Below are 144179 nucleotides of genomic sequence, written 5' to 3' on the forward strand. Positions count from 1 at the left end.
CTGGTTAATTAATGGGTTTCTTCAGCAAGACTCAGTCCCCTAAATTATAACTAAGGGAGCTAATACTTGTTTTAGATGTCTGTCTAGGGTCACTATGAAATAGCACACACTCAAATTTAGCAGTAGGAATGAAATCTGTGCAGATTGGACACAGGGCATCCCACTGCTAAACTGTCTTGCTTTATGCCCATCTTACACACAAAACACAAAAATCCACATACCATTTCAAGAACAGCTTTCTCCCTGTTGCCATCAGATCTTTGAGTGGCCTTATCACATGTCAGGCTGACCTTTCTCTTCACCTTCTCGGTTAATGCAACATTATATTCTGCACCCTGTACTTTCCTTCTCCTCTATGTACTCTATGAACGATATGTTTTGTCTATATAGTACATTTCCCAGTTCATGTGACAATAATAAATCAAATCAATTCAATTAATTTTCCACCCTTTGGTATTTCTGAGAATTAAGACAAAGGAGATCTGAATGAGTGGGTTTTAATATTACCTGATCTAAGTTGTGACAGAGAGGTGCAACAGCCTCTGTGTCACTGGACTAGGAGAGAGGCAAACTGAACTGATTATTGACTGCAAACCAAAATGAGAATGCACAAATTTTTTTTTCCCCCATCGCTCATATGCCACCTGCTGGTGGTAATTGGCATAGTCATGATGTGGAGATGTCGGCATTGGACTGGGGTAAACACATTAAGAAGTCTCACAACACCAGGTTAAAGTCTTACCTGACGAAGGAGCAGTGCTCCAAAGGCGAGTGGTTTTTGCTACCAAATAAACCTATTGAACTTTAACCTGGTGTTGTGAGACTTCTTACTGTAATTGGCATACAGAATCCTCAGAATCTTCTCACCTGTGTCTCTACAACAATGGTAGGACCTTTCTTTGGATATCAAGCCTAAATCTCTGAATGGTGCACATGCCAGTTGTTCTTTGCCAGAGAAAAACAGCTGTCAGCCCACCTCTGGGCTCTCCAACTGATTCAGAAAGGCAAGGAAGATGATGCACATGTTCTGCCAGGGGGAGGATTTCTAATTAAAGGAACCACAGCATGGTTAAGGAAAGCTCAGCATCACTTGGATTTTTCAGATTGCAGCGACCTACAGGCATGGAGAGGAGACCAGGGAAAGGTGCTCCTCAGAGCTCTCACTCTTACCTGGAGTTACCCCAACAGAACCGGAGTGGCTGCAGGGAAGTGAGTTTTTACTAAGGACAGGAGGAGACATGGATGGAAGTGGCTGAGGAAGTCAGCAGCCGGAGTTTGCTCCCTCGAATCTTGAGGGAGTGCAGCAAGAGCATCCAGTACCTTGGGAGTGCAAGGCAAGTGAGTAACAGAACACTTGTAGGAGCCAACCCTCACACTCTGATTTGCCCAGCATTCTTCTATATAGCACAGCTCAGGTCAACACACTGTGCAACTCCACTCATTCCTCCCTCTGCAGGCATCTCACATAGCCATCTGAGCAGCCAACACTCACCCTCAACTTATTGACACCTCACTCTTATGTTGCACAATCACCGTCCACAAATATTATCCTTCTCCCCTTTGCAAACAAGCCATTACAATCATTCAAATGTCCCTGCATTTGTCTCCTTACAGAAGAGAGCGCACAACTTGGAAAGAGGCCTAGGGATAGGTGTGTTGCCCTCCAGTGCCAGGCACCTTATTGACCATTGCCAATATGTAACCAGCTGTTCCACTGGGGTGTAGGTCTTGCTCCAGGAGGCTGCAGATATCGGCAGTGATCTACCATGACAGCCTAAGCCACCACTGGTTCTCAGGTTGAGAGAACCGATCCTCTGCTTGTCGGCCCCGTGTTGGGGTCTCAACTCCTTCCAGCTGGATCTTGGTGCCCATCCTATCTGCCCTGTGGAGAAACCTGGAGCCATGAAGAAGGCAGCTAGTGCTGGTGTTGACAGTAATGTGGCTTTTGCTCTTGACCATCATCACAGGCGGAAGGTGAAGCTGTATAAGTTGCTCTTACGTTGTACTGAAGAAAGCTGGCAGCCTGAAAGGGCAGCTGATGGTGAATGAAGAGTTCAAGATGCAAAGTGCCAAGAAGTTGTCAAATTGTAAAAGCTCTCCCTGAAGCAAAACATGCTTTAAATAATAGCCTCTCGTTGGCCAAGGCTGAGGGTCTTCAGTGTAACTGATTCAGTTTGTCAGTTTCACTAAGGAAGTTCTTCTTACTTGGTATTTGCCTTGGTGAGCTCTGGCAAGTTACTGACAGGTCCAGAAACAATTTCCCTGGCTGGGAAATCCAGGATTGTGAGCTAAAGCAACTCAAAAATAACCCCTCTTCACAAGTTGAGAAACTTCTTAGTTACTTAGCGAGCAGATGTGGTGGAGGCTACCTTGCTAAATATTTTTAAGACGCGGGTTGATGGGTTTTGGAAAAGAGAGGGGATTAAAGGTTATGGGGAGAGGGCGGGAATGTGGAACTGAGCCACGACAGATCAGCCATGATCTTATTGAATGGCGGGGCAGGCTCGAAGGGCTAGATGGCCTACTCCTGCTCCTATTTCTTATGTTCTTATGTTCAAATCCAAGGGGTTCCCTGCTTGCCTTCAATGCTAACCTAGGAAACCCAGATGACATTTGGGATCAAATTGGAATCACAACCCAATATCAATTTCTGGGACTTTCACATCCCACTCACCCTTAAACCCACCTCCCAAGTCGTGGGAAAATTCTGCCCCTAGAGCTCTTGTTAGTTAATAAACAAATTAGCTGCAAATAACCTTGTGACTTAACTTTAGCTAACCCTTATTTATCTCTGGACCGTTTTCTAGATAATCCTTATTTATCCCTGGACTTACCTCCAAATAACCCCAATTTCCATCCCATCCTTAAAGTAGTGCATTATGTGAGCCCACTGGGTGAACATGCTTGGAATCGCAGACTTTCTCATTTCATAAGAGGGCCAAATTGCAAGGTCTTATTCATTGTATTTCTTTGGTTAAAAAGTGCCTTTCTGACTTGAATAAAATGGTAAGATGCAATTTTCTCTAATATTAAAATATTTTTGGACAACACCATATTATTACGCTAGATTGAGATTTATGCACATTTCATCACTTACTTGCTCATTTCATAACTTCGTACATATAATGTCTGAGCAATAAAAATGTCATGTGTGTTTCGGTAATGTACTAATGTTTAGTGCATTTTCGTTACCTTTGTTCACTGTTTTAAGAGAAACATGAAACATTTTAAGATAAATAGATTAATGACTTTGGGTGGAATTCTCCAATCTCGGGGTGATTCTCCCAAAAGGGCTGAATTGGCGAGAAAACTGGTCTACATCATGACTGTTTTCTCAGTGCAACTTCAGACTTAAATCTCCCCACTCTGTGCAATGCAGAGGTCACAATTATGAATATCATTAAAAGCTCAGGGGACAGAGCCTATTCACACCAGAGGCTGAAGGCTTTGCACATGCGCAGTGGCCCCGATCTGTCAGTCTCCCCATTGGCCAGCTCAGGAATCCTACAGTGCTACCCCTCCAGCATCGCCCCCCGCTCCACCGCCCCACCCCCCCCACCCCATGGCCCGATCGCAGCCCCCACGACAATTCCCAGGCCAGCCCCGACCATCTCCCCATCCAGGTGCGCCCCAATGTCCAGTCCACCCCCATCCAGCAGTGATCCCTCCTCCTCCCCTCCCCCCACCCCCAGCTGAATCTCTCAGCAGACCAACCCCCTCTGCCCCAGAGGCAGACCCCTGATAGGAAGCAGATACCCCCAGCAGAGCACCCACCCCGATTGCTGGCCTTCCTCCAGCCCAGATCGATCCCCACACAGAATGGCAACAGGGACCCCCACCCCCTCACTGATTGCCCCCTACAATAGGCCTGCCTACAAATAGGCCCCACCACTTGGCATTGTCCGATGCCTGGTGGGCAGTGCCAAGGTGCCCCCTGGGCATGGGCTCTTTGCCCCTTGGACAGTGCCAGGAAGCACAGGCTGGCACTGCCAGGATGCCTATGCCCGGGGGCACCACCTATGGCCACCCAACCCCCTGGGGGGGGCCACGATAGTCCTCCCCTCACTCCGGCAGGATCTCCCACTAGTTGCCTGAATATGGAGAACTATTCTAAACCTCACGGGAGTGAAGTACTTCTGGTGGGGTGGAGGATGCTATCGGGCCTGGCAAGTTCCATGCTGAGTCCAATAATGGCACTTAAAATACATTTAAAACAGATTAAAATCATTTATCTCTCTTCCTGCCGGTTTCTAGTGCGATCCCAACTGCGCCTGTTCTCTGGCTCTGGGAGATGCACATGCATTGGGAATACATGTGCGAATCCCGCGAAATGTCTGATACATGATTCTCCCATCCCGACGTGTACGTTTTTTTGGCGCCTTGGTATGGGAGAATCATCCCTGAGTCTGTGTCCTCACCCCCTCCCCCACAGAAGAACCAGCCAAAATCAGCGGCACTGGAAAATCCCAGTCACGGACAAGGATTGAGGTTTTCAGCATTTATTAAAACAACAACAAAGGAAATTTATACAACAATTTGCATGTCAATAGCACCTTTAACATAGCAGAATGTCGCAAGGTGTTTCATAGGAGCACTATCAAACAGAACTTGACACTGAAACATAACTGAAGATAGAGAATAGATGACCTTAAGCATGGTCAAAGTGGTAGGCATTAGGAGCAACTTAAAGATGGAGATGTTTAAGAAGGTAAATCCAGGGCCTTGGCAGCTGAAAACATATATGCCAAGGATAGAGGGAGGAGTGCAGTGTCTGGAAATGGTAATAAGAAAAGAAGGTGGGGAGGGTAGAATAAAGTGGAAATGAAAGTGATGGTCTCACAGCCTTAGTAAGGAGTCTGACAACACCAGGTTTAAGTCCAACCGATTTATTTGATAGTAAACTCACAAGCTTTTGAGGTTTCCCCCTTCGTCAGGTGAATGGAGAGTTCTGGCCTCAGACAGAGCATTTAACAGCACAGACAACATTGTCTGAGGCCAGAACTCTCCATTCACCTGACGAAGGGGAAACATCCAAAGCTTGTGAGTTTACTATCAAATAAATGGGTTGGACTTAAACCTGGTGTTGTCAGACTCCTTACTGTGTTTACCCCAGTCCAACGCCAGCATTTCCACATCATGTCCACCTCACATCCCGAGCCAGAGTTGCTGCATTACAATTTTTACGGCTGTGTTCTGATTTCCTCACTTTCTGATGGCTGGTGAAAAATGCAAGAAAGGTTCAGGCATAGGGTGTGGAACAGAAGATATGAAATCAGCGCTTCAAGAATGAGATGAGAGCTTCAAGAATGAAATCAGAGTTTCAGGAGAGCTGAGAAAGGCCATGCGAATATAAATTGGAACTTGAAAGTGATAATTGCAATTGGCACCTTCTGTGCCATGCATCTTTGGATTAAATAAGTCATGAAAACTGGCAGATGTATGAAATTGTATTGCTCATGTGATAACTAGCTTATTTTTCCATATGCTATTATAGCCATAGCAATTATCCTGCTAACATGTATGACTCATATGATTTTTCACAAGCTTCTTTTCAGCAGCACTATTCTGAATTCCACACTAGAATTTAGTTTGTGAAAAAGGTTAAAGAGAGACATGATCCATTGATTGATATCATACAAGGAGATAGTGCACCTGTTTGGAGATATTCTTTATAAAAAAAAACAGAAGTGAAATAAGATCCTGAACTAAATATAATTTAGGTCTTTCACCAGAATAACTATTGTATGCAACTCACTGCCACTAAGTATAGCTACCAGTCTTGGTTGAAGAATTAAAGAGAACTCTTGATTGGATGGGGAATGGCCTTGACACTAAAGCAAGGCAGAAATTAAAACCATTTATCTGGCCCTGCACATCATCCCAATGAGAGGAACAGTCCAGATGGAATTGTTGTTTTTTTGATTTTTATATTCGTGGAGACACAGAAATTTACAGCACAGAAGGAGTCCATTTGGCTCATTGTATCTTTGACAGCTCTTTACTTGAGTAATTCAATACTAATCCTTTAGCTATAACTCCACAGTTCTGTATCTTCCTCTGCTTTAAATATTTATCTACTTATCCTGTGAAAGCCTCAACACACCCTATGGCAGAAAAATCTGTCCTCTGAGTAAAGAAATTTCTTTTCACCTCTCTCCTTGTTATTTTGGTGACAATTCCATACTGATGACTCCTCAACACTGAATTTTCAACCAGAGGGAGGGATTTCCCTAATCACTGTATTCAAACCTTTGCGAATTTTAAAAATGTAATACATTTCTTTGTAGCTTTCTGTGTACTGTTGGAAATAGGCACCCCTCAGAACTACAGTTTCCCACTGCCAGTACCATTCAAAGCAATCTATGTCATACTGTCTCAATAATCTTTCATCTCCTTTCAATAATGGAGTGCTCAAAACTACACAAAGCACTCTATCTTGCTCTAACCATAAACTTGCAATTACTTCTTTATTCTTGTGCGCTTTCCTTACTTATAAAATACATTGGTCTTTTGTTATTGTTTTATTGCATTATATCTTTATCTTCAGTGTCTCCTTCATATGCATACTTCCATCCCCTTTTGTCCATCCCAGAATAAATAATTGGACACTCCTCCACAATTATTTGCAATTGTCACCTCTCTGCCCATTCTGCTAACCTGCCTATTCCTTTTTGAAGCTTATATCAGCCCTTCCCACTGTGTCCCACCTGCCCCTCAAACCTCTACTTTGGTGTCATCAGCAAAGAATGCTGCCCACGCTTATATCCAAATGATCTAAATGAAACAAGATGAAATTGGACAGAGCACAGAATCTTTGGGGTACACATCTTCCAGTCTTTTTTGAATACAAGCAATATCTATTTATCCTAACTCCTTGTCTCCTGTCCATCAACAACATTTCTATCTAGGCTATTCATCTTTTATATCATTCACCTGAATTTTTCTGATAAGATTCCTTTGAGACACGCTATCAATTCTTTTCAGAAAATACATCTAAACTGTGCCACATTTCCTCTGTCTGTGCAGTCAGTTAAATAAAATAAATTTGTTAAATATGACTTTTCTGCTGGCTGTCCTTGATAACCCATAATTCTCCAGATGTCTTTCGGTATCGCATTTTAGATTCAAAGAGTTTGCCCATAAATGGCATACCAAAATTCTATAATTACCCTTCATAATTTACATAGCTAAGGATGATTGAAAAATTGTGGTCAGAATCCAGCTATACTCTTTCAGACCTCCTTGAAAGCACTATCCATAACATTAGGGACCAGTGCTGTAACCATTTTGAGTTCTGCTCACACTTTTATTTCCTTTCCCACAGTGGTGTTCCACTTCATTCTATAATACACTAACAGTTATCATTTGCAAAACTCACTCACATTTACTTCGCATTTTCACACATTTATGTAATATTTTCATCCTCCACAATTACATTTTCTGTTCATCCCTAAATCCTGCCTCCTTTGGAATCAATCTTTTATTTAAACTATAAAATATCCTTATTATTTCCTTTAATTTTACCAATTGGTCCTTTATAGTCTTCACAATTTCCTTTGATAATATGGACATTAGTTTTATGCCTCATTTTAGCTGTTAATTTGTAATTTCATTGTTTAACTTTAATATACTATAATTTGATATGCCCTATTTCACCTTGTCAATATATGCCATACTCTTATCAACAAAGAACAAAGAACAAAGAACAACCCAGCACGGGAAACAGGCCCTTCGGCCCAACAAGCCCGCGCCGCCGCATCACCCTACACCTATTCTACCCTGCGTGTCTACGAATAGAACCCCTGACTTAGCCAGATTCAGGGGAGAATAGTGTCAATTTGGTAAAACCAATCAGCCTAAGAGCACATCTTTGGGGTGTGGGAGGAAACCGGAGCGCCCGGAGGAAACCCACGCATCCGCAGGGAGAATGCACAAACTCCCACAGACACAGGCCCAAATCCATGTATCTGCACAGCTAGCAGTGCTAGTCACCGAGCTGTTGCGGCGCCCTTCTACCGGTCCAGGATCAAGCACGCACACCGACACGAAGTACTAGGCCACTCCTGGAACCTCCAAGAGCAGCCCACGCACGACCCACCGTGTGCATGCCCCTCGTTTGACAACGAGGTGGACCTCCACCTGCGGAATAAAAGACAAAAACGTTAATCACAAGCCTGCCTTTCCGGTCTCTCCCGAGGTTCTAACCCTTATTTAATACCCCTACCATAACCCTCCATCCTCGTTTCACTCATGTGCCTATCTAACTGAACCTTAAACGAGTCCAACGTTCCCGCCTCCACCACCCTACTCGGTAGCGCGTTCCATACCCCCACAACTCTCTGCGTAAAGAACCTTCCTCTCATATCCAAATTATATCTCTCCCCCCTCACCCTTAAATCATGTCCTCTTGTATTTGTTACCAATCTAGGGAGCAGTCTCTCACTATTGACCCTGTCTATTCCCTTCAGTATCTTATACCTCTATCATGTCCCCCCTCAATCTCCGTCTTTCCAAGGAGAACAGCCCCAGTTTCTCCAACCTTTCCTCGTACCCCAGCCCCTCCATGCCAGGCAACATCCTGGTAAACCTCCTCTGCACCCTTTCCAGAGCCTCCACGTCCTTCCGGTAGTAAAGTGACCAGAACTGGACGCAGTACTCCAAATGCGGTCTAACCAACGTTCTATACAACTGAAGCATTAGACGGCAGCTTTTAAACTCTATCCCCCTTCCTATAAAGGCTAGCATTCCATAAGCCTTCCTGACAACATTCTCCACTTGTGTTGCAACCTTCATGGATTTGTGAACCTGCACTCCCAGATCCCTCTGTGTTTCTATACTCCTAATTTGTCTACCTTTAATCACATAGCTCCTCTCTACATTATTCCTTCCAAAATGCATCACCTCGCATTTGTCAGGATTAAATTCCATCTGCCACCTATCTGCCCACTGCACCAACCTATCTATATCCTGTTGTATCACCTCACAATCCACTTCGGTACCCGCCAACCCTGCCATCTTGGTGTCATCAGCAAACTTGCTGATCACACCACCTACGCTCTCTTCCAAGTCATTTATGTATACTACAAAGAGGAGAGGTCCCAGTACTGAGCCCTGCGGCACACCACTGGTCACTGGCCTCCAGCCGGACAAAGTCCCCTCCACTACTACCCTCTGTCTCCTATTACCCAGCCAGTTCTCTATCCACCTAGCTACCTGACCTCGTATCCCATGCGCCATAACCTTTTCTACCAGCCTACCATGAGGGACTTTGTCAAACGCCTTACTGAAATCCATATAGATGACATCAACGGCTCTCCCATCGTCAACCGTTTTTGTCACCTCCTCAAAGAATTCCATCAGATTCGTAAGGCAAGGCCTCCCTCTAACAAAGCCATGTTGCATATCCCTAATCAGACCGCAACGCTCCAGATGCTCATACATCCTACCCCTAAGTACTTTTTCCATTAATTTTCCATATCATTTTATATCACCTACAGATGGCACAGTGGCACAATGGTTAGCACTATTGCCTCACAGCGTCAGGGACTTTGGTTTGATTCCCAGCTTCGGTCACTGTCTGTGCATTCTCCCCCATGTATGTGTCAGTTTTCTCCAGGTGCTCCTGTTTCCTCCCACTGTCTGAAGGAAGTGCTAGTTAGGTGCATTGGCCATGATAAATTCTCCCTCAGTGTATCTGAATAGGCGCTGGGGCGTGGCAACTAGGGGATTCTCACAGTAACTTCATTGCAATGTTAACGTAAGCCTATTTGTGAGAGTAATAAATAAAAACTTTTTATATTTGAAGAACTTTACTGATGACAGTTGTTGTATTTACCAATCCACCTGTTCAGTTAATTTGGACCTCACCCTTGCCTCATTGATTCTTTCTCCAAAGGTCCAGTACCCTTATTTCTCACTCTTAATTATCCTTTTTTGTTTTCACCCTGAGTGTAGTGATGTTGTGGTCACTATTTCTCAATTGTTCTGCTGTCAGTTGAGTTATTTGCTCCATTTTATTTTGCAGTATAATATTAATATTTGTTTTTCCTTATATTAGAAACATTCTGATGGCAGAATGGAAACAAATACATTTACAGTTCTAAGTGCTCAAATAATTAATTATTAATAAATTATTAATAAATTAATAATTATTAATTGTATTAATAAATTAATAATTTTGGACGATATAATTCTTTGCAAACTCATTGATTGTTTTGCATCCACATAAATGGCAACCAGGATTCGAATTTGCTGTGTGTTCAGTAATAGACCATGAAAAAATGTATTTCTAATGCTTGGGTAAACCATTTGGACAATGATGCAATGTGATATGTGAGATTATTGAATCCAGTAGTTGGCCAGCTTCTTGAATCCAGTGGTAATTATTGCTGCAGAACGGGTTTAAACATTCATTTCTCCATGTATGCATAGAATTTCACTACCAGCAATTCAAACTACGTCCTCCAGAGATTCTCACATTGCCAAAAGCTGGAGTTAGTTTAAGCCCAGGTTCAGAATTTAAAGCTTAGCTCTACAATATTTAAATATAATTTAAGCAAACCATTGATGTACCTTCTTTTGTAAAATATTGATATTCTTAATGCTTTGTCTGCATCAATTCCTTGAACATTAAACTTGATGTTCACTTGATTGATCTTTTGGGAAAGAACATAAGAACATAAGAAATAGGAGCAGGAGTAGGCCATCTAGCCCTTCGAGCCTGCCCCGCCATTCAATAAGATCATGGCTGATCTGTCGTGGCTCAGTTCCACATTCCCACCCTCTCCCCATAACCCTTAATCCCCTCGCTTATCAAAAACCTATCAACCCGCGTCTTAAAAATATTTAGCGAGGCAGCCTCCACCACTTCAACAGGCAGAGAATTCCAGAGATTCACACCCTTTGAGTGAAGAAGTTCCTCCTCAACTCCAGGATTTTGCATGGTCTGAATAAACAATGATGAACATTTTTTTAATGTCTTCATGTAACTGGCTGAGCCAGCATTTATTGTCATCCCTAATTGCCCCTTGAGTGAGCAGTTATGAATAAACCACATAACTGTGGATCTGGAGTCACATGTAGGTCAGACTGAGTAAGGGTGATAGATTTCCTTCTCTAAAGGACATTAGTGATCCATATGGGTTTTTATAACAATCGACAATAATTTCATGGTCATCATTAGACTTTAAATTACAGATTTTTAGTGAATTCAAATTTCACCACCTGCAGTGACGAGATTTAAACCTGGGTCCTCAGAGCAGTGCTTTGGATTACTAGTCCAGTGACAATATCAGTCTGCCATCACTTCCCCCTTTATACAGTGTAATATTCTTAGTTTATCCCACTACAAAGGTTTCAGACTATTTGGTTTTGTAATTTGCAGAGTCATTTACAAAAACTCGTCAGATCCTCATACAACTGCACTATTAAGTTGTTTTTTTTAACCCTGTGTAGGAAACTAGATAGTGCAGGGGATAGACACTAACCTTTCCCTAATGGGACCCCTTTCAATCCAATTCAAATGTTAGGATACATATCTTTTCTGCTTCCTAGTTGTAAAGGTCTTTAATCCAGTCCAGAAGAGCATGGGCCTCTTGACACAAAACAATCCCTAATTTAACACTAATTGACAATTCAACTTGAGAGAACCAAGGATGATTAGAGTGGGAAATGAAAACAATGCCATCCTGGTGGAATAGGAAGTGCTCTTCAGAGATTCTTAAGGCAAAGGAGAGGGAGATTTATTCTCCACCTAGTTGTGCTGAGTGTAGCCCCAGAGAGTTTGCTGTTGACATTGGGTTTCTGATCATGGATAAAGCTTAATTTCCTAGCTCCAAACCTCCTTATTTGTTGAATATAAAACAATTCCAATAATCCCCACCCCTTCCAAACAGAGGTATACCTGTCATGACAATCTGGTGGAGTTTGCAGTCTACATTTTCCTATCATGCCGAGTGAGGGAAAGCAGTTAGAAATAAAGAGTGTTAGATTGGCTCTAGAAACAGTACACAATGCAATCTTGAAGGCCAGGTGAGAGCATCATTAGAACGCATTAGTTACGTTGTTGATATGCCACTCTTAACTATCAATAGCGATAATTATTTCCCTTTTGTTATAAAGAAAGCAGTTCAATAACAGAGAAGGTTAATCATGTATCTTAAAAGATCTGATGTGTGCTAAGTCTGTCAATAATTATTTTGAAGGAAGTGCCTCTTTTGATTGTTTACGATATTTACTCATGCTTGGTTATAAGTTAAATTCTTCAATTCCATAAAATTGCTATTTTGTATGTTACTTCTTGCATGTTAATTCCTTAAATGCCATGTATCACATTCATGCATTAATTTAACATATCGATATTGTATCATGTATTAACTGGTAATTAGTTAATAATTTTGATTATTCTTAGCATTATTCAATGGATATTTTTCCAATGTTTTTGAGATAGGTACGCGATTATAAGAAATGAGTACAATTGAAAGATCCCTGTGCATTTCGCACAACGGTACTCGAATCGTTATTGGATGACAGCAAGAAGTTAGAACGATGCATGAAATTAATTGTTAATAGGTTACTGAGACAAATATCGTGCTAAACGAAAATAAAACAACTGGGTTTGCAAATGTGTCACTAAAGGAACGATCTAAATGCCAATATGTGCAAGGGATGAGATAAACGAAATGTAACAGATCCGATGTTATTTATTAGTAAAATTAGAATCGTAGTTTTAAACATGAGGTGTTGAAACTTTGCAGTCCCTCGATTGGGAATAGCGGATGTCTGCACACTTATTTGTGAAGTGTGCTTTCTCCAAAGTCTCACATGCCCACACAGCCATCAAACAACGTGAAAAATGACTGTAGACATCGAAGTTTTGTTGAATGTAATACATAACTCTTAAAATTCCGATTGCTTGATCGACCCATGGTCCGTCGTTTAAACAGATCTAGTTTCAACAAAAACCCAATCGACACGTATTTGCAACAAAAAACCTCCCAGCTCAAAGGAATGGCAGAATGCTATTTCAAGATGTGTTCGTTTTTTAACCGTATACGTTTGATTGGTATAACCCACAGTCACTGACCGTATTCATCTCAAATCCTGATCCAATTAAATGGCACCTGATCTGGGGTATATTCGCTTGTCTATTTTGTAATTTATAATCCCTGGCTACTTTAATGACAATTCTGGCATTTCGACCCCTACCCACCAGTCTCGTCATCACCTAATTTACTCTTTCCCTTAAAACTAGCCTGTTTTATTATATGTAATATCTGTCACGTCGCATGGGAATGCGATTTTCCTTCCTTGAATAACTCGCAAACTTGAGCTGTAAAATGTGTGTGAACGGGGTGCAATCAAACCTGTACACTTCTGACAGTAGTTTTGTAAAGTAAATGACTGGGAAGGATTTGCACGTTACGTGAGTCCATTTACACAAGTCAAGACCAACGAATCCTCCGTTGAAGAGCGAAAAAAGAAATCTAAACGCCCCTAAACAGAAGTGAAGTAAAGCGTCGAGGAAGAGTTTGATTGGGGAACTTGGTTACGGTCATTGGTTTCTGATTGAATCCCAAAAAATGCAGAGACCTCACTCTGTCTCTCTGTGTACTCTGGGTTAACTCTGGTCCTGAGCAAGGCGAGCTGATCACTGTAAACGGGGTGATGCTGTTTTAAGTGCTGCTTTTAAACAACTTTTTTAAAAAGGGGGGAGAACTAATATAATAGCCAATGACTCTTTTTAATCTTTCTTTGTGTTACGTCATTGGATAATCATTGTGTTTCTGGTAGAAGAGAACAATTGTTGAGATTAAGAATCAGTAAAGTGAAAGCGATGACTTTTTTTTGCCAAAAGGAGGTTGTTTCTCTTTTGCAAGCGTCTCTCAAACAAAGCGTAGTCTTAACTATCTCATCGTTTGATTGATTAAGGCTTTGAATAAAGTTCCGCGCCAGACTGACAGGGTTTTTTGAATAGCCGCTTCCAAATAAAGCCCACTTGGATGGCTGTGCTTGAAGATCAGAGTGTAAAGGATGAGTTTACCGGCAGTTAGCAAGTTATAAATAGAGGACTCAGACAATAGTACCTTCTCTGAGGACAGACGGGCTTTACAACAGTCCTGGCGTCATATCCTGCTGTGGCGCTTCTGCTCTCAGTCAGACCATTTCTTTCTCTTCCTTTTTTTTGGTTCTTAATACTTACACATATAAACCCCCAGAATATGCGAGGGCTTGATTAGTCTGTGTTCATCACAGTGCCCTGCCTTATACCTGAGAGCTTTTTTTGTTATTCTCAGCTCTCGTCCACTAGGAAGTGTCCCACAAACCGCAGCCCCCCCCCCCCCCCCACAGCAATTTAATTTTCCAGAGTAGAGCTCGGTTTTAGAGAGCAGTTGGGCTAATTGTTGGCGAATTGTATTACTAATAACAGTTTAGAACATCGAGGAATGATGTGCTGCCTTCAGAGACGTTTTTCATTTGACTCCAAACACAAAAGTTTGCCCCGGAGGCAATCTGCTCGAAAGAGAGAGAGAGAAAAAGGGACATATTTTTAGATTTGTGGTTGATAATGAATGCAAGCTGTCCTGCGTTAAGATAGGCAAAGTAGGACAGGTTGCTTTAACTGCTGCAGCCGCACGTTTACTTAGAGAGAAACGAAAAAAAATCATATTCCCAGTGATGGGAAAGGGAGATTGCAGGGATTGGCCAATCAAAGTGCACGTTTCCATAGAGAAGAATCTCGCCTGTTCGCCAATCAGAAAACAGGGGTCTCGATGGAGCCAGGGGTGGGAGAACTGATAAATGCTCCAGGTCACCGTCCCATCGACTGCTGGCTGTGACTACAATTCCTAACCCTTGGACCACAGTTATACCTGTCACACATACCAGAGCAACACACGAAACATCAGCACCGACTTCCGAAACTTCAGAAAAAAAAACTCTGCCAATTCAACCACCACCGCAGCACCCCCCCCCCCCACCCCCCACCTCCGCCGGTTTAGTGTCTGGGGTAGGATTGAAATTACTATTCAGCTTCTCTGAAGTCGGCTGGCCAACGTGGATTTACCTAAAAGTGGTCATTCAATTGTTTTTTTTGTTATTTGTTTTACTTCAACCACCACCACCTCCCCCCCCCACCAACAACACCACCCCACCCCCTTTCCCTCCCCGCCCCCTCCCCCTCCCCTCCCCACCACCCTCCCCTTCGACAATCCACAGGAAAATCTGGGACTGAACGTGTTTAAAAATGAGCACGTTGGCTGGACCGGTCCCAAGAATGATGCGTCCAGCCCCGGGACAGAGCTATCCTCGGAGCAGCGGGTTCCCACTGGAAGGTGAGCTTTGGCTGACTTTTAGTTTTCTAGTCCAGTACTTTAGGGAGGAGGGAAAGGACGGGACGGGGGTGAGAGGCGCACACACACAGAATCCTAACTTTTCTGTGCGAGGCCAACGGCAAGACATTATGAGTTTTCCGACTCTCAGTAATGTTTTCTTTTAATTGTGTAACCGCATTGGTCTTTTCTCCCCCCGCGGACGGCATTTAAAACAAAAAGTTTCTTTAACGTACATTCTCCAAGTATCATGTTCAATATATGCAGTGAGTAGATTTTATTCCCGTTTCAACATTTGTTGGCGCAATAGGTGCATCTTCGAAGTTTGAGGTGAAATCAATCAGAAACAAAACTCCTTTGTTGTTTCAAATATCTCTTTAGCTTGTTGTTATAAAGTGTTATTCATTGCCCACATGCTGAACGCTGGTGCGCCCGCTTGCTGAGTTAGACAGTTCATTGTAAATACCGGGCTACGCCCGGTGAGTGAATTGCTGTTTTAAAAGCATGTTTGAAGGCATCTGGGGGATTTTCTTCTCATACAAAATGTTTGTGAAGGGGGCGAGCCGAAGATATATTTAAGTATTGTGATGACAGAGCTTGAACGGCAATCATTCCAAGGATATGCATTAACATCTCCGAACTATCAAGTCCAAACTTTATCGTCACATTTCAAATATTGTCAAGTGACAGATAGGAGTAAGGATCTGTCTGTTTTGAGCATGTTTCCTGCAAGTGAATTGTGTAACAATATATAAACACCTCTTGTTGACGGATGTGCTCGTAAGCATCGGTGTGATGTCTTTCGATTTCCTCTCTTATCTGCGAGGTCCCGTTTAAAACGGTTTATTAATGCTGATGTTTTTACTGTAAATAGTGTCAACGCCTCTAGGTCAAGGGAGAGTGAACCAACTCGGAGGAGTTTTTATAAATGGCCGGCCTTTGCCAAATCACATCAGGCACAAGATAGTGGAAATGGCCCATCACGGCATCAGACCGTGTGTCATCTCTCGCCAGCTGAGGGTCTCCCACGGCTGTGTCTCGAAAATCCTCTGCAGATACCAGGAGACAGGCTCCATCAGACCGGGGGCAACTGGCAGCAAACCCAGGGTAAGTCGGACTAAAGTCTCCAGTCAGTCGATAAAATGCTTTAGGAAGTATCAGAACTTAGTTGAGACAAGTTCCAGCGCCAGGAAAGACGTTGTTATGGTTCACCTACAAAGTGTGTGGATGGCGCTACTATCTGTGCGTGCTTATCAAAGGCACTCTTAATACAAGCAAGTTCGATCGACTAAAAACCACCTGAGGAGTGTCATGTTTTTAATAAAACTGTAAATCAAATTGTGCGTTTGCAAAACATGCCCCATCTGTACTGTGCATGCAAGTGTAATACTCACAAATGCTTGTCACAGTTGAGGTGTTGTAAATAAGTTCTGAGTTTTACTTATTACATTATCGCTACTTGAATATAATTCAAAGTTCCTGGAATACGATAATTTGATAGACCCGTATTTTGTGACCCCGTGTCCATTTATTCAAACGTGTTTTATTGAAAGATGCATTACAGTTTGATCATCCGAAACTGGGAACAGGTTAGGCGTTTTGAGGGAATAACATGATCTTTAAAAAATACTGACGGTGTGCGTAACAATGGGAATTCGTTAACTAAAATGAAGAACTTATAAGGATGCTGCATGTTTATATATTAAACTAAATTTATTGCAAATAGAACAACAGTAAATTTAATGTCCATTTTGGTAACGCATTTTAATTGGATTTATGAAAAATTTGAATTGTAATCAGTTTAATTTCCATCTTTTTCCTGATATGCAGTACACATCTAGTGAAAGCTTTTTTGATATGTTATTGGGTGCGTCCACAAACTTAGAATTTTGCTGGAGAAAGTTACACTGGAACGTGTAAAATCACGAGAAATCTCGGATAATTTAAATGCCTTTCAGCATTTCCTTATAGGGTAAAACTCTGCTTCACCACTGTTGAGTAGGATGGACAAAATTGTACAAAGCTCGTCCACGTTGCCAAAAACGCACGCTAGCGCTTGATACGCAGTTTAATCTGTAATGTGGATGGTTTTGTCACAGACAATTAAACACGCAGGGTATAATGACCAGCGATCATCGTAATATAGACCATTAAACACAGAAATTGTACCACAGCTACACCACATTTTCAATAAAGGTCAAGTAGTGATCTACACTTTGCACCCGTTTTTTTTTTGTCCAGTTTGACTTTTCGTTCACTCTAAACCAACTTCATAAATAGTCCAGGTCAGCAAACAATGTTGTGTGTACCTGAGAGAGGGGCGCCGTGGCCAAATAAAAACACGTTACATATTAAATCTGAAAAGTCTATCATGCTTTTAGTTTTGTTTCGGATGACGTTGTATGCAACCGAATATTTCCAGGATTTGTATACGATATTGCAAGAGCAGTACTGTTATGTCGGGAATAATTGAAACTTGAGGGTGCATGGTTACTTATTTCAAATTTGCATATCGGAATATGACTGCAAATAAGAAACAGGTCAGCTTCGTTTGCAAGTCGTAATGAAACACGGTTGTAAACAACGTTCTTATTTTCTCTCTTGCAACCCCCACCCACCCACACACATTTAATAAAGCAAATGGCAATACCAGATGTGGAAAAAAAGATCGAAGAGTACAAGAAAGAGAATCCTGGAATGTTTAGTTGGGAAATCCGGGATAAATTATTGAAAGACGGCATGTGCGATCGGAACACCATTCCCTCAGGTTAGTTCCAAGTGTGAATTTGCGCGAAGTGGGAAATAATCCAGGAACAATTTAATTAACATAGAAAAATAACTACTCTTGTTTCATCTGAGCCCAGAATCGCTTGTAAATGTAAAATGTGTCCAGCTGCTCAAACTAATAAAGAAGGCATAAATATCTCATGGTGTTAACAAATGAATTCAAATCGATTCCGGACTTCAGTCCTCCAATTAAAAAAAACTATTTTAAGTTAAATGCTATGATTATTTATTAGGACTATCAGGAAACAACACATGACGAGAATAATTTACACTTTGGCAGGTTGGAATGATATCCTGCATATTTCACAGATAAAATAATTCATTGCAGGCATTTAATTGTGCTTTTCCCGAAGATATTGATCATGAAAGATAATGTTCTCCCTATGCTATTTTCTTTTTTTTTGGAAAAAAAGCTATCGAGGAGAGTGTAAAATGTTATTTATTTATATTATTATTACTAATATTATTTATTTGAAATTCTAAACCAATGACTGAATATTACATTATTTGATGTTTTGTGACACAAAGGTAAAATTGCGTTGGTATTAAAAATTAATATTATATTTGATTTTTTTTGGGAAAAAACGCATTTTCCTTCAAAAAAGTGAGCTCAATAAGCCGTATTCTAAGGAGTAGATTCGGTAAGAAAGAAGACGAAGAGGAGGAATGTGAAAGAAAGGAATATGAAGAGGGAGATAAAAAGACCAAACACAGCATAGACGGCATTCTGGCAAACAAGGGTAAGAGGTGGAATTTGTCTGATCATTTGTGTATTTTTAGCGAAACAAAAGTTTTAATTAAATATTTATATCAATAGTCGTTTTTATAGACATGCATTAGGGAATCCCAGAGCGATTAAATGTTGTATGTCTTACACGTTTTGATGGGGTAAAGGCAGCTTTGATTGAGTTACTCGGTTAGAAACAAAAAAAGAGACTCGAACTGACGTGGAATATACGGATGAAAGTTCATATAACCCACTGAGGGAAGTGATAATTACGCCGCCTGCCCCCTTGGACGGTTTCACTAGAATTAACCACGAGCACACAGTCGCCTTCAGCAGTAAATGCCTCAGTGCCCTCTGCTTTTGTCTTGTGGCTCTGGGTATTTGCCGAGGTGAAGGGAATTGGCCGGAAGTACTACTCTTGTTTTGTCCTGGGAGTTTTATTGAGCTTGTTCGGGTGGTAAAGTTTACGCCAAGGTGTGAAAACAATTCGGAAAAGTGTAGCCAAGGGCGGCGATATCAAAGCTGGAGAGCCAGCCTGGACCAACCTTATCAGCACAGCAGCAACCTGTTGCTAGTTCGCCGCTGTTAATTGTGCGCACAGATAAAGAGGCACTTTTCAACCTTTACCAGCTGACTGCAATTTCATTTACGGTCCCGGGATGTTGCCCAGAGGAATGGGTTTAATTTTGTTGTGTGGGTTTTCTGCGCATTGTAGACCGTTTGCAACGACTATGGCAAAGCAATAGCAGCTACTGAGTCAATCCCAGCAGGAAAATCAACAGTTTGGTGCAAGTCAGTCCATGCTTACCGATTTCCTGTTCAATCCGAAAGGCGCAGAAATCAAATTCAGACCGCAGGTAAAATATGTGAACATGTAAGTACATTTCCCAGAGCACGAGGAGCATTTGGAAACGAGACTCAATCAAATGACATTAATAATAACCCCAAGCAATTCTGAGGAACAGAAAGCGATTTCAGTATCGATTTCCATGTCCAATCGTTACTTTTTACTCAACTATTACCCAAACTCCTGGAATTACAGCATTTTGCAGAATCTGCGATTTTAAATCCCTCTTCCCGTTAAGAAGCTTCGAACCGCTTTTCCAAGATGGAATCTCACAGCAACTTCATTGCAGTGTTAATGCACTTGTCACTAATAAATAAACATTAATTTGGGACGGATAATGAACGCAGATATAGACAGCCAAGCCAAATCATTGCCAAAAACTTTACCAAAATTTAAATCGACTACAATTATATTTTATTCTATAAAAGAGAGAATCATACAAACAGAAACTTGCTGCATCATTCGTAGCGAGAAATGCGTGGGATAAGAAGACACTCTTTGCCATCTGCATATATCCGGGCTAACTTTATCAGGCCTCTCCTGAATTTAGATCAGAACCTGGCTAAATTACTTTATTCTGTTTCAACGAGACGCTGACAAATGGAGGTGATCCAGTGTTGCTTTGATTCGAATTAAACGTTTAATTTACTAACACTGGGAAAACATAAAATGACAAATGATGAGAAACATGAGAATTTTTAAAGAGCATCGAAGTCCAGGCGTAATTTAATGTGAAGTGGGTTCTGGATGCATCTGCTATAAGCAGCAGAAGGAAAGGGAATCTTTAATACCCTTCAATGTTTAAATCAATTCAAAGCTAAGTCAAAAATCACAGCTATAGTGACTGTTACGTCGATGCCACAAACACAGACATTAGAAATGCACAGTATTGGGTCGTTTCCAGAGATTGAATTTCATGAAATACACTCAATATTTCTCTTCTACACATCTTCAGCCAAGTACTTTAGAAAGAAGGGACAGGCAGCATTAACGGACCTCTCCTTCTTGAAAGTTGGGGTGGGTGGTGGGGGAGTTGCAGTTAACCATTTGCAAACTATCTGCGATATAATTTCTGTGCCACAGGAGCGACTTTTGGTTATTTTTTTAAAGAAGATGCCAAAACTAAATACGTGAATAATTTATAGACATACATACAACTAGATTAGTCCTAGAACAAACCTCGAAGGTTATTCTGGTCTGATAAAGTTGGCGAATATACTTTGGTAACATTTATACATGTTTTACACTGAGTTCAGTTGCTTTTAAAACGCAATTATCCCTTTTAACAGATTCAAGCTAATTGTGATTGAAGGGTTGTCAAACGATGTCTAATATTTGAACATGAGATGACATTTCGACAGATTTAGCTGTGGGGCTCTTGCATTACCAATACTGCAAAACTAAATTGGTAAAATTAAACAGAATCTAACATCACCACCCCCCCCCCCACATCTTGCAATGGCAATCTGTAACATGCTTTGAGATATGTAGACTTCAGCAGCAAGATATTCGTCACAAACTTGAGTAAAACAAATTGTCCCTTAGATTGCTTGCTATTCTAATCCGCAGTAGTTTGGTAAAATGTGTGTGCAATGTGGAAATGATAATTGTCTGAGTATTTTCTCGAGTCGCCTCAGGAAAGTGGCTCCCAATGAGTGGCGCAGTCTCCACAGGAATTGGGTAGGGGACTGGAGGAGTCGGCGAAGTTGCCTGTGACCAGGTTCATGAAGCGTGAGAGCTCGTTTGTAGTCGGCATTGTTTATTGATCTGATTAATATACCATATTTGCTATCTGAATTGCTCTGGTGTGTATTTGGTGAGCTCCCCTCTGGATCACAGCACCATCAAGCAAAGGTATCGCAGTGCCTCGTTTTAACTTGTTGGGCATTGTTGCGATTCGATTATCTTCTTTTCCCGCTAACAAAGTACCTTTTCGCAAAGACATGTTTTGTTAATCAAAACATCGAATCTATATAAAAAAAGGCTAGAAAACTCTTGGAAAGAGTGTATAAATTTAAGTCCTTTTTAGCATTAGCCTTGCGCACAAGCTTTGGCACAAAGTGTCGCTTGTTGCTGAAGTCCATAGACATGCCCGAATTTCGCTGCAAATAGGATCTTGAGTAGACAAAAACGACCAAATGAGCTGGTCAAACATTTGTACAACTTTTCCAGCTATACAAAGAAGTTCTTGAATACACAATCCACACTTGGAGATGAACTTGGAAAACAAAGAAGCGTGAGTCCATTGAAAGTTACACTTTAGGCTTGGAGGGACAAAGCCTATGCCAGTGACAGCTTGGTCGCAACAAAAGAAGGCAACCTTTTTGTAATTCAGGGAAAAAAAGAACAGAAACCGTCCAAACAAAAGGCTGAGAAAAGACATTATGGGCTTGCAATGAGGGATGAATTATTCAGTGATCGCCAGTAGCAGCCAGTCCTTGCAGTTTTATGGACTCTCGCTCCACCGTGGAAAACTAGCCATTTTCACCTACAAAATGTTTCTTTTGCCATCTTTTTAGACGCGTTAGATGCCGACTGTCATTCAAAAAAGCAAAATACAATTGGCACCACTCGATTGAGCGAAGGCTTTGATTTAGAGGCCGTGGCGTTCGGCTGGAAGGCCAGGAGAGAAAATTGCAAAGAATGCCGGCGATTTCCTATAGCAAACAGGCGAAATAAAGCCCAACCTTTGCAAATCGCTATATATTATGTTTGCAAAAGATTGCAGTTCGGGACGTGTGAAAGCTGGGTCAGTCTGGCTATTACAGTGTCATTAGTTTAAAGAGGGAGAAAACGTTTTTGGTTGGGGGGGTGGGGAATGCCAACTTTCCATGCTAATCATTTCAGCAAACAGTTTAGGTTGTAATTAACCTAAAGTTCATAAGTAAATAAACTGTCATTCCACCGGAGATTTCTGTCCCTCGCCTCCGCCAGCACTGCAGAGTTGTACCAGCGAGTGAAATATCAGGCACTCGACCGAGGGGTGCGCCAATTTGCTGATGATAACTTCTAAATAGTGTGAGAAAGCGCCCCCCCCCACCCACCATTTGCATCGAAACACGTCTTGTGCAATGTAATGTGACTGACACACTACTCACAAGATGGGGGCAAAATATAATTTATTTTGAAAAAAATTAAAAATAAAAGTTGTAAGCTCTCGCTTACGTTTGCGAAAGTTAGGGGGAGGGGATTTTTTTCCTGCGAATATGGAAAGCTAAGATCTGGCCGGTGATGTTGCAAGTTTCCAGCTTGCTTTTTTTTAAAAAAATGAACTTGTGCAATTAGGAACTATTAAAATAAAAGAAGTCGCTCGTGCTAGAAAATGCCTCGTGGTTACTTCTTTCTGGTAGCTCCCCTTTTGTTTTAAAAAAGGAATAACTGGGGCGCTATAAATATTTCTGTGCAATGTAATGATTGAAGAGTGGGTTGAATTGACTGAGGTTGCCAGCGCCTGTTTGAATGGGACACAGTGTTTTCGCCAAGCTCCAGGCGTGGTCAGGCTCGATTTATCCGCAATCATGCGCAGGTCCAAAATTCAATCGGAAACCCCGGACCCGAGCCTTTTTCTAAAAAAAAAGCTGATTAAATCGAGCCTTTTATTTTCTTCTCACTTTCATCTTTCTCCGACCCGCCCCCAATTCGCCCGGAGCAAAAATTGGTGAAATTGCTGTCCCCTTTTTTTCTCTCTCTCCCTCTTTCTGGCTGGGCTGGGACTGCGATTCTATTCAGCTAACAAGTAAAGCTGTGAGAGATTTGGGTGTGTGTGTGTGTGTGTGGGGAGGGGGGGGGGAGCTGTTTGCTGTTGAAGAGACAAGATGAAATAAGTTTTGCGGAATGCGGGAAGTTTTGATGAGGAGGAAGCATTTTTGGTCCATGTAGTAATGGAATTCCTGACAGCTGATAACTGTGTACTGCAGACACGCGACTCCCCTGGCTCTATCTTAATATTTAGATGTAAAGTTACAATTACAGTTGTGTTTCATTGACTTTGGCTTGATGCAGAGTGACTTTTCTGCTGAGGAACAGAGATAGAGGCTGGAAGGGCGAGCGAGAGAGAAGGCAATTAGATGAGAAGTGCGATAGCGTCCAGATAAGACTTCTTTTGTAAGAATATACTCCAGATCTCGAGACAAGCTAAGTGTGGCGAGCTACAAGTTTGAGGCGATAAATGGTGATCTGTACTCGCGTGTGGAGAAAGACCCTTGTGACTATCACCACCCCCCCACTTCCCCCGACACGATATTAAATGGCCCATTAAGACAAAACGGAGACGCCAGGACGCGAGGGCCAAAGCCCTAAACCCAAAAGGAGATCTCAACAAAAAAAAACAAACCCCGGAATTACAGTAAACTGAAACCCATCCAGTTCTCACATTTTCACTTCCACAAGCAATTCGTTTCAAATAAATGATTTTGAATTCTGGTAGATTTCGTAGATACAAAAATGACAAGCTTGTTACCACTCCTCGGGCAGTGTTCCTTCGATCAGGTTTAATCACATCTGGTTGCTAATCAGTTAATCGCAGAAATCACAGCATTAAACAAACGAACCATATCTGTGGTGGTAAGATAAAAAAAATATAAACAGTCCTCCCAACACATGTTCTCATTTAGCTCTCCGGCGCAAAACGTCTCTTCATTTATATAAAAAAATGATTACAGTGTGATAACCTACTGCAGAATTTGAAATTTATTCGCATCAAGCCACTCGTTCTTACAGAAAACAGGAGAACGTTTCGGGAAGTCACCGTACTGGTACAGATTAAATGCATCTCCCCCCCCCAACCCCCCTTCATTGTATGTTGTACATACCTGTTGTAAAATTAAAGCATTTTACATGTTGTAAAATTAAAGCATTTGGATCGGGAAACGAACGGTCCACAACGTGGTTTGATTCTCGACCCGAATTAGGATGCAGTGCTGTGCGAGTGCTCCGTTGCTGCCGGTGCCGTTTCCCCAGGAGCTGGAAGTCGCACCGCAGGGCTGATCCCTTCGCTCCAGGAATTTCCTCGGAGATTCTGGCGGTCATTTGGCGGAAGCCCCGCGGAAATTCCTGATTTTTGCCTCCTCAATCAACCCCCAAATCAGATGGACATTTCTCTCTCCTCGTTCTGTGCGAGTCAGCTGCTGCGCGTTGACTCACAGGGCGAGAAATGCTATACGGATCTACGGTTTGGAAAGAAACGAGATATAATTTTAACCTCCCACACATCAGCTAGTTGCGACGTTATTGTAACCTGACGAGAAAGAGCTGCATTTTGCCCTGGAAAATAATTACAAATGTGTGACACTTTATTTACATAATCACTAAGAATTAGCCCACCCAGTAAGAATATAATTCAAAGCAAAATACTGCCAATGCTGGAAATCCGAAATAAAGACAGAAAATGCTGGTTGAACTCAGCAGGTCTGACAGCATCTGTGGAGAGAAGAATATAGTTAAGATTTATTGATGATTCAGTTGAGGAAGGCAAGGCACACAGACCAGGAAGTCTCAGACTGGATTCTTGGATTCCGCTACTTGACCTCAGCTGGCTTAGAGAAAGGGGTGAAATAATCAATATCAGCACCTCTAAATTGTACCAAAAATTGGCTCAAGTTACCGTCTAGGTGGCAATTTAGTAGCACTGACGAGAATCACTGGGGTGGCACGGTGGTTAGCACTGCTGCCTCATAGCGCTAGGGACCCGGGTCCAATTCTGGTCTTGGGTCACTGTCTGTGTGGAGTTTGCACATACTCCCTGTGTCTGTGTGGGTTTCCTCTGGATGCTCCCATTTCCTCCCACAGTCCAAAGATGCGCAGTTAGCTAACTTGCTCCTTAGTGTCAGGAGTATGGAGGGTTATGGGGACAGGGCCTATGTGGGATTGTCGATGGAGCAAGCTTGATGGGCCAAATGGCCTCCTTTTGCAGTCTAGGGATCCTATGATTCTAGAGTCTGTGAGTGTGTGTATGAAAACCAGGAGATGACAGGTCTTGACTAAGTTGAAATCTCCACACAGTTGTGTAAGCTGCCAACACTCACTGTCTTGACACAAAGTAAGACCCAGTTGGTGAACAGAACTCCTAGAAGATGGCATTTTCAGCTGAGGAAGTGGAGAGAAGGAAAAGATATTTAAGGAAGAGTGAATATATATACCAATCTGATTCAGACCCTGATCTTGGTGCTCCAAAGCAGCCCCCCCCCCCCGCTCCATATTCTGCTTTTTGTGAGTACAGTTCATTTGAATATTGTTCATTCATAAACTGAAGAAAGAAACTATTTTTGGTGCAGAGTCTGGCATGATGAGAAGTTATTAAATATTCTGAAATTCTGGGGGCAAAACAAAGCCTGTGGTAATTGTTTTTATTGTACCATGTTAAGTAGGATGAAACCTGGTGTGGATTCTATTCTGGAGTGGAATTGGTCACATAACCTTGTCTAATTACCAGCGTGAAATCTCACCCCTCCAGAGGTAGAGCTATCACTCAAGAGACACTATAGTGCAATGCCACATGGTGATGGCAGCAGTATCTTTATGCCAGCAGGCATTTCACTGCTAGGGAGCATTAACAAGGCTTTGTATATCTTGTTCATAGCTCACACCACCATTTTTCAAATCAGATCTTTTTCAGGATTTGCAATTTGAATACGCAAAACTTTCTTCCGTTTTCTGCTTTATTTGTTGGAGTAAAAATATTTTAAAATACCAGGAAACATCATATTAAAGGTTATAAATTAAACTTTGCTAATTGTATAACTTCCGTAAGGTAACACAAGTTTGTTGGATTACTATTTGTTAGTACGTAAGGACAAAGTAATCATAACAAGCAACTCAACTGAGTTGAATGTTGAATTTCTCTTATTCTTTCACGGACATGGGCACCACTGGCTAATATTGCCCATCCCTAATTGCCCTTGAGAAGATTGTAGTGAACTGCCTTCTTGCATCACTATGATTCATGTGGTGTAGGTACATTCACTGTACTGTCTGGGAGAAAGTTCCAGGATTTAGACCCAATGACAATGAACAAAGGATGATACAGAATTTTCTTTTTAATTTCATGGACTTTTAATTTAACAGAAATAAAGTGCAATGCATGGCTTATTGAGGTGAATGGCTGCCTCATATGCACAACACAAGTTGATCCATTGCACCTGTGGCTAGACTTACTGCTAACAGGCATTATCCTATTTTAAAGTGCAGTATAAATCACACAATTTTACTTCAGGTACAAATATAAATTGGATATAAAAGGCGTAAAGAATAGCATTTGGGATTATAATATTCAAAAGAAAGTGATTTTACTGTGTTTACTCTTTAGTGCTATAATTGGATATATATGCAAAGATAGAAGGATTTAAATTATTTTAAGGGGCAGAGGGGAAATCCTTTTTTGTTGGCTTTTGCTGCCATTACATGTTACGTTGCTGATAAATAAAACAGTTGCAATTGTTTCCTTAAATTTTAACCTTTGACATACTTTAGTGATATGATCAAAATCAACCAAACAATTTCAATAGGTTGATTCCAAAGAACATACAATTGCTCCTTCAAAGCACTTGTTCCTAAGATGATTTTTTTTTTGTACAGGCTCGTAAGTTATACACTGAAATGCAGTAAACTGAATCACTTAGAAGGAATAGCAGTTTACACATCCTTTTTCATTAAGATGCATCAACATAAAGAAAACAAATGAACATAGACCTAAAAAATTCTATATTTCTCTGTGGTACAATATACCTTGAATGGTATTATGGGTATCAAATTAATGCCTTACATCACACTGAATTGTTAAATGAAGTTAATTCATTATACTTAAACACTAAATTAGCTTAATTACATTCCATTTTACCAACCAGAATTTTACTTTAGCTTAAGTAAGAAAGTGAACGCCAATATGAGGTAAGATTTTATTTGAAGGAACCTATACTCAACATACATGAATCCAACTAATGATTGTGATGTGAAAGTCTTGTTGCTTTTATTCAGAGTAACTATAGCACATGGTATGGATTTGATCAAGTGAGGTAAGACAACAATATTAACTTCTTTGTCAAATCATACCATGTTTATGAAATCTGTGTGAATCAACACAAAATACAACAATATGCTTAGGCATGGCCACTGATTATACCCCATTGAAATCCTGCAAAGCAGAATATGCTGATGATGGCAGTGATCGTACAGGTACTTCATGCAGATATTTACAGCAAAGGAGGCAGAAAAGGTACTTCACAAGTGAATTCATTGGAGTTTTATGTCCCTCTTTGCCCTACAGCTGTTTTACAACCTGGAATTAAAATCTGAAAGGAAACTTTTCAGTTGTGCTGGCCAAATATTGATCAAGTACTTGTTTGTTGATGCTATTGTTGTGTGAAGAGGGGCCAGTAGCTCTGCCCCTCGTTGCTCAACTTCTTTTGTCATTGCCTTTTAACAACAAGGATCAAAGCTCTATCTTTTGGGCTTACACTGATTACAGAGAGGGAATCTTTATTGTGTCTAATGTAGGATATTGTAAGTGGAAAACGTCATTAACATAAGTCTTCTCAATTTAATCATTAACTTAATTGGACAATGAAATAGCTGAGTGAAAATGGTGAAACTAAATATGTGATTTACACATTGTATTGACCACAGTTTACAGTGAACTAGTTTTACAGTGAATTAATTTAACTGTTAAGTTGTATTTGGTAACTTCAATTGTGTGATTTATGGTTTCATATGACTGGTTCATTGAAATTCAGAATGCCTTATTTATGATTTAAAGTAAACATCTGATTAGAACTAGTTCTCACCAAAACTATTGTGATCTAAATTGTTTGGTATAAATCCCATCTGTGGGGCATTTTCTCTTTCTTCACTTTCTCTAAACCTTCTACCTAAAATCAACACCAGATTTGGGAAATTACTAAGAAGGCATTCACGGCCATGCATTTAAACCATTCCTGAACTGTCTTTGAACCAAGAGAAAATCCAGAAAATAATTATAAAGGAGCAAGAAGCCTTTTCAGCTTTAATTATTCTCATCATTCCCCTTGTAAAATGATATGGTAAAAGGGTACAGGGAAGGAAAGATCAATGTACTTAAGTACACTGTACACTAATAACAAGTTAGATGAATGATTGGGATAAATCATCAGTTATCCTAAAGGTAGGTTGTTGTGTTCTCCTTTGAATAACTTTGTGCCATAACAGATGACTTCTTCAGGACTTTTTGACTATTACCCTTTCTATGATAATGTCACTACCAATTGTTTTGCAAATTCAAAACGGCCCATTGCAAAATGGCCTGCAAAAATCTACCAATTTGCTTTACAAAATGCAATGAACTCTGCTTTAGATTGCACATTAGACAATGCTGTAGTTTAATTTTCACCAAATTAAGGTATGGGGTTAATTACCTTCTCATGGAACTTGGGAAATTTATTTTGCAAGAAATAAAACTACTGCCACAATCATTCAAACTTTCAGAATTCTAATTTTGAGGAATGCAGCTCTGGTTTCCAAATGCATACAGCTCCACAGTTTGTAGCATTTTTGTTGATCTGAAAATTATACTTACATTTGTTTCTGCTTTTTTTTAAAATTTCAATTTAATTACTAGTGTTGTAATTGCATCAAGTAAAGGCCCAACACAACTTCTGGAAGTAATCTGTTGAAGTATCAGCATTTGTGAGTGATTTTTAAAATCCTGAACAGTTAAAGATCATCAATCTGTAAGAAAGTGAATTGCACTCATTTTAACTTATTGTGAATTGAGTGCAATCCATATATAAAATATATATACCTAATGCTGGGCATTTACTACTTCAGATTTGTCATTATCCTTGTAAAGGAAATATATTCACTGCATGTTCTTGATTTTTGTGGTTGAAAATTCTTTGATTGATCGTACAGTGTAACATATTGGTCACTGAGATTTGACATTCATTTAGATTTAGTTCAGGAAGACAACAGAATACCCCTGACAAACTACATACAACCTGCCATATTTTGATAATCATTTCCTTATGTTTTACATTCAGTTGATATGGGGAAATGTCATGGCACAAAATATCAGAGTAACATATTTTAAGTACGAACCAAGAATATGTTGTAAACAGGAATATGTTGTGAACAAAATATTTTACAAATAAAATATAAGAAAGTATCAACAGATGTTGTGGCTAAATAAAATAGTTATAACTGATAGAATTGATTTGGTAAATGAAGCAGAAGATTCACTTCTTCCCTGAAGGAGTGATATGGGGATTGTTCCTGGTGCTATGACTTGGGATGGGTGCAGGATTGCTGTTGGATTCCATCTTATGTTATTTGCCAAGGATAAAATGTAATTTGTTTCTTTTTTTGTGTGATGGATTATAGGTGCACAAGATACCTTAGCATCTGACTACAGCAAATATAAAAATGTAATTTACACAGTATAGTTAATTAATCCAGTCAAAGTGTGCAGTTTGAAAAACATCTACAAAAGTCAGTATAAATTGTGTATCGAGAAGCCAAATTTTGAAAGCAGGCCCTTGCATTTTGAGTGGGAAATGCACTCAATTTTCAATGGCTCATATACTTTAATTAACTTTATAGTAATTGCCTATTTCATACTAACTCACTCCATATTTTGGAAATGAATGCACTAAAGGATGATCTACAGATTCTAATTAAATAACTATCGAAGGCAGTGGCACTCAAGAGTGGTGTAACAGTCTGCACCATGTGTTATTGTGCAATGAGCTAAATCACTGATGTGGGACACAGGTGCTTCACATAAATACCAAGTGCCTGGTGCTTCTGCTTAACATAGACAGTTTTAGGTTAACTCTTCACTTGGAAACTAGGCTATTCTTCAGCAAAGTTCAGAGAAGGAGAAAGGATCAATAGTCCTCATTGAAAGGAAAGGACACCAATCTTGTCAGACCGTCAGTTTTTGTGTGTTTAATTTACTTAAGTTTATTTATTAGCGTCACAGGTAGGCTTGCATTCACGCTTCACTGAATTTATTGTGAAAATCCCCAAAACGCCAAACTCTGGCACCTGGTCGGGTATACTGAGGAGAATTTAGTTTGGCAAATGCACCTAGCCAGCACAACTTTTGGATTGTGGGAGGAAACCAGAGCACCCAGAGGAAATCCATGCAGACACGGGAAGACCATGCAGACTCTGCACAGACAGCGACCCAAGTGGGGAATTGAACCCGGGCTCCTGGCACTGTGAGGTAGCAATGTGTCTACACTGAGAATTCATTTTATGAGCGATTTTGAAATGGATAATCCATAAAGAATACAGTATTGAAATACTTGTTGGGGCAGTTAAACATACAAGTTGAAACACTGGAAGCTGTATGCACCAGAAGATTTTAAGGTCTTGGAATTCAGTTAGAGGAAGATCATCGTTCAGTCAACAATTCTGCTGAAATTCCTCTTCCTGTAACTTTAACCAAAGTTAATCTAGTTGAAATTAGTAAGATTCCATCCCTTCTAAAACACCAGATAAAGAAATTGTGTCCAATCACAACAAACAATTTTCATAATAGTTGAAAAGCATATCTTTAATGTTACTTCCATCATTAGAGAACTAATTAAACATTCCTCCATTAAATTCCTCCCCAACTTCAGTCAAGTACAATATGTTGAAAAGGTGAGCTGATAGCAGGCTTGTCCACATCTTATCAGTCGATGTGTATATGCTGGAGAGGCCTAGATTGACTTGACCTCAGATCTGCAAAGATGTCCTCCATCTCTGTCTTCCACCATTATCCCAACATCTATAATGTGGATTGATATCGCACATTTAGCATAGTAAAACATCCCAAGGTGTTTCACAGGCATAGTATCAAACAACATTTGGCATCAAGCTACTTAAGGAGGTTTAAGGGCAGCCTACCAAATGCTTGGTCAAAGAAGCAGGTTTTAAGAAATGTTTTAAAGGGGGCTGAAGATAGAGAAGCTGAGGAAATTATTGAATTTAGCACTTAGACAACTGAAGGCTGAGCTACCAACCTGGAAATTAAAATTGGGATGCTTAAAATTCAGAATTGAGGAGCACAGATCTCTTAGAAGTTTGTGATGTTGCAGAGATTATAGAGATAGAGATGGACAAGGAGGATTTGAAAACAAGGATGAGAATATTATAACAGAGACATGAGTCGCAAAAACCCAGCTTGCAGGTGCAGCAGGTGGTCAGGAAGGCAAATGGGATGCTGGCCTTCATAGCGAGGGGGATTGAATATAAAAGTAGGGAGGTCTTGCTGCAGCTGTATAGGGCATTGGCGAGGCCGCAGCTGGAGTACTGTGTGCAGTTTTGGGCGCCGCACCTGCGCAAGGATATTTTGGCCCTGGAGGGAGTGCAGAGGAGGTTTACTAGGCTGATACCGGAGTTGAGGGGATTGAGCTATGAGGAGAGGCTGAATAAACTAGGCTTGTACTCGTTAGAGTTTAGAAGAATGAGGGGAGATCTCATTGAGACGTATAAGATGATGAATGGGATGGATAGGATAGAGGTGGAGAGACTCTTCCCGCTCAAAAAAGACAGTAGGACTAGGGGGCACAGCCTCAAGATAAAGGGGAGGCGGTTTAGAACGGAGTTGAGGAGGAACTTCTTCACTCAAAGGGTGGTGAATCTCTGGAATTCTCTGCCCGTTGAAGTGGTGGAGGCTGCCTCGCTAAATATTTTTAAGAAGCGGGTTGATGGGTTCTTGATAAGAGAGGGGATTAGGGGTTATGGGGAGAGGGCGGGAAAGTGGAACTGAGCCACAACAGATCAGCCATGATCTTATTGAATGGCGGGGCAGGCTCGAAGGGCTAGATGGCCTACTCCTGCTCCTATTTCTTATGTTCTTATGTTCTTATGTTCTTATGAGACATGGCTTAATGGGGAACCACTGCAGGTCAGTAAGCACAGGGGTAATGGGTGAATGGTACTTGCTATGAGTTGAGTTAGGGGCAGCAGTGGTTTGAATAACCTTAGGTTAATGGAAGATAGAATGCATTGGAATATCTTAGTCCAGGTGTAATGAAGGCATAGATAAGTGTTTCAGAAGAGGATGAGTTAAGCCAGAGATGGAGTCAGGCAATGTTATGGGGGTTGAAATATACATTCTTAGTGACAGCAAACCTATGTGTTTGGAACCTCTCTCAGAGTCAAAAATGACACAAAAATTGTGAATAGTCTAATTCAGTCTCAGAGAGTTGTCACCAAGAGGGGTGGAGTTGGTGGCCAGGGTTCAATGACTTTGATCTTCTCAGCATTTAGTTTGAAGAAATTTCTATTCATTCAGTATTGGGGTGTCTGAAGAGTAGTCTGATAAAATTCAGAGGCCAATGATGGGTTGAGAGAGGGGGTGGTGAGGTGAGGTTTTATGCCAAATACTTGCATGGTTTCAGATTATATCACAAGAGGCAGCATATAGATGAATAATAAGAGGGGGCCAAGGATAGATCCTTATGACATCAGAGGTAATAGTACAGGAGTGGAAAGAGAAGCCATTGCAGGTGATTCTCTGGCTTTGATGAGGTTGATTAGAATGGAACTGAGTGCAATTTTACCCCGTTGAATGATGGCAGAAAGATGTTGGAGGAGGATGAAATGATTAGCTATGTCAAAGGCTGCAGAAGGGCAAGTAGAGATAGTTTCCTTTATCACAATTGCAGAGGAACTAATTGGTGACTTTGATGGGTGAGGGAAAGTAGGGAAATCTCAGAAACAGCTTATCAGTTTTTCTCAACCATAGCCAATCTGGGGCCAAGAATTCATTGGTTGGGCACTGGTGTACAGTTCATGGTTTGAGTACAGTTCATGGTTGGATCAACCTCCTATATTAATGAATACTTGTATGCTCCTCCCATCTCATGATATCCCTTAATTTTTTAGAACGAATTTAGAATTTTGTCCTCTGCAAAAAAAAACTCAAGGCCATCCTTATTAATTAAGTGCAAGCTTAAATGAAAGAAACTATAGAGGTATTACAGGAATATCTATTTAATTTGATTGTGTAAATAATCTTCACTGGAAAAGTATCACTTGCTATCACTTGCCTTATGTTAGCATGGCATGGTGACCCAGTGGTTAGCACTGTTGCCTCATAGCATCAGGGACCTGGATTTAATTCCAGCCCTGGGGGACTGTGTGGAGATCTGCACCTTCTCCCCATGTCTGTGTGGTTTTCCCCCGTGTGTTCCCGTTTCCTCCCATTGTCCAAAGATGTGCGGGTTAGATGCATTGGCCGTGCTAAATTCTCCCTTAGTGTCAGAGGGACTAGCAGGGTAAATATATGGGGTTATGCAGATAGGGCCTGATTGGGATTGTGGTCGTTGAAGAGTCAATGGGCCAAATGGCCTCCTCCTGCACTGTAGGAATCCTATGAGAGTGCTGCTGCATTTCATTTTATAAACTGTAAAAATATGTTGCTTTCAATTGCAAATTTCTCAAGCACAATATTTCCTATACTGGTAGAGTGTATATTTGTACAGAAAAGCTGTAATAATTTCTAAGTGTTGTCCTCAAACAAACTGCAACTCTGAGTGGTAGGATGCATGTTGGAATCTGGTATTCCTCATGCTGTAAGCTTTCCACTATATTTGGACATTGGTTGTGGGGGATATGGGTGCAGGGGAGAGGGCAGGGCGCAATGAGTGGATATGAGGCACTGCCTTTCAGTGCAGTAAAGTTAATCAGGGGCTGAATTAACTTGAAGCAATTTTATGCACTTCTTACCACTACTAAAAGAACAGTACTGGCAGAGACCTGGGAACAGATCAACACCATCTTCTAAATTAGTTAATGATGCATGGTGCACAGGGACTTAAAGGAGGAAGGAGTGCTATTAAAATAAATATAGGCATAAACAAGACCGTTACTTAGCATTACAAGATAACATGGAATTTTCAAGCAACGTTAAGATTTATGTGCAAATCATGAAAAGTGTCTCAATTAATTTCCCAAGATCTTAAGCACTCATATTTTCAGAACTTATATAACTGAGATGTTTTTGCTTTCTTTCATTGCTCCTATTCTAATGTACTCTCGCTGAGCAGCTGCTGTTAGTTGGCATCTGCAAAACCCACACCATGATCGTCAGACATTACAAGTCCAGTGTTCACCTAACTGTCAATGCCTGTTGTGATTAGTAACGTGAAGCGTAATGTTTTTTATTTCAACAAGAAATGAGCTCTCGAAAAAAAAGCAGCCCGTAGCATCATGCTCCTTGATTTGCGCCACATTCTAAGGAGGGAACTACAAAATATCACAGTTGCTATAAAAATACAAGGAGAAAGAAAAATCTTTTTCTTCACCACTAAGCCTTTCAAACAAAATTATGTCTTCAATATCCCATTGGTGTTTACTTAATTTGGAAATGGGTATAATAACGGTAACAATACGATCCCTCACAGATCAGGGGATTGTGCTTGCAGATTGAACATAAATGCACTTCAGAAATACAAACACTCAAAAGGATAAAATATTTCTCAAAGGGAAATCTGGAAAGGGTAATTGAATAAGCTTGGATCTCTGAAATATGTCATGGTGAGTGCAGTCAACATGTCATAATTAGTTTCACTGAAGACCATTCCAACAATCTGCTTCTATTCTTCTTGCATCATTGTCCGCAGCTAGGCAAATAGCCAGAGGACAAAAGAAATCAAGTTCTGACAAAACATGAAAGAGTAAAAAGATTTAACTGCTTTTATCAAAGAAACTGAGAAGGACTTTGTGTAAATAAAGTGAATAACTTGCCATCAATATTTCAGCAATTGCCGTTTTTCAGTGCAATGTACAGTTGACATATTAAAAACTTGGTCAAACTTTTAGCAAGATTTAATTGTCTTTTTAAAAATTAAATCAATGACCAGATCAGTACAAACAGTATAGCAACTTTATAATTATTTATTAGTTCACAGGATGCAAGGTAGTAGTTGTATATGATTTTATGAAACTGATTGCACCAAACCCACAGGTGCTTTACGAAGCTACTTACTATTCAGTGTTTCTAAGTTAAACTATTTGATTTTGAAGGGAAAAATAAGTTTGCTTGTATGAAAGAAGTAACCTTACAAACTGATGTGCAACTGTTTTATAATGTGTTCAGGTTTAATATTATGGAAAATAAATTACTATAAAAGGGATGGATAGAATTGGAAATAAAAAAGAAACAGCAGTAGGTATAAAGAAAATGAATTTTAAAGCCAAGTGCATTTTAAATTGTAAGAAGGAATTTGTACTTAAAATGAAGCCTTTACCACTTTTTTGGTAGAAACAATAATGGTTAATTTAGCTTATGGTAAGAATTCTGTACTATACTTAAATACTAAGACTAATGAAAGTAGTACAGCATTGTTGCATTTATTAAGATAATATATTAATTTAAATAAAGTACAGAACTAAGTAACACCTAACTTAAGCAAGTCTATTGTTCCCCTGCACCTCATAGTGACAGAAAGTTGTTGTGCCATTGTGACTTGAACTGAATAGCACTATTTCGTAGTAGTATATTTATGTTGGTTTTCCCTTGTTTGTTTACAGTACAAATTACCATTAGAGCAAAGCTTCTTCAACTCTTTCTGCCTCCCCCTTCATGAGGCCTTCAGCATGGTGACCATCCAAGCATAAAAACATGCTTATCTGCAAATGAATGGCAGCTCTATGCTTCATTAAAGCTTCTTTCTCTTTTGGCACTCGCATTGTGACCCTTTGATATTAATTCAAAGGGCAATTAATGAATGCGGCTTGTCTTTGAAGTGAGGTATTCAGGGCAGGGAATAGGATGAACCTGAGGCTGCAATGGACTATATTCATTCAGTAGCCCTTCATAAGGGGTACATCCAGTTCAGGGAGTTTTGTTTCAGCTTGTGGTTAATGTAGCGCAGCTGATTCTGTGTTTGTTAATTGCGTTATATTGGCGTTGAGTACTGGCAGTGTTGCTTGCAGCCAGTTGCATCTAGAGATTTATTTAAACATCTCCACCTATTTCTAGGTTTACAGACCAGGTTGCAAAGTGATTTATTTATATTTCATAACTTATTGCACTACATTGACTGTGCTCAAATTGCATTAAACATTGGGAGTTTCTAAGCGGAATAAGCACTAATTTGGCTGCACTCAGTTAACTATATGCACTGAATTGGGATTCACTCTACTGTGACCAAATCCTTCATAAGGCAGTTTGAATTGACTAAAAGAAAATGGACAAGAGAAGGTCAAGGAGAAAGGGCTAAAGAAGCACTCTATTTGTTAGAAGTATTAGCCAAGCAAAACTCCAAATAGCAACAATATGACCACAGTTAATAGACAAGCCAGACAGAGGCATGTCAATCACTAATCTTGGAAAGCAATAGACTGTAGCCCACTGTTTTATCCAATTAGCTTGGTAAACTCAGCATCTGTGATGATAATGTGCTCATTCCAGATTGCTGAGTTTGTTAATTAATTACAAGGGTAATATCCAGTGAGCTATCAACATCTTCCTGCCGATATATAAACATTTTCTTCTCATATTCATTGATTTCTTCCTCCCAGAATGTTTCAGTGAAACAGTGCGTGTTCAACTTTGTAACTTTTTCACACGATAGAGTAAATTACACCTTGAGAGTTTTAATCTCAATTGTTTATAATTATGAGAGTGACGCAGATCCTGTTTTCTACAAAGCTGTAATTTAAGTCTTACTAATGTTTCAATACTAGCAAAGGACTGGATTAAAGCTCACTGCCAGGTTTATGAGCTTCAAGCTGCCTTCACACTATTATCTCTTGGGAGTAAAATACTCTGAGAAACTGCTGTAGGATCCTACCAGCCTTTGTGGTTTCCCTGGTAACCATACAATAAAGTAAAATTACATCTATTTGCATAGAACTACACACACAGACCCATGCGTGTGTGCCCTTATGTAATAACTATGATGTATCATCAACAAAAACTAGTAATACATACCCATGTGAGGCACAATTAGTTTATAATATTTTGGTTTGCTAACTTGGACCTTTTTCAGTTATAAGCCACTGCATGTTAAAGGTAATGAATTGAATCTTGTGATCATGCTCCATGGAAGACTAAGAGGAACATTAGTACCACGGAAGTGATCAGTACAGAGACAGGTTTCCGAACGCCCTAAACAAATATACATGTATGAACTGTTCTAGTACATGAACTTTTCTGTTTGTGCCAAGATCTGAAGTAATTAGATCTCTGAAAGCAAAGACTAGATTTGGATTTCTTAGCTATAAACTATTGATATAGCACCAACTGAGTGGATAGAAGTGGCATCTGGAGATTGAATTGTTTTAACTGGATTAACACTGAAAGATTCAAATTGATCTGATTTGGGCCAGATTGTATTAGATTTAGAACGATACAGTCAATTCACCCCTGTAAGATTGGATGGATGATGAATAGAAATACAGTGACCAGAATAAAATTTATCAGTACTAAGAGCTGGCCTTTAAGTACAATATTAACAAACTAAGCTGATCTCACCTGCACAGTAACTGGATTAGAAGATACTTATAATATTTTTTCTGTTATTTATATCCAGAACCATTGACTGTAAAACCCAGATGGTGTTATTGTGGTTAAAGCAGATAAATGCATCTGAGAATATTTCAAGGAGGTAGCCAAGAGTTGTTATGTCTCGTGAATAATGATATTTGCTGGTGTAAAGCTCAGCTTTTTCTATTGCATTCCATTAACATCTCCAGCGTGTGATTTGTATTTTTATAACATGTGCTAACCAAAGAATTTCATTATTGCACTTGGCATCCAGGAAAAATACTTACTTCTGACAAGAGGATTCCGCGCATATCTATTATGTAATTTTCTGTTATACAGGAATTGACAATTATTGAATGAAAGCTGCAGTGTTACAACAGGACAACTCTAGCCAGATGTCAGGTCCTCGCCTGGTGTTTGATGTGCATGTTAATTTCCACATGTATTTGTCGCACAAAGAATCCCAACAGTTGTGACCTGTCCTTTTACCCCATTACTGAAATATGGATATTAAATGAACTATGTAGGGTTGCATGAGTGCTTTAACATAAACTCTGAAGCTAAATGTCTGAAGGAGCTCTTTGTCTATAGTCAGCGATTGTTGACCTGTTGGACGTATACGAGAAAAGAAGCGCTGACTGAGTGAGTGAAAGAAGGTTCTTGACCATTGCCCTCTTGTGGTCATGTGACATGGTTACTTCAGGCTGTTCACCTTTGAGAATAACTTGGAAGCAGGTTCTGCGACACTTATATGTCTACAGATGCTTAAAAACATTTAAAAACCTACCAACTAAAACCTCGGTCTGAAAGTGAGAATTTGGAGTCTGAAATGTGTAGAAGTCAAAGGTGAAGAAATTGGGTTAAAGGGTCAAATGTTTTCCCTTGTTTATTCTTCCTTTCAAGTAAAGTAAACAAAAGCAAAAAAGAAATAGGGAATAGAAAAAAGAAATTACTTAGTCACATTAACATTTTTTAAAGATACTTATGCAATGCCCTAAGAGTAATATTGCTAAGTTTTAAATTGTTCCATCTTAACACAACATACAATGAAACTCGTTAATTTAGATAACTTTTAATCTTCTGATGCTCTCACAAAGAATTATGAGCAAAGAATTATTAAATTCTTACATATGAGAAGAAATAGCATTAAAATATAAAAAAATCAATTTTAATTCCAGGATGAAATGGAGGCAACTTGCTCATCCAAATTGAAGGCAGGAAATCTTTCAGCACAACTTAGGAAGGCACATTTGTAACATACTGCCAGGTCAAAGTTTATCATAAGGTCAATGTCTACTAGTGTTTCCCTGTTTGAGTTTTAATTAGCTGATCATTTACTTTAAACTGACAGTGTAAATCAGGGCCTGCCAGAATTTAATCCTTGAAATGTACTCTATGAGATTTCTGTAATTACAATCAACAGTTATAACACTGTAATAAGCAGATTCTTTGTGTGAAGAGTGTGGATAACAACGCAATTACTTCCATAGTTAGAGCGTACAAACTGTGGGGAAGCTGTTTTTGATGTTAGCACCCCAGGCCAGCATACAGAACTTTCATGGTAGATTTGCAGTTTCCACAGCAAGAGAAATATTCAGTGTTCCTACGTTTAAAAAGTAAATGTTTTCACGGTTCATTAATTCACATCAGAATACAAAATCAAAGAACAAGGGGAAAAGGTTGGAATCAGTGTCATAATGAAACAGAATTCTATGGTGTCATTAGAGGGATCAGTTTTGCATGTTTTAAGTAATTAAAATTCAACATTCATATGGCCCCTAGTGGCCATAAAAGTGCCCATTTTATGCTTTTCAACATGGCTTTTTCTAATTGTTCTGTTTTCTGGCATGACAAAAACAAACTTTCCTGGGGTGATGCCAATTGGAAATTTGTTCCTGGTTTCACACTAGTGAAACATGTGTCCCAACTCCACATGTGACTATGATTATTATTGTGATCGTATCCATTAGGAATCGTGCTTACCAATTGATTCACTTTTTTAAAAGTTGACCATGAAAGGTAACAATTAGATGCAGTTGAATAAACTTTATACTACTGTTTTAATTTAAAACATTTTGGTAACAATGGCTCAATAGTTTCAAAAGTAAATTGGGTCCTAGTGGAGAGGAGTAACTTGGTTAAGGATAAAGGGTCAATAATCAAATCCTCTCTGTCTACTGTAGCCATGAATTTACTTAAATTTACAAATTCTGAAACCCAGCACGCTTTTTCAACTTCCTACAGAAATAGTTTGAATTTAAAAGTAATTATGCAGTTATTTGAACAAAATGGTTTATAAGACAGCTCTGTTTAAAAAATGTTCAGTATCTTAAATTTGGAATTTGGTAGATAAACTTCTCTGATACACCTTCCTTTTAAATAGCCATTCTCCATATATTGGAGGATGAGTTTCTTTCAGTGATGAAGGCGTGAAGAATTGACAAATTTTATCCCTAGCCAAAATACTATTCCCCCCCCCCCACTGATGTTTGGTTACTCTTGAATTAATCTTAATGAGTTTAACTTTAAACTAACATATGATTAGGAACTGGATGCATGACATAAAGTGCAATGATCCTAAAAAGTCCAATTTTAATTATTTTGCATGTATTGGACAGTGGAGATGATAGATCTTCAGTTAATAGTTGATGGTCTTTATTGTGGTCTATATAAAGTAGTTTTGCTAATGATTTATCTATTTTACAGACAATTTAGGCAGGTGTAAAATGAATCTCTTTAGTAGATCACGTAGTCATACCAGCAGAACGATAGGCACAGATGGGCCAGAAGCTGTCATCCCATCATTGCCATGAGTACATCTGCTTTACTTCAATGTACTGTTATATGTACTCAGTCAATCACTTTGTCCCATTTGCTGAGAAGCTAAACTGGTCTGATCTGCAAATAAATTGTTCATTTGTCTTTTTTCCCTTTTGTTTTGTTTTGGTAACACATGTCGACAGCTCAATTACCCAGTTCATTAACAGCTCCCAAAAGACTTCGTGGCCGGCCTATGATAGGAACACTGCTTGGAGCACATATGGTCTGTAAAGGCCCTTCGCTTGATAGTTATATAAACGAAAATGACTGCTGCCTTTATCTTCGATGTTTCCTTTGCCAGCACTACACCTCACAATGCAAGCAACTGTTTCTAATTGTATTGATCGGGTTGGATTTTCTTCACAAAGATACAAGTGCCATATTCTAAGCATACTTGTTTAACTGTGTTTGCTAGGGTTAATATATTTGGTTAAAATGATTTTAAAAGTTTGCTTTTTGAGGTGTTACACGTAGATAAATGAAGATGTAATTTGAAATTTTTTCGTTTGATGCAATATAAACTTTGAAATGGTGATTTTCTATTGCTCCTGAATCTTTTTCTGAAAAATCCTTACATCTTGACCATCTTAATTCAAGAGATAGAAATGAATTTACATTTAAACAGAATGTCAAAAAGACAGCTGAAGGTGGTAAACCTAGGTAGTTTTTTGGCTGATATCATTTTACACAATTGGATGGACTTTTAAAAAGAAACTGCATGTCTGTCAAAATATAGTCACAGTAACATCACATACAGTTCTGCAATATTTTGAGTTTCCCAAAGAAATACAACTGTGCTGTAAAGTAATTTGTTAAAATTATCTGATTGGAAGTGAATTCTCTTGAATTAAATATGTGGGTGCTTTTAATCATGTACACTTCCAAAGAGCAGTCAGCATGAAACAGACAGCACCAAAAAGGTCTTTCACGGACATAGGTTAAAGATGAAGGCACTCTTTAGTAACATGCACTTGGATTTAATCATTGAAATTGGTTTAAAAAATGTTTGTTCTCAGTTAACCATCAACCTGTATGCAGTAATAAGGCAAAAAGCTTGAGGGGAGCTCCTGGCTGACTTTAGACCTTCTGAACTTGTCTCCTGCTGTTTACTATATTCATATTTAATCTGTATTCTCCACCCACAGCAAAACCACTGTGGGAGTTGTTGCATGTCAGAGTTTATTTGTACCATTTTGGTTAGCACAGAGCTGTCAGGGGCTTATTTTGTTATCAATGACCCCTTGCTGTGGAGCTGAGAGTCAGGAAAATGGAGGAGGGGAAAGTTGGTTGGGGGGATGGCAGGAATTAAATGCATCTTCATGGAAGAGAAACTCGCCTAAAAAAGCTTGAAAGCACACCAATAGATTATATCAAGCTGCTGCTCTTCCCCCTCACAAAATAACAGAAGACCAAATAATAGACAACAAAAAATTAAACCTTTGCTATGTTACAAGTTAAAAGATTATTCACCTTCTTAAAAAAGAACCTTTTGCAGTGCATACATGTTGTTTCCAGTAACATATTAAACTAACATTTACTGCCGATCAGGTTTAATACAATAAGTTGCTTAATGTATAGAAACATTGTATGACAGGAGTACCTCCAGGTGCTACAGGCTCCTAAAACAGAGAGCTGGATTAACCCCTGCCGAGTTTCCTTCTCCAGCCCTCAACTGCTCTACTCCATTCCTCTTAAGTGTCTCTTTGTGCCAGGCAGGTGTCAGAATGCTGACTGTGAGGAAGGGCCTGTTGATGTATACCACAGATGGAGCGTGGAAATTGGCAGAATAGGCTTCTGCCATAGGCCACTTCTTAGGCCCCAACAAAAGGAGCCAAATATGTCAACAAAAAATCCTGAGAACCACAAAGAGGAAAGTGTCATTTGTCATTAACTCTGATCCAGTGATGGGGTATCAGAGTTACTAAAGCATGCCTAGTTTTCAAGCAAGTAAAAATGATAGTTCTGGTTCTTTAGAATGAGAAGTTTGGTTTAGTTTAGGGAACAGGTGGCTGGTGGCACGCTGCAATTTATTTGCAGCATTTTCAGCTGCAAATATTGTACTACCTTGTGTTTGTTGGATTGTTAAAAAAACATTTATTAAATTAAATTTATTGTTAGTGAGCAAAGCCTTTTAGGTTTTGAATTTATATTTGATAATCAGTCACAAGAAACTAAAACTGGACAAAAAGATTCACAAAGCACAATGATTGTGATAAACCAGACAGCCCAATGGAAAGCCACAAAATATAAATTTTAGTCCCCACCATGTGCCTAACTGGGTTAGTCTTGCATATCAAAGGGAAAGAATCAAGTCCACGAGTTAGATTAAATCATACTTCATGAGTAGGCACTGAGTATCTTGTTTGAAGTTTGTTTTGTTATTTTAAGAATGGCACAACTAACTGAAAGCTGCAGCAGCTGTGGAAATACAGAAGATGTCATTTTTAAAAAATCTTAACTTGCTTCCCTTGGACAATAGCGTGGAGTAATGGAGGGATTTGCAGGCTGATTAATAAACAGTCTGACAAGCCACAGTGTGAATGCTGAGCCATAACTCATCTTTACATCAGCAGGTAGTGTTTGGGATTCCATACGGTGGTAAAGGGGAATTACCGGCACCCATTGGATGGCACTGGACATTAACCCAGAATTCTGTCTCCAGCCTGAAATGGGTTTTGAACCCTTCACCTTCTGATTCAGAAGCAGATTGCTACCACAAAGCCAAAGGCTTACTCCATGTGGATAATCTTTCTGTAGCTTCAAACACAAATGAGTGTGGCTGAAACATTTTAACTACAATGGGCCAGAATTTCCTCGATTAGCATACTCGTATTGTGTGTAGCAAATTTTGTTGTTTGTGTATCTAACATCCTGTTGAGAATTTATATTGAAATTTCCTGGAAAGGCAATGTGATGGTGGAGCATAATAGTGAAAGTACTGAGACCTGGAGGTTCGATTCCCGGTTTGGGTCACTGCCTGTGCAGAATCTGCATGTTCTCCCCATGTCTGCGTGAATTTTCTCCAATTTCTCCCCACAATCCGAAAGACGTGCTGGTTAGGTGCATTGACCATGCTAAATTCTCACTCAGTGTATCCGGACAGGTACTGGAGTGTGGCGACTAGGGGAATTTCACAGTAACTTCATTGCTGTGGTAATATAAGCCTACTTGTGACACTAATAAATAAACTTTAAACTTTAAAACATGGTGCAGCCAATCCTTTCATCATCTGTGTCAATGAACTGCATAAACAAATCTTTCTTGGTATAACTTGAGTCATAGAATTCTGAATTTGAAATTCTTTCACTATGCTGATCTTGATCACCAGTTGAAAATTATCTGAGTTACCAGCTGCTGTAATCAGTTTTCAAGAATATTCAAATTTGGAGTTTTTTTTATTTGTACCATTTATTCAGAAGATAACATTAGTAATTTAAGTTAGCTAAAAAGGTCTCTGATTAAGATGAAATCCTCACTTTCATCAAAGGACCTATAGGCACAGGACTGGTAATATCTATTAAATCCAGCATGTGCCAACAAAGAAAGACTCGAATGAGTTTTAGATCAGAAATAAATATGTCTGGAAATAGCAATCATTTTGTACAGAAATTCAAAGGCATTCACAGAACAAATAAATGGATTGAATTACTTTGTGGCCCAAGAGCTCTACTCCCGAATGAGTTCGCGAGCACCTAGTTTTGATAGTGAAATGCCACATTCTGTTCACATGATTCCAGGTTGCAGGGCTGAAGTTCCACAGTTTTTCTGGCCCTTTTCAACTGAGAACTCATGCGAAGCGTAAATCATGCAAATACCAGGTGACCAAAGGCTCACCTCCACCAATATTGCTCAGTCTAAGTGCGTAAATTGTAAGTATAAATCTGGGATTTCAATGGGAACTGTGTAATGATCAATACCTAAAGATGTTGGCAAGTAATTTTGTCATGGGATAATTGTTTAATATCATAGCTTATTCTCCTAGTTGATTAATGTATTTTATTGAGGCAATTTAATAGTGGGATACTGTAGCCAGGTGATAATGCAATATGTTTAGACTGTGCTTCTCTTGTTTTATTGATTCAGTCTTTAATAATTGAAAGGGTGCAACAAATAGAATTCATTGAATTTTGTTTTTTTAATTTTATGTTGTCAAGATTCATTTACTGCAAGTATCATCAGCCCTAATAATGATTGTGGAAGAAACAGTGTGAGATGGGGGAATAATGCACAGTGGTTAGCACTGCTCCAGGGACACAGGTTCAATTCCCAGCTTGGATGACTGTCTGCGTGGAGTCTGCACATTCTCCTCGTGTCTGTGTGGATTTCTGCTGAGTGTTTCAGTTTTCCCCCAAAAGATATGCTGGTTAGGTGCATTGGCCATGCTGAATCCTCCCTCAGTGTACCAGAACAGGTGCTAGAGTGTGGTGACTAGAGGATTTTCATTGCAATGTCAGTGTAAACCTACTTGTGACTAATAAATAAACTAAAGTAAACTAAACACACAAAAATAACAGATTGGCGTCCTTTTCTTTCACTGAGAACCATTGATTCCTTTGACTTCTCTGAACTTTGCTCAGGAATAGCCTTGTTTCTAGGTGAAAGATTAAATATTCAAAATTTGAGGCAACCCTTAAATTATAATTTGAAAGCTCACTGCTTATGTAGTTGTTAACTCATATTTGTGTTCATATCAATTGCTGCAGTTCCATAATCAGCCAATTTGTGTGAAGTGAAAGAAATCTCGATGAAGTGCTATGTACCTGAATGCCATGCTGTGTTTAGTTCCCTGTGATAATGGCCTGAAGTGTTCATATATCACCGTCCGAACAAAGGCAAATATTTCCTGAAGTCACAGTAAAGGTCAGAGTAGAAAGAACTGCTTCTAATTCCATAATTCCTTGTTTAATTAAACTTCACGGTTTGTCCAGTGGTGGTACTTATGTTTCCCCTCCCTTTTTTATTTGTTCCTATAGTGAGGAATTTGTAATCCCATGGAGTGTTATTGCTTCCCTATTCTTGATCCCTTTGCTAATTGCTGTCTTTCCTACTTTCCCCCAGTTTCATTACTCTGAAGCAGGGTTCTCTCCACAAAAAGAAGCTTCAGTAAGCCTTACTATGAAGTAATATCATGGATACATTAATGAGCTTGTTAGTGTTCTTTTGATGGTTAAATTTGACAAAGTTACTTCTAATACTTCATGTTTATAATGTTATATTAATAATGTTCAGTGACTTTAAAAATGAATATATTTCATAGGAAATTTCTGATTGATGTTCAAATAGATTTGACTTATTTTCTTAAACAATGACTGCTATATTGAACTTTAACAATTGGCTGCACCATTTACTAAAATTATGATCAGAAGTAATATGTTCACTTTCTAATTTGTAACTATGGCATGCTTGTGCAGGAATATGCTGAGGAGAAGTAATTGTGAGTTACATTATAGTTGTACTTCATCAAAGAAGAAATACAATAGTCAAAATCCTCTTCCAAAACTAAAATACAAATGATTTGTTTCTAAACAGAATAGGTGCTGATTAAGTGAAGCCAATGTAGTTTGCCAGATACTGTCTGAGTGTTGAATAACTGCAAATCAGTTTGGGTATGGACTGTGTACACCTGAGAATGCATAATGTAGTGATGTACTACATTATACATTCTCAGGTGTACACAGTCCAGATAGCCTTCTAAAGTTTGCTGATGCATTCTGTAGCAATCCATAACTTTGCAGTAACTTTGTAAAAAAAATCACAAGGCCACTGGTCAAAACTTCTGAAATTTGATAATCAATAGAATAAATCCAGTAAAGTAATTCCAGGATTAATGTAACTTGCATACTCATCAGTTAAGTGTGTTAAATTTGTATTTGATCAGATTGAATGCTGGCTCTTTTTAGGAGGGTAAATTTCCCAAGACCAGGAACAAAATAATACATGCATGCTATTGTAAATACTTGATGCAATAACCATGGCTGTGAAAACGAGATATCTAAACTGCTTAGAATTTGTTTTAGTTCAAAAATGTTTTGAAGCAAATACAGTGGTAATCATGCAAAAATCTAATTGTTGAATGTACCTTTTTGATGTCTCAATTTTTGTTGACATTTATAATATTTTTGTTCTGAAAGTGTTGATACAACATTGAGAACTTTTTTTATTTATTCATGGGGTGTGGGCATCGCTGGCTGGGTCAGCATTTATTCCCCGTCTCTGATTGCCCTTGAACTGAATGGCTGGCTAAGCCATTTCAGGAGACATTTAAGATCCATTGTTGTGGTTTCATGTCAACACTGAAGTTTCAATTCTTGATTTTCTTTGGTGGAATTCACATTTGGTGGAATTCAAAACCCAGTGTCTGGATTCCTAGTCTAGTGACAATACTATTACTGCCCTAGAGGAACTGAACTGGACAGTTGCATTAATATCTGTGAATATAATCACATTTTAACTGAGTGCCAATGCAACATGTATACATTTGAGTATTGCTGCCAAATGACTATGCATTGGCAATTTGCCAAATCTTGAAATCAGTAACTATCATCTCAACAAAATAGATAGAAAGTACAGGACATTAATAAAAACTTCTGTAGCTGCATTTTAAAAGAAAAAAAAACAAACAGTATTGCTTTACCTTTTTATTGATTTCACAAAAATGTACACATACAGTTACACTTTTATGCAGGATTGCTACATCACTATCAATAGCCTTTCAAATCAGAGAATAGGATCTTAAATATCATAAATCAAGAATTTAACAGTGATTTGAAGGACCCTTTTACTATTATGTTATCAGAAGATATTACATGTTCACAGAATCATAGAATCCCCACAATACACAAGGAGGCCATTTGGCCCATCGAATCTGCACTGACCATAATCCCACCTAGGCCCTACTCCTGTAACCTCACATATTTACCCTGCTAATCCCCTAGACACTAGGGTCAATTTAGCATGGCCAATCCACCTAACCCGCACATCTTTGGGCTGTGGGAGGACACCAGAGCACCTGGAGGAAACTCACACAGACACGGGGAAAATGTGCAAATTTCACTCAAGCAGTGACCCGAGGCCAGAATTGAACCTGAGCCCCTGGCACTGCAAGGCAGCAGTACTAACCAATGTGCCATCGTGCTGCCCTGCAACCATAGCAATGCAAACTAACACATCCAGCAGTGGAAAGATGTAAGTTTAAGTTTATTTATTATTGTCACAAGTAGGCTTACATTAATACTGCAATGAAGTTACTTTGAAAATCCCCTAGTCGCCACACTCCGGCATCTGTTCGGGTACACTGAGGGAGAATTTAATACGGCCAATGCACCTAACCAGCATGTCTTTCGGACTAGTGGGAATTGGAACAGACATGGGGAGACAAGTTTGGGTGCATGCAAATAGTTAAGTCTCCTAAAAGTGACCTTAACTTGGGATCCTTAACCTGGTTTCACCTGGAAAGTTTCGCAAGTGAGCCTGGAATCTCCTTGCAGCTTTTGGGTAACATGTTATAGACAAATAGTACTTTTTTAATCATGGATTTTGGCTTTAACAGCCAGTAGACCTGTTTCTAGGATTGTCAACAATTTGGCAGGGTTAATGAAGTGAATGCATGTGGGGACTACTACTTGAGTGAAATTGACAGGCTGGGGAGCCTTTTATTAAACAAGCTGAAAAGTTCCATCCATGGCCAGATGTGTGGTTGCTGCTCATAGCAGTCCTACTCAGTGAGTGTCTTCAGTGCTCGATACGTGATTACCTGCTTCTCAGAAGTCAGTTTACCCAAATTGTATTTCACTCGCCTTCAGCTGCACTTGTCTGTTGCCAGCCCTTGTCATGGAATAGAAACAACATCCGCAATTCTACCTTGCACCTCTGAGGAGGAACAAGAAGAACACCGCAATGGTCATGTCAACCTCCTTCTCACCTGCCACAGGAAGAAGGGAGTGGACACAGATTTAGTTCAAAGGAGGCGAGACCCTCAGCACAGGGGGATCAGCAGTCCTGACATACATGAGCATCAGTGCCATAGGAGGCTCAGGTTTTCACTGTAGGTTGTTGCTGACTTCTGCAGCCTCCTGGAACAAGGTCTCCTTAGTTCTGTGCTCTCTTCCTCTGTAAGGAGAGAAATAGGAGAATTGAGTGTTGGAAATGGCTTGTGTAGATAGCAGGGAAGAAAAATATTTGCTGAGGGTGACTGTGAGACTTGGAAATGAGAGAGGGATAGGAGGAGAGTGAATGAAATATTGGCTGTTGATGGGAATGAGAGGTACCTGGAGAGAGAGGAATGAATGGAACTGTGAAGTGAGTTATTCTGAGCAGTGATGTGCAGGAGAATTCTGGGAATCCTCTTGAGGTCACAGATGCTGGTTTTCAGCCAATTTGATTCACTCCATGTGATATCAAGAAATGACTGAAGGCACTGTGTACTGCAAAGGTTATAGGCCCTGACAACATTCAAGCCATATACTGAAGACTGTGTTCAAGATTATTAGCTGTCCCATGAGTCAACTGTTCCAGTACAGCCACAACACTAGCATCTACCCAGCAATGTGGAAATTTTCCCACTATTTCTTGTCCACGAAAATCAGGTCTATTCCCAGGCTAATTACTGCCCTATCAGTTTACCCTTGATCATCAGTAACATGATGGTAGATGTCCTTGACAGCAATTTCAAATGACACTTACTACAATAATCTGTTCGCTGATGCTCACTTTGGGTTTTGCCAGTGTCGCTCAGCTCCTGATCTCATTACAGCTTTGGTTCAAGAATGGACAAAAGAACTGAACTCAAGGTGAGGTGAGAGTGACTGCCCTGGACATCAAGGCAGCATTTGGTCGAGTATGGCATCAAAGAGCTCGAGCCAAATTTGTCAATGACAATTGTGTAGAAAACTCTTCACTGTTGGAATCATATCTAGCAAAAAGGAAGATAGTTGTTGTTGTTGGGCGTGTCATCACAGACCTAGGACTCCATCAAGGTAGTGTCCTAGGCCCAAACATCTTCAGCTGCTTCATCGATAGCCTTCTCTCTATCCTAAGATCAGAATTGGGGATGTTTGTGGATGATTGCACAATGTTCAGTATTGTCCTTGTGCATGAGTCGCAAAAACCCAGCTTGCAGGTGCAGCAGGTGGTCAGGAAGGCGAATGGGATGCTGGCCTTCATAGCGAGGGGGATTGAATATAAAAGTAGGGAGGTCTTGCTGCAGCTGTATAGGGCATTGGTGAGGCCGCAGCTGGAGTACTGTGTGCAGTTTTGGGCGCCGCACCTGCGCAAGGATATTTTGGCCCTGGAGGGAGTGCAGAGGAGGTTTACTAGGCTGATACCGGAGTTGAGGGGGTTGAGCTATGAGGAGAGGCTGAATAAACTAGGCTTGTACTCGTTAGAGTTTAGAAGAATGAGGGGAGATCTCATTGAGACGTATAAGATGATGAATGGGATGGATAGGATAGAGGTGGAGAGACTCTTCCCGCTCAAAAAAGACAGTAGGACTAGGGGGCACAGCCTCAAGATAAAGGGGAGGCGGTTTAGAACGGAGTTGAGGAGGAACTTCTTCACTCAAAGGGTGGTGAATCTCTGGAATTCTCTGCCCGTTGAAGTGGTGGAGGCTGCCTCGCTAAATATTTTTAAGAAGCGGGTTGATGGGTTCTTGATAAAAGAGGGGATTAAGGGTTATGGGGAGAGGGCGGGAAAGTGGAACTGAGCCACGACAGATCAGCCATGATCTTATTGAATGGCGGGGCAGGCTCGAAGGGCTAGATGGCCTACTCCTGCTCCTATTTCTTATGTTCTTATGTTGTTCTTATGTTCATGACTTGTCAGATACTGGAGTAGTCAGTTTCTGTATGCAACAAGATCTGGACAACATTCAGGCTTCAGTTGATAAATGACTAGTTACTATCACACCAAACAAGTGCCATGCAAATACCACCTCCAACAAGAGAATCTAACTGTTGCAGCAACAAGGGCGGCACGGTGGCACAAAGGGACATGGGTTCAATTTCTGGCTTGGGTCGCTGTCTGTGCAGAGTCTACATGTTCTCCCTGTGTGTCCATGGGTTTCGTCTGGGTGCTCCGGTTTCCTCCCAAAGTCCGAAAGACGTGCTGGTTAAGTGCATTGGCCATGTTAAATTCTCCTTCAGTGTACCTGAGCAGGTGCAAGAATGTGATGATGAGGGGATTTTCACAGTAACTTCATTGCAGTTTTAATGTAAGCCTACTTGTGACACTAATAAAAAAAAACTCAGCAAGAGTCCTTCAACAGCACCTTTCAAAGCAGCAGCCTTTACCACGATTATAATCCTGCCTGGTTTCCTTTGACTTTATGAGAAAGGAAAAGCAGGCCGGTGTATAATAGATGGACTACTGGCTGCTGACAAGTTTTGTGCCTCCATGAGTGTTGACAATTGTTTAACCCCATACAGAATCCTGAACAATTGAACATCTTCCCAAGTCTTCTCGACTTCATGTTCAACAATCTCAGAATTTTTAGTGTCGCCTCACAGCTTAGATGTTTTCAAGCTAGGTATCCATTTGGTTGCACTCCCTTCAATGTCCAGAAAGATAGTTATTTTTGTCCAGTATTTATATCTACAGTTTAAATTTACCCCCCCCCCCAAGGCCCGTGATCTGGTACAGTATACAGGAATTTTGTAACATTTGTACATTTAAAATTAAACTATATTGAGCAACAATTTGAAAATCATCACAGCTACGTTCTGCAGTGAAAGTGTGGGCTGGGGTCATTACGTTAATTTTGGGCAGGAAGGATGTCAAAGCCTTGGAAAGGGTATAGAAGAGACTTACTATGATGGTACCAGGCATGAGAGATATCAGTTATGCGGAGAGATTGGAGAAGCTGGGGTTGTTTTCTCTGGAGCAGGGAAGCCTAAGGGGGAAATTTAACGGAAGCATTTAAAATCATGAATGGTTTTGAGACAATAAATAAGGTGAAGCTGTTTCTGCATGACAGAAAACTCAGAAGCGGAGGACAAAGATTTAAAGAGATTGGCAAAGGAACCAGAGGCGCCATGAGGAAATAATTTTTATACAGTGAGTCGCTGTAATCTGGAATGCATTGCTCGAACGGTGGTGTAGAGAGCTTTAATAGTAATATTCAAAACAGATTGATAAATACTCAGTAGAAAAGAAAAAGCTGTGGAATACAGAGAAAGAGCATGGATGTGGGATTAATTGGATCGTCTTGCTAAAAAGCTGGCATAGCACCATGGCTAAATGTGAGTAATCATTCCATAATTATTTAGAATTTTGAAGACTGCAGTGATTCCAGTTATAAACTAGTTAAAATTCATCATGATTCAAAGAAATGCCTGCCAACCTAAACAAACTGATAATTCTTTTCTTAAAGTAAGCAAGCATCATTTACACTTATGTTCACCCTGCATCAATAATCAGATAGAGTCCAGGAATACTTATTCCAGATTCACTAACTTGAAACTGAAGGGCTAGATTTTTTCATATTTCCATATTGAGACTTGCCCCAAAGGGAACCCAGGTAGTATTTTTAGCCCCTGATTGGGCGCGAAGATTTGCGCTGCTGGTTGGTGTTTCAGCTTGCCAGCATCATCCTGTCTCTGAGCTATTTTCCTGGAGGTTAGCTGGGGTGGAAAATGATAGGGCTACCTATAGGCAAGTGGTAAGCAGATAATTAATCGGAACGAAAATCCAATAAAGGCTATTGACAGAGGCTGGTTCCGACATCCACCCCAGCCATCTAAGGCATTGGATACTAGGTCAATTGCCTATTGACATCCTCCTGGTGCTAGACTGGCAGTGAGGAGAGGGACTACTTTTCAGGTAGGCTTTGACATCCCATTTGTCTAGCTGCAGCCCGAAGCCTTCCTCTATAATGGTGGCCCAGCTGCTGTGCCTATTTTTTTATGTAAAAGTTTAAAAAATTAGGGAGAGGTAACCTCCGTTCTGAGGCATTCTTTTTTCCATTCTGAGCCCCCCTCTCTCCATCTTAACTGAAGAGGCAGCCTACTACTACTTTATTTACTTTGTTCTTTCAAGGCCAGCATTTATTGCCCAAATCTATTTGCATTTGAAATAAATGGCTTGCTGGGCCATTTCAGAGGACAGTTTACAGTTGACCTATGGATTTGGAGTCATATGTCGATCTCGCTGGGTACAGCTGGCAGATTTCCTCCCCAGAGGACATCAGTGAAATATCAATGATACCTTAATGGTCGTTATTTCCCAGACTAGCTTTCAATTCTAGATATATTTATTGAATTTAAATTCAAACAGAAGCCATGGTGGACACATGTTCCCATCTTGGCCTTCTGTATTACTCGCCCAGTGACATTACTGCTACCCCACAGTCTCCCATTATTGTGTCCAATTGGTCCTCCAGCTTTGAAAATCCACCCACCATCCTTTGATGGCCAATTCTGGAAAAACCACTGCTGGGTTACTTATCTCCACCCTGTGTCAGGTTGAGACCCCCATTTAATGCTGACATTGAGGCCCCAATACAAAATCTCAAGTCCTGTTTCTGGTCAATAACGAGTCCCAGGATTTTTAAACTATCCATTACGGGACAATTAGTTATTTACTTGTATGTCCCCTCTGTGAGTAAAATATTTATTGCATTGTTAATAAATCTTATGGACAAGGAGTTAGAATGGATTTTTAAAAACAGCAGGGATATAGATCATGTCTTCTTAAATATATTTCTACACAACTGCAGGAGATGCAACATCTACCACTTTACCTCCTCCCTTCTCACTTTCCAAAGCCCCATACAATCCTTTCAGGTGAAAGAGTGATTTACTTTGTGCTTCTTTCAATTTAGTCTACAGTATTCATTGATCATCCTTTACTTTGGGGACACCAACATAGTCTGGATGACTGCTCCACAGATCACCTCTGTTCAGTCAACCAACATGACACTGAGCTTCCTGTTGCCTGCCATTTTAATTCTCCACCTTGCTCTTACTTTAACCTTTCTTTCCTTGGCCTGCTGTATTGTAAAAAGTCTGACAACACCAGGTTTTAGTCCAACCGATTTATTTGATAGTAAACGCACAAGCTTTCGAGGTTTCCCTCTTCGACAGGTGAATGGAGAGTTCTGGCCTCAGACAGAGCATATAAAGCACAGACAGTTTAGAGATTACTGATTAGAATGCGAATCTTTACACCTAACCTGCTGTTCAAGTCCTAAAGTGGCCGACAATGTGAGTGGAAGGAGCACTGATCACAGGTTAAAGAGATGTGTATTGTCTCCAGACAGCACAGTGACGCGGGCCATCTTCAAGTTTATCTGGACATCAAAGATGGATCGCGTCCGGAGGGAAGCGATGCACAAATCTCCAGAGAATGGAGGGAAAAACGTTCCCGACGCTGCCCTCATCCTGATGGCTACCTTTGTGTGCAGCTGCATCAAGCTGTGCATAGATCCTCGGTACACTAACAGCAAGTGCCACTTTTTTTTGAGGTTCTACCTGTCCCGAGTGTTGCGAAGGATGGGTCTGGCCACACTGCCGCGGAACGCTCCGAGTAGTTGGACCGTACTGCAGCACCTGTCCTTCGTGGAGAAATTTTTCTGCAAACACACCTTTGACCACACGGCGATTAAGCAGTGGTCAGCGCATAACGTCCTTGGGGCCCTGAGAGAAAAGGAGACGGCGGATCCTGTCGGATGGTTCCCTGAGCAGACTGTCAGTGTCATCTGGCAGAATGCCTCATCACCAGAACTGACTGTGCTGTCTGGAGACAATACACATCTCTTTAACCTGTGATCAGTGCTCCTTCCACTCACATTGTCGGCCACTTTAGGACTTGAACAGCAGGTTAGGTGTAAAGATTCGCATTCTAATCAGTAATCTCTAAACTGTCTGTGCTTTATATGCTCTGTCTGAGGCCAGAACTCTCCATTCACCTGACGAAGAGGGAAACCTCGAAAGCTTGTGCGTTTACTATCAAATAAATCGGTTGGACTAAAACCTGGTGTTGTCAGACTTTTTACCATGTTTACCCCAGTCCAACGCCGGCACATCCACATCATGACTGCTGTATTGTTGCAGTGAAGCTCAGCACAAGTTCAATGAACAGTATCTCATCCTTTGGGCACTTCGCAGTCTTCTGGACTCAATGTTCATTTCAACATTATTAGATTATAATGTCAGCATACCTTCTGTCTTTTAATTTTCTTTGCTGTTTCTGTTGTGCTTGATTCGCTCTGATTTTCGTCAATTTCCTTTCAACCAACAGTTATTCAATTTGTTGCCATTCACACCTCCTCTAAAGGACATTACTTGACGTGTTACCATTCCTTTAGATCTTGCACCATGAAACCTTGTGTCACTGAATCTCTCTTGCCTTCAATCTATTACAGATTTTCCCTTCTGTTCTTCTTCCCACTTGCATCTCCCTTCAACATCTTCCATTTGCTCAAGACCTATTATATTTTTTAACAACTGCCAGTTCTGATGAGAGATCACAAACCTGAAACCTTGGGCCAAATTTTCTGAGGAGTGGCATTCACTGTTGGTTTGCTATCCCACTCCTGTTTATTTTTGCACTAAAATGGAACTGTGCATTTCTAGCTTGGACTTCCAAACTTGGCCTCTTCAGAAATGTGAAGCGTACTTATTCTTGGAGCCCTTCCTCATGATGCAGAATAATCAGGGGAAGCCAAGCTATGCCCCTCTTTAATAGCACTAGCTGAAAAACATTTGGACATTTAAATAACCTTTCAATGTGTTAGTGAATGAGTGTGAATGAAGTTAAGTGGGTCAGGTAGCAGGGTGGGTAGGGTGGCAGCATGGTTGTTAGGTTAGGTCAAGGTGAGTTGGAGGGTTGGGGAGGGGAGGGAGCCGTGAAGGGCATTTGGGCTTTGGGGCCAGCTGTCCAGTTTCCCAGAGGTTAGACTCAATTTTTTCCTAATATTTCCTGGATAACTATCCAGGTAAGTAAGTCAGAACCCTCTGAAGTCTTCAACTCTAACTCAAGGGTAGAAAACTTTTTTGGAGGTCCCCAGAGAAGCAGGAGAATTGCCCATCAGAAGTTGAAATTTCCAGGCAATTCACATAGAGTTCTTGCATTGGGACTTGCGAGCACTCTGGCAGTGCATCCTCTGGGGTATGACCTGCCAAGTGTTTCCAGCGTTCTCTGATTTTAGCCCAATGTAAATTGTTCATTCATGGTGATTCTCCCTCTACAAATTCTTTGGTCTGAATGAAGCTTCCACTCATTTTTAGTCAATATGTATAATCTGTACAAAACATGCCCATTTACAATGAGCTCTCCATAAAAGGAGTGGAATCCAAACATTCTGGCTTGGTGTACTACTTTGTTTCTTTGAACCATGTGTAAAAATGGCAATGCTATCACCTTTGACAGGCGACAGGAAGCTCGGGATCATGTTTGCAGACTGAGCGGGGGAGATGTTTTGGCTGATGCAAAACCATTGTCCGAACTGATAATCTCGACTAAATTAAAATCTTGTGTAGTTAAATGGACTCACAAAAGCTTATCTCCAGTTAAGATTCTGACTTAAATTTAATTACGCTTTTTTTTAACGTTGGAATGTATAAAGGTATCCCTTATCAATTTAAGCTGTTGAATTTGGCAGGTCTGCTAAATTAATTTGCTTTCTTTATATATTTTAATACTACAGAATGCACTTGTTTAAACTTGGCAGATCAGGGAACAGATTTTTCAGAATCCTGGCCTCTCCAAATTCAGACAGCAGCATGCAATTTATAACTGGAAACAGAAGTGGGTGGATAACTGTTAAAGGAGAGCAGGTCAGCAGGCTTTTATGCGTTAATTTGCTGAAGTTCAGGTGGCATATCTGGGACATCCTGGACTAAAGTAAATCCTTCGGCATAAAGTGTCTACTTACAGGGAGTCTCTTTCATATTCTGTGTTTACAGTAATCCACAACTGCAAAATATTCTATTAAAGGTCAGCTCCTTGTATAAAGCTTATTCACAGTAAATCCCCTTAAATAATGTGCCAATTCAGTGAATCTGCCTGTTATAAGAAGAGTCCATTTACAATGAAGTTGGCAACCCATGTACAATAAACCGATTCCCTCTCTCCCATATAACTAAAGAAAACAGCTGTCCATACAGTCCGCTACAGTTGATTCTCTATCGTGTTAACTGCGAATCCCAGTGCCACATTGAATCTTCTGGCAACAGAATGTAAATTGGAAATCCCATGTGTAAGTATCCATTTACACTGAGCTTTTCTTCTGTGTTAAGTCCCTGTTTATGTGAATTTCCCGTGTAAAGGCTCACTATGGGTGAATCCCTATTGAAAATGTTGAATTATTGAATCTTCCTATTCAGTGCCCACTTAGCAGTGAGTTTGATTTGCACTGTTTATTTACAGTAAACCTCCTCTCAATGAAACATTTTCTTAAAATGCATCTTGACAGTGTATCTCCCTGTATAAAATAGCATGTTTATATTGAGCCTCCCTGCTTAATTTGGATAGGGTGTGTCTGCTGATTGTGAGGCTTCCTTCAATAAAATATCTCTGTGTACCCCTGTATAGTATACTGAATAAGTGAATCTCCATGCCATATAAAGTATCTATTCACAGTGAGTTCACTTTATATTGAGTGCCCATTTATAAAACATTCTTCCCATAAGCACCCCAGTAAAGTGAATTGCTCCTGTATAAATGGTCTATTTGCAGCAAACCTCCTGTGGAAATTGTCAATTTATAATAAATTGCCTGTATAACTTGCCCACATACAATAACTTGCATGGGTTATTACGTGTGCATGCCAGGAGATTTGCTGTAAACTGACACTTTATGCCAAGGGATAAACTCTCTATAAATGAGCATTTTATGTAGGGAAGTTTTACAATGAATGCACACTTCAGGCAGAGAGGGAAACTGTAAATGAAGAGTGCAGTTTTGTTGAAACTCCTCCTTGTAAAGTTACTATTTATAGTGATTTTCCCTCCTTGCTTGTATCCTCTTGTGGAGAAGAGCGTTACTGGAGGACATCAATTTAGGATAGTCACCAACAAATCCAACAGGGAATTCAGAAGAAACTTCTTCATGAAAAGAGTAATAAGAGTGTGGAATTTCAAGCACACAAAGTGGTTGCAATGAATCAAAGCATTTAAGGGGAAGGCAGACAAGCAAGTAATGGGGTAGGAATTGAGGGTTCCAATGGTAGATTTAGATGAGAAGAGATTTAATTGGAGCATAAACAACGACATGGACTGGTTGAGTTGACAGCCCAATATCCAATGTAATCTTATGTAATTAAGTAAGCTTATTAATATTCTTTAATGTAAACTGCCTGCTCACAGTAAATTCTTGTGCTGTATTAAATATCCTTTTCCAAAAAGTTTCCCTTTATAAATTGTCCATTTGCTGTGAATTCCAGTGTGCAAAATTGCACATGCTAAATGTCATCCACTGTATGTAGGTTTGAGAGGAATGTATTTGCTCTATTTTAAAATTGTGCACCACAGGCTGGATTTTAGTGGCATGTTCTCCGCTGGGGGAGTGGGTGGGGCCATGTAAAATCTGAAGGGTAGCAAGTTCACTATCTTTGTACCCCTTTCCGAGCTTCTCCCTATGTTATGATAGGTGGGGGATTGGGAGGTGCTGGAAATAGGCAGCCCACCAGGGCATTTTAAAAAATAAATAACTAATGGTTAATTGAATGTTACCAGGCCAATAGACTGGAATAATATGCTGCCCATGCCATAAAACAGTTAGTGTGGGCAGTCTTTTTAAAAAGGTAGGCCATGGATGTGGGAGTTGGGGGTTTGGGGAATATTCTTCATAGGATGTGCTGTGAATTGGAGTAACCCCCTCACCCTTAAAATGGTAACCCATCTTTGTTCCTCCTTTCCCAGCTTCCAAGAGCTGCTCCTCCATTGCCCCCCTTCCAGCAGCTGCCCAATTTGTCCTTGCCCTATAAAACAAGGAACCTACCTGGTTCCAGGATCTACATGGGCCTGCTTGTCGTCCCAGCAGCTTCTGCCACTGAGCTCTGGTACTGCCCTTGGCTCAGTAAGAAGTCTCACAACACGAGGTTAGAGTCCAACAAGTTTATTTGATAGTAAACCCACAAGCTTTCAGGGTTTGCCCCTTCTTCAGTTGAGAGTCAACCCCGAAAGCTTGTGGGTTTACTATCAAATAAACTTGTTGGATTATAACTTGGTGTTGTGAGACTCCTTACTGTGTTTACCCCGGTCCAACGCTGGCACTTCCACTTCATGACTGCCCTTGGCTGGGAGATCTTGTGGGCAGGACCTTCTCCCACTGAGAGGCTAACTGCCTGTTACTGCCTGTTTAGTCCACTAGTGGTGTGTTATGGTTGCAGGGCGGGCTTTTTATTTAAAGAAAGGTGCGTCAGCTGCCGGCTGTTTCTTGCAAGGGGATGGGAGAGTGGTCAGATAATGTGCCCACCCTTGTGAAATCCAGCCCCATAAGCGTGCTTCATGTTCAGTAAAGTTACAGGCCTTGAAAATCAATAGGGCCATTTATATTGCTGTTGTGCCTGGAGGCAAACATTTTGTTCACTGATCCTCTCCAGCATTGACCCTGCCATAAATTGTGGGGTCAGTTAATTTAAATATCCATTTTCAGTTTAGAAGTGTAACCCATGGGGAGGTGGCTTGCAAATTAGGAGCATCACCTTCAAAAAGGCAATAAATAACAGAGATTTTAAACAGCTGGCTGGAGGAACAGCAGATAAGGAGGAAAGTGTTTGACACAGTTCAGTTAACTTTCAGGTAGCTGTAATGGATGGTTCATATGTAATTATATGACATTTTTAAAGCATGTCTTCAAGTGGAAGATGCAGAGGTCACACAAAAGGAGGGAGCAAGTCAGTGAAAAGGATGATGTCAGCTTTTGTTCAATGATAGCACACGCTTTAAAAAAGTCTTGCATTTATATAGCACTTTCAAGACCACAACCCAAGTCAATAGGTTCTGGATTCAAATCCACTTTAAGAGACTTAAACACATATTAATGCTGTTATGATCTCAGTAGACACCTGTAATGTGTTTATCTATTTTTAAGAGCCTGAGAACGCTGTGTTTACTGAAAGAATGAAGCCACGAGAGTCACAGGTTAAATTAAAATAAATTTGCTAACCAAAAACATTAAGGATCATGAACATTTACAACGACACCACATTTTTTTAAACATTTATTTATTAGTCACAAGCAAAACTTACATTAACACTGCAATGAAGTTACTGTGAAATTCCCCTAGTTGTCACACTCTGGCGCCTGCTTGGTCAATGCACCTAACAGCACACTTTTCAAACTGTGGGGAGGAAACCTGAGCACCTGGAGGAAACCCACAGAGACACAGGGAGAATGTACAGATTCTGCACAGGCAGTGACCCAAGCTGCAATTGAATCTGGGCCCCTAGCGCTGTGAGGCAGCAGTGCTAACCATTGTGGCACTGTGCCATATTTTAAATGATCAGTTACAAAAAAGGACGGAATTTTTTGGCCATGCACTGTAAAATTACACTCAAAGGTCAATGGCCTTCTTCATGGTGCATGTCCCGCCTGCTACAATTTCTGTGGAGGCAGGATGGCAAAATTCCGCTCAAAGATATTAAAAGTACAGTGAACAGTTATTTATTTTCTAACTGAACTTTACTCAAATTCCCTTCCACAACCATTTGATTTGCACCCTCAGAACCCAAGACACTTATCAAAACTTGAAGAGTTAACCACTTGGTCTGAGTACTACTTCAAAGGTTTGAGTAAGGATTGAGATTTCTTAGGTCTTCTCTTACTTCCAGTGAAGTTTTCCCTTTAAATCTCCTCCAATTGTATCTACGTCTCAGTCTCTCTTCTCAGCTTTGCTTTCCCATAGGACATAGGAGCAGAATTCGGCCACTCGGCCCATCGAGTCTGCTCCACCATTCAATCATGGCTGATACTTTTCTCATCCCCATTCTGCTCCCTTTTCCCCATAATCCCTGATCCCTTATTAATCAAGAACCTATCTATCTCTGTCTTAAAGACGCTCAATGACTGACCTTCACAGCTTTCTATGGCAAAGTGTCCAACAGATTCACCACTCTCTGGCTGAAGCAATTCCTTCTTATTTTTGTTTTAAAGGATTATCACTTTAACCTGAGGTTGTGCCCTCTGGTTCTTGTTTTTCCTGCTCGTGGAACCATCCTCTCCACATCCACTCTATCCAGGCCCCACAGTATCCTGTAAGTTTCAATAAGATCCGCCCTCATCCTTCAAACCTCCAGTGAGTACAGACCCAGAGTCCTTAACCGTTCCTCATACGACGAGCTCTTCATTTCAGGGATCATTCTTGTGAACCTCCTCTGGATCCTTTCCAAGGCCAGGACACCCTTCCTTAGTTACAGGGCCCAAAACTGCTCACAATACTCCAAATGGGGTCTGACCAGAGCCTTATACAGCCTCAGAAGTACGTCTCTGTTCTTGTATTCCAGTCCTTGTGACATGAATGTTAACATTGCATTTGCCTTCCTAACTGCCGACTGAATCTGCACATTAGCCCTAAGAAAATCTTGAACAATGACCCCCAAGTCCCTTTGTGCTTCTGATTTCCTAAGCATTTTCCCATTTAGAAAATAGTCTATGCCTCCATTTCTCCTTCCAAAGTGCATGACCTCATACTTTTCCACATTGTATTCCATCTGCCACTTCTTTTCCCACTGTCTTAATCTGTCCAAGTCCTTCTGCAGCCCCCCTGCTTCCTCAATACCAGCTGTCCCTCTATATATCTTTGTGTCATCTGCAAACTTAGCAATAGTGCCTTCAGTTCCTTTCTCCGAATCGTTAATGTATATTGTGAAAAGTTGTGGTCCCAGCACTGAGGCACACCACTAGTCACTAGCTGCCATCCTGAAAAAGACTCCTTTATCCCCACTCTCTGCCTTTTGCCAGTCAGCCAATCCTCTATTCATGCCAGGATCTTACCCTTAACGTCATGGGTACTTAACTTATTTAACAGCCTGCTATGCGGGACCTTGTCAAAGGCCTTCTGGAAATCTAAATAAATCACGTCCATTGGGTTTCCTTTATCTAACTTCCTTGTTACTTCCTCAAAGAACTGTAACAGATTTGCCAGACATGACCTCCCCTTGACAAAGCCATGCTGACTCAGTCTTATTTTCTCATGCACTTCCAAGTACTCTGCAATCTCATCTTTAATAATGGACTCAAAATTCTTGCCAATGACCAAAGTCAGGCTAACTGGCCTATGATTTCCCGTCTGCTGCCCCCCACCCTTCTTAAACAGTGATGTTACATTAGGTACTTTCTACTCCTCTAGTACCCTCCCTGCCTCCAGTAATTCCTGAAAGATCAACACCAATGCCTCCACAATTTCCTCAGCTATCTCTTTTAGAACCCTAGTGTGTAATCCATCTGGTCCAGGTGAATTATCCATTTTCAGACCTTTCAGATTCCCCTGGATTTTCTCCTTCGTGATGGCCATTACACTCACCTGTCCCCCCAGACTATCCTGGAGCTCTGACATCCCACTGGTGACTTTCACTATGAAGACTGATGTAACTATTCAGTTCCTCTGCTATTGCTTTGTTTCCTATTGTTACTTCTCCAGCCTCATTTTCCAGTGGCCCAATCTCTTACCTTTCATATATTGAAAAAAAGTTCTATCTTCTTTTATATTATTAGCTAGCTTATACTCATATTTCATGTTCTCCCATCTTATTGCTTTTTTAGTTGTTCTCTGCTCACTTTTAAAGCTTCCCAATCCTCTCACTTCCCACTAATCCTTGTCACTTTGTACGCTTTTTCTTTTACTTTTATGCTGTCCTAGAATGTACGCTTTTTCTTTTGCTTTTATGCTGTCCTAGACTTCCCTCAGCAGTCATGGATGCCTTGTCTTCCCCTTTAGCATGTTTTCTCCTCCTTGGGATGAACTTCTGTTATGCCTCCCAAATAACTCTCAAAAACTCTAGCTATTGCTGTTCTGCTGTCTTCCCTACTAGGCTCCCTTTCCAATCTACTCTGGCCAGCTCCTCCCTCATGTCTTTGTAGTTACCCTTATTTAATTATAATCCACTAAATCTGATTCCAGCTTCTCCCCCTCAAACTACAGGGTAAACTCTATCGTATTGTGGTCACTGATCCCTCAGGGTTCTTTCACCTTAAGTTCCCTAATCAAGTCTGCCTCATTACACATCACCAAATCCAGAATTGCCTGTTCCCTAGTAGACTCTGTCACAAGCCGCTCCAAAAAAAGTCTTAGATATTCCACAAATTCCTTTTCTTGGGATCCACTACCTTCCTGATTTTCCCAGTCCATCTACATATTGAAGTACCCCATGATTATTGTAATATTGCATTTTTTATGTTGCCTGATTTATTTTCTGCCCCACATCCTGACTACTGCTAGGGGACCTGTACATAATTCCCATCAAGGTTTTTTTACCTTTGCAATTCCTCAACTCTACCCACAGAGATTCTATGCTTTCTGATCCTATACTGCTTCTTGCGATTGATTTAACTTCATTCTTTACTAACAATGCAACCCCACCCCATTTGCCCATCCGCCTGTCCTTCCCATAGGACACATATCCTTGGAATCTCCTCGCAGCCACGTCTCTGTGATGTTTAAAACATCATACCAGCCAATTTCAGTGTGCACAACAACCTCATTTACCTTGTTTGGAATACTGCACACATTTAGTACAACACTGTCAATCCTGAATGACCACCTCCTTTCTCATTCTTATCACCGTTTCTGCTCTACCTGGGGTTAGATGCTTGCCACCTTCTATATTCTCTGTTCTATTACGTATATTCTTAGACATCCAAATCATTGTCATGAATCCTTTAGTTAACAAGAAGTTTAAGCTCTTTAAGCCAATGCACCAAATTTCAAATGAATTCTGCAGGAAATATATGTTCCTTGCTGTGCAGCCAGATTGATCTAAAAATACTGCTCCAGACCAGAGTCACTCATAATCTACTCAACTCTATAGTTAACTTCTTGTTGACCCTTTGATGTTCTATTATTTATCTCCCAGGCAACTTGGTCACCTGATCATTTATTGAGAACTAGATGCTTTACTAGAAATCAACCCATAGTGAAATCTATGAGCATCCCAAAAATAAATTATAGGCTGGGATTCACCGGCCTCTTCCACCAGTAAGATCTTCTGGTTCACCCAAAGTCAACAGACATTTGAATGGCTCATCACATCCTGGCCATAGGTTTTTTCACTCAAAAGTAGATGAGCCATTATATTTCTGATATTTTAGCATGGTATTGAGGGAGCAATTTTCTGGTCAATATATATCCTCAAATACTATTACTAAAATAGCTTATCTAATTATATATACTTTGGATGTTAATGGGAGCTTGCTTTGTGAGAAACATCTGCCATATTTTCTTACATTACAGTAGAGACTTCAGAAGTACATCATTGGCTTCAAAGGGCTTTGTGATGTCCTGAGGTCATAAATAGCACTGTATAAGTGCAAGTTATCTCCATCTAAGAGCACTCTGCTCTCATTGTGAAACATAGTGGGAGTGGTCATATAGCATAGGTATCAGATAAGTGTGTGAACATTTGCAGAGTAGCCATGGCAATTTATGGAACAACGCATAGGCAAATGCTTCCCTACCCTTCTCTGTTTTCCTTTTCCCAAGGAGGTTATGCTCATATATTCTTAGTTTATGCCCTCAATTGCCTTGAGGTCCATCAAAGCAACAGGAGGCAGAAGATGAAGAAGAGAAGGACAGTGATGATAATGCTGAGGAGGAGGATCAGGAGGGAGGAAAATCCTTGCTGGGATACTTTGATGATGATGATAAGGACAAGGGTATTGAAAGCTTGACTGGACAGGAGTACCAACTGTAAGATCTGACCCCACGTTTCCTGCCACAAATTTCTCCATTTCTTTGCAATGCAGTTATTTCCATGCACCATCTCAGTGACGTTCACCATTATAGGGCCACTTACACAGTGTCAATGAAAGTTTGGCAATGGGTAACCGATACAGCATAAAGCCTGGTGACCTGGCAGAACTTTGATAAAGCAACTTGAAAAGTTTATAATTCTAATTCAGGAGAACTGCTGCTCAATTGATCTTGTTACTTCCTTTCATGTAAATCTGGGCAAGTGAGTTAGTACACACTTGTGAAGATAGTTTGACTGAGATTGAATTTGTAGAAAAGGTGCAATCATACAGCAGCCCTTCAGCAACTGCTAAAATGAAACTGTTGGGTTGGGAGTCTTAGTTAAAGCCATTGCTGTGGTTTGAATTTAATCTTCTGTGGAGTCCGTTAAAATTTCATTTCGAATAATGTGCTTCCATTACTGGCACAAAATGTCATCTTTATTTTTCATTGCATTAATTAAAATTATATCTCATTAGAATTACCATCAGCTAAGAAAGATGTTCAGCATAAAATCATAGTTCATTTTATTGTTCATACATAATGTTGAAGTGTTATTGTATACAGGCAGAAATGCCCAGACTGAGTGACTGTAAAATGCGTTCTGAATGTTACTGTGGAAGTCAATTCTGTGAAGATTTAACTTGTATCCTTACTCCACTAAAACTGTGGTTCCTAGAGCCAGGGGTCAAAGAGCAGAGGTCAGTTGGCGAGACTTACAAAGCACACCTTCCTGGAATTGACCATCTCTGTTAAAGTATTTTCATTGACAGGTGGGATTAGTGTTGGACTGCTCAGTCCCTGTTTACACAAAGGACCCACATTTTATTGACGGTATAGTATACAGGGAACAAAAATAATTTTTTCATAAAGCAAGTTTTCTAAAGCTTGCTGATATAAAATTACTTTTAACACATCACATGCTTCTGGGTTTACAGAGGCTTTTTGCATCAGACTACTTCAGTAATTCTGGGATTGATATTTTCCTTTAATTACAGAGTACAGAGAATGTCAGCAATGGCACTCGAGCTAGTAGGTTGTGGAATGAAGGCTATTGCAAACATTTTATCAGATAATCTAGGTTGGCACTCCTGTGCAATATGAAAATTCTCTGTTCTGAGCTTTTCGGGAACTTTCCTGAATAGTACTGCCACCCACCTGTCCTCAGGTTTCAGTTTATCATGGTTATTCTGCATGGGTCAAGAAATGTGTTTGATCATCATAACAAATGGTCCACAGTTGCTCCCAACTTCCAATGCATTCCCACATCCCCACTTTGAGTGACATCTCCAAGTACCTTTCTCAGTTTTCAGAGTTTCTTAAATCCTTCACCAACAGTAAAGCCTGTTCTGATGATTCTCCTTCCCACCTCAACACTAGCCATGCTGGAACAAAATCTCCCAGACTCTGCAAAAGGCTACTAGTTGCACCTCTTTGACTAATGACCGTCTCCCTCCCACATCCAGCTGTGGAAGCTCACAAAGCCCAGTGGTCCCTCTGCTGACCATGCAGAACTTCTGATGGCTGAAATTTTCATTGATTTGTAGGGGAGCCTGTAATCTGATCTCTAAAATAGCTTCCTCTGCCTTCTTCCCCATGACAATGCGAAACACATTAAGAAATGCTAATTAGCTATCCTTAATCCCAACTCTATTTCCTTTTAGAAGTGAATGGGCCGCCTATAGCACAAAATGTTACCTTCATCACCGTTCTGAAACTCTGGGAGATTGAAAGTACTCATTGCAAACCCAGAGACAGTTGCTATTGCCTGCAAATGTAACTATATTGCACCTCCTTCTCAGTGGAACAATCTAAGCCTTCTTTTGATTTTTGATTATCAAACTATCCAGGTTTACAGTCAAGCAGACTTCAGAACAGATTATTCCTTCAATTACCTTAAATTTAAAGCTACAGTTCCAACATATAATAATCTCACAAACCTCATAGTTGTAAAATACATTAAGTCAATACATAAAATATTATATGAGGCAGGAAATTCACGTTTTCCCTCAACGTGCTTTTTTGGAACACATCAGGTGTGCAAAATGAAGGATAGCTGTACGGAGAGAAGATGCCATTTTTCAGATTGACATCAAAGGAAAGCTTTGTCTACATTCTCAAGTAGATGTACAAGATTTCATGGCTTTTTTTTAAGAAAATGTGATTTCTTCCCTGTGTCCTGACAAATATTTATTCCTCAATCAATAGGATGGCATGGTGGCACAGTGGTTAGCACTGCTGCCTCACAGTGCCAGGGACCCAGGCTCGATTCCTGGCTTGGGTCACTGTCTGTGCGGAGTTTGCATGTTCTCCCCATGTCTACGGGGGTTTCATCCTAAAGTCCAAAGATGTGTTGGTTAGGTGCATTCGCCATGCTAAATTCTTCCTCTGTGTACCTGCACAGGTACTGGAGTGTGGCATCTAGGGGTTTTTCACAGTGGCTTCATTGCAGTGTTAATGTAAGTCTACTTGTGACACTGATAAGTAAACTTAAAAAGCAGATTTTGGGAACTTGTTGTGATTGAATTGGCTACTGCCTTTTCTACATTACAGTAATGACTACATTATTTCATTAGTCATAAAGTATTCTGGAATACACTGAGATTATGAGAGGCACAATGCGCATGCAATGAAGTTACCTAAAGCAAAATTCTTGCTCATGGATGTTTTGCCATTGGTGGCACACTTCCTTTCTGCTACAACTCAAAGCGTATATGATGTACAAATTCATTTGTGAATGGACATCTTGTGAAGGGCCTGCATGCAAACACAAATCAGGCTATAAACATTTGCTTTTGTGAATTAACCCAACTGTGAAATTGTTGTCACATGTCTCTGTACTACAGATCATTAATTTAACTTGTTTCTCACAGCAAATAATTCAGACGAGGCATCAGATATCGACTCGGAGCCTGACCTCCCTCTAAAGAGGAAACAGCGTCGTAGCCGCACAACATTTACAGCAGAGCAGCTGGAGGAATTAGAAAGAGCATTTGAGAGAACTCACTATCCAGACATTTACACTCGAGAGGAACTTGCACAGAGAGCTAAACTCACAGAGGCACGAGTACAGGTAACACAATGGTTTGTCAGCTGAAAATGTACATTATCTGTGCACTATGCTCCAAAGAGCAATACTAAATTCTAAACACTAATCATTTGTGAAATTTCACAGAAGGCATTATTTCAAAACAAATTTGATTTGTTCATTATATGAAAAATCCAGTTTAGTCAGTTTAGTTCATTGAATGTATTTAGAAGTACTTTTGTTGGATTTCAAAAATCTCGGGCTGATTTAATAAATACACTGATTTATTGCATTACTGAACACAGTGCTCTGTGATAAACCAATCCCCTGTTTATTAAGATTTTTTGGATGCAATGTAATAAGTTTGGAGCTTTCAAGCATTTTAAAGCAGATTGATCTGATATATACACCTGTGCTCAGATGCACACAGTACCTAAAATGAAATGATATTAAGTGTGTGACTGAGTGTAGATGAGTACACAGTAATCATAGAGTGGCTTCTTTGCTGCTGATAAACGTAGCCAAGAGCATTTATCATTAGGCCTTATCAACGACATAAATGAAACTGCTCTACTAATAATGTGGGTTACGATCTGAACTGGAGAAATTACTGCACATTAATATCTACTCGTTATAGCACAGATTTAACCTACTCGCAGACAATTTATGTTATGGATTATTGTTCTTAACTACCCTTTTACATGGGAACAAATTTGAAGTATCAGAGCATTATTTCACAATATATTAATGTAGAATGAAAGTTGTTCACTCATATTGCCCAAAACTTATAGGGGATAATTTTTAAGTTGCAACTATCATTGTAGAAATCATCCAATTTTGCTTTCCACATTGCTCCAGCAGCGAGTTGGAAATGATCCCATGACAATTAGAACTTCAATACTATAGGAGAACAATGTCATGCTGTCTCTGTCTGTGTCATTGCCAATTTCCTCCTCTGGAGCCTTTTGCTCTATTTCCACTCTCCATCTCTTTTCCTGAAAATATCAAAGATTTTCCTGTTCATTTTGCCTAGGAAAGAGAAAGGGGAGGCAGAAACTGCAGTGGCAGTTATGTGTTCCCAGTCCTCCAGGATTCTTAGTACTTCTGAAATTCAGCATCACTGGATTTGCATTCTCTCAAGCACAAGCCCAGCAATAGCCTTCAAATGAAGTGGGAGACCATTTCTGGCCTCTTGTTGGATCCACCAGTGGAGGGGTGACCCAAGCAAGTTAGATGCGGGGATTGTGCTGAAGTCTTTTTAGGACAGTCTATCTGCAGGGGCCCAAGAGTAGAAAGCTGGGAGTAGTAAGAATATTTCTCCACCCAAAGCACAACATTGAGGCTATCTCACTGCTATCTGTAAACTGGTATCATATGACGTACATAACATCCTACAACAATTTTGAAGGGTAGTTACATTGCATTTGCACCTTCCATTTGCAAGATTAGGAAGCAGCCTTGAAGGGATTTCTGGAGATGAAATGGCTGCTACATTCTTTCAGGTGCATTTTCCAAGACCAACCTAAATGTAATAACATTTAGCTGTACAACAAAAATTTTCTTGCCTGCTTACTTATTCAATTATCATCACTCCTTGCCCCTTCTGAAGCAGCCTGGATCTCACCTATAGTGCAGAATTCCCCAGATCTGTCTCAGTGACTGAGTTGATGGATTTCTCACGAGTCCACCATGCCAAATCAGTAAGTTGCATTTCAGATTTGGGAAAGCATGGACAGCGCTTCTATCAAATATTTTTAAGTGAAGCCTAGCCATTAAAATGGTCATGCCTTCCACTCACTGCCTGCTGAACCTAGGCTCCATATCAAAGTAGGGATCACTATTTCTCCCTAATGGCATGGCTGATCTTGAAAATTAAGCAAGTCAGTAATAATGAACAAGAGTCAATGACTTGTTTCCTCTTGGACTGTACCTCATCACCCCGATGACATTAAACATTAATAATTTTGGATAGCTGCCCTGAAGGCTTTTCGTGCACTCCCTAAGAAGATCCTAATTAATATGGACCGGAATGGTGTCAGGTTCGATCCCCATATTTTGTTGACCTTGGTTAGAAACTACAAATGGACCTCAAAGCCGTTTGGTTAAAAGGAGGAGCAATTAACCAGGCTTCTATTCTCAATCATTATCCTGGCACTCAGTTAGAAAATGTGCATGAATGAGCATCAGATAAGAACCCTGTCAGACTCAACTGCAATAATCCCAAATTGAATAGTCCACCAATTCCAACACTAAAGCAATATCCAACATTCTGGCTGCTCTGCTGAGACACTAGAGGGCTATCTGTGGGATCACATGACAAGGAAGGAAAAGTGCTGTGGTTATGGGGCTGGGTAAAGTAATTTAGGGTATTTGCCTCTCTCTATAGATGTATTATCTCACATGTGTTCGGGCATTTGTCTAACTTCACAAAGGAGTGCTGGAAAATAACAAGAGCTGCAACACATAATGTAATTGCTGTTCACCATCAAAATCTTTATTATCTACACAAACATTCAACTTTCAGAGCTCCAGGAGTGATTGTGAGTGAAGTATGAGTACTAACACTTTCTAAGTACTTGCCCTTCAGTGCATGCAGGAGCCACATTAATGCAGCAGCTGCCACAATGTAGCTTTAACCCTGTGACTTCTCTGCATTCCTCACAGCTTCATTTGGTCTCATGAGGCCTATCATCTTTTATGTGGCTTGCTGTGATCTACTTCCCTGCTAAATTCCCCAGAACAACTAACATATGGATCTTTTACTAAACCCAGCATGAATGACAGATTTAAGTCAATCAGTGACTTCTTCACGATGGTTCAGTGTTGGGAATTTAACTTTTCTCAAACAGTAGGAATACTAAGTCTGCCAACTTTTATTTCTTGTAATAAATTTTAACACTTTAAAAAAATGACAGCTATATGATGGTTCTTTGCTCCTTTTAGATCGAGACCGTTATCCCAAAACATCTGTACTGCAATAAAACACCTGATGACAGTTAACTGCTTAAGAACCTGGACATGTTTAATTCCACACAATTATCATTTGTGCAAAAATAAATTAGGAGCTGTACATCTTTTTGAAAATAAAAGGAATAGATGTTGGATTTGTTCAGGAAGTGTTCAGGTTCTGTACAGACACCTTCACATGAACTGGAACATGCCCAGATTTATACCAGATTATTGGAAGTCTTACTTCCTTGAAAATTCCTAATTCCTAGTGAGTCTGAGCATGCCCTATGGTCACTGATTGCAGCAATATTTGGGTAAAGATAGAGGAGACTTTTGCACTTGGCATTTACTTTGGCGTCATCCTGGAGAGTTTTAGATCATTTTTGATAGCTTAATTTCTATAATCTTTGCCATCAGGATTGCTGCAAATAATTGCCTAATCATGTAAATCTTCAATGCATCACTAATACCGGTATACGAATATATATTTGGCTCAATTACAGTATTTTGAGTTACATCATGTTAATTTTCAATAGGCTCAATGCAGTCTTAAGTAAACATATTTCAAAATTGAATTAGTATATTGGAATATTTCACTTTTTAGTGGGCGTTTTTTTTGCACATGAGCTATGAATTACTCTGCTCATCCTCGTTTATTTTCATTTTATTATTCATACTTTAATTATAGTGATAATTGTGCTAAAATAAATTCAATTCAATTAAAACTGTCCTGGAAGTGATCCTGTTTAATTTATTAGGTTTGGTTCAGCAATCGCCGTGCTCGTTGGAGGAAACAAGCAGGAGCCAATCAACTATTGGCATTTAATCACCTGATCCCTGGAGGATTCCCACCTACAGCAATGCCAGCGTTGTCTCCTTATCAGCTGTCTGATGCCAGTTATCCTCCTACATCCATACCACAGGGTAAAACAAATCCTCCTATTTAAGCTATGTGAACATTTGATGTCTGTATCTCTTACAGCACGAAATTTTGGAATTGTCAATTCAAAGCATCTGCCCAGATCTGTGTGCTCCTGAATTATTTAGAATAAGCCAAAAAACTTTCAGAAAAAAAGCCCTAGAATTTAGCATTGGCTTTTATCTTTACTGCAGTAAAAAAAGTGAACTGTTCCAGAAGGAAAGAAAAAGGAAATAATTTCACAATAGCTACAGCATCTGATGTGATATTTCCTTCAGCTTGGGAGATTAAAGATAGGGGTAGAAAATCTTCTTGAGTGGTGGTGTTAATGATAATTATGGTTTAGGCTGCCTGTAATATTACAATCTGATGTTTCATCCCACTGAGTTCAGTAGAACTAAATAAAAATATCAAGTGAGACATAACAATTGGCTCATCCAGTGCTAATGCCTCTAAGACAAAATTTTCCCCAATGCTATTTAAATATTGGAGATCCCCTATTCTGATGGTAAAGATGGTTGTTCTGCAAAATTATTTAAGAATATCACAATTATTTTTAAAATTGTGGGGCAACTAAACAAAATTTTAATAATTTTTATTAATTTGTTTTCTACCCTCCAGTAGTAAAGTTTTTCCATTTGTTTTGATCTCTGTGCCTACAAGGCTTTTCTGTATGATCCCTAAAAGCGGTTTGACATTTCTACTGCAGTCATTTTTTCCAGATGTTGCATGGCATTGAAATAACCTCCAGTTATGCTAAATAGCTATCAAACAAGTTTAGTGTGTAGATTTAAGGAAACATTTTGGGGTGAATTTTTATCCTCAAGATGTCGGCACGAGGAAATGGAAAACTTACCAGTTTGGGACCTAATGCTATCAATCACACTCAATGTGAAGTTAAACTCACTTTACACTTTCCCACATGGTAAAAGATTGCCTCCACAATCCGTGTGTAACAAAATCATAAACTTTTGCATAAACAGTGCTGAGCATTTCACTATAGCATAGTCCATGAAGGAAATATTTCCATTCACAGACGCTTACCTAATTGTACCTTTCTACTGCTCTCATTTATCTTTTCCATCTTAAATAAGGAATGAAGGGTGGGGTGAAATTCTTCTTTGGTTGGAGTATAAAATGAGTGACAGCAAATCAGCAGCCCATTTTACACTGCACTTTTTTTTTTCCTATTGAAGTTGCTCATTCCAAACCACAACCGAAAACCTATTTCCACCTTGAAATGTCCAATTTAGCTCAAATTAGTGAATGGATCCACATTCACTAGGGACTGATTACAAGAAGGCTTACCATTATTATATGGGACCCTTGCAGCCAACAGACACTGGAGACTTTCATCCCATCAACATGGGCAGGACATTAAACCAGGCCCCAGAGTGGAAAGAACTGAGAGCTAATGCACGTTAAGAGGAACTGATGCTAAAATAGGTAGTGATGCATAATGGTGGAAAAGAATGAAATTGAGCTCCAATCTCCAGAATTTCGAGGCAGACATGATGCATGGGCTCAATTTTAATGCTGTGCAAGTGAATGGGTTTTGAATAGTCAAAAGTCAGGCTTTTTGAACCCTTCTACACCTGCGCTCTTCATGCAAATAGAAAATGACAAGGGGATGTAAAATATATCCATACATTTCTCAGTACAGGTGAAGTCCAATAATATTCATAAATATTTAAGAGAACATTTATTGTGCTAAATGTCCTGTTTATAGTGTGGAGTGATCAATCCAACAATATATAATGCAAGACATTATAATGCATCTCTTTTAATCATATTGAGGCTGTCTTTAATGTAACATGTATTTGGTATGTTAAATGAGGTGCAACTACTATTGTAATAGTAAGAAAGGTGAAATTATTTCTTTCTGAGAGAGCATTTAGCAAATACTACTTTTGCTCGAGAGGAAAAAAGCTAAAAAAAGATGGGTTTTGCAAGATTATCCCAATATACACCCTTACTTGATTGAACACAGATTTAAGATTTGGGATAGGCTACATTGAGCAGAATTTGTGGGTGACAAGCTGGGAGGTGGATTCCTCCTAAAATGCTGGAGCCATGGCAAAAGGGATCCTCTTGCAGTCCCTGGGCTATGCTATGGGCTATGTTGCCAACCTGCTGCCCACCTGGAGGTGGTCAGTGAATTCAAATAACTAATGACCTCTGGGGGGCCAGTTTGAGAGGGGCTGCTGGCATTTTGCCATTGGTGAATGGGCTCTGCCATTTAAGCCAATTGCCAGGTACAAGGAGGGTGAGGGGGCGGCAGGCATCAGAGCCACAGGATCCAAGCCTCATTGCAAAGGCCATCTCCATGGCCAATGGGTTTAGAGAAACTACCACTCTAACTGTTGTCGTCTAATTGCCTGACTCTGACGAGAAGAAAAAAAAGTTCTTACTCCCCAGTAAGGGTGCCTCAAAATGGAGGTGGCCTTTCATTCTCCCTGCAACCTCAGTGTTGGCCATCGCTCTTGGTGCTGCCATGAGAGGCACTGATCAGATTGGCAGTGGAGAACCATTCTGCCATCCTTCAGTGCGAGCTCTGCGGTGGCCGATTAGAAGCTGCCTCCTGCCACTGCCGTCTGGCTGCCTACGTTATGCGCTTGGGACCCACATATGGTCCTGACATCAGGATTTACTCTGTTCAGAGAAAATCTAGACCAGTGTGTCCAATTTGTAGCACTCTAGGTTTTCCAGCTTTTAAATCAATCACTGAAAATTTGGAGGGTTGCTAATCAGGTATGATGATGAATCAGATCCTCTGACCTGCTTTCCTGTCTAGTGAGGCTCCATGCCAACACTGTACTTTGCCTTCAAATCATTTTGTTCACTGTAACATGAAATGCAAGGGACACTTGACAATGATGGCATTTACATTACCACAACATGTGTTTATAAAAAGTAAAAATAGACTTTCCAGTCACTTTTTTCTGCAGGCAGTGCTTTATCAAACTATAATTCTGAAATTTTAAATGTTTTCATAATCACCATTTTAAAGTATTTTTTGACAATTTAGCAGTTACATAAGCAAATTGCCTTTGGACCCAACTGAACTGTTTCTTACGAAATGAAAATGATGCAGCATTACTGATACAATAAATGTTATTGTGCTTTCAGCAATCTCAGATCCAAGCAACACAGTTCACAGGCCACAGCCTCTGCCTCCGACATCAGTTCACCAGAGCAGCCTCCCTTCTACTCCAGACAGCAGTTCAGCTTACTGCTTATCCACCAGCAGGCATGGATTTTCAGGGTATACAGACAGCTTTGTGTCTCCTACAGGCTCTACCAATCCCATGAACCCAACAGTTAGCAACGGCCTCTCACCTCAGGTCAGTTTTGTGATTCAAAACAGGGTGTCTACTGTATCTGTGAACCAAATAGTTTACTACCCAAGGCAAAACTGAAGAAGCATTTTCTAAACTTAAATCATTACACAAATCTGACTGTGCAGCTCATGTGACCGCGAATTTGTGGCTACTCGTTGTTCAAACTAATCTTTCAGACACTTGCTTCCCTTGACACTTCAGAAGATAAACATTTTGCTGCATCTATCATTTTTTTAGAAAAAAAATAAAATTCAGTCACACAGTGGAAAAATAATTGAAACATGATATTTAGAATAGCTACTAAGAAGTATTGACAAATGGAACTAAAACCATTATCCAATGTGAAATTCAAAGTTACTGTAACAGCAGTATTGATAAATGTTCCCTACCTTGCAATTCACATTTTTATTTCAGTTGCTTCATGCATGTTTTTTTTCTGTTATTGTGCCTAACAGGTATATTTTACCATTCTTCATTTTGATTCAGACATAGACTGATATATGCAGCATACAGTGTTTACGGTGTGATTCGAAAGTGCTACTTTATATATAGTAAATCTATAGACTGAATAGCAAATTTCAAGAGACAATTGATAAAAAGCATAAGAGTAATTGACAAACAATATGCCCAGGGAGCTGTTTCTACAAGGACCTCTTTAGATGAGATTGTACTGATTCTACATGATTAATAGCCACTCTATTTGCTGAATGTAGCTCAGGAAATAATATTAGGTGCACAAATAGGAACTGTCAATATTGACTTGCCCTTTTGATTAAAATGTATGGGTTATCTTTCAATGCTTTGTTAAGCGATTTTAACATTTAATATCGGAATGTTACTACTCTGCAGAACATCCATTTTGTTACCAGTGGGTCAGTAAATTATCCTCAGATGGAATGATTGCAGATAGCATTGGAAAGGCCTTAAACTTTTTAAATGTATTACCAGCTGGTGGAAAGTTGACATTATCGTTTTATTAAAATATACTGTCTCCATTTGTCAGCGTAAGTTGGACACAGGTGTCATCTGATATGTACACCAGTTAATTTTTAATATTGGTCACAAGGGACCGGAATCTATAATTAAAAGTGAGTCATTTCAAAGCTAGGAGATAGAGTGTTAAAGGTAGGATTTTCTTGAAAATCTTTCTATAAATTGAAGAACAGAAGGAAGCACGGAATGACATAAATGAAAAGTGAAAAGACAATTATAGTCAATTACACACCAATCATTGGCTACTGCTACCGCCTGAATAGTAAGGGACATTTTAATAGGCAGAAAATTAGATTCTAATGGCACAAAGGGTGGCCAAAATGACTCCTTGCATCTGTGGCTTTTTATTCTTTATTTAATGTGCAGTTGCATCACACAATGTTGTTTCTGCTTTCTGCAGCGCACTGATAACTCAGAGACCCAACAGTTCAGAGTATTGTAAAACTATAAAGACTGAATAAACAAATTTCCCCTTAAGGCAAATAGAAACCTTCCTGGTTTATTTTCACATTGAGCACACAATTAATTGACATCTTATTTTCTTTTTCCACAAGAAATTGATTAAGCGTGTAGCTGCATCAAACACCACGGAATGAGAAATTCTAAATGTCTTATGTTGAAAATACTCAAAAGCTCTTCACGTTGCCATCTCATTTATTGGTTCTGTTGTCATGAATATTGTGACCTCTGTATGCGACAAATATGTCATTGCAATGGAGGTGCTTTGATATTGTCATTTCCTGAGAAGTTTGCCCTTGAGGTAAAATAATCATACAATCCCTAAAATGGGGAAAAAGGCCATTTGGCCCATTGAGTCTGCACCGATTCTCTGACAGAGCATTTTACCCAGGCCCACCCCTGGCCCTATCTCCATAACCTCACATTTACCCCACTAATCCCCCTAAGGGGACATTAAGAGACAATTTAGCATGGCCAATCCACGTAACTCGCACATCTTTGGACAGCGGCACCATCATCTATTGCTATTTTTCAGTTCTATTAAGGAAACTGTTGGTTTGCAATGAAGAATAATTCTTGACAAGTTGCAGTTCAGCATTCAGAAATTATTTATATTTGTGCACTTTTGCCCTGCGCCTATCTTGACACTGCATGATTCAAGAACGAGAAAGTGTACTCATAGGCTGATTTTAACTCTTTGCAAGTGGAATGGTTTTGAATGGGTTAAAATCAGGCTCAAAAGTTATGTAAAATTATAGCACAAAGGAACATGAATAGGATATTCTGCCCTCAATCATGTTGCATCATTCAGTTAGATCAAGGCTGATCTGCATTTCCTCCCCATTTACTCATATTCCTTGATAATCACACCCAGGAAAGATTTATCTCATTTTAAGATTTTGTCCTTTTGTTCTGACTTCCCCACCTAGAGTAAATAGATGATTGCTTTTGTCTGCCCCATCAAATCCTTTTATCGTTTTAAGCACCTCAATTAGATTATGTTCTCCCCCTACTCCTCTCTATGTGACAGGAAATAAAAGATAAATTTGTGCAACCTGTTCACACAATTTAATCCTTTAAGCCCTGCTATGACTCTGGAAACTTTACACCCCACCCTTTCCCAAAGCTGATATATCCTTCCAGAGGTTGGTGGCCCAAACTAATACAGTTCTCCAGATTTGGTCTGACCAAGTCCATGGCTGAAGCCTAAGTCCTTTGTATTCCAGTCCTTGTCAGAAAAAAAATCCAGATTTGTTTTCAAAAAGCTTGCGATATTTCAATTCTGACTTTTTTTTGGCTGTTTTTTCTTATTTCGTATTTTGCACTCCCTTTCACTCTGGCATACATTTAACCTGCTGGAAGTGCAGAATGAGGTACCGTTCAGCACATGTGAATGTCATGGTCAAGCTAAAATCAAGTGTGATGGGAATATTGAATCATACACCAACACATTCACAATCAATACAAATTTCAAATCTTGGGGAATTTCTATGCCAATAGACCAGTTATGCCAGAACGATACTGGTAACTCCATAAATGTTGTGAACCCAAGTCATCGTATTTCAAAGGAACTCATCAGTATCACAAATATCACCAGGGAACCAGTTAGAAAAAAAATGGTTTCTGAACCAAGCTGCTCTTTCTACTCTAGCTAATTTTATAAGAACACAGAAATATATAAGATGAGAAATGGCCATTTGGCCTGTCACCTCCACATTCAAAATACTGGCATCTGAAACATCTTTTCCCCTAATGATTTTATTTATTCACCATTTATTACAATGTCTGTATCAAAAATCAATAAATATTAGTGTGGTTTTAGTTAGAGGATAAATAAAGAATTAACTCAGTTGCACATCTGTAGATGTTATCAGCCAGTGTCTACTCAAAGGTGACAGGCTGAAAGTCTCTGATCTACTTTCATCCTTAGCTTCTGAGGAAAGACCTTTGTTTTTATGACCCAGGGCTTTAGAACACAGGAAGGATGAGTGAAACCAGGGTTGTTATAGCATCACTGACTCATGGGACGAATATGGTATATAAATTGTGTAATCGCAGCAGGCCCCATTCTTCATTTTAATACATCATTTACACTTGCTAATCATTTTCTTTCAAATGGTGCTTTCTTGGAATAAATTTAATAGATGCAAGCTAATAGCATTGTTGAAGGCATTTTTTAAAAGATCATTCTATGTCTTAGAACTTCTCATTTTTTCTCATGTTTACTTCTCCGTCGTTCGATACTTTCAGTGAATCCCAACATTTCAATTACAATTAAAGAACATTACTTGATCATTCCACAGGGTGCTTTAATGCATTTTCTTTCCAAACTAGTTTAACTTTTGAGAATTGTTCTGCAAGCTGCATTTCCCCATTGATAATAATATAAGCAGTTGTTAAAATATGTATACTGCAGTAATATTGCAGAAGTCTTTGATCAAAATCCTCTTTTGGTATGTAATCCATCAAGTTCAGTTTTACTACTGTATGGATTAAATGTCTTTCACTGTTTTGAAACCATGAAGGAATCTAGAATTTATGTCCATATTGGTGTGGGAACTAAGTGCCCTTTCATTCTAAGCAGTGATATTATAGGTAATAAGATCTAGTTCAACTCCATGTGATGCATAAAGAATCATGGATACACAGGAATGAGTTACAAAGCACACACAGTATCGAAGCATTTAGATCATGTCGTAAACCACAAGACCAAAGCTGGAACAATTTATCTGCATCATCTGAAATTCAAAGTTATGCTAATGTATTTAACTTTGTTAGAGGTCTCTTTAAAGTATTTTAAAAATAGATTTAAAGTATATATCACTATATACTTTCATAAACTCAAAATCATTACCTCTGCAACATCTCATTGTTTATGACTCTTAATATAAGAACAAGTAAAATAACTTCTTTGTACTTCGTCCCTGACTAACGTACTTTTTGTGTAGCTTCCAAAGACCGCCTTATTGAGAGTGTCATGTGAATGCAGTTTTTATGTGTGAAAGGTTAAGACTCTCAATGACTTCCCAGTCTTGGAGTCCCTGGAGTTTGTTATTGCTGATCTGTTGCCTTTTGATCTGTGTTTTGAATGAATGCATATTTCAAGCCATTGTGACAAAAATATTACAACACATGATACAAAATGGCAAAATTTGGTAGAAGAATGTTGTACATTTTCTTTAGTAAGGAGCCGCTGTTATGTATTGGATTATCCAGAATATGCTACAAGGTTAATACATTATGGAAAATCTCAATAGTTTCTTTATGAACATGTATTAATATTTAAACACTTACATCAACCTTCTATTCATTAAAAGTATAAGTCAAAAATAAAAAAGTTATTTCCTATCAATTCTTTCTGACCTGATATCCTGCCTCTTCACAACAGCAGGAGTTACCAATCTCCAATAATTACGCTGCAAATGAGCTTATTTAGGCGATCTCACAAGGAATACCTGAGAAATAGTCTTAAAGGGACATGATAATTTAAATACAATGCTACCTTATCAGTGAAATTTTAATGCCGGACTGCAGATTACCTTGACTAATATCACAAGAGACTGGTTGGCATATTAAAACTTATCTGACACACATTGGCTTATAAATACTGTAATGTAAAAGGCTGTAACAAGGAGATATATAAAACCTGCCTGGAATACTTTCCCAATGATTCTCCTCTCCCAACAATGCTGCAAATATTGTTCAACTAGTGCATCTCTTGAGGTACAGACAATGTTGCAAAACCCTATCCTGCCTTTGTATCAGAATGCATCGAAACATCAACTCAACCGTTTGTTGTTTGATTGTTAAGATCTCGGTTTTTGAAAGATTACAGGTAACAAGTTTCTTCTTGCTTTCTGGCTGCCTTTCATTAAAATGTAAGGCATGTTCTTGAAATTAAAAAGCTCAATGCGATATCAGTGTAAAGTTTCAACTGGATGTGCAGGAGAGAACATTACACCACAGAATGTAGTATTTGTAGCTTTGTACATTCTGAATTCAAATGGAAGTATTTTCAACCGGTAGGATAAACAAAATAGTTATTCAATATGTCCTGTTTCTTATTTATTGGAAATCTATTTATCAAATCAAGAGTTCTGTTTTTTTTAACTAAATAGTGAGTCCCAGGTACTGGGCCAAACAAATTTTTCACTTCTGATTGAGTAACAATGCAGTTGAGACACATTATTTCATGCACTTTTTTTCTAATTTACATATCATTTAGCCATATGTCAGTGGGTAAGGAAAGGAGTCATAGACATCTGAGAATATGTCCATTGAAAGTAAAATGCAATATTGGCAGTATTTACACTACGAAGTTTTGTAAATTTATTGTCTCATCTTTTCATTTCTTGGTTTTGTGACTTTTATAATGTTTAATTTTAATCTCAAAAAGCATTGATGCAATACTACTTACACTGTAAACTAAACCCTGAAGACAGGTAATGGCAAAGAACCTGATAAGTAACATCAGCAAAAATGTATAGAAAATCAGAATACTTCTGAAACTTCATGCAAAACTATGGGTAATTTATTTTGTTAGATTAAGTAGCTAGTCTGGCAAGTGGCAAATGCATTTAATATAATGGAATAGTACAAATGATCAGATTGGGGAAAGTTGAATTCGGAGACTAAATTCACTGGCCCACTCTGAAAGGGAGTACTGGTCAGAGAATCAATACTATATGTTAATACTCAAATTTATCCAAAAGTGAGGACATTGAAATAACCTGACAAAGTAAAAGGGATTTATGTACAACATAGAGCATAGAAGAACTATTTGGGGGTACTCATAGATAACTCGCTGAAAACATTAGCACAGTGTGTGGCAGTTTTCAAAAAAGGGAAAAACAAGATGTTTGAACTGCATAGATGGAGGGATGAGTTTAAAAGCAGAGAAAGTGACAATGAACTTGTTCAAAACCATTCCCCTTCCACTATACAAGTAGCGTAAAGTTCCGATCATTGTATTAACTGAACATTTTGCAGCAAAGAGAGGTCAATAAGGGAAAAAAGACTGACTGACATCTTAGGCACCAGAGCTGTATGGAAAAGCTATGGAAAATGGGAATGTGAACATCGGAGACCTTGCTGAAACATTCAACGACCATAGAGAAGTTAAATCTAAAAATACCTTTGGCGTAATCACACGATCCATTAAAAAATAACAGAAAAAGATGATCAGGAAAGCAGTGGATAGCATCCTGAAGGAACCTAGAGAAACACAGCAATATAATAGGGAGCCAGTATGGCTTTATAAGAGGGAGATCATGCCTGACGAATCTGTTAGAGTTCTTTGAGGAGATAACAAACTCCTTGGAAGGGGGAACACAGTGGATGTTGTTTAATCAGCTTGCAGCAAAGCTTTTGATAAAGTGCCACATAAACGACTAGTCCGCAAGGACACCCACAGAAAGAAAACTCTCTGGGGATATTTTTAACCTAACCCGACCAAAAAGAAATTGACGGGATTGGGTCAGGCTGCCTGTTTTACATGTTGACCAATTTTATTTTCCACTGACTTCAGTGGAAGTGCTGAGATTATATAAAGTGAAAAAAAAACAAGATAAATGTCAAAATATTTAACAGATTTTTAAAAAGGAAATGGCCTTAAACCATATACAAAGTGCAGTTTTGGAAATCAGTTGTGCTTTCTTTCCTCCTATTATTTTGACTTGTCAAAGTTTGGTCTGACATTAACAGCTTGTAAAGTAATAAAAAAGATGAAACTACCCACATTGGTGATTAATCCAGGGCAATGGAGAATCCCACTCCAAATACTCCTGTCAGAAATAGTAAATGAAAGGGTTAATTGCTTTTGACCATCAATGATCCAGCAGTAGCTTGACCCTCTTCTTGATGATGAATGGAGGGTTACTGACCCGCATGTGTTTCGCATTAAGGCCAAGCTTTGCTGTGACATCTTCAAGAGCATTTATCAGGATTCCACTGACAGCATGTTCTGTAAATGACAGAAAGCAAATGTGTAAGGGTCAGAAAGGAGTATGTCATCAGCTCCTGTATAATACATTTCTGAATCTAAAAACTGTCAGTAGAGTTTGAAACAAGAATGTTAATTCGCTGCAAGAAAATATGTATGAGGAAGACCTTATTTAGCTTGAGAATAATGAAATACGGTATAGCTTTTGCTAGCAATTTGATTCTCGAGATGATGCACCACAGTGGCAAAAGATGGATTATTAATCTGTGAATAAAATGTATTTTTTTTTAATACAGTGCAGTTTTCTGGTTCAGAGGAAAGAGAAATGAAATATAATCGTCCATCAGAAAATTTGATTCACTTAACATGGTCTATGGTTTTCACAGATGGGCTTTGGTATTAAAGGCAGCATTCCTTCACTGACTTTACCAGTACCATGGGCTTTTTGTGTGATATCTAGCTGTGAAATATTTTACTGTTTATTCACATCAAATTACTCTTAACGGCTGCGATTTTAATGATGTCAGGAGCAATTTAATTCAACACTCCCTCACAGAATCTGTGCGGGCATTGCAATACTGTTTCATTTACTTCAAATTAGAACTTGATTTCACAAATTTTATGCTAAGAGCCCTTTGTTTCTCTGTCACTATTAAAATGCTGCTCAGTCTCAACCCTGAATATTGTTAAATTGGCACCACCAGAAGTGAATTATGTGATGGTTGTGCATTTTACTTAGATATATATCTAGACACCGAATCTAAATATAGAGAAAGTATCTTAGCCTCACCATCTTCAAAACACTTTTCTACAAATCACCAATGTACAAAATATTAGCAGTAGTAAGCAAAAGAGCATTTATTTGAATAAATAGCATAGTGATTCTTTAGTTTACATTCCTGTTGACGTATTAAATTCAGGTTTTTCTACTGCTAGTTGTTTTTAGTTTGCTTATTTGGTATTGATTCTAACTATCAATTACTAGTTACTAGTAGGAAAAGATAAAATAATCTGGGTAAAAGAATCAGGCAAAGTGCAAAATGTGCTACTGATTCTTAATCAGCTGTTTTGAAAATTATTGCCAAAGACCCAATTTCACACCCTAGATCCTTCCAATGATTTCTCGTTATTTCGGAAGAATTTTCTGATTTATGATATTTATGAAATTTTACTTCCAGGAAACGAACAACATCCTTAGGTCATCAAATATTAGGTTGCATTCTAGCATCAGCTGATGGCAATTGAAAAGTGTACATGAGAAATCCTTGTGTATTTTTGGGGATGAGAGCCAAGGATTTCCATTTTTATTTTCATTTAATTAAGTTTAGAAGAGTTACATTTATTGCTTATGCCTGCCTATTCAGATCAACACCGTCTCCTTTGCAGAAATCTGAATTGTCCTAGTTTTCAAATGTAAATGTAAAGGATACTAATTTGGCTAGGAGGAAATGAATGACACTTCGCTGGATCTTTTTCCGTACTTATGCTAATAAAAATTGTTAGTATCCTTGTTTACTGATTTTCCAGCTTTTGTTTGTATCTATCGAATGCCACTTGCCTGACAGTAATTCAAGGAGCCAAGTTAACAATTTAATTTGCTCTGAAATTACACTGCAGGCCATGAGGCCCAAGACACAGAGTTTGTCTGAAATTCCTTTCCCTGTTCTTTTAGAGAAAAACCTAATCCATTTATTTTAACTGTGTTAGTGCCTGTGCTAAATTAGCAGGAGAATTTCAGAGTTAAACAGTCATGTTTCAGTATCTCACAGCATAATGTAAGGGCCTTTGTTTCCAGCTATTTTTTGCAGTTGTACTTTATTTTCTGAATTTTCAAAAAATATGGAAATATTTCAATATAAGATTTAAAGGTCATGGATTTAAAAATAAAAAAAAGTTTTTTTACTTCCTCCTTTCGATGTTCAAAGTTAAAAAGCATATGGGTGGGATTTTTTGGCTACACTCACCCCAAGTCTGGAAAATCTCTCCTGAGGTCAACAGATCTTTGCATAGTCAGTGTCCTGCTTGCTACGATTCCTTTGGTAGGTGTATAATTCTGGTGTATAACTTTTTAAATAAAAGTCTTGGAAATCACACCACCGTTCACAGCCAACGGGATTTTCCCATCCTGCCGCAGTGAACAGAGATTTGGCTGGCCGTCAAATTCTCCAACTTGGCTGCAGCGGGAGTGTGGCGTGAATGGCCCCATAGTAAAATATTTATGCTACATTGTTTCAAGTTCACTTATTAAAACACAGTTAAAACTAGAACTACAGGTAGCTGCTTTCTTACCCAGGGCTGGATTTTACATGCTCCTGCAGGGCATGTTTTTGATAAGATAGGGTAAGGAAAAGCATATAAAATAGATCAGGAAGTCCAACATTTTTCTGCCCACCTTCAACAGTTGGCAGGTGGGCACAAGAATTGGCAGCCCACCCACCCAACAATAGGCTTGCTAGCAAGTCTATTGATCTGGATATAATGCTCCTCATGCCATAGTATGGCTGGCATGGGCAGGCAGGGCGGGAGTGGGCAGGCTGTTCCTAATGACCTAAATGATAAAGGTCAGGAAAGAATGGGGAACCTCATTTGGGGGGCTGACCTGCGTGCATCAGGGCAACCCTCCAGATGTCAGCCCCCACTTTCTTATTGCATCACCTGGCGGGGCAGGAGTGGAGCAGTCCACAACCCACAACCCCCTGTACAATGTTTCCCATTTATCAAGCTTTAAGTTTTTCTATAATGTGGCTGACTGCTGTGCAAATCATTCTTTAAATTTATAGATAAACAAAATGCGGTAAAATCTGTAATGAATGTCTTCAATCCATCAAAAACAAATATTTTACACTTCTTTTATCACGTTAAAAGGAACCAAGTGAAAAACGAGAAAAAAAATTTCAACACCTTTTAACTATTTATCTTTGCCAGAGAATTTGGTGAAGAAAATGGAATTTTCAGCGAATAAATTGCTCCAATTGCTATGAATTGATATTTAAGTTATTTGGCTAATGTTAAGACATTCTGCATCTGTTGATAGTACAGTATTCTTATAATATTCCAAAAATGATTAACACAGCCGTGGAGTGTGTCCAAATTATAGTTCTCATTCAAAGCTACAACCATCTCATTATAGTATTGAACTATTACTGAGCCACTTACCATAGGCCAGTTGAATGACACAGATCTGATAGGCACATCATATCTGAGATTAATTTTAACACTTGGTGGCAAGTTGTGTAGTTGTTGATTACATTTTCCATGGAGTTGAAGTCATTCAAGGCAGGTTTGTTGATGATGTTCAACATAGACTTTAAATATTGGAAAATATGTCAGGGTAATTATTGCAGTGTGTGGTGACTTAAAACAAGATTGTTGATTTTTATAGAAATTACAGCATGGAAGGAGGCCAGTTGTTCTGTCGTGTTCAGCTAGTGTGAACTGATGAACTGGAGCTCACTACTGCAATTTCATTATCTTACATTTTATTCTGTCATTGTAAAATGTTTAAACCATTATTTTTTTTAAATGGTGCCACAGGACAGAGATTTAATTGTCAAGGGGAGATGTATTTGGGTGTAGGCAGTGGAATGGGTTAAAGCTCCAAAGAGTGGCATTCGTTTATGAATCCAAGATGGGTTCAACCTAGGGAGAATTCTCTGGCCTCCCCTCCACATGTTTCTTGTGGCAGGAGGCAGGGCGCCATTCACTGGCGACTAAATCTTCTGGTCCTGACACCGTCAATAGGATTTCCCATTGACTGCACCCCACACCGCCAGGAAACCCGCAACAGGGATGCGCCATCGGCGGGACCAGAAGATCCTGCTGGTGTGATCAGTTGAAGAATTCCAGCCCTGGGTCAGTTGCAGGTGAGTGGGAAATCCCTGGCGAGCTATGGAATAGGCAATTACAATATAACACGTCTGAAATTTGCTCCCAGGTTGGGAACACGGAGTTAAGTCATTTTCTGATCTCCAAATCTGACACTTGAGAGAGTGCACCGGAAGTTGGAATTTTGGTTCTGGGCTGGTGGAGTTCTCTGGGAGTGGGGCTAGTGGCCCCAGAATGAGTGTGGAGTCTGCTGGGTGTGGAGGCAAAAAGCCTGCCTCTGGGTTCCGGCATTGTACTGAAATTAAAAACAAAAAGTAGAACATTAAATGTCTTTCCAACCTCACCCCTCATCCCCACACACTTCCCATGCTCCATCCATGCAAATCCAATCTCTCCACACATGCCATAGCTCTTTATGGCTCCTATGTTACCGCAAATGCCCTTCTTATTCCAATAGCACTTTATAGCCCCTATGCCAACTTAATAGCAACTCATACCAACACTTAGATCTATCAAACTGCGAAATGGCAGGCACCCTACTGTGATAATGGAAGGTTGTGAAATTCCTCATGCAGCACTAATATAGTAAAGGCAAACCTCAAGCTTATGTCAACAAAGTGAAAAGACAAGCATTTTTAAAAACACTCCTGACATTTTGTCAAAGATTAAAAGGCAGATATTGTAAATAGCTTGACAGTTTGATAGTTGCTTTTGACATTTTTCTTTAACAGTTTGTTTCAACACATGTGACAGTTCCAAGGACCTTGACAGTTAATGAGCTTATGCACTTAAAATACATTTTCAAATCTACATTTAATAATTCCAAGAAGCACCTTATCTCTCCCAAGAGGGACCTGACTTCTGTGAAAGGTGTTCTGGGACCAAATCAAAATAGATACCCTATCTCCTCAAAATGGTAGCCCACCTCCCAAAGAACTCCACAAATTTTAGACATGCTGCTACTCAGTCTAATCTGTGCACATGATGTTTCATATACCTGGGTCACCAAAGTTAGACATGAGTGGATGCACTGGCAACTTATAAATGCAGCTGTCTCTGTGAAATGTGCGTGTGCAATTCCCAACCCAGGTCCATTCCTGTCATGTGAAAACAGTAGGTGCCATTGTTGGGAATAGGAGATCTAGATTTCAGCTGCTGCCACTGCTTCCAAATGCTCTATGTTATTGTGAAAATCCAAGCCAGTCAATTCCTTATAATTTAATCCAGCATTCTGCCTTTACCAACTTGGGTTTCCTGAGCTGTGTCAGGGCCACAATGTGAAGTTGATGGTCTGGGAAGCCTACAAACAGTGAAAGTGAGTAGCTGCAACCATGCCTCGGTGAATGGCTACTGCACACCACACTCCTCCTCAGAGTGTGCAGTTAGCACTTGAGAGGTGATTTCCAATTTCTTGGATGTCAGTTCACCTGTCTGGGACTTAACTTTATCTTCACTTCCCTTCACTGTGGCATGGGAGCAGTCTATGTAGCCACATGTTGTTATACAGGGCAGTGGAGATGGGCACTGAGATATGGCCAAATGCTCAACGCAGGATCTAAAGACAGTGGAACATGCTTTTCAACATATCAGCTCAGGTTCTCAAGGCAGATCATTTCTGACATCTCCAGCATCTTGGAACAGGACCTCTTTCCTACTGGACTGGATTAGATGGGCAAGCACTTTGGTGGCTGCCAAGATAGCCACTATTGAAGGGCCTTGTCCTCCCATTCTTGGTCTCTGCCTCTGTGTGCTCTCTTCTCTTCCAAGGCATGTTCAGATCATGAGTGAGGCATGAATATGAAATGACACAAATCTGAAGATAAATCTGCCCATTGACTGCACAGATGGGGCTCTATGGAGCTGCCTGGGCAGACAGGAATGAGTGGAGCTGTGAGATGTAATCGTTTGAGGAGTACTGTGTAGGAAAATGGTGGGAAAGTCAGGGTGTGGAGCTTGACACCTGGGATTTGTTGCTGCACTTACCTTTTTTGGCCTCCTGAACCCTCTGAATACAATGTCTCCAGGTTGTAGGGACCAATGATCACTTCCTCAATCAATTCCATCCTCTTTCTTTTACTCCATCCTTAAAGTTACAAAGCCAATGCTCAGAGTGGATCAAGATCCAAATCCATTCCTCGCTTGCTCCATAAATCAAATTCACAATCTAATTGAATCCAATAAGGGAGACAAGCAAGATTCAAGCTGGCAAGATCAGGCACTTCACCCCATCTTGGGCTTGATCTGATGCTTGATCTTAGTCAAAAGACCGTAAATTGGACAGGATGGCCCATTCTTCCCATCCATGGCAAACATTAACTCATTCACCTCTACAAATCCTGCAGCAGGACCTCCAGGTAAGAGTGGGAGACTAGGAGCAGACATCCTAAGCCTCCTTTCCATTGTGGTAGCCAATGCAGCCTCAGGTATCAGTCAATAGTTCAGCCATTCTGGTCCTTGCCATGGTTCCTTTAACTAAAAAAATCCCTTTATCATCCTGCATGCCCTCTGATTGTTGGTGAAACCCAGAAGTAGGATTCTTTGCTGTGAATAGGGTTAAAGAAGCAAAGTAAAACAGACTGACAGCACAAACAGATTTCCAGCCTGCTACTGTCCTCCTCATTGTATGCATGTTTGCTTGGAAAAAAATTTGCACAAAGTCTCTTGGTAATAACCTCATTTGATAAAGTGTTCCATGTTCTATTAAGCGGCTTTGTGAAAATAATACTTTTAACTTCTCCTTTTATTTTGCAAGGAACTATGCAATCTATACCCACTTGTTACTAATTCATCAGCTAGTTGAAACGGTCTCCTTTGTTACATTTTAGTTGGGTTTTAGCCTTTATTGTTTGGATAAAGATTGCCGAAGAAGAATGGCTTCCATACCACTGACAGAATCTATCCCATTTATTATCTGCTGCATTACCTGGAACTCAATCCAGGACTGCATCTTTCTTTACTGAATGCATAATATAGTAATTAAGGTAACAATTCTGGATGAATTCCAAGAGCACCTCCTTCTTTTAGTCTGAACTTTTGTCTTATCATAGTCTGTCTTAGGATAAGTAAAATCTCATTTATCCAAATATTCTTTTCTGTTTTGCTCATTTATCGATACCTCACATTAAATGATCAGGTGATTTGTTAGCTTATTAAATTGATACACTTTGATTCGGAATACAAACTAATGACTGGAAAGCTGAAAGTGGGTTTTGCAACTATATTATGTAAAATATAATACACACAAAAAAATTCAGCATGTTATATACCTTTTTGGTAAGATTATCAAGTTAAATCATTGTTTTTCAAAATTTAGTGATTACAATGCATTATAGTATTGATTTTTATTTATGTAATTCTATCTAATTTTGAATTGGAATTTATGCCTATATAGATCTAAATTTCATCCTAACAATTGCCCTCTTTAGCTTTCTTTGACATAGAATTGATACAATTTTTTATGTAGACATATTTTGACTTATTCCAAACAGGTACGCATTCAAGTTATGTAAAGGCCATAATGGATATATTAAAAATGTAAAATGATACAATGGTTAAAAAAAAGATTGTCCTGCATTGTATAGTCATAGTTCATTGTAATTTTTTTTCATATGAAAATATTATGAAGGTTGATGATTGAAAACATATGAGCAGAAGAGAGAAAAATGCCACTGATAAGAAACTGAAAAACTTCAATTTACCAGTAACTTATTTGGGTTTACTCATGCACAATCAGATATGTACACTTTAAATTTAAAGTTACAAAAGGTCACAGAGCAGATTTCATTTCAATCCTCAGATTTACATATAACTCAAGCTTTTAGAAGTTCTGTTACAAACTGGAGACAAAATAATATGGTATCAGATATTTAAAAAAAACACATAAAACTTGCAGTTGACAAAAGCACTGTTTCACAGAATCGCAAAAAGTTTATGCTATGTGAGTTGATGGTGACTGCACCTAAGGCGCTGTTAACATCAAAGTATTTTGTTACTGTACCAGTGATGACGAGAATGTTACCTAGGTTCAGTGAGAGTTGATCCTTGTTGGTCAACTACACTTGAAGGTTTACACATTTGTTATGTAGATTCGGATTGTTTAAGTTTAACATGCTGATCTTTGTCTAATTTTTGGAATTTAAGTGTGGATTTGTTTTCTGGTTATTGTCCTAGCCAGTAGCAGCTGGAATAAGTTTGCATAGATGATCAATTTTGTGAACCATGACGACAAATATTACAGTTCATGCACCGGGAGCAGTTTGTGATGTTTTCAAGTTTATTTGCTTATTTACTTTAATCCAGCTGTAGGGCCAGTCCAGAATATTGGCCAGGAAAAGAGAAATTGTATACTTCTTCTTTGGTGTTGTCAGTCCCCATTCAGTTCTGGGTCAATTGTTAATTAGGGAGAATTTATAACGCTTATTTGAAGAGTTCCATAGTTCAGTTTTCAGGTGTTTTTCCCTTGTTATAATGGAGGTTTGGATATAATTAAGTCAAATGACTAAATTTAATACTCATATCATTTCAGCTTTTACTGCTTCACCTCCCAGCAATCAGTACACTTGCAGCATTAAGGCTTAGCCAGTGGAACTTGCTTAAAGTGAACTCAATACAGTGAATTTCCATTTAGAGTGAAACAATTCCAGTCTTTCAATTCACTTATCATTTAAATGAATTTGGAAATATAGCTCTTAATATAATGAAGTGACTACCTACCATGGTAGAGCTAATCCTCCACTGTTAGCCTATAAGTGGAGTTGACCTATCTCACAGCTCAATGGACACTAGTGTTTTGAATCTTAAAGCATGTAATCTGTACTCTCACTGAATCTTATATTGAAGATATACTGTAGCAAGCAATCTACAATTTGTTGCATTTTGATCAGTAATATGTTCAGGGAGGTGAAGGTAAGTTGTGCAGTTCTACTGTGACAGAGTAGCGGAAATGCCTTAAGTACACAAATACATATGCATTACTGACTTCTGGCTACCAGAAAGACTTCGAAGTAATTAGAAAAAGTTGACAAGGAATCTTAGAAATGAAATCATGAAGGAAGCTAGTGGAGATCTCTTAAAAGCATGCTGTGATGCAGCATCATCTTTTACAAGCATTGTCGCATATACTAAACATGACCAAAACTCTAGATTGCGGGAATAATTTCTACAGATCAGCTGTGATGTAGGTCCCAAAGTATATTTATGGTATTTGTGACACATTTTAAAACATTTTGATTCTATTCCAGCCACAAAAAAATACTTTCATGGTTGTATATACAGGCTACAGATGTAGTCAGTTTCAGGTTAAGCTTGGATTATTCCAAGCTGACACACTTGATTCTGAGTTGTCACAGGCCACCATCCCAGCAGTTACCCAATGAGTGCTGCCAGAATGACTTAGATTGGCGGAAGAGCACCAAATTAACATCGGGTTAGCAGGAGAAGCAGAAATTCCCATTCCTTGCCTTCCCTCTGCTTTGCAAGAGACCACACGTAGAGATCTCAGGAGAATTTCCCAAAGTCTACAGGGAAGGCTGTGGCTGGCATATTTTGTGGGACCTCTTGCTGAACTCAAGCTGAAGTTATGAAAGAATTTGCCAAAAGACCTGCATGTTTTTGGGGCCAATGTTCTTTAATGCTGTGCTTCAGAACAGTTGTGGAGTGAGTAAATAGGTCAGAATTAGACTGACCTCTGATTGCTCATGCAATTTTTCCTTGTTGAAACAAGCCAAGTAGGTAGTCACTCTCTGGAATACTAAAAATAGAATAGAAAGCAAGCTGTGTGAGCAATAACTTTTTTATTAACACACTCAAATTCCTGACTAGGTACAGTTGCCAAAGTTGCAGCATTATAGTATAGTTTTGCTCAATCTCAAGCTGAGATGTTAACCATAATTGAACATGAATTTGTTCCTGCCTTCAGTTTAAGTAATGCTCAGTCACTTCCTGATATGAAATGCAGTATAGGTTCATGTAAACAAGGGTTCTTTTGGAACAGGAACCTCTAGCCTTTCGCCAGAAGATACATTTAATGTGACACAATGAGTAAACGAAGGTTTAGCTTTTGCAAAAGCATTTCAACTGATTCCGACAGTGTTTTCCTTGCACACAAGCTACAGCACTTACAGATAGGAAACATTGTTTTGCTAATGCTTTCTAGTATAGATCTCAAATTTCCCTTGTAGTCACAGTTAAACAATAATGAACAGACTCAAATATCACATTTTAAAGAAGGCAAATCATAGGCTATTTTTGTCAGAAATGCAAATTCCTTTGCAATTGGAATGTGCATTGAGGCTTGCCGTTTTATAATATACCAAAGATCAATGCAATTCATCCCATATCATAATAAAAGTACATATCTCATTCTTTTCTCATTAATGCAATTTAATAAGTAGATAATGTATTTCCAAGATTTCTTTCAGAATGTCATACAAGCAGATTATGAAATTATTAGTGTTTTTTAAAAAGATCTGAGGTTAAATTGCCATAAAATTGAAAACCAATACAGTCTTTCAACTATTCAGAGGGTTTTAGTTTCTTTCCCATTCACTATAAATTTCACCATGAATTTATGAATTCATCTCAGCACTTAATACCAAGTTAAATTAGTTTTTGCCGTCTTAACTTTGTTCCCAGTGGACGTTAGTCTATGGAATAAAATGGTGCTTTCTTAGTAATCTCATCTGAGAGAGGCCAGAGGTTGAAAATGTTGGAAAGGTTCTTTTTTCAGAGAGAAGCAGTAATGACTGCACTGTTGATTGAATGCCAACATACATACTTAGTTATTTTGTCTGTACCCTGTCTCATAAAGCTTTTGCAAATTTCAAAACTGAAAGTTGTCAATTCTTCAGGAAATCCAACTTTTACTCTCGGGCATATGAGAATCATCTCTTTACGGATGGAAACACCCTGGTACCACAGGCAGGGGGTGGATGCTGTCCACTAGTCCTGCTTTCATTCAGAACTTGCAGTATGATTTTCTGCAGACTAGTTCTGCCCTTCCTGTAACTCCATGCTTTAAGTGAGAAGGTCACATTGAAATACCTTAACTGACACACTGTGCCTCGAGGCTACTTTCTTTTTCTTGTTCTCAAAGAGCCATGCAGAAATTACTAAAATCTAATTATTTTGCTGTTAATCAACTGCAGGTTGATTCCTGGAGCATTCTTATCAGCAGTAAACCACTCAGGGCATAAAACGTTACTCAATAGACATGTACGAGTTTATCACAAATTGTTCCAAAAGAATTGATTTTTTCTGAATTTTTATGCTAAAATATTATTGGAAATCAATGTAAACAGTTAATGGACTCCATGGTCAACATGCATTTGAAATGGCTATCACTGGTAGATGGTTAACTTGTGATAATATGGCCCAGGCACAACCACCATCTTAAAACACACAATAAGTGCATTTAATCCTGAAAAAAACTTTTATGATCTGATTGTATAAAATTCTGCATTAAATTGTGGAAATTAATCTGAGTTTGTTTTCAGAAAAAAAAGCTCTGTGACAAATTCAGCAAATGATGTTTCCAAACTTATTCAACAAAACCCAAACATAAAAAATGCTACTCGTTTCTAAAAGTTTTCAAACATTTTCCACCTACCCACAAACTATGTTCTCCTCCTGAAGGTGCTGACTCGAAGTTGACTGTAGTTCCTCAGGGACTAATCACTCTTCAGAACCTTGTCCGAAATGGCACTCTAAGTGTGGGTTTACATTGTGAGTGTTAACAAGTTATTTAACTTTTGGTTATATTTAAGCTGAGTTTCACATTGTACTCCACCATACACCTGTAGACAGACATTTTCCAAATAACAGTTATGTAACACAAGGGTCAGGCAATGACTGTCTCCCACCAGAGGGAGCCTCATCTCCTTTTGATTTTCAGTGTCACTACCATCACCTAATCCCCAAATCACTACATCCAGAAGGCCACCATTGACTAGAAACCTAACTAGGTCTCCAACATCAATACTGAGCCTCCAAGAGCAAGTCAGAGGTTGGAAGTTCTGCAATGAGCAACTAACCTTCAGCCTCTCGAAACCTTTTCGTGAATGCAGGCCCGACAACACTCAAGATCTCAACACCAGCCAGGATAAAGCAGTCTATTTGACCAGTAACTTATCCATCATCTTATTTATTCACTGACTCCCCTACCATCGGACCATGGCTGGAATTTGCTGCTCCCCCCACTGTGGCGGGACCCGCTGTGGGGGATGCAGCGGACTTTCTGAAGAAGCAGATGATTCCAAGGTGGGCTAAGCTGGAAAGTCTTGGCCCATGTCTGCATAGTGTATCAACTATGAAATGTCCTGCAGCAACTCATCAAGGTTCCTCCTCCAGCTGTTGAAACAGACACTTTATCTCCAAAGGGATAAGAACAGCTGCATGGGAATGCTACTACCTTCAAGCTCCCACTCAAGTCATGATCCATCCTAACTTGGAAATAAATCACTGTTCCTTCATTGTTGCTAAATCAAAATCCTGGAAGTCCCTACCTAACTAATCAGGGTGGCACAGTGGTTAGCACTGCTGCCTTACAACGCGAGGGACCCAGGTTCAATTCTGGCCTCAGCTGATTGTTGGTCTGGAGTTTATAGATTCTGCTCATGTCTGCTTGGGTTTCCTCTGTGTGCTCCAGTTTCCTTCTACAGTCCAAAGATGTATGGATTAGGTTGATTGGCCAGGCTAAATTGGCCTTTAGTATCAGGAAGATTAGCAGGGTAAGTACATGGGGTTATGGGATAGGGTCTGAGTGTGATTGTTGTTGATGCAGGCTTGATGGGCTCAATGGCTTCTTTCTGCACAGTAGGGAATCAGTGCTTCCACTCTCTGATTCTAACATATCTATGGGAGCAAATTCACTGTCTGTGACAGTTTTAAAATGGCAACTTACCACCACCTTCTGGAGGGCAATTAGGAATTGTAAATAAGTGTTGACCTTTCCAGTGCTGGCAACATCCTGTGACTGAATATACAAAAGGACCGATGAGAAATGATAGGATCAAAGTACCTTCTCTTGACCGTACCAGCCGCCCCTAATCTCTTATCTATTCCAGTGGCACAGTGGACAATTATAATGCACAACTTCCCTGCTGAGATCAGTTAACCAAATAAACACCAAAGATCAAAGATCTTGCTGATCTGTATTGGGTAGTGTATTTATCAATTGAGCCCAAGGGGGTGTAAAAACATCAACTGCTAAAAGTATTAAAAATTAAGAGTGCAAAATCAGCTCCGGGGAGATTCATCTCACCTTATGAGTAAAATCCTCATTCAAACGTTGAATTTCAACATAGGAAGTCAGCTCCAATTGACTGCTTAATTTGGTATCTAGACTCCAAACGCGACACTTAAATATACAATCCTCCTCTGAGCATCAAAGTTTCCCATTTTATCTCATTTTAATCCTCAGCAAACTAAATATGTTTAATCCACTATCAAAACTGTGCCTGGAGGGAGTGGTTCAATTTAAAAGTTCAAACAATTTTGTGTAAATATGTAATTTTGTTTAACATTCACTTCAATTGAATGATCTGATTGTAGTACAAAGATTCTGAATTTTTTTAAATTGAATTTTTAGTTTATAGAAAGCCAAATGCACATATTTTGGTCTAACTGCGCTGATTAGGAAACAGAGACACGTTTAAAATTGAATGTGTTGATTTTACAATCAGTCACTTAAATATCCAGGCCGCAAGGTAGGACGTTTATGCAGCAGCATTTAACAACTTGCACAGAAATTGAGGTTGCGAAGTCTTCCTTGCAAGTTTTCCCTGCTTGAACAATGCCAAAGAACAATTAGCACTTAATAAATTGCGCTGGTGGACATTCAGGGCCACAAACTAACTTTTTTAAGCAACAGGAAACTTTAAAATATTTAATCCTTTCGCTGGCATTCCTCCAAACATATTAAGGTTTTGCCTGTGGGTAGATTCATACAATTGAAAGAATACCACCAACGCCTTAGGTTATAGAAATATTAAGTGGAGTGTATCGAGTTCCTGTTTAGAAAAAGTAGCATTGTTCCTTCTGGAGCAAAAAACTTACTCTCAATTAAAGTTATTCTTATGAAGATTTCACCTTTTCACTGTTATTTGATCCCAAAATTGGTCCACAGATGTAAATTGCCTTTGACAAGGAATTAGTCTTCAGCAGACTGCCCTGTATGTATCTATAAGCTGTAGAAATTTTATTTTTGAGTGCTGCTTTTTATGTTAATGCAAGATGATACTGTGCAAAGTTAAAGCAAAAAAAAATCCACTGTAATTGTTCAAAAATTGATGGAAAACTGTAGGAGTTCTCTTTTACTTTTGTGTCTGAAAGTTTCACCTGAAACTAGGATTTCTTTTAAAAAATATGCAATTTGAAAAGTGTTTTCTAAAGTCAGCAATTTGAACCACAGAAGTTGACCTTGAATACAAACCAATCATGTATTATCCAACAGTCTTTCTTAAATTATCAACATCTGGAAAATATAGAAACATTAGTTTAGTTCAAGTGGCGATTCTTCCTTGTTATTGGTGAGTTTGGGATGGAGGTGGGGGAGGGTTGATAGGGTGATGTGTGTCAAAGTCAAACGAACAAGTTTGATGGATCAGCTCGTCTTTTTTCTTCACTTTTGTGTGTACTCCTGGCTTCAACATCCTGGCACGACGACATGGATACCTGCCAAAATTCCAAGTCACTCATTGCTGTAAAGTTGTATGTTGCCTCATAAAGTAGTCTGGAGTCTTGTATGATTGAACAATAACTGTTCATTAAAAGCACAACCACATGGTCCTGACTCGGTGTTATCTCTATGCTGGTTTCTACCAGACTCTCCATTACACTCTACTACTCCCTTATGACTTTCTACATCATAATGCGAACACCAGTGCACTTTAATACTACACCTTTCCCTCAAGTCTTTACACAAATGTATTTACAATAATATTTACATACAACCACTTCCCTTTCAAAGTCTTGGATTTTACAGGTTCAGAAAGTCTAGAGGCTTTATGGCTCTTCCAGATCTTGTTCTTTTCAAGTTTGCAGTTGTGGTTGTTTAGGGCTGATTCTGTTGATCTGGAGTTGAAGTTATAGTACTTGGTGTTTCAGGTGTCAATATGTGATTTGTATCTTCTTGCGCTCCTTAATGTTGTATTTTTCTGCCTTCCTTGGTAAGATACCTTGGATTTAATCCTCTCCTTCCAGAGGGAATGTTCCACTCTGTTCATTCATAGAGTGGCACAGGTATTCAATAGGGTCCATGTTCTTCCTGGAAGTTGAAAGTTTACCTCATTTTTCTTTGTATATTCCTTAACCTGCAATTTAGTTTCTAATGCTGTGCTCTGTTTCTCCATGTGTACTTATGCATCCTTGAGTTTTGTTTTGGTGTGATGATGGTTGCTTCTCTCCTGCTACAGGATTGACATCATGTTGTGGACAGATTTTTAATCAGTAAGGGAATTAAGAGTTATGGGGATAAGGCAGGAAAGTGGAGTTGAGGAGAGTCCTATCCAATCAGTCGTGATCTGATTGACTGGTGGAACAGACTCAGTGGGCCAAATGGCCTCCTTCCACTCCTACATCTTATGGTCTTATGGTACCTGTCAGCTTGAAGCTTCAGCTTTGTTGCTGTAGTTTTTCCTCGTTCTGTGGTTGCAGCTGTTTGACTTTGAAATTCAGACGCAACCTTCTAATGTTCCTCTTTCTCCTCTATATCTTCTCTTTTAAGCATTTTGGTGCTCATCTGGAGGTTTGGCTGGTCTAACCAAAGAAAAATATTTTCTGCCAAGTGCAAAGGAGTTGGAATAATTGCCAAGAGCGAGTCCCAGACTGAAGACCCAGTTGAGATCATCCACACTAGTGGACCTTTGGGGAGTCTCCATTTCAGTGCTGTTGACCACATGGCTGTTTTGGTGTCTTCTGCTGTTTTGAGGAGGTTGAGGGAACACAGGCATCTCTGTTCTGAAGAGAAAAGGATTGAATGTGGATGACTTAGAGAATTTTAAATTAATTGCTTATTGCCATACCAGAGTGGCTCTTGAATCATGCCAATGACAGGTAGTTGAATTCCTCCAGACCCATACAGTGGTGTGTCTGTCATCTTTAGCCAGAGGTCTTTTAGTCATGGTTCCTGACCTGACGGGACCATCATACTGGCTCCTGTGTTTAACTTGAAATTTGTCATTGAAATTTACAGATACGTCAACATTTCAAAATGTGAATCTGGGTCCTTAACTTCTCCTGTGAAGTATTGTTGGATGGCTTGATAGGGATCCCCTGAACATTTTGAAATTTTGGATTGGCACATCTTTCTAAAAATATCCCAGGTGGTTGCAGCGAAAGCTTTGAACAGTGAATGCTCCTGTGAGGTCTTTTGATGCCAAAAGTGCTGACATGTTCTGCCACCATCTTGTGTTTTGCTTCAGTATTGCCTTCCTTAAAGTGGAGTCTTCCTGTCCTTTTGCTTTATGAGCTGGACTGCTGGCATTGCTCTGTGCCATGGTTTAACTTCACCATGCAAAATGGATTGGTTTTGCTGGCAGACTTTCGATTGTCTGGCCATTTGGATGACATTTTCCAAAATCAGAACTTCCTTAGATTGAAGTACATCTGAAGAGTATCGTCGTCCATCCCCATTATTATTCGACCTCTTATGAGCTCCAGCTAAAGGTCACCGTAGTCACAGTCTTAAAACAAATATAATTTTATAACTCATTTATAAAAGAGTCTACTGCTTCCCCTGGTTTTTGGAGTCCCTTGTTAAATTTTGCTTGCTCCAAAATTTTTTTACTTCTTAGTTTAAAGTAGGTGTCAAAGGACTTCATGACCTCTTCAAAGTTATTGGAAGATTAATTTATTCCTCATTTGGCAATTATGTCATTGGCTATTCAACTTATTGAATACAATAATGTATTCACTTATTCACCCTCTGCTTTTGTATTCAAACCTGATGATATAGTATACCTTAAAATCTTCCCAGTAACACCCAATTTTGTGCCAGGTCTAGCCCTTGCATCTGCCTTAATTAGTCTGGCAGTGTTGAATTACCATCCAAGGCTTTTTTCAGCACAGGGGAATACAGGTTTAATTTTTTTTAACGGCACTCATTTTTTTCTCTTTCCGCACTTGTCAGGATTTGCTGGACTCCCATTCTGGTTACAGAGCTATTTTGAACTTCAGCAATTATGCAGAAAATATTTGAACTGATTATTTTGGCCAGCTGGTTGCTTTCTTAAACTTGGAAAATCAAAATAAAACTCTTTTGCACTGACTTCTTTTTAAACTTTTTTTGTTTGTGTGTGGTCCCAGCTACAGCATTTCTCAAGCCACACTTATTAAAGCAATTGGTCTACCAGTGCCACCTGATTTTTGGAGAAAATTTAAAAGCTTATTTTTTTGGCTGCTGCTCACCGTTTTCCGATCTGACCAGGTCCTTTGACTCTACTTTTGATTGGACCTCGAAATGGACTTCCACGTGCTTTGGCAGCTACCTCTTAAACTGCACAACAGATATTCTCTGCCCTTCAGCCTCCACATTTGTAATGAAGCTTCGAATGCGATCTCCGGTTGTGTGTTCGAGTTAGGCACACTGCCCTCTAGGCTAGACTGCAGTTTTTTACTTCTTCATTCTTTTGGGGTTTAGGGGTCCTTCACCTACTGCCTTCCTGTTGTAAAATTGTGTGCTCACTCGTGAAGAGGTCTGGGGCTTGTATGGTTGAACAATAACTGTTTATTAATAACACATTACTATATACATGCGTACACACGGTACAGTCCCAACTAGGTGCTATCTTCAGTCTAATTTCTACTAGACTCACTGCTACACTGTACTACTCCCATGTGACTCTCTACATCATAATGTGGGTGGTACTATTTCCCCAGTCCTATGTTAGCCCTTACAGTTTTGAACACACCGATGCTGCACTCATTAACAAGCAGTCTCATTTTTCTACATGCTCCACAAGAGAACATGAAGAAAATATTATCGTGAAGACCACTCAGCCTATTTCTTTGGTGTTGATTCAGGTTCTGGCATTGTGCTGGGCTGAATTTTTTTGGATATGTCTCTAATTAATTGGGGCAGGACTTCTACCAGCTGTCCCAGGGTATCATAGTCTGATATTATGGGTCAGGTATTATTATCCACTAATGGTAGGAAAGGCTCAGCTCAGGAGAGGCTACCCAGAAAATCCAGATAATACTGCAGTCTGATAACCTGCATAGCACCAAAAGAAGTGGATGGTGATTTTAAAGGGCAAGATTGCAACTAATCACAACTGGGGCTGAGACCTTTGAAGGGTAGGGAAGTAAATGAAAATGGAGGGTAAAAAAGGTCTTCCTAGTCCCTTTTCCTCTGTCAGGGGATTTTGCGGCTTTTCCTCCGTTAACCACAGAAATTTCAAATGGAGATGTGGGGGAAAAGTGACAAGAGTGATTGGCAAGAGTAAAAAGGACAATCTCCTTTAGCTTTTACATACAAGGTGCAGGGAAAAGACAACCAACGATGCCAAAGATTGATGATGGAAAGAAATCATGTTGGAACAAGAGGCAATGTTATGCCGTACCACCTAATTTTTCCTCACTGTTTCGATGCCTGGCTTGCCTGATGTGAGGTGGGATAGTGTAGGAAAATCCAGACCTCAATGTCAGCTTCATCCTCCATCAGAATCAAATCTGCTCTTCTTTCACTGATCCTGTGTCCTGCACCATTTCCTCATATTAGAAATCAGATCGCATTGTTCTTTTCTCCTGGTTTGAAGTGAAAATGAAATATAGGATGGAAAATCCATCTGTGGATATGATCTGTAATTCTTATTGTGCTTGTATTGTGTGAACTTCATTGCAGTGCTGCGCCAGATTACATTACCAAGATTAAAATCTCAATGCATGAGTGAGATGAAGTTCCAAAATATTGTACAAATAGCAAAGAGTGATGCATGATCCAAATAAAATATAGGTTTGACCCTGTTATATTATTAACAGTGCCTTTATTTTGCATTTTCAGGTAATGGGACTCCTGGCAAATCCTGGTGGTGTTCCGCACCAACCACAAACTGACTATGCTCTGTCACCATTAACTGGAGGTCTCGAACCTTCCACTTCAGTTTCTGCCAGCTGCAGTCAGCGGCTGGACCCTATGAAACCTCTTGACAGCTTGCCCACCACCCAGTCATACTGCCCATCCACTTACAGCTCCTCAGGTTACAGCATGGAATCAGTGGCAGGCTACCAGTATGGACAATATGGGCAAAGTAAGTGCCATGTAAATCTAAGCAATAGCTTTAGCTATAAAAATGCCTATCCACCCCATCCTTCTTCGATTTGTATTAAAATGTGTGACTCAGTGTACAAACTTTGATGATGAATGTGAAATTCAGAGTGGCTTATTAGTCATGTGTACAAATATGTTTTGAAATTATTGCAAAATATATTGCTGACTTAGTATGTTTTGGCACATAGTGCAACATCCCAGCCATATGCACAAACAGAGCATGCAAACATTAACAGGAAAATAGTTAGTATTTGGTCAATATCTTAGTTTGATTCAGAGAGGCCATGATGAGGGGAAGGACCAATATCACCGTAGAGACATTTCAGTATTAAATTGGATTGAATTTGAAAAACAAAAGAAAAGCTGACATTTTTCTATACTGCGCTGTTGTGGTATCTGAAAATGTAACATTTTTGCCCTGTGTTAGGATAGTATTCTCTAGACATTGGAAGCTACCACATTCTGGCCAGACTACATTCAGCTTTTCCCCCCTCTAGTTCTATTAGGTTGCCAAAAATCTGTTACCAAGAAAATACTTTAATCTCATGGCTGTAAACATCTGTCTTTTATAGCATGCAGCCAGATGATACTTTATTTCTTATAATAGCTGGGGTATAGTTTTAATTAATGAATGAAGAACATTGCTGTTTAATTATTTAAAGGCTGCCCTATCATATTTTTAAGCCAGTTTTTTTTCAACCAAATGCTTACTTTGAACTATGCTAACTACAGCTTAGTCAACATCGGCTGGGATTTTCCAGTCCTGTCGCAGCGTGAGACCCAACAGCCAGCCAAAAGCCTATTGAATTTTGGTGGGACTGGACAGTCCAGGCAGCGCATGTTGTATTCCTTTTATATGAACATACAAACTAGGAGCAGGAGTAGGCCACTCAACCCTTCGAACCTGCCCATGATATTCAACAAGGTCATGGCTGATTGTAACCTCAACCCCACTTTCTTGCCTACCCCCAATAACCTTTCACCCTTTGGTTAATCAAGAATCTGTCCAGCTCTGCCTTAAAAATGTTCAAAGTCTCTGCTTTCATCGCCTTTTGAAGAAGAGAGTTCCAGAGACTCATGCGTCACAGAGAAAACAATTCTCCCCATCTCTGTCTTAAATGGGTGACCCCTTATTTTTTATCAGTGACCCTTAAATCTAGATTCTCCCACAAGAGGAAACATTCACTCCACATCCACTCTGTCAAGACTTAAAAACTACATGACATAATATTTGTTTTAGCTGGTACACAATCAGAAACTTCACGCCATTTTTTTAAATTCTAATTTTCACTGGAATGGAATTTAACAAATGGCAACTTATTTTATGTTTTATTCAGTAATTCAGTGATGGAATTGAAATCTCTCTGCCTTTTTTTATTATTGCACTGGTTAATGCATTCAGTCAAATTCAACTTGATTAGTCACCAACTCCTTTAAAATCAACAGGTTTACAACTCCATTAAGAAGAAGAAATTGATGAGGACACATTAACCAGTGCGCAGAGTGGCATTTCAACTGGTTAACGATTTTTGCACATTATGCTTATCTTATACTTATGAAGTTGCTGCAGATGACACGTTCACATTAATTGGTAAATCTTTCCTCTTAAACTTTCCTTCCTCCACAACTGAGAAGCCGAATAGATCTGTGGTTGCGATTACAGTGTGACTCTTGGTGTAAAAAAGAGAGTTTGCACAAATGGAATAAAAGTTCATGTTAGAACGAAGAAGCCTCAACATAATGGGCTCTCTGGAAAGTCCACAAATTGAGTTAGATTGTTCAGATAATGGGTACAAAATATCCACAAAAAAAAATGCCACGCACTTAAAAGTTCTGCCTATTTCTAATAAAACAATTTTGTTGACAGGCTGAGTTAAAGCACTATATGTAATTATCTTCAGTGCAGTCAGCAGCATCTTGATATGATTAATTGCCGAGACCTAATATATGCTTGCCATTTATATAGAACCTAAGGCCAAGGTCTGTCAAAAAATAAAACAGCCACTGGAATGTCACTATTAAAAACACATGTTCCGATAAAAACCAAATCAGGCATCATCTTGGACAATATTCCTGGATCCGTGTGGTACTGTCAAACTTGTCCTAATATAAACAAAGTAACCCTCATAGTTTTGGCAGGTCATGATTAGCCCTGACAACATTGTACCTGCATTTGACATGGCCCCTTGCTACGATGTTGTCACAAGAAGCATTCCTAAGTTTCTTTTACTTCCATTACAGGTGCCTTTCATTATCTGAAGCCAGATATAGCATGAGTGAAAATGTCCATAAAAAGTTGAAACGACCCTTGTTCTGGACCCACAAACATAATGGGACTATGGTACCCACAACGGTTGGATCTGTTCCCCAGAAACAAGCCAACTCTTGTCTTTCTCTGATAATGGTTTTCATTTGTGATCAAAGGAAGAGTCCTTTGTTCTAAGTTTTGGTATAAATATTACTTCTGTTGCCTTTAGACATTGGCTTTTCTATTCAGAGAAGAAGGAGAAAGTTAATTTCCATTTGGGGCCCACACAGGATTTGTGGCAAACATTCAGTAAATGATGATGAGTAAGAGCTTTTTCCAAGTTCTTGCCACAATAATGAAATATTGTGCATTTCTCAAGCATTCAATATTAATCATTTCCGTGTAACCTGATTATAGTGAAAGACTGATTTACAACCAACTCTACTAGTGAACGTTAGTTCGTTCAAGTAAGTCTTCATACGGACAACTCTCAAAGAAGAAAAACAATTTTTCTTTTAAACACCCTATTTCTTTAAGTGTGAACCACCGAGCTAGTGGAATCCTATCTACTTTGTGGTAGCCATTTACTGTATTAATTTCTGTTTGCTGATTACCAGTGTACGAAACAATACTCATTGAGTCAACAATGCCTCATTGATTCTCATTACATTGTGACATCCCTATGTGGCTTAGTTCCAAAATTAACTTTAAGGGCATACTTCACTGATTTACTGAAGAGTTGTTTTCATGTAAATAGTTTAAACTGTTACAACTGAAGTATTTTGAAATAGTAGTCAATGCCAAAACAATATCTAAACAATCAGCTTTTCTTCATAAAATCTACACGCTTACCATAAGAGCCATTCTGGTTTCTATCTCTCTGCGAATGAATAGATCAAAATTATTCAAACAAAGGACCAAGTAATATGAAGAAAGGGTTTTTCTTTTCAGAAATAAATGGAGCTGTTTAAAGTTCCATAATTAGGTACACCCCACTATCAAATATCTTCAGTGCAGAAAGAACAAAAGCAACAAATTAACTCCACCTTTAGTGACGAAACAGCAATGTGCAATATTAAGTACTTCTGCGTTACCATGGTATTTGTTGAAAATATTGTACTGTATTCTATTTTTCTTGACATCATTGTAATTTAATTAGTTGACCATACGTTTACTGGCAGGTGCTTTGGGTATTGCTAAGGATATACAAGAACTGAACAAAATATACATTCATATTGTACATAAATTCTTAACTGTAAAATCTGATGTGTAGAAAGAACAACATTGTAATGTTTATATCACAAACTGAAAACCATATCTTATTTTAGTAAGACTAGAGGAATGGTATGTGTAGAAGGCAGAAAGCTGAGAAATTGTTCATAATGGACTGTTACTACCTTTCTGCTAAGTGCTTAAAATATAGTGGCAATTTGGACATTTCCATATAACCTTTTACAAATATGGTTCCAGAATCACACAGAAAGATTGGTAGCTTGATGTTTATATCCTTGTAGGAGTTTATGGTAACATTTTTCATGACTTTGTCCATAAACTTAATTATGATTATGATATCAACCTGTTAAGTTGTTGCATTGCAACATAGATATTCATAGAGAGACTATTATTTATTCCTATATATCCAACTATTTTAGAATTTAGCATGTATCTCATGATATGTACATTTTTGCTTAGCATGTAGTAACAAATTAGATAATTACTGCCATTAAGTACAATGATCTAGATAATATGACCTCTTCTGTCATATGTTGGTTTAAAGGGTGATGGAACTGAATGTTTTGTGGTGTCTGTCATCCAACCTTCTGTTTGACATTTGACTGCAAAATACAGCCTTGATGTAAAGATTCTCTTTCCTGTACAAACACAGTGAATATTTACTATTTATAATAAAAAAATAAACAGCTAAGAAAATCAATCAACAGAATGTGAGTCCCATTTATTATACAATGTTAGAGCAATAGATAACAAATAATATTGGCACTGGTTTTACGCTCAGCAATGAATGGAGGTCTCATTGACTTTCGGTGCGCTTTTAAACAGGGAGAAGGGAAGGGCATTTGGTGTGCTTTTAGGAATATAAAGGTGGTTGCAGCCACTTCAACGTAAAATTGGACTTCTCCAAAGACTCGTCAGGTAAGTTCATGACATACTGTTGAACTGAGCAAACAGACCAGGAGGCTTTCAAGTTCTATTCCTGTTTGTGTGTGTGCGTGGGAACTGATCTGAATGCAGGGTTTCAAAATTCACCAGAGTGCATCTGGTCTTGATTTGGCTTAAATATAAACTGGTATTTCAGGGTAAATTTTAACCCTACCTGTGAGAAACTGGGTGGATAGGCAGTTAAAATCTACTCGATGATTGACCTGCTAATGTTCTGCCTGGATGCTGTTGTCTTTGAGCTTGTTAGTCTGAGCAGGTAGCTATAACCCTAACAGTGACTGGAGGCCTGCAAGCGCGCTGTTGTCTTTGAGCAACCATACACAAGATGAACGGCAAACCATTCCTTCATCGCTTACATCAAAATCTGGATACTATCTTAGAAATCAAATGGGATGGAGATGTAGTTAACCTCTGGGTTGATAAGGATGATCTGGGATTAAATGCAATGCCAAGGAAAGGACTATGCATCATTTTATGCCTTCAAACTTTTTCAGTTGTGACCCCATTTTAATGTTCACACTTGGTGCCACCCCGGCATGAAAATTGCAGGGGCAGAGGATGCAGGAGAAGAATTGTTGTGTGGGATGCGGATTCAAACATTAAGGTTACAGGCACAACAGAGGCTCTGTTAGTGTCAGTGATTGCACCTCAGAGCTCATTGGTTTAGGTCACGTTCACAGGCAAAAAAGAATAATGCACGTTGTCAATACCTTGGGTTTATCATTGACCAGAAACCCAAGTGGACTTGCCACATAAACATAGTGGCCACAAAAGCAAGTCAGTGGTTAGGAACTCATTTCCTGACTCAGCTATTTACCATTTATATAGATGATCTGGAGGAGGGAACCGAGTGTATGGTGTCGAAATTTGCTGATGACACCAAGATTGGTGGAACGGCAAATTGGGCGGAGGGTGTGGACAGTCTGCAGAGGGATCTAGATAGGCTGGGCAAATGGGCCAGGAACTGGCAAATGGAATTTAATGTTGGCAAGTGCGAGGTGGTCCACTTTGGCAGGAATAATGGTAGGAAGGACTATTACTTACGTGGCGAAAAACTGCAGCAGGCGACGGTGCAGAGGGACCTCGGGGTCCTTGTGCATGAGTCGCAAAAACGCAGCCTGCAGGTGCAGCAGGTGGTCAGGAAGGCTAATGGGATGCTGGCCTTCATAGTGAGGGGGATTGAATATAAAAGTAGGGAGGTCTTGCTGCGGCTGTATAGGGCATTGGTGAGGCCGCAGCTGGAGTACTGTGTGCAGTTTTGGTCGCCGTACTTACGCAAGGATATTTTGGTCTTGGAGGGAGTGCAGAGGAGGTTTACTAGGCTGATACCGGAGTTGAGGGGGTTGAGCTATGAGGAGAGGCTGAATAAACTAGGCTTGTACTCGTTAGAGTTTAGAAGAATGAGGGGAGATCTCATTGAGACATATAAGATGATGAATGGGATGGATAGGATAGAGGTGGAGAGACTCTTCCCGCTCAGAAAGGACAGTAGGACTAGGGGGCACAGCCTCAAGATAATGGGGGGGCGGTTTAGAACGGAGTTGAGGAGGAACTTCTTCACTCAAAGGGTGGTGAATCTCTGGAATTCTCTGCCCGTTGAGGTGTTGGAGGCTGCCTCGCTAAATATTTTTAAGACGCGGGTTGATGGGTTTTTGATAAGAGAGGGGATTAAGGGTTATGGGGAGAGGGCGGGAAAGTGGAACTGAGCCACGACAGATCAGCCATGATCTTATTGAATGGCGGGACAGGCTCGAAGGGCTAGATGGCCTACTCCTGCTCCTATTTCTTATGTTCTTATGTTCAAAGCCTGTCCACCATCTACAAAACCCAAGTCAGGAGTGTGATGGAATATGTGCCACTTGCCTGCTTGGTTGCAGCACCAACAACACTCAAGAAGCTTGACACCATCCAGGACAAAACAGCCCACTTGATTGGCACCACATCCACTCCCTCCACCACCGACACTCAGTGGCAGCAGTGTGTACTATCCACAAGATGCACTGCAGCAATTCACCAAAGATTCTTAGACAACACCTTCCAAACCCATGACCATTTTCATATCGAAGGATACATGGGAACACCAACGCCTGCAAGTTCCCCTCCAGCCACTCACCGTCCTGACTTGGAAATATATTGCCATTCCATCACAATCGCTGGGTCAAAATCATGGAATCCCCTCCCTAAAGCTGCAGCGATTCAAGAAGGCAGCTCATCACCACCTTCTCAAGGGCAACTAAGGATGGGCAATAAATGTTGGCCAGCCAATGTCCAATGGATGAATAAAAAATAAGAGGCCTTGCAATTGATCGCTGGGCTGCCTCAGACAGTCGCCATCACTGTCGCCCCCTCCCTCACCCCCCGCCCCGCCACTGGAGGCCTCGATCCACAATTTAGGGACCCCTGTTTATGCACTGGGAATTTTAGCAGAAGTTATTATAAGTAAATACAGCATGAACCTTAAACATTTCTCCCTTAACTTCACTGGACTTTTAAAAATGCTTGTTCTCTCGGGAAGAGGACGATGATTTTAGAAGTATTGTAAAATGCAACAACAGTATTAAAACTAAATACACCATGAACTTTAAAGAACATTTCCCCCTTAACATCACTGGACTCTTATAAATTCTTGTTCTCTGGGGAAGAGAACAACTTCAAAAATGTAGAAAAATAGAACAACATGAGAGAGCCTATTTAATTTGTACCCATTGCAGTAGATAGTAGAAATATGGTTATAACTACTTAAGTACACATCTAATCAGGTATTGCTATTATATGGGCTATGTTACATTTGTGCCCAAACAAGGTATTTAGAAGTGTTGATAGAAAATAGCTTGCAAACATAAGAACAGAAGAAACAGGAGCAGGAGTAGGCCATCTAGCCCTTCGAGCCTGCCCCGCCATTCAACAAGATCATGGCTGATCTGAAGTGGATCAGCTCCACTTTCCCGCTTTCTCCCCATAACTGTTAATTCCCCTGTCTATCAAAAACCTATCTACCCGTGACTTAAATATATTCAGCGAGGTAGCCTCCACCACTTCAACGGGCAGAAAATTCCAAAGATTCACCACCCTTTGAGTGAAGAAGTTCCTCCTCAACACCAATCTAATAACATATAGGCCTATATTTTGCAGTCAGCTCTAACAAGCGTGCTTGCCGCTGACTGGGAAGAAACGGCTCATAAAGATGTCACAATCTCTATGGCGGGTTTTCTACTTTGCAGATGGCAAATTAAATCTGATTCCAGACCAAGGGCATGTCTTGGCATACTACAGGTTAAAAAGGTGTGAAGAGGAGACAATTCACATCTCTTTAACCTGTCATTATCCCTCTCTCCACTCACATTGCCTGTACCTGCAAATACTTGATTACCTGTTAAGACTCACATTCCAACCGTTGTCTTGCAATTGAGTTTGTGTCTATATATGCCTTGTTTGTGAACCCAACTCTCCACTCACCTGATGAAGGAGCAGTGCTCTGAAAGCTCATGCTACAAAATAAGCATGTTGGATTTTAACCTGCTGTTGTGAGAATTCTTACTGTGTCCACCCCAATCCAACACTGGCATCTCCACATCAAGGAATCAAAAAGCATGGAATTCCATCACATTTAATTTAAATCTTCAGATGGTGAGATAAAGGATCACAATCAGATTAGGATAGAAGCTAAAGTAAAGAAAGGAAATTCACTTTTTATCTTAAATTGCTCTCAAAATTAGGTGGATTTTTTTTAATGCTTGTGGATAAATTCAAAACTCTACAAATATAAAATTGTTTTTCACTTTCAGTGAGTGTGTTTAGCAGTGATTATGAAGGTAGTATGCCATTAAAAACTCAATTATACTGCATCTCATTCAACAGCATATAACTTTTTCACAGGGGTTTCACAGTGAGACGAATAGTGCAGAGTTTGAGATTTTCGTCAAATCGCGATTGCAATGGAGATTTTGGACTGTGAAAACCACTACAGTGCACCCAATGGAGGATTGAAGATCCTTTCCCTCCATTGAATCACCATGGCTATCCCTGTAATTATCTCCAGATCTACAATCCTCCAAGATATCTGTGCTCCTATAGTTCATGTCCCTTCTGCACTCATTGGTTCCTGGGCTTTCAGCTGCTAGGTCCTACATTCTGGAATTCTCACCCTTAACCTCGCCATCTCTCATTCTTTTCTCCTTTGAGATACTAACTAAAGCATTCCCCTTTGGCCATGCTCTTGGTTATTTTCCCTAAGCTCTCCTTATATGTCAAACCTCATTTGAAATTGCTCCTATGAAGCCCCTTGGGACATTATTCTTTCAGTTGTTGTTGCATTTAATGTTAAAGAGGACCAGTGAAGAGAAGCGGGAATGAAAAGGAACACTGGTGAGGATCAGACAACAAAGTGAAATGGCCAGAATGAAGTCAAACATTATCAGCTAACATTAGAATGATCAGACAATTATTATTGGAGCTGGAAGTCAATACAACCAGAGACAAGGCAATCAAGATATGGAGCCAAGCACTGAAAAAAGCCAAAGCTTTGGAGATAATGGACAGACTAAGGTTGATAAAAGAAGCAAGAACGGGAAGAAAATTTGTGACACTAGGTAAGGAATTACAACACAAAACAGCAACAAGTAGGTACAGGTACAACAACACCGCTGAAGGAAACAAGGAGACTAATCTTCAACTTCTATCTGAACTGGGTGTAAGGTTCACTTTGTGTGCCTTGCCCATTGGCCCCTGGCATCAACTGGCCTTCCCAGCAGTGCTTAAAGGGACTAGCAAAAACCAATCCATAAATGGACCATTTACTTTTATCTCTTATTTTTCTAGGATAAGAAAGCTGACTCCTCTAGGGTTTTGTGGCTAGTATCTGCACAGCCCCACACTCCTCCCTCAATATCTGCATTGCTGGTACAGAAGATTGCTGACTTCTCACATGTCCTGGCAAGGGCATTCACTTGCAGCAGTCATTTGACACTCTCAGGTTGTTAGTCATAAATGAATGAGAAGTGATCACCAAGGTGGTTTATGCTTCTCCTGTGTAAAGCCTGCTGTCCAATCAATTACGACAGCAAAGTAAAATCAGCCTCAGTAAAATGATCATCAGATGAGCAAAGGAAGATCTAGAGAATAAGAAAAGGTACAGCAAACAAAATAACGGCAAAATTATTTTCAGTGGTGTAATAATAGGAGGGCAGTCAGAGAGGAGGGTCAGAATTTGCACTACTCAACATTGGGTCAATTTCCTTGTCCCGATCCTAGACCCAGTCAGTATCAGTCATGTGATGTGATTTTCAAAGACAAAGACTCTAATTTGTATGGAGGCCTGTTTGGTACCCGAATTAGGGGCAACAGGTGCAGGGAAGAGGTGGGACTTAGTTCTGGAGGGTGAATTTAAAAGGCAAATGGCCATCATTTCTGACCTTGCTGCTGCCTAGAGGAATGGAACAGAGGGCTAGCAGCCTCACGGTCTACTTAAGTGCCAACTCAATCATCAGGTAGTCAAGTCTCTCTGCTCAAGTGATGTTGGGCACCATGTTTGTTTCCAGCAGGTGTGCCTTATAAAACGTGCTCACCGTTTTCCTACCCACCCCCAATCTGTTCTCCATAATTTGGGAGCAGGGTATGATGCCCACTAGGTCACCCACTCTTAGGCCTATTGAAGCTGTTAGATGCCCAATCAAATGGCAGTTGAGGGCTTCAATCTGCCTCTCTTTCCATAAAATGCTGGGCAACTGCAAGTGATCCAGTGTGCAGCGACTGCTTTTGAAGAGGCTTTTTGAAAAGGTGGGAAGAAAGCACGGGCTCATCAATTGAGGAGTGCCCATGCGCATCAGTGGCAGCACCCCAACCCAACATGGCACCCCTTCTTCCTCCATGCTTCTCCTCCAATACCCAGCCCCCCCCACCTCTTCTTTCCTTGTCCTATGTTTTCTGATCCTTCTCCACCATAGAAACCAGGGATTTGCCAGCCTCTGGTTGCCAGGATATGTTTCTCGAAGGGCCTCCTTTCAGTCCTAGCAGTGTCCACTCCTGAGTTCTGGCACTGCTGGGACTTCTAGAGCTGCTAGCCATTCAAATTGACCAGCAGCTGTCAAGGGTGAGACTTCCTGTCCACTGATGGGCAGAAGTCTGACCCTCAGCCTGTTTAGTTTATGCCCAGCATATTGTCATTGTGGGGAAAAGGCTTTTTAAAAGGACTGAATTTCCTTCTAGAAGGGAAAGCAGTCTATTTCCACTCCCACCCATCATCACCACCCCTTGAAATCCAGTTCTTTGTAGCACTGCATGATCACCTCAGTTAAACTATCCCTTCCTAATACAAGATATTTCACCTGCGACTATAATGAATGATGGTTCCCCGTTTTGCTCCTGACAGCTGTGCACTAACATGTCCCAGATCATTCCTTCTTCCCCTTGTTAACTTTGATTCTGTCCCTTTCCAGTCTGTCACTAAGTTCTTCAATGAGCTAAATACCAAGTTAATTACAAGCGTGCATCTTACTGGCTCTATCATCTCTGGTCCTCTCTTTAAAAATTCAAGCATGTCATAGAAGTGTCAGAAATGCCATCCCAGGGTGTTACGTTCAAAGGGCACCTGCTTTGTCCCCACGGACAACTGAAAATCTTGACCAAAGTGAAAACACAAAGTTACCAGGATCAAAAGTGAGGATCGAGCACAAATTAGCCCATATTCTGAATGATTCCTTCCTCCGAGTATTCACTAGGGAAGATCTGAATAACACTGTCTCCCTAACAAGTGATATCCAAAGCAAAATGAATAACCTTGATATAAATTAAATAGAAGCTCTTGACAGGCTAAAAGGGCTCAAAACAAATTCCCAGGGACAGATGATATTTATTCCAGTGTTGAAAGAAATAAGACAGGAACATTATTAATGATTATGAGAGAATTGCTGGACACTGGGGAAATATTAGATTGGAAACAGGCTAAGGTGGTACTCAAATACAACCAAGGTGACAAAACAGGCATTGGCAACCACAAATCAATTCGTCTTTCTTAAATTCCATGTAAGGTTTTAGAATTGTTCCCCAGTCATAAATTTAAGACTTAACTGTACAACAATGATCTAGTAAGCAGCAACTGCAAGGCATTAGAGGAATAGATCCTATATGATCAATCTCCTTGACTTCTGAGAAAGTGACACCCAGCTGGGAAATCTGACAGTACAATTTGTTTGTGTTTCTGTAAGGCATTTGACAAAGCTCTGCATGATAGTTTAGTTATCCCACATTGCTAAAAAGACATGATAATTCCTGGGAATGAATACAAAATTGGCTGAAGGATAGAAAACCACAAATATCTGTTAGAATAATCAAGTCAATGTGAGATAGAATAGTGAGCAAGGAGCTGCATGTAACCACCACTGATCCTATTTTGCCTTCAGAAACAGATTATGCTAAACTAAGACGGGGAGGTGATGACCTAATGGTATTATCGTTAGACTATTAATCCAGAAACTCAGCTATTGTTCTGGGTTCAAATCCCACCATGGCAGTTGGTGGAATTTGAATTCAACAACAATTATCTGGAATTAAGAATCTCCTAATAACCATAAAACCACTGTCGATTGTTGGAAAAACCATCTGGTTCACTAATGTCCTTTAGGGAAGGAAAACTACCCTTTTTACCTGGTCTGGCCTAAATGTGACTCCAGAGCCACAACAATGTGGTTGATTCTCAACTGCCTCTGAAGAAGGGCAACTCGATTCTGTGGATCGCCCTGTCTCCCAGTTCGCCTCCATGGGAATATTCGATTCCGTCCCCCATATTTTTGAATTAAAATTAAAAGAAAATGTAATTATTTATTGTGTAGATGGGTCAAGACTACTCACTCATTTTGCATTATGGGTCATATTCATTCCATCCCTGTGCTAATGGTCACAAATGAAGTTCAATAATAGTGACAAATTTCTTGTGGGAATTATTGGGTGGAGCAGGTAGTACGTAAGAGGGAAGTGGGACATAATAGACCCTAGATTACATTAGAGATTCAACTCTTATAAACCAATGCTGAAGCTGTAGCAGCTCCTCACATGACATGACCAACTCTTTGTCAAGAATTCTTTACATAGTTTAAAAGTCATCACACTTCTCACACAGAGGAGGAATTTCAGGCAAAAGCTTTTTTTCACAACAATATGCATCCCATTCACAACTATGGTCTTGTGATAGATTAATGCCAGATTTTAGAAACTTTTGTATTTGAGGGGATGCCTACCAACTGAAAATTACTTACTTGTGGTATTCTACCAAGTATTAAATTTCATGTATTGTCATGAGAAACCCTGCCAGGTATCATGTACTGACTTATTATTCATCCTAATACATAACCAGTGTGAAAACACGGGCTCAATGCTTCAGCTTAATCTGACATTTAATCTTCTTATCTTAATCCTCCTGCTAGCTATCCATTGCATTTCCCCTCTTTTAACTCATACAAAACAAGGTAAAACACTGCAGCTGCTGCTGACCTGAAATAAAACCAGAAAATGCTGGAAATATAGCAACACTCACCAAACCACCTGTCCCCTTCCCAATATTGAGGCTCCTAAATGCTTTTTTCAAGTGAAACAGTAATTTACTTTCACTTTTCCCAATTTACTATACTGTATTCATTGTTCGTGATGCAATCTCCGTAAGGGAACCACAAATACACATTTGGTTATTACCCTGCTGAATACCACTGTTAAGTTAATAAGTCTGTACGAATAATTATGGCAAACTTTAGTCTTCATAAAGATTAGGCAACCCAAATTGACAAAAGTAGTTTGGGAAACAATTTCATAAGATGCATTCAAGACTGATTTCTGGAATAATATGTTGAGGGCAACAGATTGTTTTAGTTCTAGTTTTATGAATGAGATAGGTTAATTGGTAAATCTATAATAAAGAATCTTCTGGAGAATAGTGATCATAAAGTGAAGGAATCATTATGGCACACAGGAGTCCATTCAGCCCAGTGAGATCATGCTGACTCTATATAGACCAATCCAACCATTCCACTGCTCTATCCCTATAGATTTATTTTCCCCAAATACCCATCCAATCTCCTTTAGAAATTATTGATCATCTTCTCTTCCACCATCTTCAGGGGTAGTGATTTCCAGGCCATTACCAATTGATGCAAGAATAAAGTTCTTCATCATAACTCTTGCTTAAAACCTTAAATCTGTTTCCACTAATCCATCGGCTAATAGGAACAGCTTCTTTTTGTCTATCTTATCTAAATCTGTCATTATCTTGTACACCTCTTTCAAATTTCCTCTCACTCTCCTTTATTCCAAGGAGATTAACTCCAGCTTCTCTAATCTAACCTTATAGCTAAAACCCCTCATCCCGGAACCATTCTAGTAAATCTCCTCTGCACCCTCTGAAGGATCTTCCTAAATTGTGATGGCCAGAACAGGACACTAAACACCAATTGCGGCCTAACTAGAGCTTCATACAGCTTCAACATAACTTCTTTGCTTTTGTATTCAATATCTTTGTGAATCCCAAGATCGTATGTGCTTTGCTAATTACTCCCTCTGTATGTCCTGCTATCTTTAACGACCCATGCATATGCATCCCCAGGTCCCTCTATCCCTGCACATTCTTAGAACTGTGCCATTTAGTCCATATTGTCTTCTGCCAAATTGCATCACCTATTATATGAAATTCCATCTGCCACTTGTGCACTAGCTTACTTATGTCCTATTGAAGTAGATTGATATCTTCTCGATTGGCCATACCCTCAAGTTTGCTATCACTGCCACATTTTACCATTTTACTCTGTATTCCAATATCATAAAAGGCAGTGGGCCCTATCACTGAACTTTGGGGAACAGCACTGTCCTTTATACTGCAGTCTGAAAAACAATCACTTACCAAGACTCACTTTTTCTGTCTTTAAGTTTTTTTAAAATCCAAGTTGATACCATGAGGCTCAGTTTTGTTAATCAGCCTTTATGTGGTAATTAATGTGGTAGAATTTCATACGGAGTGTGAGAGTGACGTGGTTATGCCGAATCTAGGGTCCTACATTTAAACAAAACTGATTATGTAAGTATGAATGGCAGGTTGGCTAGCGTGGACTGGGAAATTAGTTTAAAAGATCTACTGGTAGATAAGCTGTAGAGAACAATTAAAGAAATAATTCATAATTTGTAACAAACCTACATTCCCTGAGGAAACCTCATAGAAAAATGTTCCAACTGTGATTAACTGGAGAAATTAAGGATAACATTAAATTAAAGGTAGAGCCGTGTAATGTCAAAAAGTGTAGTGAGCTTGAAGAGTATGTGGGTTGCAGAAATCAGTAAAACATAATCAAGAAATGAAGAATAATTTGGCAATATATATGTGACAGCTGCTACAGATAAATAGAAACATAGGAACAGGAGTATGCCATATTGCCCATTGAGTGCATCAATATGATCATGGCGGATCAGCTGCTTCAATGCCTTTTTCTCACACTATCCTCATATCCCTTTACATCATTAGCATTTAACAATCTGTCAATCTCTACTTTAAACTCAATGACTCAGCTTTCATAGCCCTTGAGGGGTGGGAAATTCCATAGATTCACAATCCTCTGAGTAAACCCATTTTTTGGTCCAAAGTGGCTTTCACCTGATTCTGAAATTGTGGGCCCAATTCTCCCAAAAAAATCTAAGAGCTGAATTGATGGGGAATCTGGTGTAAATCATGATTGTTTTTTCATTGCAACTTCAGACTCGAATCTCCCACTCCCTGTTCAATTCAGAGGTCACAATGGTGAATCTTATTAAAAGCTCATGGGTGGTGGGGGGTGGTGGTGGTGGTGGCGGCGGGGGGGGGATCCTTGCTTACGCCGGAGTCTGGCCGTTCCGGAACTCTGCACATACGCAGTGGCCCCGATCTGTCCACCTCTCATATACTGGCCAGCGCAATCACTGGTTAACATGAGGCCCTTGCAGTGCTACCACCCTCAGCCCCCTCATGGCCTGATCGTGGCCCCCACAAGCATTCCCAGGCCCGACCCCCCCTCCCATCCTGGAGTGCCCTGATTTCCAACTTCCACCGTCAGCAGTGACGATGCACTCCACGCGCCCCCCCCCCCCCCCCAGGAGGCAGACATACTCCCACGGAAGACAACCCCCCCAGCAGACCACCCCCCAGCCCGCTCTGATCAGTGGCCTCTCTCCAGCTCCAACCAATCCTAACGCAGAGTGATCACAGACTCCACACAGACAGGACCCAAGCCGGGAATCGAACCCGGATCCCTGGTGCTCTGAGGCAGCAGTACTAACCACTGTGCCACCATGCCAACCTAATTATGAACACTCTATAGAGTTTTTCTATTATTAACTTTCTTTGTCAGCCATGATTGACTGACTTTTCTTTCTGAGATATTGTTTTTGAAAGGAATGTATAATTGCTATTATAACTCTTTAGAGACTGTCCATTGCATATGTATAGTCATACTTTTTAATGTATTTCCCCATTCAGCTGAGTCAATTTGCCTCTTATAACTTCATAATTTCCTTTGTTCAAATTTAACACCTTGGTTGAAGGGTTATGGGGAGAAGACAGGAAAATTGGAATGAGGAGCATTTCAGCCACAATCGAATGGTGGAGCGGACTTGATGGGCCAAATGGCCGAATTCTGCTCCTACATCTTATGAACTTCCCCTTGAAAGATCTCATTGTCAATCATAATGTAAAACTCCATTGCATTATGGTCACAAATAGGAAGGAAGAAGTTAGAAAAATTAATGATGGATCCTTCTGTGACAGTGACAAGGAAATTATAATGGAGAGTAAAGATTTGGGGGGAACATTTGGTGGCATTTTATCTTCTGACCCACTCAGAGTGGAGGGTCCCAGTAGCATATGGAAGGTTGAAGATCAGGGGAGAAGGGGTGTCCATTCATGAGTGTTTGGTCAGGCTGGTATGCAGAATTCAGGAGGCATCCCTCCTGGCACTTATTCCAAGGAAGCAATAGTCCTTACCTAGCTGTGGCTACTGGTGTCCCAAGGCTCAGGAACTCCAGCATTCCAAGTTTAAATATGAGGCACATAGCCTCATATTTAAAGTGAGTTGGCTACCCACTCCATTCATGTCTCTGTTTAAAATATAAGTGGATGGGTTGGGGTCAGCATGCAGATTTTAAACACTTTAACTCCAGAAGGCTGGTTGGTTTGAATTTGGTGGGAGGTTAAAAGGTGGGATTCTCCCAGAAAAATTCCAATTCAAATTCGCGTGAAAATTGGAGGAAATCCTATTGTTAATTTCAGCAGGAGTTTCAAACTGAATTTCCCACACTCTGTGCACTGTGGAGTGCATAAGCGTAAATCCCATTGAAAATCAGTGAGGGTGGCCTATTCCCACTGGCCAGGCCGACAGCATAGCTCCAGCAGACCACTGCGCGTGCACCGATTTGTCATAGCGAAGATTGACGCACTGCCAGTCTCCGTTCACTGGCCAGCCCCATGACTCTGCATCACTGGCCACGCGACCCCCTCATGCCTCAATGCTGATCCCCCTGGATGTGTCTGGGCAAGTCCCGACTCCTCTCCCCAGCAGTACCAATCTCCCAATCTCCATTGGCAGCTCCAAGCACCCCTCCCCACAGTTCCGACCCCCTCCCTCACAGCCCAGATGTCCAACCCACATCCCCCACCCCAATGGCCAGCCCCCACTAGCTCCCTTCCTCTGTGAGTGGCAGGGAATTCCCCCCAATTGATCTCCCACCCAGAGGCCCTGCCCCTGTAGGCCCTGCCCCTGTTTTGGCCCCATCCCCCTTGAAACTGCCTGATGCCTGGTGGCAGTGCCAAGGTGCCGCTGCCAGTGGCAGGTGCCAGGTTGGCAATGCCTAGGGAACACCCCCTTATCCCACCCTCTTCAGGGTCACAATGGCCCCCCATCACTCCAGTGAGTCAGACTGCCAGCTCCCCTTAAATGGGAGCTGCTGTAAACGTCTGGTGGGGGGAGACTTTAGCAGGCCTTGAGACCTCAGTCCCAGGCCCACTAATTATATTTAAATCACCATTTAAATAATTTATGCAGCTCTATGCCAATTTCTGGCATGGAGCTGACAGCACCAGCAACCCAGTGGCTGGAGACTTGTGGAGGCCGTGGCACTCAGGGGGTGGCCCACTACATGACTTCTGTTTGAGTCTCCTGGTTTGCTGCCCTGCTTAGAAATTGCCCCCAAATTTTCTCCCTTTGCAAATCACACCGGCACGGTGGCACAGTGCTTAGCACTGCTGCCTCCCACTAGGGATCTGCATTTGATTCTCAGCTTCAGTCACTATGTAGAGCTTGCACGTTCTCCCCATATCTGTATGAGTTTCTTCCGGGTGCTCTGGTTTCCTCCCATGATCCAAAGTGCAGGTTAGTTTGATTAGCCATGATAAGTTGTCAGGGGGACTAGCTGGGGTAAATGCATGGGGTTATGGGGATAGGACCTGGGTGGGATTGTGCAGATTCAATGGGTCAAATGGCCTCTTTCCGCATTGTAGGATTCTATGAACAAAATCTTCTCATTGTAGAAGACAAAGAAGAATGCTGGAAGCAGTCAGGAACCAAGGTTTTGATGAGAGTAAGGAACTTAAAGTAATTAATATTAAGAAAGAAATTACTGAAGAAGGTAATGGAACTAAAAACCATCAGGCATCTTACAAATGAGGGCCTACATCCTATGGTTTTAACAGTGAAGGTTACAGAGATAATAGATGTATTGATTTTGATCTTCCTCAGTTCCCAATATTCTGGAATAGTATGCACAGAGTTGAGGATAGAAAATGTATCCCCATTCTTCTAAAAAGGGGTATGGGGGAGGGGACATAAAGCGAACTATCAATTAGTTACCTTGACATTAGTTTGATGGAAGATGTTACAATATATAATTAGAGAGATGGTACAGGGCACATAGAAAATGATAGTTGGACCAGACAAAATCAACATAGTTTCATGGAAAGAAAATTGTGTTTGACCTGTTTATTAGAATTTTTGTCTGTGTAACTAATGGGATTGATAATGGGGGACCAATCAATGTGGCATTTTTAGATTTTCAAAAGGCATTCAATAAAGTATTAAGTAAGGTTAGGGTTCATGGGTTAGTGGCAATTTATTAACTCAGGGTAAGGGGTTGGCCAATTAGGACTGAGATAAGAAGGAACTTATTCACTCAGAGGATAGGAGTCCATTTGGCCCTTTGAGCCTGCCTGTTATGCTCATGGCTGATCATCCAACTCGATAGGCTGATCCTGCCTTCCTCTCATATCCGATAGAATCCTGATATTCCTTTTATATCACTGTGAAGAGAGAGGGGAGAAGGGAGGGTGAAAAATCATATCATACCTTTATGTTGACATGAAATGCAACTTGGGCTTCCCACAAGATTTTCTGCTCCTGTTGCTGATCCCACCCAACGAAAATGGGAATGTAAAATCCCCCCCCCCACGCCCCCTTCCCCTCACCCTCCCACCATGTACCAGTAATAGTGCTGCTGTTGGCAGAGGTGGACAATAAATGTTGGCCTTGCCACTGACCCCCATGAAAGAATTTTTAAAAAGGCCTACATTTTGTTTACTTATTTGACTCATTACTGCCTCCTTTACCTTCCACCCTATTGACATTCTCTTTCGTTCTATAATCCCTTCTCCCACAGCACAGTTTTGGCAACATGGTGGCACAGTGATTAGCACTGCTGCCTCACAGTGCCAGGCATCCAAGTTCACTTGCAGCCTCAGGTCACTGTTTGTGTGGAGTCTTCACGTTTTTCCTGTGTGTTTCTTCCAGGTGTTAGAGTTTCCTCCCACAGTTCATGATACAAAATTATTGATGTGAGCACAGTGGCACAGTGGTTAGCACTGTTGCCTCACAGAGCAGTGTTGGGGGCCCAAGTTTGATTCCTGGCTTGTGTCACTGTCTGTGCGAAGTCTGCATGTGCTCCGGGTGCTCCGGTTTCCTCCCACAGTCCAAAAGACAAGTTGATTAGGCCGATTGGCCATACTAAATTGCCCCTTAGTGTACCCAGGCAGGTGCTGGAGTGTGGCAACAAGAGGATTTTCACAGTAACTTCATTGCAGTGTTAAGGTAAGCCTACTTATGCCACTAATAAATAAACTTAAAACTACTTGATTATAAACTGTCTTTAATTTCTCCCAGTTCTGATGAAAGGCCATCAACCTAAAATGTTAATTTTGTTTCCATCTCCATGGATGTGAGCTGACTTGCTGAGTATTTCCAGCATTTACCATGGATCACAGCAGCCTTACTTTTCATTCCTCCCCCTGAATTTGCATTACCAGCTGACCTTCGTACTCTTATCAAAATATGTTTTACAAAAATTAATTTTCTGTGCTTTTGTCCTGGCTTTTAACACTCCTCAGCTGTACATCTATCTCACGCTTACTCATTTCTTCTTTTTAATGAATACATTACATTTTACATCCATGCCATCTGGCAGTCTAACTGGTAGACCATCTTGAACTCACCAGTTCTCCAGTATATTCCCTTCCTATGCAACTCAGAGCTTTTGCATTAGTCTCTTCAAGCAACATATTACATTTCTATAATTTTGTCTCTACTGTATGTATGCAATTCTGGCCAAATAGTATAACTTGTAAATGAAGACGAGCTGGTGACATGTAATTTATTCACAGCCACCAAACAACACTTTACATTCTTAATTTGAAACTATATATATTTGTAAAACAGGTTTATTTACCCAGAAGCTGGATCACTGTTACCCCTGAGTCAGAGCTCCCTGCCTTTGCTTTTCTTCTTGGGAATATTCAATATCCCAATATAAAGCAGATTTGGTGATCTTCCAAACCTGAAAAAGATTGAAACTTTTGACCCCATACGATCACCATAGCAACAAAACAGCTCTTCCAAGTATAGTAGGAAGACTTAAAGTAGTATTGTTCTTGTTCTCCCTGCACATTTACAACAATTGCTCTGCAAAGACAACAGGAGAGACAACTGCTGGCCAGCGTGTACAACTGAGCACAGCCAAATGAAATCAGGGAAGGGAAAGAAAGGATTTAAGCAGAACAGCTGGATTTCAACAGATTCTGCATATTGTCATTATATCTTATTGTTCTGTCGTTCATCTGGAATAAAATCCATTTCAAGTTGAGACGTAGGAATACAAGTATATTGTTGTATTATATACTGTCATCATGTGATACTAGTTAGGGAAACAAAGAATTATGTAGGTAATGGACCCAGTTTTACTTGAAACAAGGTAAGCATAGGACCTGTGGTGAAAGCAGCAGGCACAATCCGGATCGCCAATGAGCTATTTTAACATCGGGCCTTGTTTAATCTTCCACAATGTGTTATCTCCTGATCCTTGTGTGAATCTAGCAGCCAGCTGAACTCTCGCATGTTTTCCTGCAGCTGGTTCACAATGTCAAAACCCTTCACCTGCAAATCATGAGAACAGTATCATGATTTTACAGCTGATGTTGGATAAATGAATCTATCCCATTGAATGAATAGTTAGGACAGCTATTATAGTTAGGATACTGAATGTTCAATGGAAAGATGGTTATGATGAGAGATATTTTGACAGATAAGATTCCTCTTATACAGCTAAATATATGGACCCAGAGATAGTAACTACCACCTAGCAAAAACAGGCAAAAAGAGATGACTATTTCCTCATTTATCTTCAACACTAGTAATTTGTTAGTAAGTGGAAGATTTTATTAGTTGTAGTAAGGCTTACTGGAGTAGTAAAGGTTGTTGGGAATAACAGTGTTTATTAATTATAAATTAATTAAAAATAAATTAATTCATGTGTAACAACAATGGCAGGGCAAGTGATATGTTGCAACTGCAGAATGTGAGAAATCCTGGGTACCTGGGTGATCCAGGGCAAACATGTCTGTGAAGTGTCTGTGGCTTGAAGGGCTTTGACTCAGAGTCAGGAGGCCAAGCTGTGGACACTGTAATGCATCATGGAAGGGCAAAATTACCTGGACACTTTGTATCAGGAGCCAGTCATACCCTTTAGAATAGGGTCTTCTGGTTTAGTCAATGGTCAGGGACAAGAGGGTAAGACTGTGAATGATACAGGTAGGGGGATTTAGAAGGTAGAAGTGGAGAAGCCTCAGGCTTTGTAATTGTTCAACAGGTTTGAGGCAGGTTTCACACCTGAATCAGGAGATAACTGTTATATATTAGTTTGGCGTGTTATGTGCCTTTAAGAGAGTGGTTCAGGTGATCCTGGTAACAAGATTCATCTGGGTGGAGCTTGGACTGACTGTGCAACTGTGATCGTGGTTGAGCATGATGCTTTCTTCACAGGTCCTACACTTGCCTTGGCCTCAAGTAATACTTGGGTCTTTTATTTATCCATTTTATCAATTTCCTGCAGCCTATACGAATAAAATTGGTGGCTGCAAGGTGGATGAGTAAGCTGATCATGAACCATGATAAAGGAAGCCATTCATGAAAGGGGAATGAATCAAAATGTGGTGGTAGTTGGGGACAGTATAATCGGGGGAACGACAAACCAGATGGCAGTGTTGCCTGCCCAGTTCCAGGGTTTGGGGCATTTATTCTGGGTTGGAGATGAAGTTGCAGGAGGAGTGGGGAGGATCCAGTGCTTGTAGTCCACATAGGTAACAATAATATAGGCAGAACTAGGGGAGATGTTCTGCTGCGGTGTATGAGCAGCTAGGGGCTATAGTACCAAGCAGAACATCAAAGGTAATAATCTCTGGATTACCGCCTGTGTCATAAGCAAATTGACATTGGATAAATCAGATTAGCAAGTTAAATGTGTGGCTCACAGATTTATGTAGGAGGATTGCTTGTGGGACAGTAGCATTGGTATAGGGGAAAGTGGGAGCCATACCATTAGGACAGTCTTTCCCTGAACCACTTTGGGATGAGTGTTCTCACAAGTCATATAATTAGGGCAGTAGAGAGGGCTTTAAGCTAAATTGTGGGGACAAGGGATCAAGTTTGGGAAGCTGAGATAAATTGAATAGATAAAACAAGACAAAAGAGTAAGTAGGAATTAGGGGAGTGAGGATTAGAGCAAGGTAAGAAGGGACAAATGTACAAACCTGAGAGTGCACCAACAGATAAGGATAGAGGTGACAAAAAAAGTTTAAAAAAGCAGAATGAAAGGTTCTGTATCCAAAATCATGCAGTATTCATAACAAAACAGATGTATTGACAGTACAAATAAAAATAAAGATGTATGATCTGATAGCCATTACAGAGACATAGCTGTGGGATGTCAAAAACTGAGATCTGAATATTCAAAGTTACATGACATTTAGAAGGATAGGAAGTTCTTAAAAGGCGGAAGGGTAGCTCTGTTAATTAAGGATGATATTGGTACAATAGAGAGAGAGATGATCTTAGTTCTGGAGCCTAAGATATAGAATCAGTTGAATAGAGATGAGAAATAGTAAAAGTGAGAAGTCACTTGCAGAACTGATTTATAGATTCTCCCCACCAAAACACGTAGTAGGATGGGGAATACAGGAAGAAATAATGGGGACTTGTGAGATTGATTGATTTAATTTACATATAGACTGGACAAATCAGATTGGCAAAGGTAGTCTGGAAGACGAGTTCATAAAGTATTTTTGAGACAGTTTCTTAGAACAACACATATCAGCACCAACCAGAGATCAGGCTATACTGGATTGGCTAATGTGCAATAGGACAGGATTAATGACAGAATTAAAGGCACCCCTAGGAGCAGTGATCATTACATGATTAAATTTCACATTCAGTTTGAGGGAAAGAGGAGTGAATCTATGACTAGTATTTTAAGCTTAAATAAGAGTAATCATGAGGCATGAAGACAGAGCTGACTAAAGTGAACTGGGAAATTAGGTTAAGGGCTAGGCCAATGGAAATGAAATGGCATATATTTAAAGAGATATTTCAGAATACTCAGAAAAAATATATTCTAGCGAGAAAGAAAGACTGAGAGAATGAAACATCATCCAAAGTTAGCTAAAGAAGTTAAAGGTTGTATCAAATTGAAAGAAAAAGTATATAATTTGACAATGATCAGTGTCATGCTGGAATATTGGACAGAATATAAAGAACAGCAAAGGATGACTAAAAGATTAATTAAGAGGGAGTACGAGAAATATAAAAATAGATGATAAGAGTATCTAAGTCTTTAACAAGGAAATGAGTAACTAAGGTGAGCATTGTGATCTAGAGGGTGATGATGGTGAAACTAGTAATGGAAATTAAGGAAATGATGATGAATTAAACAAATATTTTGTGCCTGTCTTCTCTGTAGAGTTTACAAATAACATCCCAGAAATAATTATGAATCACAAGGTTGAAGAGAGGGAGGAACTTTAAACAATTACAATCACCATGGAAAGAGTACTGAGAAAATAATTAGAATTGAAAGCTCTCAAGTCCCACGTGGATTTCATCCTAAAGTCTTAAAAGAAATGGCCACTGCATTGGTTTTAAATTTTTCAAAATTCCCTAGATTCTGAGAAGCTCTCATCAGATTGGAAAACAGTGAATGTGGCTCCTCTCTTCAAGAAAGGAGAGAGTCAGAAAACAGGAAACTACAGGTCAGTTAGCTTAACATTTGTCAGGCAATTGCTGGATTCTAGAGAGTGGGTACAGACTTGGTGGGCCTAATGGCCTCTTCTGCACCATAGGGATTTTATGATTCTATTATCAAGGACAGTATAGCAGGTCACTTGGAAAATCTCAGTGCAATCAGAGTCAACATGGTTTAGCAAAAGGGAAATCATGTTTGACTAATTTATTGGAGTCCTTTGAGGAAGTAATGTGCATCAGGGATAAAGGGGAACCTGTGGATGTGCTGTACTTGGATTTACAGAAGGCATTTGATAAGGTGCCACATCAAAGATTACCATGCAACATAGGAGATTATGATTTTGCAGGGTGATGTATTAGGTTGGAAGGATTATTCGTTAGCTAACAAGAAACAGAGTGTAGGCATAAAGATCATTTTCAGATAGGTAAGATATGCAGAGTAGAGTGCCAAAGGGATCATTGCTGGGAGTTCATCTATTTATATTTATATTGATGGCCTGGATGAAGGGACCAAATGTATGGTTGTTAAAATTTGCTGATGGCACAAAGAGAGATAAGTTGTAAAGGAGACATAAAGAACTGAATTTTATGTGCCCCACTTGGTGTGTTTTTCAGTGTGGGAGCCACAAAAAAATGGGTGTGCCAACTCCATCATCCTCTTGTCCACTGTGGAGTTCACCCCATAACACAGGGGTGGGCAGGTTCTGTAATCAGCAGCTTGCCCACCATATTTAAATAAATAACCAAGATTGAATTGAACTTGCTAACATCATTCACCAACGCATTATCTCAGTGGCCATTTCTTTTAAGACTTTAGGATGAAGTCCATCCCAATTGACTGAGATAATATGTTATCCAGTTCATTGCACAGTTGGTCTGAGCAGTTGGGTGGAAGTGGGCTGGCCATCTTTTTAAAAAACTTTTTCAAAGGGCAGAAAGGAAGTGGGACGAGGTGGAGTGGGGGGGGGAAAAGGCTGCTATCTTCTGGGCGTGCCCTTTGCACATTGTAGGGCAGCCCCCCTAAGATAGTGACTTCCTTTCACCCAGCTGCTCAGTGGAAGACCATAGATTTACTTTGCTCTGGGACCAATGAGCCTTATTCTTGGGGCTGCTTGCAGTTTGAGCACGACTTACTAATGCAGTCCTGCTAGAAAAGTCAGCTAATCTACTTAACCAACAAAGTCTGTGGATGCAACTTCTTCCCCAGTGAAGGGTGAAACCTTATTAGCATTATGGCTGTAGGGTGGGCTGATGTGGAGCAAGTTAGCTCTGCACTGACTTCACTTTGAGTTGCCAACTGTCTACCTGCGTCCCTTTAATATGCTGCCCAAGGTGTCAGCAAGGGGATATAGATAGGTTAAGTGAGTGGGCAAAAATTGGGAAAATGTAAACTTGTCCACTTTGGCAAAAAGAATATAAAAGGAGCACTTGGAGAGAGTTTGCAGAACTCTGAGATACAGAGGAAGCTGTGGGTACTAGTACATGAATCAGGAAAAGTTAATATCTAGCTATATCAATGATTAAAAAGGCAAATGAAATGTTGTTGTTTATTGCAAGGGAAATCCAATATAAAAGTAGTGATACTTTTCTACAGTTGTACAGGGCTTTGACATGACCATGTCTACAGTATTGTGTACCTGTTGGACTTTAACCTGGTGTTGTGAGACTTCTTATTATGTTTACCCCAGTCCAACGCTGGCATCTCCACATCATACAGTATTGTGTACAGTTTCTGTCTCCTTACTTATGAAAGGATATAAATGAGATCAAAGCAGTCTGGGGAAGGTTCACTTGACTGATTCCAGGATGGAGTTACCTTATTATAAAGGTTGGACAGACTGGGCCTGTATCCGTTGGCATTTAGAAGATCAAGAGGTGATTTTATTAAAACATATAATTTTCTCAGGGGACTTGCAAGGTGGAAACTAAAAGGATGCTTCCCTTTGTGGGCGAAACCAGAACGTGGGGACACAGTTTAAAAATATGGGGCCTCCCAGTTAGGACAGAGATGAGGAGAAAGCTTTCCTCACAGAGGGTCGTGAATCTTTGGAACTCTGTTCCCCAGAATATGGTAAAGGCTGGTCATTCAATATTAAGGCAGAAGTAGAAATGTTCTTGAGTAATAAGGGAGTCAAAGGAATTTGGCAGGTGGGTGAAATATGAAGTTGAGGCTGTGGTCAAATGAGCCATAATCTCATTGAATGGCAGAGCACTCTAAAGGGCTGGACGGTCCACTACTGTGCCTAATTCATATATTCCTATGTGTATGATCATATGCTTCAATGAAACACGAAAACTTGTGTGTAAAACTGAGGATAATCACAGCACAGAGTAAGGAATGCACGTTATATATCAGTACCATTGATTGAAAATGCCCAGTATTAACATGGGTTCCAATTCTTATGCTGAAATGGTAACTTAGTGATTGTCAATAATTTTAATAGCTCAATTCAAGGTGTTTTTTGATTCTGTAGGGATTTAAAATCTTATGTAGAAAGCTAAATTATAAGATCTCCTTTTCTTTTGCCAGAATGCATATAGAATCTCTAAACAGGCTCCTAAGTTTGTTTAAGAATCTTGCCACAATCCTTGATTACAACTGAAGATGATCTGAGGGATCATCCTTTTAGTACGAGGACCACAGTTGCACCAGGCACTGATCAAAACAGAATTCTGTTAAAATGGCATTCGAGCCTAAAAGACATCATCAGACCCAGATTTTTGAGTTTCAGTTTGGCCTTTGCATGCCTGAGGTGTAGATGATAAATGGTGTGAAATCAGTGAAGGTCTAACAAGTATTACCTTGCCATCATTTTTAACTTCAGCATGCCCCATTCTCATTGGATGCTGGGGTTAAAATTGGATCGTAATGCCTATTATTTTGCCTGCATATTTTTCATGATTAGCTATAGCTTGATCAAACCTGGCTCAATATATGACAGTTGCCTACATCTGGAAGTTCAACATAGCAGCCTAGATTAGATGTGATTCTACACCAATTTTCAAATTTTAATTTAATATTCTTAATTTCAAAATAAATTTTAAGTTATTTCACAGAACCTCTATTATGTGATACAATTTCATTTTTTTTATGTGCAGCGATGTCCCTAATTTCTGTCACAGTTTTCTTTTTGCTTTTCCCAGGGCTGTTGACTGATACTTAGATCCGGTTCCACTACTTCTGGCTGTTCTCTAGTTCCTGATTGAAGTAACTTTTTAAAATGTGACCCCAGACAAAGTGGATTCAACAGGGATTGTGGGTGGCATCAAACTACAGTCTGATCACTTCTTGCCCAATGTCCACATGTGCACATTTTCCATCAAGGGTCATTTGGATAGAAACTTGATTTTGCCTAAGAAGCGCCAAGGTGAATATCAACCTACTTAGTGTTGTCTTGTAATAAGCAGGCAGCTAAATCCTGGTTTCAACATAGAGATGAGGCTTGAAGGGGACCCTAGTGTTAGAAGGCAGAATTGTAAGGGAAAAGTAGAGAAATTTGAGTTGGTTGAACTTAGAAGGAGGCAACCACGAGAGATGATTGTAAGTGGTAAGTTAAAAGGTGATTATGGAAATGGTGACACTGGAGCAAACTGGATGATAAAAGGAGGGTTGAGTAGAATTCATCGTCTGTATCGATCTTGTAATCTGCATAAATACCATCAAATGAAGCTTATCATACCATCAAACATATTGTACTCATGACATAAATACAATTTACACACAAAACAAAGCCCCTTGAGAATATTCTTTCTCTGGCAACTTATAAACTCAATTTTTCATTTTGGGTAATTTGGACTGCAAATGAAAACATATCTTTGACCTAATTTAAATTAATAAGTTATTCCAAATCTTTCTAGAACAAAAGATACTTTTAGTTTTGTATATATCTTGACATAATAAAAATGAAATAGATTTTTAGTGTATCACTATCCTGTTTATGTTAGGTAAAGTACCATGGTTATTGTAACGTTTATAGACGTACAGCTATTTAACTTCTCGTGATTTGAAGGTTATTTGTCAAAGAGATTTGAGGGAAAAAGTATGGAAATTACCCTGCTTATTAGCAAAAGATCTATTCCTCCAGTCAGGCATTCGAAGCAAATATCCTTCACAAATCAATACTTGGTGGTACAACTTCTGTTTCAGATAACCCTTTGCAGCTGTTTCTCCGTAGGTCTCACCAAATCCATGTGAAGAACGCAGGAATGGCTTCCCATGGCTCTTTTAGATTCTGTTTCAGCTTAGCTAGGTTTGTTGCCGTTTTTTATTTTAGATGATAATTTAATTGGAAACAGGCCCACTATTTGGTTTAGGGCTGACGAATCACCAACCAATTGTGAAAAAAAAGATCTATTCACTAAATGCCTTTAAGGAGCTTCAGATATGGTTTGAATAACTGATGTACCACAGAGAATAATTCTGAGCAGCAAGGGCATGAGAATTTTTGTTTAACATTGATTTTTTTTTTCCACCTACATTTTGGTTCTTTTGTAAGTTACCTCAGCTTCATATTGATTTTGGAGGGCAAGGTACTGATTGGCAGGGGTGAGATTCCACCAGGACATTTTGAACAAATTGACCCAATAATTATTTTTATAAAGAGCAACCTTTCCCTTCTTCATTTGGTTTTATTGTGGTTGTTTACATCAGACATGCCTAGACTCTCACTGATCATGATGGAGGCTTATTGTGCAGTGACGGGAGATGAACATGACTAGGCTTGAAGCCAGGATTTTATGGCCCCTCCTGGCTGGCAGGATATTACGGTACCACCAAAGTAAACGTCAATTTAAATGGCCTGCCACATCTGCTTGAAGGGAGATACACTTTGGCAGATCTGTAAAACTGTGGCCTGAGTGTCTCACAGCAAAGGGGCTGTATACTCATCCTTGAAGCTGTACAACCTTAAGACAGTGTGTCTTTGGATGCTAACCTGAGTCACATTCATGGCTATTTTTTTCAATATCTATGGAGCACCTCTTTTGCTTTATACATGATCCTTTTTCCATTAAATGGTCATATTTTTGCTTATGCAATTACTCAGATATACTTGTTACAAACTCAGTGGGTTCAAACAGTCCATAAGAACCAAATTAACTGAACAACCCCAATGAGTAAGTCGCTTTTACAACTTTTACTTTAACAGTCAAACAAAAATCGACATAAATTAAGACTGGATTGAGGGACAAATTGTGGTCATTACAAATTGCACATTAATTCACGGATACGACAAAGATGTATCTCACAGATTTACTGGGCAATTGGCTCAGCATATATGGCACCAATTCCAGCTGCAAAGTCCTTCTAAGTTCTGACAGTTTGGGTTGTAAATGTAACCAGTCTGATTGAAACATCTGGCTTTTCGCAACCATCTGACTATGTCATGAGGCTGCCCCTGGGGGCAAACATCTTAACAGCAGTTCAATAAAGCCTCTCATTGAGACACTCACCAATGAATGTCTGGGATGAAATTTTATGGCCCAGTCATGGCAAGGGTGGGCCTGTAAAATGTGGCAAGCCATGCAAAAGTCCATTGTCTTCAGTAGGACTGGAAATCCCCATTGGCAGCAGGGCCTTTACAATTCTGCCCCTTCAGTCCTTATGTATGAAACATGGGGTGAAATTTTCCCATCCTGCCCACCACGGGAGTGGTGACAGGGAGGCCGCAGTTGGAAAATCCCACTCATGATGTCAGAACGTGAAGAAGAACTTGATTTTTGAATGCTGGAAATGATATGGAGAACACACTGAGAGGTCAGGGACACAGAAAAGTTAGAATCTGCAGAAAAGCTGCTGAAAAAAGGACAAAAATAAAAGTTGCAAGTAAAATACTGGCTACAGAGAAGACATAGCTAAGGAAGAAACACAGAAAGGTTCAAACCTGCAAAAATGCTACTGAAAAGGACAAAAGAAAACAGACAAAAGCTGTAAGCAAATTCTGAATGAGTAAAAAATGGCTGCAGTAAATTTTCCCATCCCACTCCTAGTCAGTGATATGCAGCAAAACTGGTAGTTTTTCCACTTACAATTGCAAAACTTGGAGATGCAACATATTTAATTAACAAGCCTGGACAATTCAGCATCTGCCAAGAAGAGTTCCAGCTGCCCTCAAGTTAAGCTTAAAAAACAAGGCAGAAGAGCTGGAAAAGAGTGAAGTCATCAAAAAAGCGGCAACTCCTACAGACTTGATTTGCTGCATGGTGGGAGTGAAACAACCTGGAAAACTGTGAGTATGATGACCCTAAGGATCTAAACAAAGCGCTGAAGAAATCCACTACCCCATGCCAACCATCGAAGGAATGCTGTTGCAAATTGACAAGCCAAAGCTATTCACCACCCTAGATTTGAAAGATGGTTACTGGCAAGTAAAGCTGGATGAAAGCAGAGGCCGTCTAATGCCATTCTGGATGCTGTTTGGGAGACACAGATGTTTGCATGTGCCATTTGTCATTTCTGTGGATCTAGGAGAGTATCAACATAGACAACATGAGATAATCAGTCATCTTCCTGGAGTGAGAGCCATAGTGGATAATCTACTAATCTATAAATGTGGAGACACAATGGAAGGAGCCAAAAACGGACCAAGATCTTCATTTAAGATATAGGCTATGAAAATTGAGAAGCTTTTGTTTTGTATGACTGCTAGAGAAAGCTTGCCAGATAAATCTGAAGCTGAACGAGAACATATTGCAACTGAAGATGCCCAACATCAAGTACATAGATAATGTATTGATGGCAAAAGGTCATCACCCAGATCCTGATAAGGTGAGAGCTTTAGCAGCAATGCAGTGACCAACAAACGTGAAAGCAGCGAAATGATTTGTTAGGTTTGTGAACAACTTAGCTAAACATTTGCCAAATTTGTCAGCTGGATGTGGACTATGGTGCAAGCTCATTGCCATACACTGCTGCCTCCCTGTGACTCCCGCATTCCTTGTCCTCCACCCCTTGACGGCCCAATCATTGGCCCCCACAAACATGCCCGAGCCCAGTGTTGATCCAGCCCCAGCCTGAATCACCCCCGATTCTCCCTCAGTCCCAAACTCCAACCTCCCTGCAGCACTGACCCCCCTTCCTCAGTCCCGACGTCCCCCCAACCCGCAGTGTCGAGCCCCCCCTTCAGCCTGACCCACTAAGCAGGCTAACCCTCCCCCCCCATTCCGATGGCCATCTCCATTGCTGGCCTCCCTCCTTCTGTCACTCAGTCTGAGTGCAGATTGGCAGCAGAACTCCCTACCCCTACAGATTGCCCTTCATTGTTTAAAGACTATTGCCAGAATTTTCTGGCCAGTCCTGCTGATGGCCCACCCACCACAGATTTCCCAGTAGTGAGGGGTGCTTTCAACGGGAAACTCCATTGACAACAGCAGGACTAGAAGACCCCACCACCGGCCAATGGCAGTCTGAATCCACTGCTGCAAAGCATATGGTGGGGTCTGCGGAAAGTCCTGACCTGTGTGTGCAATGCATTTGCAGAACTTGATGAATAGAACAGTTGCTAACGCATGAAAACAGTGCATAACCTGGATAAGTCACAGTCAACTGAGTTTGATGTTTGCTAGGAAAAGAGGATGTTTGAATCTTTTGTTTAATATGAAAAGGGGAATGTTTGGGTTTTGAAATATAACCTGAATGATCAGTCTTTCCATACTCTGGAGGCAGACATCCTAAGAGGAGTTCAGTAAAGTCTCTTACTGGACATTCTATGATCGATCTAATGCAATGGCATCATTTTTTTTCACATATTTTATATACATCATGGCCAGCCAATAAGTTTTGACATTTGGACATCACCATGTAGTATTGAGATACAGGTCCCAATCCTCTTTCCTTTTCCCACAATCCTTTTTAAAAATTACTGCTGTACCAAGGTTTTATTATCACAGAATCACAGAATCCTATAGTGCAGAAGAGGCCTTTCAACCCATCAAGTCTGCACAGACGCATGGAAGGCCCTGACCTGCCCACTTGTCAGCACTTGGCCCACAATCTTGAATGTTATGGCGTGCCAAGTACTCATCCAGATACTTTTTAAAGGACGTAAGGCATCCCGCCTCCATCACCCTTTCAGGCAGTGCATTTCAGGCCATCACCACCCTCTGGTAAAAATGTTTTGCCTCAGATTCCCCCGAAACCTCCTACCTCTCACTTTTAACATGTGTCCCCTTGTAACTGACCCTTCAACTAAGGGGAACAGCTGCTCCCTATCCACTCTGTCCATGTCCCTCATAACCTTGAACACCTCAATCAGGTCGCCCCCTCAGTCTTCTCTGCTCCAGAGAAAACAACCCAAGCCTATCCAAATTCTCTTGATAACTTAAATGTTCCAGCCCAGGCAACATCCTGGTGAATTTCATCTGCACCCCTTCCAATGTGTTCACGTCCTTCCTAAAATGTGGCGACCAGAACTGCACACAGTACTCCAACTGTGGCCTCACCAAAGTTCTCTTATAACAGGAAAGAAATGACTTCAAGTGAAACCACAAGAATAGAACAAACTGATTTACTTCAAAATGATAAAGAATAGGAAAATCTGCTTCTGTATAATTTAACATGTTTGTTTTTGTACAATAGTGCAAAGTGAGTGACAGTGGATATGCAGCCAGTTTTAACCCCCTCTCCCTGATCCTTATTCCCATCGGTGGGAATTACAATCGAGATCGATGCATGGGAGAGATGCCCAGAGACAGTAGTGATGGAAAGACACTGGAGCCATTTAGATGTCTTGATGCAAGGAGTGTAGGTTTCTTCTGGAGAGATATGTTAGGACAGGCAGGAGGGCTTTTCTCATCTGATTTATCATGTGATAAAGTAGACAATGTTTGCCATTGATAGCAAAGTCAAAAGATAATATCAAGTTATGGTGAACAAAGGCACATTGAAAGGAGCTCATCTGAATTTCAGCTGGAAGGTCTCAGAGGGATAAACTTTCTTCTAATTGTATTTATTAACCCAATATTTTTAGGTAACCGTATTAATTATAAACAATTCTGTCTCATTTCTTTTTGCACGAATATGTCGTCCATCATTTTAAAACTCTCAGTAATTATGTTTTGTAAAGTTCAATCCCTTTCAAAGCTTCCACCAAACGGAACATTAAAAAGATATTGGGCCAGATTTTGTTTTAGCGGCGCATCTAACAGTTTTTGTCTTGCAATACAAAAACATGTACAATACAAAAATATAATCCTGAAGGATTGAGAGTCCACACTTGTGAAAGTTAATTTCTGCTGTCAGGAAACTTGACCGGCAGTAATTAACAATTATTTCAGTAGCCAGTGCTGCAAAAAAGGGGTGTGTTTTCACTTTCCTAGCACAGCTGCCCTGAAGAGAAGAGTCCGGGGGGGCTGACATGCTGTGCACTTCTGAGGAGGCCCGAGTTGGAAGAGAAATGTTCAACTCCCAACTAAAGTAAGTGAAAATTAGTGGAGTGATTATCAGATTGCCACCCCTCAAAGCTCTAGTCCAATGAATCTCATAAGACAACCATATAAAAGACATACTTCATATTTAAATGGTCCAAGCTTTGGTGGGAATTTATCCTCAGACTCTTTTTTCAAAAACTACATTGTTTTGCAAGTTATCAGAAAATATAAAATAAGGCTTCTTAAAATGTTTGTTTTGGAGTTAGGCTTTTTCTTCCCATTCCTCTTCTCTGGGTATTGATTTATAATGGATATAGTTTCACAGGTGGAAGCCGCATACTGATATATCACATAAGGGTCATTCTTTATACATGATGTTATATCCAATTGCAGGGGATTGCAATCGTGAGTGAGAACTGCTTTTCTTTTTATCCACAATCACGGAATAGTTACAGCGCAGAAGGAAGCTATTTGGCTCATTGTGTTTGCAGTCGAACTGACCTAACTCTCTAACTGTAACTAATTATAAATATGTGCTAAATTCAGTTAGATTACAATTATTTCTATTACTGTGACTGAGATAGATGAATCCTTTAACCCACTCTTATGTCAAAGATTTCCATTACTTTTCACATAATTTTCATAGGTTAGATATTGAATTGGAAACTGTAAAATAAATTGTCTATCAGAAGCCAGTTGAACATCTGGAAAACAACTGTTAATATTTCAGATCTTCACCCTGTACTACCATGTGGAGAGACTGTTGCTGACATTTAACAGAAATAAATCACACAGACAAGATTGCAAAATGAGTGAATTCCTGCTATCAGTCATATATGCTCAGGAAGATTAATACTGATATTTTTATTAATGCTGCCATTATCTGTAATGCGCATCTGCTTCATACTATGTTGTACATCTGCTCACTTTTTCTTCGTTTCTGACATTGGATCTTGCAGGCACATTGGGCTGGATTTTCCCATGGGCTTTAGAGCCCAATGTCAGGACAAATTCAGGTCCCAAGCCCACAATTGCCAATGACGTGACTAGCTACTACAATCTCATGGAATTGTAGAATCCTTACAGTAAAGAAGGAGGCCATTCGGCCCATTGAGACTGCATCGACTTTCCAACAGAGTATCCTACCCAGGCCCTATCCCCATAACCCCAAGTATTTACCCTGCTAATCCTCCTAACTTACACAACCTGGGGCATTAAGGTGCAATATAGCATGGCCAATCCTACAAATCTTTGAAGTGTGGAGGAAACCAGAGTGCTCGAAGAAAGCCACGCAGAAATGGGGAGAATGTGCAAACTCCAAACAGAGAGTCACCCAAGGCCAGAAATGAATCTGGATCCTCGGTAGTGTGAGGCCGCAGTGCTAACCATCATGCCACCATGCCACCTCTATCTTCCAGAATGCAGCCTCCTAATTGGCCACCTATAAGGCCAGAAACCATAAGACATAGGAGCAGAATTAAGTCATTTGGCCCATCAAGTCTGCACTGCCATTCAATTATGACTGATACTTTTCTCATCCCCATTTTCCTGCCTTTTCCCCATAATCCCTAATCCCCTTATTAATCAAGAACTTACCTCTCTCTGTCTTAAAGATACTCAATGACCTAGCCTTCACAGCCTTCTGCAGCAAAGAGTTCCACAGATTCACCACCTTCTGGATGAAGAAATTCCTCCTCTTCTCTGTTTTAAAGGACTGTCCCTTTAGCCTAAGATTGTGCCCTCTGATTCTAGTTTTTCCTACTAGTGGAAACATCCTCTCCACGTCCACTCTATCCAGGCCCCACAGTATCCCGTAAATTTCAATGAGACCACCCGCCCCCCATCCTTCTAAACTCCAGTAAGTACAGTCCCAGAGTTCTCAACTGTTCCTCACACGACAAGCTCTTCATTCCAGGGATCATTCCTGTGATCCTCCTCTGGGCTCTTTCCAAGGCCAGCAAATTCTTCCTTAGATATTGGGCCTAAAACTGCTCACAATGTTCCAAGTGGGGTCTGACCAGAACCTTATACAGCCTCAGAAGTACATCCCTGTTCTTGTTTTCTAGCTCTTTCAACGTGAATGCTAACATTGCATTTGCCTTCCTAACTGCAAACTGAATCTGCAAATTAACCTCAAGAGAATCTTGAACAATGACTCCTAAATCCCTCTGTGTTACTGATTTCCTTAGCATTTCCCATTTAGAAAATAGTCTATTGCTCCTTTCAAAGTGCATAACCTCACACTTTCCACATTGTATTCCATCTGCCGCTTCTTTGTCCACTGTGCTAACCTGTCCAAGTCCTTCTCTGCCGCCACCCCCCCCCAACCCCCCACTCCCAGTTTCTCAATACTACCTGTCCCTCTACATATCTTTGTATCATCTGCAAACTTAGCAACAATGTCTTCAGCTCCTTCCTCCAAATCGTTAACGTATATTGTGAAAAGTTATGGTCCCAGCACTGACCCCTGAGGCACAGTTACCAGCTGCCATCCTGAAAAAAGCTCCTTTATCCCACTCTCTGCCTTCTTCCAGTCAGCCAATCCTCTATCCATGCCAGGATCTTACCCTTAACACCACGGGCACTTACTTAACAGTCTCCTATGCAGCACCTTGTCAAAAGCCTTCTGGAAATATAAATAAATCACGTTTAGTAGTTTTCTTTATCTAACTTCCTTGTTACCTCCTCAAAGAACTCTAATAGATTTGTCAGACATGACTTCCCCTTGACAAAGCTGTGCTGACTCAATCCGATTTTCTCATGCACTTCCAAGTAATCTGCAATCTCATCTTTAATAATCGACTCTAAAATCTCGCCAATGACCGATGTCAGGCTAACCAGCCTATAATTTCTCGTCTGCTGCCTCCCTCCCTTTTTAAACAGCGGTGTTACATTAGGTACTTTCTAGTCCTCTGGTGCCCTCCCTATTCCCAGTGATTCCTGAAAGATAACCATCAATGCCTCCACATTTTCTCAGCTATCTCTTTTAGAACCCTGGGTTGTAGTCCATCCAGTCCAGGTGATTTATCCATCTTCAGACCTTTCAGTTTGCCCAGAACTTTCTCCTTAGTAATGGCCACTACAATCATCTGTGTCCCATGACTTTTTGGAGCTCTGGCATCCCACTGTGAAGACTGATGAAAAGTAACCATTCAGTTCCTCTGCCATTGCTTTGTTTCCTATTATTACTTCTCCAGTCTCATTTTCCAGTGGTCCTCTTTTATATACTGAAAAAACTCTTCCCATCTTCTTTTATATTTACTAGCTTACAGTCATATTTCAACTCCTCCCTCCTTATTGCTATTTTAGTTGCTCTCTGCTTGCTTTTAAAAGCTTCCCAATCCTCTGGTTTCCCACTAATCCTTACCACTTTGTATGCTTTTTTTTTGCTTTTATGCTGTCCTTGGCTTCCCTCATCAGCCATGGATGCCTCGTCCTCCTCTTAGTACGTTTCCTTCTCCCCTGTGTTCACTGTCCTATGATGGGCAGCAGATGGGCATCCAATGCTGCATGTTCAATCAGAGGGCTAGCAGCTCTGAAGAACTGGCAGCTCCACTGGGACAGGTGGGCACAGCTAAGGTAGGTCAAGAACCGTACGAGAGCCTTAATACTGGCTAACATCAAATGGCTGCACTGAAGCTTACCGAAGTTGGTAGGGGCTCTGGGATGGTAGGGAAAACTATCTTCAAGCTAGGTCATGGATGGTGTTGCAGCCTTTCATCCCTGTGGCCCTGCCATTGGAACATGGAGCTTCAGGCTCTGATAGCAGTACCTTGAATGAGCACACGGTGGCAGATCACTCCGATATCGATAAAATACCAGCACTGGCTCAAAACGGCCCCTTAGCAGAACTTTAATTGAACTAATTGGCTGCTTGATTCTGTGGAGCCAGCTTGATTTCCAGTCAGCTTCTTGAGACAGTCCCCAAGAGGTAGGAATACATGGCGAGTCCTCCCGATATGGCTTCCTGCTGTTTTCCTCTCCTGTCCTACCTCCAACCCTGGGAACTTTCAACTCAGCCTCTCATTCACAACTAAGTTATGTGTGCTGATCTAAGCAATTAATGAAACACAATTCATTGGTATGAACCCAGATTTACAATTGACCAACTATTCCTCTTGGTGCACGAGATGCCTCTTATTTAGTTTGCAATCTCCTTCATCTTTTTCAATCAATGATAATGCACATCTTTTCAATTAAGTGTAAGCCAGTCAGGATTGCTCACTGATATCTCTTGCCTACTTCTCCTCAGAATACGTTACATTTGCCTGGGGCTTGGCCGACACAGATTACTGCAAGTAAATAATCCACTGAATCAATCTTGGATAAATTAATACGGGCTCTGAAATGTTATCAGCAAAATAATTCACAGCGCAATGCTTAAGGGCCTAGAACGACAGAATGTGAGGAAATTCATATTCTGTTTTCATCGTTCCAACACTTCAAAGTTGCCACATATATAATTGCTGCAGGGTGTTTGAGAACTAATTTGTGATAAGAGAGTTCATCAACCCTCCGTATAACAAAAACTAAATGGAAAGCATACCCAATATTATTGTGTAATAATACTGCAGGAAGAAAAAGTAGGCTCATTGACATACAGCGTTGCAAGCAAAATACATCCCTAAATCTAAAGGCAGGCCATTCACATTTCCTCTTTAAAGGATGAAATCAAAGCATGCTAATTTCTTAATTTTTTTGGTGACAATATGATAAACTCTCTATGATGCTCCTCACAGCAGCTATTTAGCAGCAAATGCTAAATAGATGGTTAGTTTATTAAATAAACAGTCTCTGTGGGCTAGATCCGGAAAATATTGAGAGTACATTGGTCTGTTTACATTTACATTGTCCAATATACAGGCAATTTATCGATAGAAGTATTTAATAATGGTTGTGTTAACATGTAACAAAGACTTACAATACCATTTGCAACTTTGATAGCTTTTTTTAAAAAAGAACCAGAAACATTGGTGGTAATTTTTAATTTCATTGATGGATAGTAACCTGGTGGAATACCCCGGGTCGAACTTGTGATTTTCATCCCATTACTTTTATTGGAATGAAACTGGATGTGTTCTGATGACAGGATGATTCACTCTTCCAGATTATTATTTGCATTGTAACTGCATAATAATCATTATCTTTTTATATTAAAAAAAAGAAATGCATAAAAAGCTTCAAGATATTAATTGAGTATTCCATTAGTCTATATTCATCAGCAACTTAGGTCAGTTGGTCCCATGCTTTAACTTTGTAAAGTGTGCAGGTAACATCAGCTATGACTATAACATCGCTTTTCCATGTCAAATCACCTGCTAGTTTCAGACATGAAGGATGGTCATTTGGGTGAGTTCCTGGAGAGCAGTCTACATCTGTGAAACTGTAACTCAAGTAGACTGAATACTATCAAGAAGGGAGGATTTGGCAAGTAAAGGGAAATTGCTTAAACAGAGAATTTGAGAACAGCTGAAGCGGTTGTCCCATCTGGGTACAAAATACGATGAGAACTATAACGTGGGCAATGTTTCAGTCTACAACTGGTCGTAGAGATAGGCATTAGCGTTTTTTTTGGACACACAAAAGATATCTGATTTTCACAAGGCTGCTTTAGTCTCTTGCATTCATACCCATGAGACATGAGCTATCTCATCCAAGAGTTTATATCTTCCAGACTGAACAACAATTTCAGTGTAGTTTAGAAACTCATGATTGAAATTAAAAAGGATGATTTTAAAATAATAATTGTTAGGTCAGAAAACATGCTAAACTAGGTACAGGTTATATTTCTAATCAGTATTGGGATTTACAGAAAAAACAAATGGGGTTCATATGTCTTTTTCTATTCTCCCATTATGTGAAGAAGGGTGAATAATGCAGATTAATAGCATCAAGAGAAAAATAACAAGAAAGATGGTTGTGATAGTTAAAGAGCCCAATTGCGTCCAAGTTGAAGTGTTTTGCTTCTGCAGTTACTCAGGACTGAGTTAAATCTTTACCACCCATTATATTATCAGATATTGTAATAGAAATTTTATAGTAAATGGAAGCTGTTTGTTGACCTATCCTGTAAAAATCCACACTGTTCTTTATATATTCTTTTATATTGTTGCTAACAGTAACTTGTGTCAAGTTGCTAAAACCTGCCATCTTGTGGTCAGTAAGTATATTGCTAGTATTATTGAGCAAGTCTATCATTAACAACAGCAACTTTTATTTATATAATGCCTTTAACATAATACAATGTGCCAAAATGCTTCACAAGGGCATTATAAACCAAGATGCAATATCAATCCACATAAGGAGATATCAGGGCAGGTGACTAAACACTTAGTTGATGACATAGGTTTTAAAGAGTGTCTTTAAAGAGGAAAGCAATGTCAAGACGCTTAGGGAGGAAGTTACAGAGTTTTGGGGCCTAGACAACTCGAGGTATGGTGACCAATGGTGAAGCAATTAAAACCACAGATGCACACAAGGATGGAATTTGATGAGTGCCAATATTTTGGAGGGGCTGGAGGAAATTATTGCGATAGGGAGGGATTGGAAGGATCATGGACAGGTTGGAAAACAAGGATGAGAACTTTAAAATTAAGACCTTGCTTAATCAGGAACCAGTGCAGTTTGGTGAACACAGGGGTAATGGGAAATGGGATTTGATATCAGGCTGATGATGCTTAGATGATCTCAAATTTATGGAGGGTAGAATACTGGGGATCAGCTAAATGTGCAATTTGAACAATTAAGTCTAGAGGTAATGTGGATAATGGCTTCAGCAAGTGATGAGTTGAGACAGGATAAAGTTGGGGATGTTATAGAGGTGAAAATAGGCAGTCATAGTGATGGCATGAATGTGTTGAAAGCTTATCTTGGATTCATAAACAGCTATTTCCCTAAATAATTTTATTGTAAAATTTGGTATGTACTAAATAAGATTTTCGGTTATATATTGATGTGGAAATTCTGATTAGATCTACTGACAAAAATAAAAATTCAGTGATTTCTGAAGGGGGTCTGCTCATTTCAAATATAAAGGGGAGATTTTCCAGCTGCACTTGTCCCAAGGCCGGGAAATCCCACACAAGGTCAACACATCTTTGCGTGGATCATATCCCACCTGCTACGATATCTGTGGTTGGTTGGTGGGATGGGAAAATCCTGCTGAAAGTGTAGATTTCAAATTACTTAGCAGATAAAATCAGTTTTTTTTGTAAAATTGAAGTGACCCAAAGTTTAGAAATTGATCTCAATGGGTTTTTATTGATTTTACTGAAAAAGGCAACAGCCTTACTTACAGCTCATATAACCTTTAAAAATCTCATTATTTTGTTGAGTATCCTAAATTTCAGTTCTCCTTAATTCCAAGAGAACTGTGGGGATTACAACTGATGAAATTTGAAGCATTTTATTTCATTTCCTCAACAATCGAAACATAAGCCTGATAATGATAGTCAAATTGTTTAAAAACTTTTTGCAGCAATACTTGTATGTTTCATAAAATAAAGATTAGAGGAAAATGCTTCAGATAAAATGAAGAACATAGGAATGGAAACATAGAAATTGGAATTAGCCATTCAGCCCCTTAAACCTGTTCCATCTTTCATTAAGATCATGGCTGTTCTGCAATCTAACTCCATATAACTGTTTGAATGGTGTACAGGTCTTGCTGCATGTGGGCACAAACTGCCTCAGTATCTGAGGAATTTTGAATGGTACTGAACACTGTGTATTCATGAGGGAACATCCCTACTTCTAAGCCTTTGTTGGAGGGAAGGTCATTGCTGAAGCAACTGATGGTGGTTGGGTCGAGAAACACTATCCTGAGGAATTCCTGGGGCTGGAGTGATTGGCCTCCAATAATCACAACCATCTTCTTTTGTGGTAGCTTTGACTCCATCCAGTCAAGAGCTAGATCAATGATTCTCATTGACTTCAGCTTTGCTGGGGTTCCTTGATGTTACACTCAGTCAAATGCACCCATGATGTTAAGATTAGTTACTTTCATATCGAGTATGGAATTCAGGTTGTTTGTCCTTGTTTGAACCCAGCTGTGATGAAGCATGGAGGCAGGTGGTTCTGGCAGAATTGAAACTGAACATTGGTAAACAAGTTATTTCTGAGAAAATTGCATTTGATATCACTGTTGTTAAAACCATCTATCACTTAACCGATGATCATGTATAGGCTGATGGGGTGACAATTGGTCCAATTGGATTTGTTTTGTATTTTGTGGACAGGACATACTGTACATTTTTTCACACTTTGGGAGGTCTCATAAGGGTAGGATATACACAATGAGTGGTAGGTCCCTAGAGAGTATTGGGGAACAAAGGGATAACAAGTCCATAGATCTCTGAAGTTGACAGCACAGGTAGATAGGGTGGTGAAGAAGGCTTGCCTTCATTTGCCAGACATAGAATATAGGAGTAGGGAGGTCCTGGTGCAACTTTATAAAACATTGGTTCGGCCACAGATGAAGTATAGTATAGTTCTGGTCACTGCACTATTAGAATTGCACTGGAGCGGGTGCAGAAGAGATTCATCAGCATGTTGCCTGGGATGGAAAGCTTCAGCTATGAGGAGACACAGGATGGGCTGGGTTTATTTTCTCTGGAGCAGAGGAGGTTGAGGAGGAGTTTGATAGAGATATACAAACCATGTGAGTCATAAATAGGGTAGATTGTAAACATCTTTTCCTTGTAGTAGTGGATCTCAGACCAGAGGCATAGGTTAAAGATATGGAGTAGTAGTTTAGACAGAATCTGAGGAATATTTTTTCACCAGAGGGTGGTGAAAATATAGAACACACTGTCTGAGAGGGCGGTGGAGGCAGGTACTCTCACAACATTTAAGAAGCATCTGGACCAGCACTTAAATTGCTGTGGCATAGTGAACCATAGTCCAGTTGCTGCTAAATGGGATTAGTGCAGATTGGTCTTTGATAGTCGGCATAGACAAGGTGGGCTGAAGGTTCTGAGCTGTATGACTTTGTGACTATTTCAGTGTGAATTCTTGTTTCAAAGCTTTGACAAAGGGTCATCTGGGCTTGAAACGTCAGCTATTTTCTCTCCTTACAGATGCTGTTAGAACTGCTAAGTTTTTGCAGCATTTTCTCTTTTGGTTTCAGATTCCAGCATCTGCAGTAGTTTGCTTGTATTTGGATCATCCAATTGGTAATTCTGACTGTAGATGCAAATGCTTCAGTATTGTCTTTTGCTGAACTCCTCCTCTGGTTATTGTTGAACTGTGACAGGATTGCAGACA

The 144179-nt window shown here is 39.9% G+C and overlaps 1 protein-coding gene across 5 annotated transcripts; it reads left to right on the plus strand.

Moving 5' to 3' along the window:
* Window positions 1–15216: 15216 nt before the first annotated feature.
* Window positions 15217–103846, plus strand: LOC145341454 (paired box protein Pax-3-like). 5 transcript variants are annotated; one of them, XM_080186412.1, is made up of 10 exons: window positions 15217–15332; window positions 16204–16436; window positions 17967–18096; window positions 18722–18856; window positions 37658–37666; window positions 67724–67923; window positions 71586–71751; window positions 74876–75090; window positions 101304–101550; window positions 103812–103846. In XM_080186412.1, exons 1-10 carry the CDS (start codon window positions 15245–15247, stop codon window positions 103844–103846), a joined length of 1458 nt encoding a protein of 485 aa, XP_080042538.1. In that variant the 5' UTR covers window positions 15217–15244. The 5 variants fall into 5 exon arrangements, with proteins under 5 accessions (XP_080042538.1, XP_080042537.1, XP_080042539.1 ...); XM_080186411.1 differs by lacking the exon at window positions 37658–37666 and adding an exon at window positions 54506–54517; XM_080186413.1 differs by lacking the exon at window positions 37658–37666 and adding an exon at window positions 51056–51071 and having other exon boundaries at window positions 18722–18846.
* The last annotated feature ends 40333 nt before the right edge of the window (window positions 103847–144179 follow it).

The sequence above is a fragment of the Carcharhinus amblyrhynchos genome, chromosome 3, assembly GCF_965287045.1.
Source record: "Carcharhinus amblyrhynchos chromosome 3, sCarAmb.v2.hapA, whole genome shotgun sequence".
Taxonomy (NCBI): Eukaryota; Metazoa; Chordata; class Chondrichthyes; order Carcharhiniformes; family Carcharhinidae; genus Carcharhinus; species Carcharhinus amblyrhynchos.

Bases quoted from the DNA above. Each gene is read 5' to 3' on its own strand.
- LOC145341454 (XM_080186409.1), top strand. From the start codon at position 15,245: ATGAGCACGTTGGCTGGACCGGTCCCAAGAATGATGCGTCCAGCCCCG. The intron at 18,097-18,721 runs GTTAGTTCCAAG...CCTTCAAAAAAG, and splicing joins TCGGAACACCATTCCCTCAG to TGAGCTCAATAAGCCGTATT. The intron at 18,857-67,723 runs GTAAGAGGTGGA...TGTTTCTCACAG, and splicing joins CGGCATTCTGGCAAACAAGG to CAAATAATTCAGACGAGGCA.